The following is a 127,278-nucleotide window of genomic DNA, read 5'->3' as shown; positions in this document are numbered from 1 at the left end:
CATTTCTCATGAAGTAATGCCATTGACTTTGTTACTTTGCTCCACCACATGGCGTCCTACACATAAACTTGTGACTTATTGATAAGCCAAAAATAGGGGTAAATTTTATGCAATTTTTAACCCTTGTTGTTGTCAATTTTAGCTTATACAATGTGTAGTGATAAGTACGAGTGTCGTCAGAGGGAAGCTAGTAAGGAATTCGATTTTATGGTTTTCTTGGTAATTCAACCCTAATTAGAGTTAATTTGATATTCAATGAAGATCAAATCACCCTAATTAGATGAGAAATTTAGAAAGGGGGTAGAAGAGATGGGATGAATAGAAGAAATTAGGAGCTCTAAATTGGCTTCTTTGATCCAAAGAAAAGGGTCCAAGGGGTCAATTAGAGAGGTTGAGAGGGAAATTTTGATTTGAGTTGGTTGGTTTTGTAGGTCTTATAATTCAGAAATAACTACACGATTAGATAATACAAAGGGAAATTTACTCTCCTAGAAATTGAAGTTTTTAGTTTTTAATGAGCACTTGGAATAGCTAGGTAAATCTCTCATTCTCTCCTCTCAATCTTAGTAAGGGCTTGTACCTTCCGCTCAAGCCTAGCGATTTAGAAGTTCAGACCTGGATCAAGAAGAATGAAGAAGAAATTTCACTAAAATATCATCCAAAATACACTAAAAGTTCAAATACAAACAAGAAAAAGGTACCAGGTAGGCTGATCCAAGCTAGAGCTCCTCTCTGTCTTGCAGTTGTGATAGAGCACCATCAAGAATAACCCCCTCCTCTCGAAATTTGGCTTTTATACCTAGGTAAAATGGTAAAAATTACCATTTTACCCCTAGTTAGTAATTAATTTTATCTATGAATGTAGGCTTGATGTCAATAATCCAACCATACAGATAGAAAGAGGGGATTAAGACGAGAAAATCCATAAAAAAATCATCTCAATCAGACTTCTGGATCAAAAGTTATGAATAAATGAATTTAAACCAATATTAGCCATTGGATTTAAATCATTTATTCATAATATTTTTCTTTTAACCGCTCTCTGAGGTGTCGTCCTCCCATTGGCAGCGACCTTTCAACTTCTTCAGGTGGGTGGATTCTTGTTGCGCCACGTACCCCCTGGCAAAAATAAAAAAAGAAAGAAAAAAAGTGAGAGAAATCCGCCCCGTAAATATTGCCAAGCACCTAAGGTGCCTTTGCTCAATGCGCTATTGATAACACACAAATTCAGTTGTAAAATGATATAAATGTGTGTTATCTGGGGGTATTAAAGTGATTTAAATGCATATTCTCATATGAAATTATCATTTATCTGCATTAGAACCACTTATTGAGCACTAAATCAAAATGAAGTTAATTTGGTGAGTATATGATTTTTCTGATTTTCTTTGGGTATTCTTCCAGGACATTTTGATATCAGAATATATTTATACATTTGACAAAAGGCTTATTTGAGTCAAAATATTTTAGATGACAGATTTCAGCAGGAGATTGGAGGAATTTGGAGGGAAAAATTCGGAGAAAGAAGAGCCAAAACGAGCACAGAACACAAGGAGGCGGAGGAGAGAGAAAATAGTAAAGTGGGGAGACAGCCCACTTTGAACCCTCATATCTCGCAACTCCACCGTTGGATCATGCTCAAATTTTGATCGTGGGTTGTTCACTTCATATACTTTCAATTCAACGGTGGAAATTGCCAGAAAATTGCTAGAACTCTTGTAATGAAGGGACGACTAAGGGCAAACGGGAAAGGACTTTACCCTTTCACCCAAGGCACTTAAACCTTTTTTTTTCTTTTCTCTCCCCATTCTGGAGTCTTCCATCCACAGCTGAGCAGACAGAGGAGGAATTTCTTGGATCAAACAAGGTTCTGAGTTTATTTCATTGCGTTTTCTGGTCTTGATTTCTAGATTGTATTCTTCTAAATCGCCTTGCTTGGGCGAAATGTTCTGGCCCTTTCTAGGAATCAAATCTGATTTTGATTGAGATGAATATTGAGCCCTGAAAACAAAAATGAAATAAAAATTAGATAGATTTCATTTCCTTCTAGTTTAAAAATTAGACACCTCCTAAAAACTCTTGAGAAAGTTGAATCAGCTCCTATATAGATTATCCTTCCCACTTACATTATCTTAGTCCCTACTCTATTTCTGACTTCTTGATCTTGATTTCAAGATCAAGAAGCCTAAATAGATTTCTCATAAATACAATCCTAATTTATTTTTACCCATCCTGAGGTTCTTGATCTTCTTGACAAGATCAATAAATCGTATTATCTCCTATTATCTCCTATATATTCATCTCCCAACTTCAGCTCAAAATCCACTAATCAGATTGAACATCTCATTACCTACTAAGCCTCTCTTGGACGATCCCTGATATTCACACTATACGTATAAGTATTGGGTTAAATTTATAAACTGAATTGCATAATCTGAATTTCACAATGACAGTAATTAAGGCATCTTAATCACTCAAAATTCAGTTTATCAGCTATCCACTCCCGCCGCGCCACATCACCGCTCGTGTGTGCGCTTTGCATGCGCCGCACAGGCAGTAAACTTACCGCCTAGTGGCCGCTATCACTATCCGCCATCGGATTCTCATCTGACGGCTGTGATGAGGCCACGTCGTCGCGACGAGGGTCGCCTATCATTTTACACATCAATCCACTTTAAAACGAACAATTGCCGCCCGACGCCGCCCAAAAATAATTGCGTGTATACCCCTTGAGCATTCTCTCTCCTCTGGTTTTTTTCCTGAAAACATTAAAAAAATAGTATATAATTGCAATAAAACCCTAGAATATTTTAAATAATATCTTTACGCCTGCAACCACGACCGAGAGCTGTTTTGAGGGTATCATTGCAACAAAATTTTACAAAAAGGCCCTTTAAACTTTGAAAATAATCTTAATACTCATTCTTTTCTTATAAATATATCTTTTTTCTTAGAAAAAATGCATTTCTTCTTCAAATAAATCTCAGAAAAATCCTAGAAATCCTAAAAAATCCTAGAAAATTCTAGAAAATTCACTAATTCATCCCAGAACTGATAAATCTTGAAATTAAGTATTAAATTTGCCATTTTCATTCAAAAATAATTATCTCAAGCTCAAATAAATCCCTTAAAACTCATAGAATTAACAGAAAATTAGGGAAAAATCAGAAATCACTTGAAAACAGTATTTTCATGTAAATAGATGATAACAACCCCATTTTAAGCTCTTTAAATGCATAAAATTGTGCTAATAGCATGAAATAAAGACCGAATTTAGGGTGTTATCACTTATGCTCCTCAAGTAGCTTCTTCTCTGCTCCTAAATTCATGCTTTCTAAAATAAGATTTTATGTTATGTTTAATCCTTAATGGCATCATTTATTACTGAATGTTTCTAACAATTTTGATTCCATGAACTTACGTAAGTTATTTGTATTCATCTAAAAATTAAGGAGCAACTTGAGAGGAGATCATGAGCACAGGCAATGAAGAAAGATATGAGTTCAGGTTTGATGGTTCTTAGTGCAATTCTGAAATAAATGATTTAATAGTGAAAACTATATGAGGTTATCAAACATTCATGAATAAAGGTTATATGCTAAGATTACAAAATTAAGTGGACATCCTACATTTCATAAACGTTCAGTCTGAATGTTCGGCATTAAGAATTTATATGACTTCAAGTTTGATGGTTCTTAGTGAACTTATCAAATAAATGATGTAATAGTAAAAGCTATACGAGGTTATCCAACATTCCTCAAGAACGGTTATATGTCAAGATGGCAAAATGAAGTGGACATCCTACATTTATAGATGTTCAGTCTGAAATTTCGGCATTAAAAATTATTATGTTAAAACATAACCAAATGATTCTAAACATACGCAAACATTATAAAACATAATTATTAAAAAATATTATATTAAAACATAACCAAAGGATTCTTAAAAATGAGCAAGAGAAGGAAATTGATGCTAATCACTGACTATGTAAAAAAAGGAACCTCTTTCATGGAGTTCTCATTTATTAATAAATAAATAATATATGCTTAAAAGGTAATGAAGTTATCCAACATTCTTCACAAAAGCTCATTGATAACATAATAATTATGTTTTATTATTTTATTTTCATTAAAATGTTTGTATATGTCTGTTATCAAGCTTAAAATGCTTAAATCCATATAATGAATTTAAATTTTCATTTTTATGGATTTTGGATATTTTCTGGATTTTCCTAACATCATGTTTATGAAGAAAATAACTTCCTATATTGAAATTTATACTTTTATACTTTTCTGAAACAACTTCAAAGATATATGTTTTAAGTCAAAAAATGTAATACTTGAATGAATTAAAAAATTGATTTATTTGATGCATCATATGGATTTTTTTCTGGATTTCAAAAAAAATTGTGCTTCCTTGGCAATCCGGAGAGAGACAATTTGGGGAGAGAGAATCAGAGGATTCAGAATGATTCAATTTCAAATAGAAATATGATGATTCAGAAATATTATTGGCCTGAAATTGAGCATAGCTTTGTCTTTCCATCTATAACCGTGATTTAAAAATATACTTCTTGATTCATGTAAAATAAGTCTTGGAATTACTTCAACTTTAGTATACCGAGTGAAATAAAGAGGTTTCAAGGTCCATCAGGTTTTTTTGGATTTTATTGTTGATCGAAGTTAGAAAGTGAAAGAGAAGTAAATGGGCTCTCCCTCTATCACAATTTGTGTGTATCATTTATTCCTCTTTTGCTTACTTTGGTATCTTCTTCTCGACATCTTCAACACCCATACTCATGTATCCACATCTATGCATCCACATCCATTTACATCGATCTACATCCATTTCTACCCATCCACATCTATCCTATCCATAACATTTATCAATAATATCCATTAACATCATCCATCCATATCTAATTTATCTTCCATTGTCCTTCGCCGCACCCACTTTTTTCATATATCTTTTTTTGACCATCATCCCTCTAATGTCACTGTACTATTAACTAAAAATATATTTATTCTCATCCTCTAATCACCATGTAACATATATTAACCTCTTTGTATACATATATGATGTGGAGACGAACCTTGCTCATTACTAACTAGTCAAATTATTTTATGAGTCACCATTTATGATATCTTATTATTTATTAACACAAATAATTAGATTATTTAATATACTACATTAACTCAAATATAATATATTACTTATTAACACAAATAATTTCCCCAAATTTGAGTTCATCAGTTATCCGTTAATATTACAAAGGAAGTGGTTCAATCCGAATGTTCAGCATTAAAAATATTTGTGTTAAAACAGAACCAAATCTTCTTCAAGAATAAAAATGAAGGGAATTTGATTCTAATTAGTGACTTTGTAATCAAAGGAACCTCTTTGATGGGGATCTCAGATTTTCTAAAAGAAAAACTTTTGATGGGTCTCTGAAACAAGATATAATTCCAACTCAAATACTATCTATATAGTATGCTTACCTAGGGTAGGGAGTTTCTTTTTTCAAGAGAGACGGGATTGGATCAGCCCTCATTCTTTTTTCAAGATATAATTAACTACTTCAGTCAGGTTGTGTAACAAAAACGATTGATTAACATGTTAAAAAGGAAATCTTCAGAATGAAAAGCCAAGAGGCCAACAAGATATCATCAAATGGTTTGTTTAATTTGACTTGTAACCTTTGACTTTGTAATTTTACTCATCTCAATTTATGGTTACATAACTTACTCACTGAGATGAACTAATATCTCAAGCATACACTCTGGAATATTATTTTATTTACTCAAAAGATATAGCTCAAATACAAAACGGTGATGTTAATCAATGGTGGGAGGGTATCCAGTAAGAGTTCGGCAACTTGCCTCTTAGACACAACTTTTATTTTTATTTTTTATTATTATTTGTTTCATAATCCTAAAAGAACCAAAAATTCTGGTGCCATTATTCTCACATTCTGAAAGAAATAAACAAGCTACCAGCTATGGGCTCACGGAGGCATGACTTAAGAGTGCATAAACAGATTCTGAAAGAACGTACAAGGAATGCATGCCTAGATGAATAAGGCAAAACAAAACATTAATGACCAGAAGTGGTTGGGAAAGAAATAAAGATGAAGATTCTGATGAAAGCACCTTTACGTGCAATCCCACAACTTTAGCAGTGGGAGCATCATTGGGTAAAATAATTTCATATGATAAAAATGAAATGAGTTTGACTCTGTTCATACGTTATATTTTTCTTAGCTGGCCTTCTCCAACAGAACTATAAAAAATCAAGGTTCTCAGGTTTTTCAAAATTCTTCAAAGACTACATCAAAGGTTTTTTTTCTGATTTAAAAAAATAAATAAATAAACCAAAATATAATAGGAAGCATTAGAATAATTTCAACCAAGTTGATTTCACATTGAATCAATAGCAAGGTCAAATATCAGTCTAAATGGGTAGTGACGTCTTGGTTAAATTCTGATTAATATGTGGGGATCATCATGGAAGAAATGAATTCAACTCCCCTAGCCTTGACGAGGCAAAAAAGACAAATCTAATGAGATATGTCTTGCATGCATTAAGATATGAAACTTATTGTCTATTTCAAGGAAATACTTGCAACATAGAACTCACAAACATACGCCACATTATTTGGAGATTGAGGAATAATGAGAGATCCATTAACAAAAATCTTTTGGAGATGGAAAATCTAAACAGTAACATCAAAACTTAAACGCTGCTTGAAAATATGTTGGATAACAACATATTTTCATAGAATTATCACGTAGATGTGCAGAGCTTCTGAAAGAACTTCATAAATACCTTACAACTCAATCCAAAAAAAGGTAGGACATTATTCGGGTTTATCTCCATTTTTTGAAGCTATTTGTCAAGCAAGGAAGATGATAAGTCATCCGCCGATTGAGAACACCTCGTTTACTCGTGGTTAAGCAAAACCCTTATTTTTACAAGGGCAAGTTTCGGACTTAATATATGTTGTATTATATTGTTATACAACATATATTTGAAATTCCATATACATATGTCATTTGACAAACTCACAACTTTTTACCTAGGTTTCCTGAGAAGGATGTGCAGAAGAACCAAAAATGAATGGTTCCTGCTCAAACTTTTAAGGGAGTACCGCCTACCACTAAAATCTCAATTTTTCCAAGAATTGTGTTCTTTCAATGCAAGAAGAAGATTTAGAAATAAAAAATTAATTTGCATCTGGAAAATAATGCTTCGACAGTTCATTTTCTGAGCATAACACACAGAAGAGGAATTTCAAATATTTATTTTATATTTGAATGAAAGAGAAGAACCTAAATGTTCTTATGCGTACTCCTAAAGTCCCCCTTTTTCTTTACAAGTCTGATTTATGTAGTAACTCAACCCTACTTCACTACCTAATTATTTGGAAGTGAATCAGACCTAATTATGGACCTAGAACAGGTCAAATTCCTCATGACATCAGATTAAAAGAGCCCCAAGGGGTGTGGGCAAAACATATACGAAATGATTAACCATAGTCATTCATAGCAACATATCTATCTGGATAGAGTATAGTCTAGATCAATTTATTTAGAGAGAAGTTTTGCATAGAGATTAAGATAGGATTCATTGGCACAGACTGAGACAAAACTATGGCTATTTTACGAGTGAAATATGCATGTTGTTTATTATCTGAAGTATGATGACTCAGCCTATCTTTTTGTGGAACTACATTACTAATAACTAACCAGCTTATTTTTGTGGGTAAGATTTTATGGGCATGGATAAGCCGGATTTATGTGTAGTCCTGCATGAATTTATGAACATTACTCCCAAAGTTGTTTAAACATAAAATGAAACAGCCTCTAAGGGTTTTTTGTAGAAAAAAAACCATTCATTAATACTCGTTTAAGAAAGATGCTACAAGAAGACCCATAACAAAATACGATTTGATATACTGAGATTTGGGCATTCCTTACTGTTTTTAAGTTTATATTTGGTGTTCTTGATAGAATCTTAAAGATCAAAGCTGAATGTAACTGAGGTTTGCATCCATATAAATTTCAGACCTCTGAAGCACTGAAAAGCATCTGATACAAGCTGAAAGCAACACCAAGTGAAGGGGAATCTGGACAAGCCAGTATGTACTCTCCAAAATTAATCAAGCCACTCTGACTTATATCAGGACATTAGTCTTCCAGTTATTTTCATGACATCTCTCTGCAATTTATTCCAGAAAATAGATCAACAAAATATGGTTGCAGTGATTAGCTAATATCAGAGAAGGTATAACATTCATAAGTTCTCTTTCAACATTTTTAACGATAAGAAAGGTAGAATTTAATCTTGTTTGAGCTCAGTTACCCTTGTTAATCACATCATTAGAGAGTTGAATTGAAGATTTTTTGGAGAAGTCGTTGTTCAATACCTAGAGATATTCTATCACTTTTGAATGTTAATTTGGTTTCACATGGTATAACTATTAACACACGTCTACCCTTGAGTGAATATCACACACTAATTACCTTGACGCATCATATAAAACTCACTTCATATATTACTCAACTTCTACACTCACAAATTAAATGTCAACAGTGAATCATATTAACCATTGGAAAAAACATTTTTCATCAAAAACATGTTTGACTGAGATAATACCCAGTTATGATTTAATAATCTAGTTTGCCATAGTGAGACAACATGTATGTGCTCTCAATTGAACAGCCTCAGTTCTTAAAGTTTATGTATGCAGCATTGCGCTGATAGAATAGATGAAATGTAACCTACTCATCCTTAAATTTGCAACAATTGATTTTTCTCATTTATAATGCTGCACAATCTTGAAATGAATAGTAACAAGTTAGAGCATTACAATGAGCCAAGATGACTCCGAAAATTAACTCAGAATTAATGCTGTATGATTTCACATAATTACTACCAATTCGACCTGGAATATTTTAACCTAGATGAAGCTAGCAATCGTTAGTGAAGTCATTGGAATTTGTTAATTTTAATTCGAAAATAAAGGTATTCTAAATTTTTTCTACTAATCTTGCAAACCAATTTCATTAAGGGGTCAATTGTAGCCATACATAATCAACAAACAGGGAAAATTCCAGAATTCTTTCCCAAAGCTTCATATGTGGAAATTTATAACCGCCAAGTGAGAAGGGAGGCTCCGTTTTATTAGAAAAATCTAAATAAAGATACAAATCAAACTGAAGGATATCAAAGATATGATAAAAATTATCTCGAAAGGGTTCAATCAAGCAAACGAATTTAAAAGTTATGCAATAGAATAAAACACCAAAGATTCAGTGCGATCAAATGTTTGTGATTTATACGGGCGGCGTGCAAAAGGCCAGAACATTGTGTACAAAGCACATGCACGCATCCAATAGATCAATCCGGAATCATCATTATAATCAAAAATGTTTTCTAAGACAAAAATGGTAAGCAAGAAATAATAAAAAGGCATACCCATTTCTTCAGATCTAAACTCACCAAATCTTAGCAAACGTATCTAATGCAAAATCGAAGATCAGAGAATCACCTGGTTTTGCACAAGCTCTTATTCAGCCATGTAATCCTGCTTTCATATTATCAAGGGAGTGCAGCTGTAAGGGACTTGGTGAACTCTTCCAACTTCTTCAGTCCTTCTTCGGGGGACTGAGCATCACCTAAAATCCTTACCATCGCACTGCCTACGATCACACCATCCGCTCCCCATCCAGCTACCTAGATTTTTAAATGCATAAACGTTATCATTATTAGATAATTCGACCAACATAGCTATCCGATTAAGTGTCTTCTGTATTTGGTCCTATCTGCTTCCTTCACTGTGAGAAACGAGTGAAATAGAACATTCAACTTAAGGTTCTGAGGTTATGCGAATCTCTCACGAAATCAATTAAGAATAATTCTCAGATTACTGAGTCAATGAAGGTAAATCTTCATGTAAGACTTATCTTAATGTTATAGATGTTAGACAGTCCTTCTATTTCATTTACTCAATGTTTTCAGTTTTATTTTCCTTTCTGCCCTTTCTATTTGTTTGTGGGCCACGTGCTATGAGTGGACTCACGTGAAGGACAAAAAGGGGCAAGTTACTTACTCTCTCATGTGAGAGAATAAGTTACTTAAGGTTGATGGGCTCAGCTCACTTAACTGTAACAGCTGGTAATTAAACCACCCACTATGAGAAATTCAGTAAGTCTTTTTTCCCATTCGTCAACCCTAGCTTCACGAGAAGGAGACACGGGAGATGTTGGAGGAAGAGCTGCTTAACAAGGGTGAATTTCAACAATAGTCAATGAAGACAAATCTTCAAGCTAACGAGTAAACTCATGTTCAAATTAAGATGAAGGTTATCCACTACATGCTGATAAAGATGAATCCAAAGTGAGAGAAAGTGTTACTTGTTTCACATGCTCAGGGTTTGAGATGCCAAAACCAACAGCAACCGGCTTGTCCGTTGCCTGCAAGTAAAAAAAATCTGAATATTCTAGCAAAAGAACTTAAGTGTAGATTTCATCAAAAGGGTGATAAATATTCCCTCATTAAAACTTGATCTAGAATTTACCGCTTTGATTTCTTCAAGGAGCGATTGGACGCGCAAGCTTACAGATGTCCGAGCGCCAGTAACACCGATTGTACTGACCTGTTCTAAGAAGATGAGAGCTTCCGGAAACGGAGATTTTCCAAATTATATTTTCGGAATAAACTTTCTCAACTTGATTAGAGGAGGAAATATCTTAAGTATAAGAAGGATTTTGAGCTGCGGCTTTTTTTTTGGAATGAAAAAACCCTTCTGAAGCCTTTCTATTTGAGTTTCAGCTTTCTACTTGGAAGATGATGATACTTACAAGGTAGACGAAACCTTCTGAAGCAGCCACAATGTCTTTCATTCGTAGCGTTGGAGTCGTGGGCGTTGTGAGGAGTACCTGAGCATACAAACGAGAGATTATAGAAAAATAAAGTTAAAAAAAATTAAAAAGGAGAACTTATTGACTGCAAGCATTACAATTTTCATATAATCATGAGTTTTTGACGTTTTACATATAAATTTGTAAAACATACAAAAAGGCAGAAGAACTGACGAAAACTTAAGTTTGAAAAATAAACTTCAAAAGAAGAGGAATTGATCGATTGAAGGATTAGATATTTTTCATATTAATGAGTTTTTGAACATGATTAACGTGACAGATGCAGGATTCAGTAACAATATAAATCCTATAGGTTAAAAGTAATCGATGAGCAATCATTGAAAGGATAAGCTTCTTGTCCCTTCATAGACATTGCACCGATCAAGAAAACAGGACAAGAGGAGATTTTTTCTAAACAGGACAATGGGCACATTTAATAGATTGGCATTGTCTAGTGCAACTTAAAGTTCCCAGTTTTGTGGACTTGGTTTTAGATTATCCGTAAAGATAGAAGGACAGCAGATTGAAAGAGGACGTACCAATTCAATACCGTTTTTTGAGGCTTCTACTCTCAAACCTGAAGTCTCTTCCAATGGGACATCAGGCACTACAAGACCTGTACATATTGATGTTAGATGGCAGCTCCTCATAAGACCGCCCAAAGTATATCCAGCCAGAGTATATCGGACCAACACTTGAGATTATGTAAACCACAGGACTCTTGCTAACTTCAGAATGCCCACTCTATTTAACTTACTACAGAATGCAGTAAATCTACGACATCATGGGAGAAACTATTTCAGACCCAGAAACTGCTCCGTGAGACTTATACCCTCTATTTTCACCGCAGTGAGGCAAAAGAGATAAATTATGAATCATCTCACAGAATGTCATTCTAAATGAAAAGGTGTAATAACTAGAAGTTGCCAGACCTTCTTCTGGGAAGGAAGTTCAATCTTGGAAATTACCGAACATTTTCCAGGGTAATTTATATGACAGAGATATCTCCATACACAGATGCCAAAGATAGTCTTCTAACCTATATAAAATTCTGAAAAAACCATCTATCTTTGATTCACTGTCTAAAAGAAAATAAAGGTTGGGAGAATTTGATGTACAAGGTGAGGGGGGAGTCGGCCTTTTGGAGAGGGTTGAGGAAGGTGTTTCCCTTGGTCAGGGAATTCTTCCGGGCTCAATTGGGGAATGGCGCCAGCTTTAGGTTTTGGATGGATAATTGGATGCCACATGGACGATTTCAAGACCTTTTCCCTCGCCTGTATGCCCTAGCCCGTCATCGGCAAGCTTTGGTGGAAGAGTGTTGGGATGGTGTGTGGTGTCCAACTTTTGCGGCCATTTTATCTAATCAACGGGTGGAGGAATTTTTAAGCCTTCAGCAAACACTAGCAACTGGAGGCCAATGGAGGGGATGACAGATGGGTGGGTATGGGCATTGGGCCCGTTCTCCAGTCGAGGAGTATACCAGAGGTTGAGAACACACCACATTGAGGACCAGATCATCTTAGGGGCATGTCGCTCAATTTGGAGGCAAAAGATACCTCTAAAGGTTATGGTGTTTGCCTGGATGCTTGCCAGGAAGCGGACAATGACCCGCGTGAGATGTCAAAGGTTTTTCCCGACTGAATCTTCATTATGCCTTCTGTGTACGGAGGAGGAAGAGGAGTGCGAGCATCTTTTTTTCCAATGTCGGGTCGCTCGTGCACTATGGGCTAGCCAGGGGCTAGCAGAGATTATGTCGAGCTCGGTCTTATGGGCCACACTTCCGCGGCGTCAACGTGGGTTTGACAAGGAGCGGGGGCTGAGATTCGCGGTGCTTTGGGCTATATGGTCCCACCGCAACGAGGTCCTATTCAAGGGGACGGCAATGTTGGTGGACAGGGCTATAAATAAGGTGGAGAGACTTGTGTATTGTTGGTTTGGCCCTGGATGAGGTGGGGGGCATGGGGCATGATGGGCCATGTGTTTTTGGCCTAGATCCCTCCTGTTCACTTGTACCGAGGATCACCAAGCTGGGTGATCTTCTTTATTGTTTCAAAAAAAAAAGTAAAAAATGTAAAAATAAAAATAAAAAAATTGCTCACCACGCACACCAACATTCCTTATAGTGGACATAAATTGGTTGGTCCCACGCTTCAAGATTGGGTTGTAATATGAGAATAACGCAATTGGACATGAGATTTGAGGAATTACCTGCACAGGGAAAAGTTAATATGATCTCAAAAATCAGAAACAGAAATTTGCACCACTATTAAAGAAAACATACGACCAAAACAAGGTATTAACTCAATAAATCATAAGGTTACAATGGTCTGAAATAGAGATGGAAATAATTCAATATAGTTTAGCCGTAAACTTCTTCAGCAAGAACTATTTGGACATCAAAAATTATTCGGACTTCAAACATGATAATTGTAAGCACAGATGTAGAACAGATCTACGATCCTGAGGCTTTGAGACTCTGATGATGATACTTTTTGAGTAATTTTTGTTGATCAGAATCCATGGAAGACAGTACACCAAGAGAACTGCCGGCAAGAGGAGAGGAGAAGGGGAGAGAGAGAGGGGGGAAGAGAGGAAGAAGAAGAAGAAGAGACTAACCTCTAACTAGAATGACCATGATAAGAAACAGCGACTTCTTATTCGAGAAGTTAGAGATAGACCATGAGAGAAGGCCGTCAGAGAGAGAGGGAGAGGGAATCATAGGGAGAGATGGAGTGAAAATCATCAATGGAGGGAGGTAGGAGGTGGCAAGAGCATCACCGGAGTAAGAGATATGACAACCCACCAGAACAATTTGCAACTATAATCCACAAAGTAGTGAGATACATCACGCAAGATTTGCAGCTTCTTAGGCTGCGAAGAGTAAGCGGAACCCAAACAGGTTCTTAACTAAATAAATGGTAAGCTTATGATGGCTGAAATAGTGTTGGAAATAATCCAATAAAAAGAAGCACGTGAGTACAATAATTTTAAACCAAAAGGTACAAAAGATCTACAACACAGGAGGCTTTGAGACACTGATGATGACAGCTTTAGAGTATTTTTGTGGATCAGAGGCCGCAGAAAATAGAACATCAAGAGAACTGCCAGCCAGAAGATAGAGGAAGGAGAGAGAGAAGAAGAAGGAACTGAACCCCTTACTTGAATGACTAGCGGAACTCAACCCCTTGCTATTTGTAAAAATGGAAAGGAAGAGAGAAATAAGGAGAGAAAATGTACGAGTTCAATAACAATTTGCGACTATAATGCAGAGTAGCGTGAGACATCACACAAGAAGAAATCAGAGAGGTTGATCCTGCTAAACGAGCACTGAAAAAGTACCTCACTTAACATCGAAATAATCCCATCAAAATTGGTGCCTCTTGAAAGCGCACGGGTAGCAGCTGCCTGGAAATATCAAAGTAAGAGTAGATTATGACAACTATCCAAAAAAGATATAATGTGAAGAGCCCTATGAAAAATTTTCAGGAAAAAATCATCTAAAAGATAAGAGATTCAATGGCCAACCTGGATAACAGGACCATCAGCCAGCGGATCTGAGTAGGGCAGACCTAACTCTATTATATGCGAGCCACAAGCATCTAAAATTTTCAATGCTTTTGAGGTTGTTGCTAAGTCAGGATCGCCAGCAGTAATGTAGGGAATAAACGCAACCTAGTGTTTAAGAAAATTTGCAGAAAAAAACGCATTATGATAGATGATAAGATTCCACCTCCGCAAGAAATATGTCAAATGATAAGCAGCAAAAAATTCTCAAAGTTCGTGGCCAGCGATATAGAAAGAAGAAATTTCATCAAGCTCCGGCAATGCATGTTAGTTGAGTAAATTCGGGCGCATTGTACACGTTTAATCAGTATCATTATTTCCATTTATTCACGGTCAAATAGTTCAAAAAAACGGAAATGAATGATCCTCCTCAATTTTTAAATAAAGTGCGACGACAGTCGTGAATAATTTACGCACATGTAAGATGTTTTACTCTTGTTCTAGCTTTGAAGTCAGATATAATACGCGGATTTAAGAGGATTTCAATTAACTCCACTTGAAAAAAAACAGAAAACCTCCAGTAATTCCGGAGCTGAATCAAACTAATGAAGTTGCCATTTGCAGAAGATTCATTTCTAATGTTCTCCGATTCCAACTCACTTCCAAATAAACGATGAGAGAACATCATCCAAGGCCTTGGCCAAAAACCGAACACCACATATCACTGCCCGCCCAATGTAAAAGAAAAAAAAACATCTAATGCACCCGACAAGAGAAACAATTCGATGAAATACTCCTGAATCAATAACATGAACCAAAAACAAATGAAAAAAAAAACACTGCCCAATACAGAAACGCCCTGATAATCTCAATAAAACAAAAGGGTGGGCAGTGAAAGCAACCTTTCCCTGCTTCCGAAGCCTGGAGAAAGTCTCGGACAGCCCGACAGCAGGCGCGACGCTGAGCGAAGCCATGGCGGACTGATTCCTGACGGAGACAGCGAATTTCTTCGGACTTGTGCGAGAGATTTGGAAGAAGTTGGACTGGCAGGGATGAGCTCGCAGCTGGAAGCAAGGATGCTTGAAAGCCACCACCATCGCTGAGTGAAGACGGAGAAGAGTGAAGAACTGGATAGGCGAAAAATGCCATCATATCATATATTATCTTATTTTGGGGCTGGTTTGGGCCTGCCTTAATCGCAAATATATTCTATGAGCCCAGAAACTAAAATTATATTAGCTTGTTTGAAATTATATTGCAAATATATAATGATAGATAGATACATTAATTAGATAGATAAGATTAGGGAATGGCCGCCCGATATCCGATATCCGGAAAAAATCAGGACGGTGTCTGATACCGGATATCGAACGGATATCAACAATCATGTGTAAAATGGATATCGAGACAGATATTGAATAGGTAAGGACGAGGCAGATATCGGATACCGGATATTTATTTCTCGTTGAAATGTGATGAACCCACTGCAAACTAAGATTACGTAGCCCTCTTACCTCCCCCCCCCCCAACCAAATTTATATACTTTGGGAGATTGATTTCATTTTCTGGTTTAAATTTGATGAGCCCACCACAAATTAAAATTACAGAGCCCTCTCGCCTCCCACCCATTACCAAATGTATATAATTTGGGAAAATGTTTTTTTCTGTTTGAAATTTGATGAGGCCCCCTGACTATAATTACAGCGCCCTATTCCATGCCCCCCCCCCACACCAAATTTAAATAATTGAGGAATTTATGGTTCAAATTTGATGATCCCACCAAAGTTAACATCACATAAATTTGTAGTGTAGTTCTCTTCTGTTATTTTATTCTTGTTGATGTATCGTCTAAATTCATAATGTTAAGTTCGTAAAAAATATCAAGAATAACAATAACTACAATAACTTTATTCTAATACAACAGGATGTTATTGTTTTTATGGTTTGTTGTTTTTTATAGTAATGTCCACCAAACCAGCAAGATTTACAATAAAGACCCTGATTGTGTGAATTTATGGTTTAGCTATCTATATTTGTTTTATTCTTATTGTAATCTCATTTCAGATAACCCACACGGATTAGTCAAGTGAAACCTCATGGGTTAGGTTTAGTGTCAACCCAACTAATTTACGGGTTAAGAAACCAAACCTAATCAGGAGGGCAGGGTCAGGGGACGGGTCAAGTTTTGATCAGGTTTATCGCCTATTTAGGCCAGACCACCCAATTATATCAAGGTCTCCTAAAGCAAAAACCCATGGGTCTACTTATACATCCCCCTTTGAGGCTTGTTGGGAATTAATACATCATGGATTCAGGTCGTGATAACCTGCATCCATATAATTTATTGAGATGGCATTTCCCATCATTTACTTTAACCACATTCAGATTCTATGCATAGAAACATATTACTATTTATTTTCATGACATTTTAACACGATGAACAAGTTTTTATTGATGATATTAAGTCCAAAATTCTTTTAGAATACTTTCATAATCATTATAGAATTTTAGATTTTTAGGATTTTTCATAATTCTGAAATTTTTCTTAAAGATGGAATATACATATTAAATTATCATGTTTGTTTACAAGGCTTACCTTATTGACAAGACATGCCAGAAGGATATCTTAATATGTCGTAGATCATGGGAGCACATGAAGAGGTTTCAAAAGTAGATCTACAAGTTGCAGGTCAGGTTATTGAATCAGTGAGCAGGCTTACCAGAATGAGATACTAGGTGCAAAATTGGGGGATTACTCAATTGTGTGTGTTTCAGCCAAAAATTAAATAATATCATGGGTATGTGACAACACACAACTTATTATATTATTATCATGAAATTTGTGTGTTTATTTACATTAAATTAATATATGCATGTGTTATCAAACATAAAATGATTTAGTCCATTTTTAGAATGATATTTGATTTTTTGGTAAATTTATAGATATTTTAAACGTCATATTATAAAATATTACTTCTCATTCAGAGTATAGTTTCATAAATTTCTGATTTTATATTCATAGAGATGTTTTAAGTAGAAATAGAAACATATATTCTGGTCTTTTATGAGAATTATATAAGGGTTTTAGACTTTATTTATACCCTGCCATGTGTCACCATTCCACTCCTCAAGGTTTTATTACAAGGATTAACACCACTAATCATTTTAAAAAGTTGTCATTATAGCATCACAAATCATAATGCCATAATGGCCAATCATCAGCTGACATTTTGTTATTTTCTGAATGAGCAGGAAGATATGGACCAATGAAAAGAAATATTTAAGTTGAAATGGTTGTGTTTTCAAAGTCTGAGATGGATGAACACGTGTTATCATGATAAAAATCAACAAAGTGTCTTCATGTCATTGGCTGAACTGAGAAATGTGTCACCACGTACTCATTAAATGTTTATTAAGATTTACAACCCAGCTACACGGGCAACCGGTTGGCCCAAAGGAATCTTGCGCAACCGGTTGCCTCATTTTTTTTTGCGCTCTTCTTCTTTCACGCTCTCTCTTGCCCCTTTCATTTTCCTATATTCTCTCTCTCTTCCCGGCAATCCTCCGGCGATCCAACGGTATACTCCGGCGATTCTCAAGATTCTGGAAAGCCCCGTTAGCGCATACAATCACCGCCCCGACCATCAACGCCAAGACACGACTTCTAGGCTACGCGATGACGGTCCGGGAAAGACAAGTCCAGGTAGGACCCTGCCTCCTCCGCATTTTCCGCAATCTCTCCATCTATCTATCTTTTTTTTTAGAAAAAAAATGCATTGATATGAACGTGATAGTACATTGCTGGAACATGCCTTCTGGGCAGTATCTGCTCGTATTAATGGTTACAGATCTGCCATACCCGAAGAACAGAATCTGGAAATACACCCTAGTGAGGGCAATGATGATGTCCTGTCTTCGTGGGAGGAGTCACAACTAGTGACAAAGTTGGCTGAAACTTTAACTCGTCTCACCGAGAGGGTCTCAGGCTATATCAGTGAAAGTCAACTGAGGGAGATATCAGACAAATTCTTTGACCAAATGTCAAAATTATTCGAAGACGCCCAACTGTCTCAACGCTTTGAGGATGTCCATGTTAAGATTTCTAGACTGTTGGAAGCTGTTCAGAATTCTGCCCTTTCGAGTCAGATTGGAGAGCTTAGCCGGGGGTTAGTGAGCATCCTTGAAGAGAGTCATAGGTCCGTTTCTCCGCCGCTATTCGACCTGCACGAGCGACTTTCAACTAATATAGAGGACTTCTAGAAGCAACTTGATCTTGTCTAGATGTACAACTGGGATTTTGACAACTATCTTCAGGAGGATATCCCTGCTGCTGTAAGATTTAGAATCCACTTAAAATGCATTAATAACACTTTTTGGTTTCTGTATGCTTAGAATCTAGTCAGGACCAAGTGGTTTGCTTAGAATCAGAGAGAGAGAGAGAGTAAAGTTAGAGAGAGAGAGGGGATTACGGGTTGCCCGGGAAAAGGAGAGATAGCAGAGAAAAACAGAGCGCGAGGGATAGCGAAAAAAAAAAGAGCGTGAAAGGGGCGAGAGAGAGCGCGAAAGAAGAAGAGTGCCAAAAAAAATGAGGTAACCGGTTGCCCAAGATTCCTTTGGGGCAACTGGTTGCCCGTGTAGCAGTGTCCTAAGATTTATTGGTATTATGTTACTTCACATGAGACATGTATTGGATCATGAGAAACAGATCGAGGATGGCCTAGAAAATGTGGCCAATCACTGGTGATGAGCCATTGGAAATATTTGTGATGCAATCTTAATAGAGAGAGATAAACTAAACAAAATCAACTTCACAAATTGCACAAAATTCAAACCCAGACATTTGACATCGGCATGGTTGATGGAGGTGAAACTTTGAAGGTCACTTCATATGTATCCTCTCTATCCCTCCATGCCCTCTACTTTATAAGAGGAGGCTCCAAACATGGTAAATATCCTATTTTAACTTGCTCCGTGCATTTTTAGGCTAAGTGACAGAGTGAGTTGGGAGATCCGTCTAGGTGTCTTGATGTTCTTGGCTGATTAAAGATAATAAATAGAGAAGAGGATGAGCTCACCTACATCTACAAAGTTCCATGGTTCTGATGGAACATAAGGACTTTAGTTTGATCCTTCAGTACATTATTTCCCTCTTTATCACCACTTTCTAGGTTAGATCCATTTATTCCTTCAATCGAATCATATGCACACATATGTTCCCCTTCATTAAACCTTTATCATCCCACCATCCAACATTCACACACATATATTTTACATCCATTAATGTATATATATCTAGCCATATCTTGCTATCCCCCTTTTCATCCCATCATCATTCCTTCATTACATTCTTCATATATTTCTTTATCATTTATCTCTACATCTCAACATCTATCTTCCATATTTCATGCGCATATTCATGGTTTATATACAAATTAATTATCAACATCTTGTTGGGAACTTTGGAACGTTGATTGGCATTATCCGAACTATATTACGCAATGGAATACTGCATTAGATACAAATCTGAAAAACAAAACCATCATCTTTACACGGATCGAATATGTGAAATATTGATTCCTCGAGTGAGCATCTTCAAGCTTTACAGATGTCTGGCCTCTAGATGTATCCATGCAATCTTTAGAGAACTGGATCTCCTCTTCTAAGCACGAGCTCTTTCACTGGAAATCTAATTTCCTCTCTATCTAGCCTTCACTTGAAGTAGCACTCAAGGAAGAGGAATGAAAAATGAAGGGGGGATACTTTAACTGACTTGAAAGGGTATCAAATGACGGTGTCCCTCCCCTCTACTTATACTATATGTGGAAATCTTCATAAACATCACTGCGAAATTTTCGCAAAAGCCAGTCACTGAAAACAATTAATAGAATTCCATTAACTATATCAAATATAGTTTAACAAATCAAGGATTGATTTATCCTTATGAATTGGTTACATGATGAGCATGTGGGGTTCCAAGCTGCACCTTGTGCCTTAGAAGATACAATGGGGTATGTCAGCTCTGTCATGGAACCTTTACCGTCATCTATTATATTGTATGGATAGCCCCTCATTTGTGTAAGACTCTATAATGAATTAGGTAATCGTTAATCGTCAAATTCTAATCATTCATTATAATTAGTATGGATCTGTGTGAAATCATTAGAGAAGAACTTATTTAATGTTTCCTTTGCAATATCAAGGATTTTACTACATCTTCCTTTAGCCAGTCTTGGTTAATACTCGGCAGGTCTTATGTGGTCGTCAAGCCAATTATTTCAAGATGGTTCTTTAAATTTATTGAAATAAATATTTATTCCTTATTTTTCCTTGTGATGTTTGAAATGAAGTCCAGGAATGGGTGCAATGGCCAAGTTAAATAAGGGAAAAGACTCCCATTTTAAACACATGTGCTAGAAAGAGCTGGCCCCCCTTTTCTTCCGTCTCATTTTTTCCTTCAACAAAAAAGAAGGTATTAAAGGTGAGAAAATCAACAAGGCTTTTACGAAGAGTTGGAGAAGAAGTAGAGATCTGAGAGCCCCTTGGCTGCATGAATACTTATAGAGGCTGGACACATAAATGACTTCAGAACACTCTCCCATGAAGCAAGTCAAGGGTAGAACAATCTCTCCACAAGTTATCAAAAGTTTGATATTTTTTAGTGGTCAATTGAGATTGGTTTCACCTTCCCCATATACTGGAAAATTACTTTTCATGTTTCAAACCATAGCCATATTGATGGAGCGCAACAACCAGAGTCCCCAGAGACGTCTTCGGAGATGCCGTCATTGTCATCAACGCCTCCGCCGGTTCGCATTCAGCCCAACCAGCACGCCAAGGCGACCGTGAAGACGCTCGGGTTCAAATACCCCATGTGAAAGCATGTTCGTGATCGTTCAGTTATCGGTTTTATCCTGTTTTTATGTTCATTCCATCGTGTTTGTATTGTTGCTTGTCGTGTCGTCGTGTCGTCTTCGTGTCCAGAGTTGCCATTTTGTCCATCACGTCATTGTCAATCTTGTGTCTTTTTCTGCCCCTTTGGATTTTCATATTAGGACTTTTGACTTTATAAGGGGTTCCTATGTACATGGACCCCCTTAATGGACCCCCCTAGGGCCCATCTTGACCTTCCTTTATAAGGGAAGAAGATGTGCCCTGGGAAGGCAGACCAGGAAATATTCTTGTTGAAGTGTTCTTCAATCTGGTCTCATCGTGAGAGAAAGAAAGAGGAAAGAAGAGGGAAGAGAGAGAGAGAAGAGGAAGGAAGAGAAGACCAGAAAAGAGGGAGCTAGGAAGGGATCTGCTTTCGACTAGGCATCCTACTTCCCCCCTTCCCAGAAATTGGCGAGCTGTCGCTGCCTCCGGAAGAGTCGCCTCCACCTAGTTCACTGAGCGATGCTGCACCGACGGGTGCAGATGCAGTTCGCACACGTTCACATGGACCGGTCGTCGACCAGCTAATCCACACGGTAACGGGAGCCGTCTGGTCTTCCGACGACCTGCGTGTGTGGGACCCTCAAGGTCCTCTGCGTAATGGGTTCGTGACTCTTTGTCAACGTGGGTCGCTGAACCACGCCAGCGACAGTTGACCCGCGCCAACGAACAGGTGCAATCCAGTCGTGGGTCCCCCACACCTCTGTTGACGACCGTAAATCTACCCCGGTCGGGGTACATTGCTGCCATCATTAGCCACGGACCAGCCCTGCCCTACAGGTGGCACCCCGGCTTGTGTCCAGGCTCGACTTCCAACCTCTCTGCCCGTGGCCGTCGGTGAATTCTCTACAGAAAGTGACCACGTTGCCTGGCAAGCCTGCTAACCACGACTGAAGTTGGTTGTCCCGAGGTCCGAGTCAGGCCCTCGATCGGGGGACAACCGCCCTGGTCCCGCTGCTGTGCTGATCTCTGCCGGCGAGTCCTCCACCAACACGGGCCTCTATTGAGGCAGCTCAGACCCTCTCTTGAACTGGCGTTGCCCACTCTTGTGCGGCCGCCAATTGAGTTGTTGTTGGCCGTTGGTCACCTCACCACCAAACGACTTCACTGCAACCATCTCTCTTGCCTTCATCCTTTGCCTCCACGCTCCACCAACTGCTCCTACGCCTACCGTCAGTAGAGCCATGCCGATACCTCTCCAGCTCCTTTCTGCCCGCAACCCGCATCGGATGTTGCATCGACGAAGAACTTGACAACGAGCAGCTCATCGACGAGGTATGTCATCCTCTACTCGCTTGTTATATTATTTCTTGCAGTATACTTTCGATTGTACTCCTCCACGCTCGGGCTAGAGATAGGTGAGAGAATATTGATAAACTACAAAATTGAGCATTTTTACCGATACGGGTCGAGCCCGTCCATTACGTGCGAGCCTCTATGGATTAATTCCGTTCGGCCCCGTAGTTGTTGTTATCCCTCTAAAGAGGGTCAGGAGGCCACCATCACTATCACCCGACATCCCCTTTGGACCTCGTAGTCCGGCGAAGCTCCACAAGTCGGGGCCTGCACATACCATCTCGTAGGACATATCACTTTGTATTTACATCCCCTAGGGAAATTTATCCGTCGGACGACGTCATTGACGATGTCTGACTACACTACTTAGGTATCTGAGTACTATCTCAGTACCGTCCGGATGACGTCCTAGACGACGTTCGACATCACATATAACCCAACAATAGTACATGCATGTAATCCCATTTTGATCACACAATTTCCATCGTGTACTGTTTCCTATGTCCAAGCTAGGATGATTTGGAATAGCGTGATTAGTGCACTATAGGTCATGGTCAACATAATCATCTATCCACAATTCATCTTTGGTGCCTCGCGTCTAAGAACCACTTACACAACCATGACACGAATCAACATCAATGACAATATGATGGGGGACCATCTCACCAGCCGGGCCATGGGTCGCCAACAACCTCGTGGGGAAGTTCAAGCCGATGCCCACGACCCTGACTTCAAGTACACGGCTTAACAACAAACGTGAGAATTGATTTATTTTACTTTGTTATATTTTGATTTTCTGAACATTAGGATGGGCCAACTTGTTTGGGCCTCGTCCACTATTTTATGTTTATGCTTCTTGTACGTTCTAGGGGAATCTCTCTTCACGAGACGATATCCCCTATTTCAGCCCGCTTGCGCATCCTCCATATTCTATATAATGGGATGTCATGCCCAAGGGAGCCTTGGAGTTCATTTGAAATTTGAAAGAGAAGTTTGTTCATCTGGGCTCCCGCCTTCCTTCCCCTCGGGAGTTATCTTTACAATTTTCTAGGTCAGATTTGCGAAGGAAGCTGCATGTCACCGCCACCATCAGATTCACCTGCGTCAAGCCTTGTCTCCACTGGAAGAATGACTGTCGCCGCCCATCGCGCCGCTTCTTGAACGCCCATTAGCAGATTCTTGGGATTCTTGGGATCTCTTCCAAGATTTCCCTTCTTGGAGTCATCCTCCAAGAACATTCTCGTTCTTGATCGCCAAGGTCCGCTTTGTCGCCCTACCCCGGCAACCTGCTCATTGCAGTTTGAGCCATCACACTGATCGGAGCCGTGCCTTGCCAAGAAATCACTTCTTGGGCACCATGCTAGTCCTATCGGCCTACACAGGGCAATCACCGTTCCATCATTGGCTCTCTTTGCCATTGCCCACGTTGCTCTGCACCCATGCTAAGCCCTATGGATGCGTTGGCCCCAACATCGCGGTGCCCGCCCTTGCTCTATGTGCACAGAGCTGTTCGCCAGATCCTTGAACGCGGCACCGGCATCGCTCCATGCACGCATGTGCCGCCACACACATGAGTCACGCCACACGCTGCTCCACGTAAATGCTGCGCCACACGCTCGATTCTGAACTCGCAGCACCACACACCCAATCCACGCGCACAATGCCACACGTCCAGCACCTGGTCTATTGGTTCATCTGCCATGCTTGTGTGCACCCTACTTCGTGTGTGTAGTACAGTGCACCTTGCTTGTGCGCACGACACCACACACAGTCTCGCCAGACGCAACGATTCACTAAGCCGTTACCTGGCGATCTCCTACGCGCGACACGCTGTGTGTTCAATGCTTGTGTCCGTGCCCCATGCCATCAACTTTCACTGAGCTTTCCATTCCTCGCCTCACCCGCCTTTGCATTCGTTCCTATGCATAGTGCGCCTGACATACACCACCGGTCAAATCAATCTGTTGTGTCAATCTGCGCCATCGTCTCATCGCCACGGACTTCTGGGTTTTGAACCACCAAGTTCACTCGCCCCCCCTCCCTCAGCTTTGTTGTATCATTACTTCTTTCAGTGTAGTTTTCCAATTGCTCCTCTTCCTAGAACTCAATCTCATTATTAGGACCAGCCCCTTTGTTGAGAGGTAGGGATTTCATTGTGATAACAACTAGGGTCACTAGCAGTGGAGGGCATGGACTTCTTTGGACAACTCGTTGTCTACTCACCTCGTCGGTTGTCTAGTTGGTCCGAGTGTATCATTGGGAGTTTGAGCTTGGTTAATCGTCTCTGATTCTTAATTGATCGTCACCATAAGTCAGCAGTCAACACATATTTCTTTTTTATTTTCATCGCTTCCGCATCCATTGTAATTTCTGCAATCATATTTGGCATTCAACCCTGTGTTGTAACAAGAGCCGACCAATCCCCGCAGTCATGTTACATCACAATAAGTATAATACAGATCGATTATGGGATTCAAACATATCAATTTTACTCTTTCCCAAATTTGAACCCACCATGTGTCATTAATGTCTACACAAATTGTTATGGGATCAATCATACTCATCATACGAGTGGGACAAGCCAATGTTGTTCCGTCCAGATATTTTGATGTCCTTCTCGAGCATTCTTCACTCTTATCATACGAGAAAAACCAATAAGTCAATCCGGTAACATGATCAGTGCATACTTAATTAATGAATATATTTGTCAATTTTAGTTGGACGAAATCTATGTATGAAAATTTCAAATTAGTATTATATATCATCGCAATGTTATATGATGCTGAATTATTTCCAATTGTTTTGAAAACAATATGAAATTTAGCATCTACATGTGTTATAAGTATAGGGCATCTCCATCAAGATTTCCCCCATAGTCAACCTTATGCCCCTTAAATACATGGATATGCAATTGAGGTTGAAACATGTAATCTTGCAAATTCAGCTATTGATTTCTTATTGGTAGGTTAACTAATAATATTCAACAAGTTCTATGCACTTAACATATAATATTATTAATTTATTCATTAATGCGTACGATAAGACCAGGGTTTTTATCTTATTACTTACAAAACTTTGTTTTTATACTTGTATCAAAACGAGTGCTTTGCTGCATCTTTCATAAATAATTTATTATATAATCATTTCAATAAATGTGACCACACATTTATTAATTATTTATAAATTCAAGTGCATGTACACAAAGGACGAGGATATCAACTACCTTGGGAGCAGGAGTAAGTAGATCTCTACACATACACTTAAGAAATATATCTACCTCCTTGGGGAGAAGGTATATATATGATGTGAATGTGTACATGAAGGAAGAATCACAATAGCTCGACGAGTTAGAGTATTTCTGTCTGCATAAGACGATCCATACCTCTAGGCCTCCTAGATGGGTATGGAAAACTCACAATTGGGTTCACAAATCGAAACCGAGAGAACAAATTCAGAAATTACAAAATCAACATTGAGCCAACCATATTTCCTGCTTGGGGTCAGTCAGCCAGTCAAGTCAGTCACCCACACAAGAACTACTGGACGTTTTGAAATACAAAAAACTAAAATAGAATTTCAAATAAATGCCGAACTTTGCGTACTCAGGCGAAGCAGCAACTCGTAGCCAATTGACTGCCGAGGGCACCTCATTTTATTTCAAAATACTCTACTTGAGGCTGCGCCGCCGGCCGAGGACACCAAGTACTTCGGAGTTTTAAAACTAACTCGAGGCGGTGCCACTGGCCAGGGGCATCTGGTATTTGAAAAATAAAACACACTCGATGCCTACAAGCTGAGGTGTCAGAGTCACAAACACAACTTTCTCGAGGCCACGCCGAAGGCCAAGGAAAGCCATAGTTCCAAATTCATTTATCTACATATTGGTCCTAGGGATCGGCACGCGTCATCCGTCACGTCACGCATCATCGTGACGAAAACGTGACGGATGACGTGACGATGACGGTTTTAGGGGTCCGCGATGGTGATGGTGATGGATGGCAAAGTGGTCGTGACGGGGATGTGACGGTGATGGGTGCCCAGGACGCGTGACGTGACGGAACGGCCGTCACGGATGACGGCCGTGACGGAATTTTTGAAAAGTTAAAACAGACAGAAAATACTTATAATAATAATTATTTTTAATCTTTCCAACGGCAGAGATTTCACCACGTGACACGGCCATTTCAATTTCCTGGCATTTTGCACAGAAGTCCCTGTTTTTTTTTTGTGACGCCGTCACGGTGACAGGGACGTGATGGGACGCCCTATGGAGGAACAGTGACGGGAAGGTGACGGTTTTTTTTACTTATTTCATCACGTCACCGTCCGTCACGTCCGGGGCGTCATGTCCCGGACGTGGGGTTCCCGAATTGGTCCCATGATAAACTTTATTAACATTTAATATAAAGAATGAACAAAAAAAACAACACCATCCTCTATATTTCAAAAATTCAATTAACGGTATTATAGAGTTTCTGGATAAAAGAGGGAGAACGCTCAACACACACCTCTGGATTACGATCGGACGGTTGAAACACGATCTCAACGGAAGAAGATCGACGATCGGACGGTTCAGAGACGATCGGAGAGGAAGAAGAGCCCACCGCTGTGCGACGGAGGGGAAGACGCTATGGCGATCGCGGCAGCCGCCTCTTCGATCTCTCCGGCGGCGATTTCTCCACGCCGGCAATCGTTGCCGAAGCCTAGAGATGGAATCAAGATGCGGAAGATCGGGCAGAGGTTACCCACGAGAAGATTTGCTGGATTAACGGAGATCGAACCCGATTTGGAGGAAGAAAAACGCGACCAATGGCGCAACAATGGTGTCGCCGAGGTGAAATTTTGATTTCTTTCTGATTTACGACGATCTTTTCTGCGAATCGTGACTTGGGTTGCTTGAATTTTCGGTCCAGGACGAGTTCGTTTACGGGGAGTACGACGGGCATCACACTTACTTTGAGGGCGGGGAGAAAGGTTCTGTAGCATTTTTTCTTTTAAAGATTACTTGAATTTTCTTCCATTTTGATCACAATCTGTCTGTCTTTGCTAGGGAAATTTTCTCTGGGTTTTTTCTCTTGATTGATTCTGGCGTTTTCTCGATTTTCTCGTTCTGGGTGACGTCTGGCTTTCTGAGGTTGATTCAGTGTTAAAGATTATGAAATGCAGGTACATTTTGGGGATCAATTGCTGAGGAGTACAAAGGTGTTGAACCTCCTTCTGGCTTCCAAGGTAATAATCTCTGTTCAGATCTTCCTGTTCACGATTTTATGTTCTCAAGAATCTTCAATGTCGCTCATTCTTAGGGCTGATCTCGTGGTTGTTCCTCCCTGCCGTGGCCGCCGGATTCGCCTACAACATTCCGGTATGAGAACATACAATTCATATTGATCTCTGTGATTTTTTAAAAGAATTCTAATCACTGGTTGTGTTATCTTCTAGTTTTTGACCGAAAATTAATGCTCTGGATCATGTTGGAAATCTAAATCCCTTTCTCTCAAGAACGCTTTTACGAACCTAGTATTGGACGATGATGAATTTCATCAAATCAATAACTTGCTTAATAGGTTTATGAAGTGGTGAAAATCTTATTATGCTGGTAAGCTAGTGGTAGAGGTTATGCTTCAAATCTCTTCAAATAGGTACAGAAATCCAAATTCCATTTCTTTCATGAGACACTTCATCCAAATTAGGAGAAAATCTTAAATGACTTAAACATTTGCTTAGGCGAATTCGTTTTCCCATCCATAAAGACGATGGTTTATCATCATCACTGTCTTCCCTGGAAGACAGATGGACAAAGACGATGACAAAGTCATTGTATAGGGTTGGATAATGATGATGAGATTATGATTTCAACATCGTCTTTATCAATGAACAAACTCTACTCTGAAAAGTTCTGCTGATGGATGGCGAATACCCCATCGACAACCATGTTTTGCTGGAACGAATAATGCGACAATGATGATTCATCATCGTCATCATCATCATCTTTGCCTTCAGTAATCCATCGTGTCATCAGATTGCATCATCTGACCTCAGATTCTGTCAACCGTTCTGACCTTTTTCATCAATTGGGCATCTGATCTCACTTATCTGGGTTCCGAGTGATGGAAAACTATTTCATGCTATTTAGAATCATCTGGGCTCTGACTTGTTCAATGTTCTTTCGATTGAAAGCCATCCTCTAAAAAAAGAACATTCTTCCAAAAGAAACTTCTTATTAGAACTCGATCACAAACCCTCCCCAGTAGGACCGTCGGTCCATTTTCCTTTTTATTCTTCCTTAGAAATAGGAGACGTTTAAATCTTGAATAACTTTTTTCAAAAAGAAAACAAATTCTTGAATAAAAGTGGGATAATCTCAGAAGTCGATGATCAACTCTCCTCATTTGGAAAAATTAAGACCTTTCCTCTTTATTCTTCGGAAGAACTTAGCGGGTTCACGTTCATTATGTTAAGAGAGTTAGTTTTCAAATCAGTACTGTTTTCAAGAATTGGATCTTTCCTTGTTGGGGACTTTGCCAAGCTTTTCAGTGTGATTGTTCACTCAAAAATAAGATCCTTTCCCCCGATGAGAATTTAGGGAGTCACATCTATCTATCTTCTCTTTCCTTTCTGTTTTATAGAATTTTACATCTTTCGGCTGACATTTACTGAATGGCTGCAAAGCTTCCCTCAAAACTGGAGTTTTTTTGGCATAAATGATAGATCCTAAGTTAAAGTTTCTTTCACAACTTTTCCTTCAATAAAACCCGTCGTTTTGTTCATTTACCTAAAGTAAATACCTCCTTTTTTTATCCGAAGGATTAATTAGAGGAATTTACGGAGTTGCTATGCTCTTTAAGACTTCAGAGAAAAAAATTTGTTTTAAAAAAAAATCTGCTGTGCAGGGTGAGTATGTGTTCATCGGTGCCGGGGTTTTTGTGGTGATTTTCTGCGCCATAGAGATGGGCAAACCGGACAAGGCCCACAATTTCGAGCCCCAGATCTACAACATGGATAGATCAAGCCGCGACAAGCTCATCTCCGAGTATAACACCATGGACATTTGGGACTTCAACGAGAAGTATGGAGACCTCTGGGACTTCACACTGAAGAAGGACCGCTTGTGAGATGAAGTGATCATCTTGTACTTGTTATTTCCAGTAATTCTTTACCCACTCAAACCTATGTATGATTCTATTCTCAGATTAACAGGGTTTTTCCCCCCCAAAAAACATCTGAAATTGTTGATTTTCGGTAAAATCGCTACAGACTTGGCAAAAAGCAAAGGGATAGAGCAGATGGTCCAACTACAGAACTTCTTTTTCGAGGCACAGAACCCTACCTAGTTGCAATTCTATAGATTGGATGGGATTTGATGCGTTCAGATGATCCAAACATGGATTTTAGGTTATGGTTTATTGTTTACCACGAAAAGCCTTCTTGGATTGGGATGGGACTTGTTATTTCCGGTAATTCTTTACCCACTCAAACACATGTATGATTCTATTCTCAGATTAACAGGGCTTTTCCCCCCGAAAAACATCTGAAATTGTCTAACATCGCTACAGACTTGGCAAAAAGTAAAGGGATAGAGCAGATGGTCCAACTATAGTACTTCTTTTTCGAGGCACAGAACCCTATCTGGTTGCAATTCTATAGATTGGATGGGATTTGATGCGTTCAGATGATTCAAACATGGATTTTAGGTTATGGGTTATGGTTTTCCTCGAAAAGCCTTCTCGGATTGTTATTTCCGGTTAATCTATACCGATTCAAACCCATGTATGATTAAATTATCAAATTAACAAGATTTCCTTCCCCTAAAAGATCTGAAATTGTAAATTAACGGTAAATTTCTACCAACTCTAACCCTATATAGGGTTAAACCCTCTCAATTTTTTATTGATTTCCACCTAGAAACCCTCTCAAATTGTTATGGTAAAACGTCTATGTATGACTAAATTCTCAAAGTAACAGGGTTTTCTTCCCTTGAAAACATCTGAAATTGTTATTTTCGGTAAATCTCTACCGACTCAAACCTTATCTAGGATTCCATTTTATAGGTTGGGATGTGATTTAACGCATTCCGATGATCCAAATATAGATTAAGGTAGTGGATTTACACCTAAAAACCCTCTCAAATTGTTAGTTATGGTAAATCTTAACCTACTCAAAACAAGTGGGTTTTTCCCCCCGGAAAACATCTAAAATTGTTATTTTCGGTCAAATTCTACCGACTCATCGCCATTGCGGGTTTCCATGATCAGAACAAGGTATTAATCCACAAATTGTCATTTCCGGTTAATCAATACCAACTCAAACCTCTGTAAGATTCAATCCTCAAATTAATGGGTTTTCTTCCACCTAAAAAATCTGAAATTGTTGATTTTCGACTCGAATTAATAGCCTGCGTAGGATTCTGTAATCCGATTGCAGAACCCCACGTCACGTCAGAAAAGCCTGGTCTTTTCGTCACTCGAGCACGCCTTCCAGATTCCTTTCTCACTCCACGCGCTTTCCACTTTCTCTCTCTAGCCTGCGGCAGCCGAAAGAAGCCCACCACCAAAAAAACAAGGAACCACTCTGCTCACCTTCCCCAGACAGACGATATATTCTAAATTTCTACAAGTAGAGGCAGAGACAAGAGGGAGGGAGAGACTAAACCTCTCACTTTCTCTCTCTAAGTTTTGGCTGGCCCCCGTCTGCTCTTCCCTATACAAAAACTGAAATTTCCGTCAAACCCATCACTCATCTCTCTAGTTGTCTGTTTCTCTCGCTAACTTTGGGCTGCCTCCCGCTGCTCTTCCTTATACAAACACTGAAATTTCCATCAAACCCATCTCAGTAGTTGTGCGTTGCTCTCTAAGCTTGGGCTGCCCGCTTCTGTTCTTCCCAGTACAAACACTGAAATTTCCTTCAAACCCATCTCCATAGTTGTCTGTTTCTCTCTCTAAGGTTGGGCTGGCCCCTTCGGTTCTTCCCTGTACAAACACTCTGAAATTTCCATCAAACCCATCTCAGTAATTGTGTGTTTCTCTCTCTAAGTTTGGGCTGCCCCCTTCGGTTCTTCCCTATACAAACACTCTGAAATTTTCATCAAACCCATCTCTGTAGTTATGTGTTTCTCTCTCTAAGTTTGGGCTGCCCCTGTACAAACACTGAAATTTCCTTCAAACCCATCTCCGTAGTTGTGTGTTTCTCTCTCTATGCTTGGGCTGCCCCTGTACAAACTCTGAAATTTCCTTCAAACCCATCTCCGTAGTTGTGTGTTTCTCTCTCTATGCTTGGGCTGCCCCTGTACAAACTCTGAAATTTCCTTCAAACCCATCTCTGTAGTTGTGTGTTTCTCTCTCTAAGCTTGGGGGGGGATGGCGGGGGAGGGAATAGGGGATGATTTCTTTGAGCAGATATTCTCCATGTCTGGTGGGTACGGCGGGGCGGCAGCGCCACCGGTGGGTTCTTCTTATTCCGCTGCGGTTGGCTTGTTTCCTCTCGGACTTAGCCTCGATCAGGCCCAAGATGGCCCCGTCTATGGTGATTCCGACGATCTTCGTGATGATCAAGCCCCCTCTTCGAAATCTGTCGGTGACCCTCTTCCTTTATCTTCTTCCTCTTCTTTCTGTTCTTCTTAATCTTCGTCTTTCATCGTTGTGATCGTCATCGTTATCGTCATTGTCATCTGTTTCTGCTCTTAACCCTCTTTATTCTTCATCGTTATCATCGTTATCTTCGTCTTCTTCATTGTTTTCTTAATCGTCATCTGGGTCATCATCAGCTTTCTTCTTCTTCTTCATCGTTTTCTTAATCGTCATCAGGGTCATCATCAACTTCTTCTTCTCGATAGTGTTCTTAATCTTCATTATCATCTCCTTCTTCTCGATAGTGTTTTTAATATTCATCATCGCCTCCTTTATCAAGCTCTTAATCTTCATCATTATCTCCTTCTCGATAGTGTTCTTAATCTTCATTATCATCTCCTTCTTTTCGATAGTGTTCTTAATCTTCATTATCATCAAGCCACCTCTTCGACATCTGTCAGTGTCCCTCTTTCTTTATCTTCTTCTTCTTCCTGTTCTTCTTAATCTTCGTCTTTCATCGTCTTGATTGTCATCATTATCGTCATTGTCATCTGCGTCTGCTCTTAATCCTCTTTATTCTTTATCGTTATCTTCGTCTTCTTCTTCTTCATCATCTTTTTCTTAATCGTCATTAGGGTCATCATCAGCTTCTTCTTATTTGGTCTTCGTCGTCATCATCATTATCGTCATATTCATCATCTTATACTTCTTCTTCATCATCATTGTTTTCTTAATCGTCATCTGGGTCATCATCAGCTTCTTTTTCTTCTTCTTCTTCATCATCATCATCGTTTTCTTAATCGCCATCAGGGTCATCATCAGCTTCTTTTTTTTCTTCTTCTTCATCATCATCATCATTTTCTTAATCGTCATCAGGGTCATCATCAGCTTCTTTTTCTTCTTCTTCATCATCAGCTTTTTTTTCTTCATCTTCATCATCATCATTTTCTTAATCGTCATCAGGATCATCATCAGCTTTTTTTTCTTCATCTTCATCATCATCATTTTCTTAATCGTCATCAGGATTATCATCAGCTTCTTCTTCTTCTTCTTCTCGATAGTGTTCTTTAGTAATCTTCATCATCATCTCCTCCTTCTCGATCGTGCTCTTAATCTTCACCATCGTCTCCTTCTTCTTCTCGATCAAGCTCTTAATCTTCACCATCGTCTCCTTCTTCTTCTCGATCAAGCTCTTAATCTTCACCATCGTCTCCTTCTTCTTCTCGATCAAGCTCTTAATCTTCACCATCGTCTCCTTCTTCTTCTCGATCAAGCTCTTAATCTTCACCATCGTCTCCTTCTTCTTCTCGATCAAGCTCTTAATCTTCACCATCGTCTCCTTCTTCTTCTCGATCAAGCTCTTAATCTTCACCATCGTCTCCTTCTTCTTCTCGATCAAGCTCTTAATCTTTATCATCATCTCCTTCTCGATCATGCTCTTAAACTTCATCTTCTTCTTTTACTCGTTTTCTTCAAAAAAAAAAATCTTCTTTTACTCGTAGACTTCTTTATTCTTCATCGTCATCATCATCATCATTATCTTCATCTTCATCATCATCGTCATCATCATCTTCTTCATCATCATTTTCTTAATTGTCATCAGGGTCAGCATCATGTTCTTCTTCTTCTTCTCGGTCGTGCTCTTAATCGTCGTCATCTTCTTCACCTCCTAGACCTTTTTATTCTTCATCATCATTATCTTCATTATTTTCCTTTTTCATCAAAAATATTCATCTTTTTCTTCGTATCGCTCCTCCACCATCTTCTTAATCGTCAAAAGGGCCATCATCATCGTCTTCTTCTTCTCGATTGTCTTCTTTATCTTCATCTTCTTCTCATCCTAGACCTCTTTATTCATCATCATCTTCTTCTTCTTCTTTATCTTCTTCTTCTTGTGCTCTAAAAATCTTTATCCATCATCATCATCATCATCATCTTCTTCTTCTTTATCTTCTTCTTCTTGTGTTCTAGAGATCTTTATCCATCATCATCATTATCTTCATATTCATCATCTTTTTAATAATTATCAGGTTCATCATCATCGTCTTCATCTTGATTATCTTCTTAATTTCCATCATCTTCTTTTGTGCATGGCGGAAACAGGAACTGGGGAGTCCGTTTGTGGGTTACGGTCAAGTAGCAGCGGCGGCGGCGGAGCAGCCGCCTTTTCTTATTGGAAACCCTCCGCCACCAGCACCTCAGCAGGTAGATTGACTTCATGGCGCAGCCTAGGGAACGGCACGCCCGGGACGTGACGAAAGTTTCGTCACGTCACCGTTCCATCACACGTCGGAGGATTTCAGAAAAATCCGTCACGTTTGCGTCACCGTCATGGTTTGTGGCGTCCCTTACACTTCCCAGTCACCGAACGGCGTCACCATCACGTGTGACGAGAAAAACAACCATGCGGAGGAGAGAGAATTGGAGGCCATATCTCCAATTATATTTGGAGGGCATACTTTTGTGCACACGAATTAATGCTGGGACTTTTCTGTAAAATGGCAAGAAATCGAGTTACCCACATCACGCGGTGAAGATTAAATCTAACGATTTTTAAGCATTTTTGGTCATTTTTAAATATCCGTGACGGCCGTCATCCGTGACGGCCGTCTCGTCATGTCACTCGCCCGAGGCCCTCCGTCACCGTCGCGTCACCATCACGCCCAGTTCGTCATCCGTCATCCACACTGTCACAGGCCCCTAATTTGTCACCATCACCGTCACGTCATCCATCACGTTGCCGCCACCGTGATGTGTGACGTGACCAATGACAGCTGTCGTTCCCTAGCGCAGCCCTCCTGAAAAAAAGAAAGAAAAATTCTGACAATTTTACTTCTTTGCAGGTTTTCCATGGCCAGTCAGCTGGTGGAGCCGCGGCGGCCGGACCGCACCCGCCGGCGCCCCGGCCCAGAGTACGGGCTCGGCGCGGCCAGGCCACCGACCCCCACAGCATTGCTGAGCGGGTCAGTGGCCACCCTCTTCTTCATTTCTTTTCTCCTCTCGTCTGGTCATTGACATCTAAGGTTTCGTGGACATATGACTAAACTTCATCTGTCTCGTCTCTTACCATCATCAGTCATCCGTTCCTGAGTTAGGGACAGAACCCAAAACCAAAGCTTTCATCCCTTGCGTCCCATCCTGCTCTGTCAACAGGTTCACGATTGTTCGAGACGGGACAGTTTTGGTCTTGTCCTGCTTCCCATTTTTTTTGGGTCGTCTGAAACTGCCCTGTCTGATAACCAACCTGTTGGACATCCGGCACGCTCCAGGAACGGAAAAAAATAGATGTTCTGAATCATAGAAGTTCTAATATTCTAGAAAATTTTGCAGAATGGAATTTTAGTACATCGGTCTCGTCTGCCTTCCAGTGCCTGCGGTCGGGACAATTTTTTGTCCTTGGACGAAAATACTGTCTTGCCCGACATCCAAGGCCCTGGGCATGATGACTTTTTCGTCCCGGGACAAAAAACCGTCCCGTTTGCTTCATTCACCTTTTATGCCGGTGTTGTACTCCATATTTATAAGCATTCTCTCTTTCCCGTCATCCTCCCCATCCAGTATCGAACAAAAACAGGGCAGAACTGCAGACTCTGTGACAGAGGACTGACTGAATTGGCATTCCATTCCGTCCCGAGACTGGTGCTGGTGATTTACTCCACAGTTTACAACCTTCTTTTGTCCATTCCATCCCGAGCCTTTGGTTCTGGTGATTTACTCCACAGTTTACAACCTTCCTCCGTCCATTCCGTCATCCGTTTTGTCCTGCCTTGGACGGAAACCAAATGAAACTGCATACTCTTTTAGGGGATAAATGACTGAATTGCCATTCTGCCCCATCCTGTCTGTCCTATTCTGTCATCTGTCTGCTCACGTCTGTCTTCCGCTTCACAGCTGCGCAGAGAAAGAATTGCGGAGAGGATCAGAGCTCTGCAGGAACTGGTCCCAAACACCAACAAGGTCACTAAACCCTTCTTCTTTCTTTAAACATTTATGATATTAGATTAATTTTCAAATGTGTTTCTCTAAATGAAATATTTCTCTTTAATTTTTAGACGGATAGAGCAGCCATGCTTGATGAAATTATGGACTACGTGAAATTCCTTAGGCTTCAAGTGAAGGTATGAGTGATAATTCGAAGTCTCATCAGAAAATCACCGTAATTTTATCTAATCGGCCTTTTTACTTCTTCAGGTTCTCAGCATGAGCAGGCTTGGCGGAGCAGGTGCGGTTGCTCAGCTGGTAGCAGACACTCCTCTATCCATGGTCGAGGTAATGAAAAAATGAAAAAGATAAAAAGAAAAGAAAAAGATAACTCGAGTTAAAGTCTCATGGACGGACAACGATTCGTCACCCCCTCCATCCTTTACTATCATCAGTCATCTGTCCTGGCCTTTGAAACAGAACGGAACGAAAGCCTTCTTGACTTCTGTTCGACTATGTCTTGTGTTCCGTCATCGGGTGCTGGTGATTTACTATAGATTTACAACTGTCCTCTGTTCTTTCAGTCATCCATTCTGCCCAGGCTGCGGACCAAAACAAAGAGAAACTGCAGACCCTGTGATGGATGACTGACCGAAGTCCCATTCATAGAAGGGTTTCAATTTATTCAAATGAACAATATGAATACCTATGGATTCTAAGAACTTATTGTAGAGTTGATCGTTTGTACCTTTCAATTCATAGATGTGGATCTCGGACCTATGAATGGGGATATTTCCAATACTTACAAAGAAAAAATAAGTGTCTTGGACAAAAAGAAACGAAGTGACTTAGACAAAAAGAGAAGTGCCTTGGACAAAAAGAAACGAAGTGATTTAGACAAATATTGTTTGTCGATAGCCTTGGACCAATCAGTCGAATATTGGTTAATAAGTAATCGATCGAACACTACTTGAAAATGGTTTCCGTGTTCCGAAATGAAATGTTCCTAATGTTCCTAGAAATTATTGTTCCCATTGGACCATTTGTATCTAAAGGCATCAGGATCCAGATCGATGGATTTCCATTCTGCCCCGGCTGTTTGATTCCATTGCTCGTCCTCGAGCCTTACTTGAGTTTAATCTGGCAGGGCGAGGGAGGGGAAGGGGGAAGCGTGCAGCAGGTGTGGGAGAAGTGGTCGCTTGATGGAACGGAGCAGCACGTGGCGAAGCTCATGGAAGAGGATGTTGGTGCGGCCATGCAGTTTCTACAGTCAAAGGCCCTGTGCATCATGCCCATATCATTGGCGGCCACCATCTACCAGAGCCATCATCATCATCATCATCATCAACTGGAGAGCCCATCTCCGGCCATTAAGCCCGAGCCCGGCGCTCCGTCTTAGCTCAGTGCCTGTCCCATTGCACGTGCCCATCAACAACTCCTTTAATCCTAATGTACAGGTCCCTGCCACCTGAGCTTTCTATTTTGCCCGGCTGAACAGATGACAAAATTGGCCCATTGAGCAGACCTCTTTATTCCAGCTATGATATGCTTTCACTCTTTCAAATAATTAACTGCTGGCTGAACCATAATAGAAAGCTCAGACAAATGACAAAGACAATGATTCATTCTCCGAAAGATTAAGAATAGAGGATGTGATGAGAGAATGATGATGGTTGTCATCTGTCCAACTACGAAGATAAACGGACGATGATGGTAAAACAATGACGAGTCATCATCGTCCTTTAGTCCTCATCTGCGGTGAAGCTGAACACTAGTCCATAGGGATGGTTCAAACCGGACTTTGCACAGCCTGCTGAACAATTGTGCCGGTCACCTGATAGAAAACCTGGGGTGAGTGAATGGGCAGCTTTAGTTGGTCAGGTTTAGGTCCAACAGTCTTTGAAAATGTCAAATCCCCCATCTCTAAGTTTCAGGATTTTGGGGGTTGACTTTGTACATCCTAGAAAGTAGGATGACATAGCACATCCTTGAAAAATAGTATCGTGCCTAGTTTTTAGGGGGCATTTAAAACATGGGTTGTGCCTATAAAAGGCCCCCCATTTCTCTTGTTTACACGCCTTGATGTATTCTCTTTTCTCCCTTTGAGTTAAGTTGAGTTTCTTGAAAGTTCATTTGAACTATAAGTCTCCCTTTCCCTCTTTCTCTGTCCTGGAGTTGGTGCTCTCTTGACGGTGACGATGCGAGTATAGTTCCAGATTGTCTTGGACGTGGACGATGGACGGGACGGGACAAATTTCGTCCTGTCCGACCTCCGGATTCAGTGCAGGGACGAAGGACGGGACGAATTTTCTTCCGACGGTACGAAGACCGTCGTGTCCAGTTCTCCCGGGACGAACTTTCGTCCCGTCCGGGGGAAAAACCATCCCGTCCCTCGTCCCGGATGAGAAAAACCATTTGATATTTTTTATTATATTAATATAGATTTTTCTAAGTTTTTTAGGGAAATATGGAGGAGAGTGAATCCAAATGGACATATGTACAATTATTTCTGAGCGGCATTAGTTTGCATGCTCGAAAAAATATAAGGACTTTAATGCAAATTGTCATAGCGATGCCACGTAACTACATCTCAACCGTCGGATGTGAATCGGACGGTTTTTCGTCCACCTACGTTCGTCCGTCGTCCGAGACGAATTTTGTATTGATTTTCGTCCAAACCTTTGGACGGGACGATATTGTCGTCCCGAGACGAAAAAATCGTCCCGTCCGCATCCCTGAACAGTAGGCCTTTTTCTACGCAGATTCCACTTGCTGCCTGTTTGATCGTGGAAATTCCACTGTTTTTACTAGTTTTTCATACTTCCTTTTGTCTAGATCACAGTCTTGTTCTTTGCGAAAATTGGCTAATCGAGATCAGGAAGGTTTGGGTTCCTAAATTTGTTCTAGTGGACGGAGAGATCAGTCGGATTACCTCATCTTTCGATTCTTCATTCTTGCTTCTGCAACAATTAAGTATCAGTGTCGGAAATCCGCCGCCGCCTGCGGATGATGACGGTACTGCGCACTGCGACGCGGATTCCACTTGTTGCATGCTTGATCGTGGAAAAACCACTGTTTCGCTTGTTTTTCGAACTTTTGTTTTATCTCGATCACAGTCTTGTTCTTGGCGAAGTCGGAATTACCGAGATCGGGCGGGATAGGGTTCCTGCATTTGAATTCGTTGCCAGAGCGATTAATCGGATGCAGAATTTGAAATCGTGGACAGATCGATTAATTGGATTATTCAATTGGAATTTCTGGACAGAGTGATTTATCGGATTTCAGAATTTGAATTCGCGGACAGATTGATTCATCGGATTACTTAATTTGAAATCGTGGACAGATTGATTAATCGTATTACTGAATTTGAACTCGCGGACAGAATTGATGACTCGGATTACTGAATTTCAATTTGCGGACAGATTGATTAATAGGATTACTGAATTTGAAATCGGGGACATATCAATTATCCGGATTACTGAATTTGAATTCGTGGACAGATTGATTAATTGGATTAGTGAATTTGGAATCGTTGACAGTTCAATCGGATTACTGAATTTGAAATCGTGGACAGATCGATTATACTGAATTTTAATTCGTCGACTGATTGATTAATTGGATTACTGAATTTGAAATCGTGGTCAGAGTGATTAATCGGACTACTGAACTTCAATTCGTCAACAGAGTGATTAATCTAATTATTGAATTTGAATTCGTGGACAGAGTCATTAATCGGATTACCTCATCTTCCCCGCAAGGTGAAGAATATCATGCCGTAATTCGAGCGGACAGTGTCCCAAAATCCGCCGTCGCTTTCGAATTTCGCCGCCTGCGATCGAATTATTTATTGCTGAAGTCAAATTGTGAAAATTATATCGTTTTCTCCCGTTCTCTGATGCTTGTTAAACTTGGAAACCATACAAATTAAAACTTCAAAAATGGAGCGCAGATTTTTTGATCTTGGAAAGTTAGGACTTTGGATTGCAGTTTATTTCGAAATTACCTTCTCATTTTATACACTCGGTCAAGCCGAAGAAATATCTCTGCACGTAAAGCGACAGTTCTGATCTCATGCAACGATAGAGAGCGTGCGGTCCCGGCCTCTCTACAGGAATTTGCGCAAGATCTTGAATCTGCTTGGCCTAAAGCGTAGAAAAGCGAGATCAATTCTTAGAATTCTCCTCAGATTGGGACTTGTCGAGCTGAATTGTCAGCCGAGCGTCGAGAATTGCAGAATTGCTTTGAATTTTCTTCCACGAAGATGAACAACATGTCCAGCGTTTGATCGGTAATTTCGATGGAGGAAAACTAGACATCACCGAAGTCGAAAAGAATTCTCCGGGCGAAAATGGCGGCTTCGAACTCGCATTGTCGGCCTCTGATTGGAGCGCAGGCGTTTCCGATGTCTCCGTTACGCAGGTTAATCCGCTGTTTGATATCATTCTACTATTTATTTTTCATTTTCTTCCGCAAATCTCTGTTCGATTTCAGTTTGAACGTAGTGTTTGTGGATTTCAGGACGCGAATGTACTGTTCTATTGCTAAACATGTTGAGTTCTTAAAAAAAAACTATATTTCTACCTATGACATGAGAATTCTTTCGTTTTTTTGTGGGAAAGTTGGTGCATCTTCTGTCCCACTAATATTATCATCCAATTTGTATTTTGTTTCCCTTGAAAGGTTTCTTTATGGTTAGACATTTGATAGTGGTTTTACTAGTTGTTCGTGTGAATTTGCTTCTGGAAACCAAATCCTTTGGAGGTCGGATTTTTACTTGGAAATTACAATTCGTTGCATCGGTTGGTTTTTAATTAAATTCAGGACAATAAAAAGAAATGCAGAATAAAAACTTTGATCTTGGTCTTGAAATTAATGAATGTGCTATATCTTCGAAGGATAGCTACGGCTCTTAAATGTGGAAATGGGTACCTCTCTTCTATCTTTTTAAGGACAAATAATGAAATTTCTGTTACCGGGAATATCAAGACAAACAGGCGAATATTTTGTGCTTTTTCCAGTCCACAATGAATCAGGGCGGCGGTAAAAATGAAGTTTATCCCGGTCAACGATAGGAAATACATTTCTGGTGCATTTTTAAACCGTGAAAATTTTGCTATTTTCTTCTCACTAGTTTTTTGAGTGAATGTGCCTTAAGTCGCATACGGCCCTTGAAGGCTTTCTGAGTTCTCAGGAGGTGGAAGTAACTGGATGATGTGTGGAAAATATTCCACTAAAACTTGAACTGCAGACTACATTTAATGTTCTTACTATTGATTTAATGTTTCGGGAAAGCTTACAGAGAACCTGTCATGGGTTGGTGATACACTAGCCGGTGATACTGCTCATATAAAATATGTTATTGACGGGATCCGTAATCCCTTTTGTCCAGAGAACACTTATATTGCTGTTTGAGTGGTGAACTGATCAACACTCATTAGGAACAGCGAAATGCGCAGAGATTCTACAATCATTATGAAATGTACAGCGAAATGTGGAGAGATTCTTCTCATTTGTAGATCTGATGTGATTCCGAGCAGAGATTCTTCTCATTTCTCAAACTTGTATAATGTGGTTGAGAATCTAATAGGTTCCAAAATTTATGTTATTTCTTTATTTAATTTAAATATATTGAACCACAGTGAGAAATTCATTTCAATGAATCAATTAAAATCTCTTTCAGGAATGGTTCTACGTTCCCCATCAAGTGGGTTCATTGTCCAAGTCCTCGTGATCGCAGGTTAATTACAGGTACCCATAAACTATTGTTTCATCAGCTTATTTTGAATAAAACTTTGTAAAAACTCTACAAAATAGGACCACAGAGAATTTAAAGGGATTCAAAATTCTGTTGGAATCTAATGGAAAAGAAAACTATCGTTGAAAGTCATAGGACTCTATACAAGGTGGTGCACTCAGGGGTTGAAAGAGTCATGGTTGACCCTTCACAGTGCTTTGGGCCACATGGCTGCATAGGATGGAGGTCGTCTTCAACAGATGGGAGGCATCAGTAGATGCTGTTGTACAAGCAGTGGCACGTCTCTCCTTGGCCAGAACGAGGGGCTGCCCTTTAGGCCTTATGTGTAGTTAACGATCATATCTATTTTTAATTTTGGGAGGGGCACCGATTTTGTGTGATCTCCCCAATTTTTTTTAAAAATCATGGTATGTTATTTTTATACCCAGTCTACTTGTGCCCTTTTTCTGATGTATAAGTTGTTTTGAAAAATTTATGGGATGATATATATGAGCTGGGGATCCTTGGGACAATGTTTATTTAAACTTAATTTATATTTCTGTCAGAACACCACTTCTCTCTGATCAAGGAGAAAACACACTAACTATAAAGAAGGGCTATTCCCTTGATGTAATAGATGAGTTTTTCCTATGCAGATATTCCCCTCGGGTCGTGAGACCGTAACTCTATAGGTGGCCATTGATCGACTGAATTCCCTGTTTGCTTGCTGTCTGGGATGTTGATCCTCCGCACAACAATTTCCAACACTGCTCAATGCTGCAGATGAGTAGCTAGGGAACATATAAATCCATCAAATATGGAATATTTTGCGGGCACCAAGTAATTAGAATTACAGTTCTGAGTGTGGGTCTTCATCAATTGAAGGGTTGAAGAAAATAGATTGAATAAAGAATGAGGATCTATGAAATACAGAGATGTATCTAATGGTAAGAATCAAGATAAAAAAAGGTACTTACATTTTGGAGTCCTCGCCCTGCTCAATTGTTCTGACAATATCCTCCTTGATCTCGTCTTCAAGCTCCCTGGTAACCAAGAACTCTGGCAGTCTCTGCGTCCAAAAGCATCCTGCTTTCCCAATGATTGCACTCCAAGAAAGCCCAATTCAAAAGTCCCCTCTCCCCCGGGTCTCCTCCTTTATTCAAAGTATTTCTTTATTTATAGTATTTACTGTACAAGTCAAGAACTGGTAGTTACTTTGCCAGGTCAGTGCCACCTGGACCTGTGTCCTCCTCGTGCATATTGAACTGTCATTTTTGTCCTTGATGCTTCTTTCTTTCTTTCATAGATTCTTTTAGGGATCATATCATTATGTTCTTTGCTCTATTCAGAGTACTGAGTGGCTTGAGAAGGTGGCCTATTAACTGGTGCATCAAGTCTATTTTTCTTTTCAATATTTTGTCAGTCATTGAAGCAAAGAATTTGATATATTGTATGGATGTGATCATTTCACCCTCTTGTGGGCCATTGTAGATTGTTGATTCAGAGGCTACTCATCAAGTGTCATGTAGTTCTGACTAATTATTTTTCATTCATGTCATTCTAACCTCCCTTCTATTAGCCCAGCCAACCATTCCAAGATAAAGACGGTTAGCCTTTTCTTTCATCTATTCATCTTGTTCTAACACAAAATTGTTCTGATATTCATCTAGATCTAACCTCCCTTCTGTTCACCTAGACAAAAATTCCAAGACAAATGCAGTTAGATGTATATTTAATTTATTCATCTTGTTTTTAAATTTTTTGTCTGGAAACAGATTCAAGATTTTCCCAAGTGCCAATTTCAGCAATCTGCTCAAGATCATATAGCAGAAATAGATTTTAGTTTCACGAAAGGTGATCTGCCTACTTAGGGTAGCATTTTACTGGAAGATGGATTAGAAAATGAAGAGATTAGCATGCTCCACACTATATCTGATAAAGCTAAGTTATGCCTGGTCATATTAAAAATAAATATTTGGCCTTGGAATGATCTATCTACACTTAGAGACATTTCAGAATTAAAAATTGGGGACTTCAAGGAACAGTCAAAAGTCGTTATGATTTCTCTACAAGTATGATATGTCAAGTACTATTTAATCTGCACGAATATGGTTTGGTCCAAGAATTCAGAATGGAGTTGGCCTATTTTTTCCCTTTTTATGATCTATGAACTCTATATTTGATTTTACCCTGTTTTTTGTGGAATAGATTAAACTATTCGTCCAGAAAAATATTCATATATATTTTTAATTTTTATTTTAAACGACAACAATTTCATCAGAATTTTTAACATACATACAACCATTTATTATCTTCAGGAAACAACAGGATTATTACTCTTTGGATGCCAACTATTTTCAGGGGGAGAAAAATAGGTTTCAAGTTCCAAAAATCATTCGGCCATGTAAACAAAGATGGAGATCCTTGTGAAGTTAAATATGCAGTGAAATGCTATGTTGGCTCAACTTCTACTCATGTAATGTTTCTGAGATTTTGTTATTTACAGCCTCAAATTTATTTAGTTATACTCAAAGGTTCATGAAATGATTCCTTCTCATATTTTGATAATTAGAAAGCCTTGGAGTTTTGATTTGATTGATGAAATTCAGCCTAATGGCATTTAAGTCTTTTTCAACCCACAGAGAATGAACCTAAACGTACATCAGCCATTTAGCAACTTAAAATTTTGTCCCAAATCCAATGCACAGAGGGAGCATCTCAAGATGCGTGAAGGGACTAGACTGAATGATAAGTAATCTCTAGGGGCTCCCCCCTCCAATGGCGTCGTATCTGGCCTCTAACCTTCTTTGGCTCTTTTATTAGTGCCACCAATTTGTGCCCTAAACTTGATCAAATAAGGACGTCACATGTTTCAAAAGTTGGCACACGCCCCTTGACCTTCGTACTCTCCCTCATCTGGGGTAGTAACATTACTCTCCCTCGTCTGGCATCTTGTCTCCAGGACTGGCAATTGACTTAAACATTCAGAATTCATCTCCATGTACTGTCCTCGACAGTGAGTTTCTTACATTTTATCAGGAGCCTCCAGTCCTTGTGATGTAGTCCTGGTGTTCTAGAACAAGAGCTTATCGTCACAAGTGGAAAAATGTTTTGGTCTCTCATCAGGCTCCTGATACGGTCCCTATAAGAACATATTAAAGGAGAAAGAGGAATGGGCAGAAAGTTAGTGGGCCAGCTGGCACTGAGCTGGCCAACTAACTGATACGAACCTACTCGGAAGGTATCGTATGACTCAATGTAAGTCAACAATTCCAATTGAGATAGTTCAAACTGATCCGATCGATAGCAAGTAGGAGAGGGAGGGGGAAGAGAGGAAGAAGAGAGTTCCCGGGGTAGAGGAGAGGAGAATCGGGAATGGTTGAGCAGGGCTGTCGGCTCTGCGTCGAAGAGGGCGTGTCGACCTAGGCACCACAAGAGGAGAGGTGAGGAAAACCCGGAGAGGGAGATGGGAGAGGGAAGTGAGACCTTACTTCTGATTGCCTCCTCTTGTCGTGCCGGTGCCCCTCCTTAAGTAGGGGAGATGGCATCACGGGCTGGTGCTAGCTTGCCAGGCCCGTGACTGGCCCGCTTTCGGACGTAAACCTTCCGATGGATCATATCACTAACTAACCATTTCTTGAAAGTTAGCTTAGAAAGGAATAAAGGAAAGGGGGTTATAAATAAAGATGAAGAGGATGGGGAAAGACAGAGGTTTTTGAGCTTGTCTGGAGCGGGTATTCTGGGGGAAGCCGGTAGCTGCATTCGGCTAGGGTTTCTTCCCAGGTTCGTGGCTGGAGGGATGCTTGGAGACGACATCGGTTGTTCTTGCAAGGCAAGGAGCATAAGCAAGGACCGTGGTAAGTCAATTTACCAATTTCTTGTACCAATTCCATATAGAACGTATCAGCTCCATGAGAGACCGTATACTTTATCCCATCTTCTAGGATTATTTATAATCAAGCTGAACTTGTGTGAAATCTGTGGAGAAAGAAACTGACAGCTCAAAAATTGAAGGATGGGAAGATAGGGTTTTAGAAGCCTGGTTATTTTTAACTTCTTTTCTACAAATATTGGTTTGGTAGCCTATCATCTTTAGAGGCCATTTGTAGAGTGGTACTGGACTTCCCTCTGGTCCAGTCGAAATTTTAGGTTCCTCTGGTTGATTGGCAGGATAAACTTTATAAACATCATGTACTTGAATCACTTCTGCACTGTTGAGACAATGGTCGCTTGCTCTCCTTAGTTTGCAGGCCTAGTCTTGGCTTATTGTGGCAAAGACTATTAGAAATAAGCTATGTTGCACCTACTTTACTTTAGAGCTTCTCAAATACCTTCTTTGAGGCATCCCTTTTCGCTACATTAGGAAGAGAAAAATCAAGTTTGCTAGACGAGGAGCAGAAAATATCACCAACTTGAGATTCTCAAATGCCTCTTGGGTTACTTCAAACCAACCTAACACTTTTGCAGTTGGATTATAAGGGGAAATGATACCCAGTGCAAACAAGGATACAAACCACCTGTAACTGACCTTAGTAAAAATTAGGTTCCTTATTTCCCAGTTAAAATTTCAAACCCATGAGCTAGTTAGGACTCAATAGAAGTACTCCTATGATGATAATATCATTTAAATAGACTAATAAAATGGTAACTCCTAAATAATTTGAGCAATTGAACATAGAATTATCACGTTTTCTATTTAAATACACAAAACACATATTTGCTAAAGCCTCCAACCATGCTCAAGGTGACTGTATAAGGCTAGAAACACATTTGTTGAGGCCAGTGACTGGTTTCTGCTGGTAAGAGCATATAATTTTATTTCAGAAAGATCACCATGGAAAATGTATTTTGGTGTCATACTGGAGAAATGCCAAACTAAAATGAAAACTTAATTCAGTAAAGAGTTTCTAAGTATTCAGTTTTTCAACTGGCTTAAATGCCTCTAAACAATTTAGTCCATGATATTAATTGGATTCCTTGGCCACCTATCACACATTGTAGAGATTAATATTTTCTCATCAAGGCAGTTAACTGAGTATACTGGAGAAGGAGGCTCCACCAACTGTCAAGACAACATTTGAGAAATTAGGCAAGAAACCTTTTCCAAGTTCCTCCCCCAAGAAATTAGTACGAATGTAAAGTCAAGAATGGTAGGAGAATTATTCAATTATCGAGATTTAGAAAGCTTTGATGAATTGTCATTGTACTGGAGAGCTTCCTTGTATTTCAATTTCTGGTGGATTAAGCTACACTTTGCTAACCCCGTTATTCATTTTGAGTTTCTTATATCCAAGATCATCGAATTGAACGCTGACTACCATTCTTGAAAGGCTCTGTACCAGGCAGTATCATTTGGTATTAAATCATAAATATCCAAAGGGATGGTACCTGAGAATTATCATCAAGAATGGCATTGACTGAGGCACATTTTAAATTGCTAAAATAAAAGCAAGCGGGAGGAAGAAAAATTAGATTGCATTATTTTTTTACTTTTGTAAAAAATTAGGAGATTTGAGGAAGCCCTCAATTCACTGCAATTTTCCAAGGGTATACATGATGCGGCACTATTCTTGGAGATAATTTTGTTTCCAAGGCACATTCCTCACAATGAGATTGACAATAATAATTGATGGCGACTGCTGTTTCTCCATTCCTTACCACGACCTCAACTGGAGCACCATCCTCAAGCTGCTTCAACATTCCATTTGTGAACGACCTCCTCGAGAAATTGCATGGTATGTTGGTTTGATCTAAGCTGGATTTGAAATCAGGATATCACCAGATTTGGATGTGTGCTGCGGAAATCCAAAAGATGTCATTCTACATGCATCTCCTATTCCAGCCCCATCTGTGGCAGTTATATTGGTTTTCTTTGATGACATCTGTAGCCAGTCATGTGCTGTCAACTGCCTATAGTAGCCGGCCAGCCCAAGGAAACCGCGAAGGTCCCATAAGGTAAGTGGCATCGGCCACTCTTTGACGGCCCAGACCTTGTCCCCATCCATGGCAACACCCGCAGCGCAAGCCCAATGGCCCAAGTACTCGAGTTGTGGTTGGAGGAAGAAACATTACTTAGCATTGACGTAGAGGGCACGAGGGTCAAAAAAATGCGGGACTTGTGAAGGGAGGTCCACGAGCTCATCACGCCTACGTCTATATAGATCAAAATATTATCAAAGAAAACCAGGATGAACTTCCGGAGCAACGGCTGGAAGATGAGGTTTATCAGTTCTTGGAAAGTGACCTGCCTCGAGCTGCTCCTGAACCAGCCTCTCCAGCTCGTTTTTATGACAGTGAGAATAGCGAGAAGGGTGAGAATTGACTGGCCCTGTACCTGGCAGGAGGGTGATTTAGTGATTCAGAGTGCGCCGTGGATGAACCCCCCCAGGATGGTGGAAAACCCAAGGGAAGCGTTGCTCCATGAGCGCATGCACGTCGGTCAATGCGGGAGAGGACAGCGCAGAGCTTGAGGGCAAGATGTACATGACGTTCAATGTGCCTGGAGCTTGATCAGTCCGGTGGCATGCCCTGTGGTAGCGGCTCTTGTTGGGGTCGCCGGCCAAGGTATGCCATACCCCGTTGACCTGAAATTTCAGGAGATAGAGGTCCCAATGCTCTTGGGTCCAACCCAGGGTGCGCAACCAGGGATACCCGAGCATGACATTGGTGCTGAGGTCGGCCACTGGCAGGAGGGTGACGACTGCCGTGTACCCTTGGAGATCCACCGGGATGTTAGCAACCTGGGCATCCCCGTGCGTGACCGTGCTGTTGTTATACCGGATCTGATAGGGCGGCGCACTGCTAAAGGTGAGCCCTAGCTGGTGTGTGAGTGATACAATCCACATTAGGAAATATACATGGAAACGGCAGACGGGAAGGCTCGTTTAGCAATACTACTATATTTAGATATGGTGCATGAAGTTAAATAAGGGGGAGCGGCCTCAAGCTGGAAGAAGAGTTGGAGTTTTGTGACAGTCAAGGAGATCCTCCAAGATTGAGGAGAAAGACCGATCCGGTTGATATCCATGAGGGCGGCCAGTAGATCCAGCCACGTCCAGAGTTTACCATCGTTTTCTCTGTTATCTTCTTCTATTGTTCTGTTCATGACGTTCCCCCTATAGGGTTTAATGAACTGGTGTTTGTTTTGAGAAAGCGGTTATCTATTGCTTGAGTCACTATTCTGTTCATCTCTACGTCAATTTCTACCCGTTTCATTTGGACACGAGAAAGGGTAATGTAACAGTGAGATGCTGGCAAATAAAATTGGTTATTGAGCCCGTGTCGATGAGGACCTGCACTTTTTGTCCTCGGATGGCCCCCTGGATATGAAGGGCATGGGCGAGGAGAGCCCTAAGGCGGCCAATGACTCCTCTTGCACTGTATTGAGCTGGGCGTCCTCGGCCGGTTCGATGTCCTTGGGGTCCGACCCATCGAGCTTGGCGAGAGGAACCTCAGGGTCCTGTGGGTGATATGTGACAGTCTGGATGTGGAGGTCCTTGTGGCAGCGGTGGCCTAGGGTGAACAGCTCGTTGCACTGGAAACAGAGGCCCTGTGCTTGACGGCCAAGGAATTCCTCCTCCGGGAGGTTCAAGGTGACGTGCCAGAGGTGGGCGGTCTCGTCCGTAGTTGGGACCCCCAGTGCGGCACCGGGCGGTTGAGGAGGCGCTCCCTCCGGGGCCTGTAAGGGCCTCGCCCCTCGGCAGTCCCCTTGATCTTGCAACTCCGTGAGGGTCGACTCTGCTTCGAACGCACAATCAATCAGCTCGTAAGTAGTGCGGGGTTTGAGACGATTCACCTCGGCTCGGAGAGCATGGCGAAGGGCGGCATGGAGAGCGTGCATTGCTGTGTCGTCGGCGAGGGTCGGCAAGTATCCTACCAACTTCACGAAGGAGGCCACCAACTTGTCCACCGTTCTGGTCTGTTGCAGGCGGATGAGGCGACAATACGCAACGTGAGGGTTGATGCCGAAACAACGGTTGAGCTGCCGTTTGAAACCAAGCCAGTCTTGGAATCCCGTGTGATCATCGATGTAGCAGAACCACGTCGATGCCTTCCCGTCTAAGTACGACGATGCTATTTATAGGTGTTCCACGTCGTCCGCTGGTACTGAGCGGAAGTATTGCTCAAGATGCGGCAGCCAGCGGTCTGGGTCCCCTTATAAGAAGATGGGAGGTTCCGCTGTGCGGAGTCAAGGGTGAACCCTGTTGGGATGACCATCAAGGACGCCAGGATGAAAGTGCAGGGGAGGTCGCAGTGGAGGCCACCAGGAAATGTCAGACGGCACATTGAGCTCGCCCCCATCGTCGCCCCACCCAAGCTTGGCCCCTCAATTGTGCCGTGTGCGTAAGCACAGGTGGCAGTCGGCGAGGCGCATCATCCAAGGGGCGACCCTCTCCATGGGCGCAAGGAATCCAGTGGGCATGGTCATGGTGCCTTGGGTGTTGGGGATACTGCGGGTTGCCCCAAGGATCAAACCTGGCGGGAGCATTTCCCTGATCTTCCTCGTTCCAGGGAAGAGGCCCCCATTTGGGTCTAGGCTGGGGCAGACCTGGTTGACCCAGCCCGTCCGGATAAGGTTTGGACCCGCCCCAGCTCGTGTTGGGCCCGCCTGGAAATGGACCAGCCTCGCCCAAGTAAGGGAAGGGGCCCAACTCTCTGGCCCATGATGGCTGCCTGGGGTCGCAAGGCCCCTTTCCCTGCATCGGTGGCCTGCTAGGGTTTGCCAGCGCAGGGAGGGCGACCTGCCTGTGTGAGCCAAGGTGGGTGGCGGCGTAGGGTGGGAGCGGAGCCTGCGGGGCACCATACGCTGGCGCAGCTCCACTTATCCTCTCTCCTTAAAAATTCCTTAATTCATTGTAATCTAGTATCTTTTAATGTTATCTTAAAACTATAATGTTGTACTCCAAACTCAATGTTTAGAAACCTAAACATATTGTGAGAGAAGAGAGGGAGTCCTGCTGTAGGAACATTTCAGGGAATGACTGGTAGTCCCATCATCAATGGTGGAGAAATAAGATACTCTCCAGGATGCTGGAGAGAGGAGGTTCAGGGAGAGTGAATGAGGTAAAACTGAATTAAATAATTATGGTTGAATGCCTACCGAACAGGGTGCTACTTGTGTTTAAATGAAAATTAAGGAAATTGAGAATACCCTTGTATATGATTTGGGTTGTATCATATTTTTTTTAAATTTATTGAGTTATTATTTGCAATTACCTATTTTAAATTTATTGCTCTCTTCTCTCTCCCCTCGTTTTTGTTTCTTGAAATTATATATCTTATGAGAAAAACATTCTTCTCACACTAACTTTTTCTGATTCAGGAAAATAATGGCAAAGGTCCCCTGGGTTTATTACCCTTTTTAATCATTAAAATGGTGTCCCTAGTGATGTCTTTTAGGAGATTGACTCTACGTACTTTGCATATTTTTAGTCCGGGAACTATTCCTTTTGCTTGTCTCTCCGAATCAGCGGGAAAGCCATCACCTCTCAACCTGAATGTATCGCTCCCATCATTTGAGGAAATCAGATGGATGCTTTCTAGGTTTTACTACCTTTTCAACATACAGCTTGAAAGGAATATTGGTTTGTAAGTGGAATTTTCTCTCAGTTACAGTTGTTTTCTTTCTTTATTTTCTTAAATTTCATTTATACATTTTTTAGAACATTATCTATACACTTGTGAGCTTGTCCTGTTCAAAATATTGGGCATATGTGGAGTTCTCCATGTGTCTCAACTCTCAGGTCATTGTATCGCACAGATTAAGGCCAGTTCCTTTTACCGGAAATTACCTTTGGTGGCTTGTCAATGTGCAGTTAGACTAGAATATCAACTTCAGAGGACATTCTTGTGGAATACCAGGATCCAGACTGGTATGTTTCTAACACAAATGTGCCTTATAATATGGTGAATGAGGGTGGTGTATTAAGCGGTGTGTTTCTATCATTGTGGGCGATGGTGGCATTACAGACTGGGGGGTTTCGGCCCAACCAGACCTGCGAAGGATGCATTGTCAAGAAGGGGATCATCCATGGATCACTGAGCGAGGAGGGGACCAGTTAATCCAATGTCAGGATTCTGTAAGTCCAATCCAAGGAGGTAGCAAGAGGTCAACCCTTAGTTTCCCGTGCCAGCACTCATCACTCCATTTCGCTTCTCTTTCCTTAACAGACTCTCTCTCACCCTTGATCTCCACACACAAGTTACTGTTTCTCAGGATTCTGTCAGGTCCGTGACTTGTGTTTTGGGATTCTAATGCATGATTTACTTCAAAGATTGATATTGTGACTATCGGTTGGTATTAGAGCCACAATCCTCTCGAGATGATGACACAATCCAGGCGGGAAAATTATGAGCTCATCGAGCATGATGAGAGTATTTTTATTGTCTGATCTCGTAGAAGTGATGCTTCACATGGGGCAAATAGTGCCACAAATGCTTGGGGGACATGGTTATCTTTGTCTAGTGCGAAACTCTCCAGATGTTTTCGCTGCCATAGCAAGAGGCAAAGCTATTGCGGTACTTGCACCATGCGTGCTGGAGCCTGTTCAGGGCTATGGACCTGTGATTGAATAACCACGGAAACATGGCACCCGTTGAAATGCTCAAGTTCTACAAAGACAATCTGTAGAGATGGCTTTCCCAAGCAGAGCTCTTGATTTGAAAATAAGCGATTCCCAACTGCCACAGCCCATGCATCGGAAGTATTCTCATGGACAGAGAAGTACTGGTCTTGTGTTTCTAGGTAAGCAAGCAATTTTCATTCTGGGACTGGAAGGAACCTAAGTCTCATCTGACGGGATGCTCCCTGCTGATTCGAACAGTTCTTTGAGATGTGGCAAACCATTATTGTTGCAGCCTTTTTATGGGAGTTTGTAGTGCTGTCTTCCTCAATGGAAGGGCTACTTGGTAGTGGTTTCATAAGGGACTTAGACAGCACATCAACCTGAACAGAAACTCTACAAACCTTCCAGAGTCCATAACCTTATGGACATTGCCTAGGCCATTGTAACAGAGAACCAGGAGCTGACCTCTTACTGGCGGCTGAAAGTTCATGCATGGCGGCATCTAAATGGGCTTCAATTCTTTCCAAAAACAGGTTCACACATTGCGAAGATGGGGCCCTGCCACGATAGTCAAAGCCAAACTTGCCATCATAGGTGTCCACCGCTGCCTGACTTTAAGCAAGCTGAAGTCCAGGGACAAAGAGTGAAGAAGCTTATGTTTCACCTGTGCTAGGAATATTCACATCTCATCAATTTTGAGGAGGAGAAGGATGCCGTACACTCTAGGCTTTCACCAGAAAAACCCAATGATTAGGATTAGGAGCTGAACAAACTCTCTAAGAACTCCGTCATTGGCCACACCAAGCTCAGTACAATGAATCTACGTGGGCAGATCAACTCAAGGACAATGACATTTCTCATCAATAGTGGGACTACCCACAACCTCATTTACGAGGTCTTTGTGGATGAACATCACCTCCCCCTTTGTGACTGCCTCCAATTAGGGTGGGTTTATAGGGAATGAGTCTCAATACACGGTCGGGGAATCTCTTGTGACGTCGCCATGGATCTTATGGGGTTATTAGTTGTGACAGATTATCTACCTATAGAGCTCACAAGAACGAACCTTAACGTGGGTAGGAAAATATTTGCAGTGGCCAAGTTCATGGAGGTCAACTGGAAGTACCTCCTGTTAGGTCATGGAGGATACTTAGTAGGGTTTAAGCTAACTAATGGGCCCGAGGCCTTGTACTCTGTAATAGCCTAACCCTAGGAGATATTAATAAAAATAACTACTTCAGGCCCAACATGGGCCGCCTAACTTCCCACTAAGGGCCCATTAAGGGCCCATTAGTGTAGGCCCAGTAGGGCCCATATATTAGGCCCAGTAGGGCCTAATATATGTTGGGCCTGACCACAGTCAGGCCCAACTCTCCAACGGCTGAAACCCAGCCGTTGGAGAGTCCAGCTGCTTTAAAAGTAGCTGGACCTCTCTGTTTCAAACAGTCATATATTCAAAATATATGACCGTTGGAAACAGGGAATATTCCTTAGGAATATTCCCTTTCTAACAAGTGAAGTTTTTCTTCTATAAAAGGGGGCCCAGTTCAGCAATAAAAATTATTCCTTCTTGCCCCAAATTCTTCTCTCTTCTTTTTTCTCTTTCCATTAATCACACCTCCCCATGACCTTCAACTGATGCACTCTCGGGTTGTCTAGTCTGAGCAACCATGGGATTTCCTTGCACGTTCCAGCGACAGAGCTATGGTAAGCTATTTCTTTGGACTGAAGAGCTCAGACTGGCCAACCAAAAGTACTTTGTACACCTGCTGGGTTTTCCCATGCTCTGGACATTGATACGCTTTCTCCTTCCAACTTGTCAATGTGCTGCAATATTGTTACCCTTACTTCCAGAAGTCCCGAGTTAGTGGAGGGCATGATGGAGGTAGTCACTGTCTTGGGATTCCATGAGCCCATCCTCTAGCTCAATCCTACTGGTGAAGAAGAAATGTGGCGCGTTCTACGCCGATAATTTTTGTCTTCAACAATATCGCCATTTCGGACCACTTCCCTATTCTCTGGTGGGCAACCTGCTTAATAATCTATATGGCGCAACCATCTTTTATCAACTGGATCTCAAATCAGGCTATCATTAAATCCACATGAAGGCAAATGATGTCGAGAAGAGGGTCTTCTGAAATCATCAAGGGCACTATACATCCCAGGTGACGCCCTTTGTCTTCAAAATTGCACACATTACCTTCCGGTTCATAATGTACTGCATTCTCCAGTACCGCCATATTCGTTGATGATATCCTGTCTAAAGCGTGTCAGTTGAGGCTCATTCGGAGCACCTGCAAGTGGTCCTCTTAGTATTAGCTGACAACAGACTCTCTCCCAACTATGATAAGTGAATTTTTGGCTAATGGCAGATTGCCATTGAAAGCCACAGGAGTGTGGGTGGCTGGAATGGAAGTTAGTTAATGGCGACAAGGTGCAGAGTATGACATGTGAAGGAACTATGGGGCTTCTAGGGCCCAACAGTCTATTACAGATGGGTCGTTGAGAGTTAAAATGTCCTGTCTAGCCTCTTTTCCTGCAACTCAAGGATTATGTCTAATAGCCCTCACTTTGTCTCTATGCGTATGCTTCACTTAGCCCAAGATTTCTTTAGGAGATGAATAATATGGCAAGTATAATCTCATGTGCAGCTGTGTGATTTTTTTTTGGGTCAAGTACTCTACGCTCGCCGCCCTCTGGCTTGCTGCAGCCTGGTTCCCTGCCTGATAAGATCTAAGATGAGATTATGTTCAACATTGGGGAAGGTATGCATAATTGGAGGTGTTCGACACCATCTTGGTGGTGGTTGGCCAGGAGAGTGAGTATGCCCACTTTGCTCCTTTGTAGCACCCTTCACAACTTGGATGTGATGTACTCCTCCATAGCCGAAATTGCTCGCCTTCTCAGCTTCCCATGGTCCATGATCAATGGCCATGGCAAGCTCGTCACCAACACCTTCCCAGAGAAACTTTTCTTCTCACAAGGCACTTAATTGAAATAGAGCACTGCTTATACCCCCCAGACTAGTAGACTGACAAATGTTGTCAATCTCTGCCTTGAGGCGTACCTCTGTTGCTTCACTACCACTCAACAACGCAGGTGCTTCCAGAATCTATCATGGTCTATTAGCTGGCACGTACGGACTATATTACTGTTCACCTGGTCTTCCAAGTTTCGTCATTGAAGAAATGCATGGTCGAATTGATCCCATCCACAATGAGCGGACAGCTCAATATCTCCACCTAACCCAGAGATGTCCGGAATGTGGGCAAGACTAGAGGTTTTGAGGTTCTTATCCCGTGACATTTGCTGCCTCCATCAGAGCCACTGGGAGACAGCAGACGAATTGGATTTCAATCCCTCTCTTTCCATCTCAAGGACAAGGTGTATCTCAGAGAGGCCAGCAATGATGCCCCACTGTGTCTACTATCATTCGGAGTCATGGGGCTCATTGCACACTTGTGGGTTCCTATTCATGCAGATGTGAGAAGGGCACACCTAACCTAACTGTCCCAGTTCAATCTGGCTCAGTTCAGTTTGACCCAGAAGTTTAGCTGGCCTAGTGGACATACCTAGACAATACCGTAGATGCTTAAAAAGGGACTTGTTGAGAAAGAGAGCATCCATAGATCACATATAGAGGAGGGCTCTCGTCAACCCTACACGACAGTCTCCGAGGAGGTTTCCTGATGTCAAACCTCAACTTTCCATAGCTTGCAGTTTCTACTCCTATTCCCCTCTCTTCCCTTGAAGACCTCTAGGTCTCTCCTTTCATCTCCAAACATAAGTTACTGTTTTCCATGATCCTGTCAGGTCACAAGAGTTGTGTTTTAGGGTTCTAGTGCTTGATTTACTTTGGAGAAAGATTTGTTTCCAATCAGAAGTAGTGTTTGTCATCCCAAACCCCTATAGGATGACGATATCAGGACAGCAGTTGAACAGGATATTGGAAATGGGAAATACAATCTGTATTTACTGATTTCTGGATCTCAGATGGCGATTTTGGGTATTGGTTGCTAAAATACTACTATTGGATACCGTTATCCACTCGGAAATGAGCACTCTTAGCTTTGCAGGAAATTGAAGCCCGATTGGGTTATGATAAGACCCCGCTTCGTGCTCAGCAGGGGAAACATTGAAAGTTTCTCCGATTGCAAAATAAACTCGTTCACAACGTAATAGCAACAGAAGATGAGGTTCAATAGATAAGAAGAGAGGATAGGAAGTGGAGGTAGGGAAGGGATGCCGGAAGGAAGGAGATGGCAGTACGATCCTGACGCGGTGATGCCGATGATCCCACCGCCAGTACTCCTGGAAATGGCAGTAGAAAGGAGAGGAAGGAGGATAGGGCAGAATGAAAGTTGAGAGATAGTTAAGGAAGGGAGTTAGGGCTTACAAGAGTTGTCTTCCCTGCCGTTGCCTTCGCCTCCCCCTTCTCTTATCACTCACGGTACTCCGTGAGTCATAACCCTTAACGGGTTGGGCTAGTTCTGGCTCCCTTCGTTGGCCCGAAAATTCAGGGGTTCATTTGCCCCCCTGCTGCCGTTGATATCTCTTGATCGGAGTCTTAACTGATTACAACCTAAAATATAGGTTTTCTTGGATAGCAGCATGTTCATTGACATAATTTAGAACCATAAATATATCAGATCTATGGTATGATACAACACCCATAGAACTTTGTGATGAATAAAATAAAAAATGTTAAAAATTTTAAAATACAATTATTTATGACCTGATTTTTAAAGTAATTTTGCCTCTTTCTTTCTTGTATTATGCATACTTTTCTCTGATATTTGTTGATAGAAGGGGCTGCTGAATACAATGTAAATTATTCATTATTTTATAAATATGATTCAAGATAAACCCCAAAATTAACTTTTTGAAATATTCTATACAATACAGGTTTCTTATTGTACTTCTTGCCGCCTGTTTCTCATTTGTCATCGTGGGAGGCTTACTTTTCTACAGATATCGGTATGCCATTGAAAGACATTTTAATGTGAAATGAAGTCTAGAAAGGGGACAAGTTTTTATTCTAGTCTCATTCATTTTGGGGTACTCTTTTCAGTAACAGTTATGTCTGAAAATGAACGTAATAATACCTCTAGAGTCAGAATCTTGTGTTTCAAGGATCATCCAAAATTTCAGGAAATAAATCTAAAGAAAAAGTATTGAATGGAAACCTTACCACCATTTTGTTACTTAGGGGTTAAAACTCACGAATGAAAGGATAATCACTAAAATTGTCTCTCTAGAGGCATTTTTTTTTGGTTTATGCAGACTAAAATGAAAGCATTTTTCACTTTTGAAATATTTTACATTTCCTTTTTAAATGTTCTAGAAAAAAATCATCTCCTTTTGAATGATGTTGGCAAGAAATATGTTTTAGTGTCACCCTGAAATCATGATTTCTTTTAAAAGAAATTGAGTACCTGTTCTTATCATTAGGAAAAAACAGAAACCCTTGGAAGATTGTTTATGGGATGCATGGGCTTGTCTTTGTTCATCTTCAACTCATTTAAGAGTAAGAACTCTATGTGCACTTGGTTCTATTCGTGATTACTGTTTTGATGCCATGGAAATGGTGACATTCATTTTCCCGTTTCAGGAAAGAACACGTGTTGAACGTGTTATTGGCCTTACCCTTGCTCTATGGGGAATTCTATTTTATTCACGCTTATTGAGCACAATGACTGAACAATTTAGGGTTAGCATCAATAACGGAAACTGATGTTTTATTTTGTAATTAAAAAAAACTGATTTGGAACAATTATTTTCGTCCAGCACAACATGCAAAAGATTAGGGAAGGAGCCCAAATGCAAGTCATGGAAAGTGATCATATTGTAATTTGTGGGATAAACAGTCATCTTCCTTATATACTGAAGCAACTGAATAAACATCATGAATCTGCTATTAGAGTGGGCAAGGCTACATCAAGGTGTGTATTTCTTTTCTATAAGTCGCTAGCTTTTGAAAATTAAAGTTATTTTTAGTGGCTCCGATTTCTTAGATGTATTTAATCACTCTGTTTTCTGCCAAAAAATTGATTGTAGGAAGCAAAGAATCATCATATTGTCTGATCTCACTCGGAAGCAGATGGAGAAGTTTCGAGACAATGTTGCAAAAGATCTGGACCATATTGATATTGTCAACAAAAGGTAACCAAATTCAGAGACAGTTGGTTGAATAAAACTTAAAAAATATATTTATCTTTGAAGAAACCCAGAGGAGAGGGATGGGTTGAGAAAGAAACTGAAAAATGTTCTCATTAGGTTTCAAGGTTCCATAACAGGAGTACATATATAGAGAGTCGGAGAGAGAGATTGGGCAAAGCAGGGGTACATAAGGAAAATAAGGAGAAACAACATATTCAACAGTACCCCTCAAACTGGCGAGTGGATATCATCCATTCCCAGTTTGGCGCACAATTCTTGGAAACGCGGAGTCAGCTCTCTGCTGGGCGGAGGGAACATATGATATGTAAAATTGGGCAGACTCAAGCTTCTCTTTGATGAAGTGACGATCCACTTCGACATGGTGTATTGGATCATGGGCGATGCTGATAGCCGACTTGTTATCATAAAACAGTTGAGTAGATTGATCACACAACAGCTTCAACTCTGCGAGGAGACTGGTGATCCATAATGCCTCGCAGATGCCTTGGGAAAATCCCAGTCGAAGAGTAGGCAACCTCAATGCCAAGAAAGTACCGGAGTACACCAATATGTTTAATGTCAAACTCACCAGCAGGATAAGTCGCCAATTGAGTCGCGGCTTGCGAATCATTCCCCGTAATGATAATGCCATCCACGTACACAAGAAGGATGGTGACTCCCCCGGACGTGGAATGACGGTAGAAAAGTGTATGATCACCATTGCACTGAGAGTAGCCAAATAAGGTCATAGAATGTGTAAAACTACCGAACCAAGCCCGAGGAGATTGTTTCAAGCCATAGAGAGCCTTCTTGAGACGACACACCAAGGGAAGTGCCGAAGGGGGGTCGCATAGCCAGGAGGCAAGGCCATATAAACTTCCTCATAGAGATCACCATGAAGAAAGGCGTTCTTGACGTCGAACTGCTGAAGAGGCCAATCATGATGAGCCGCAAGGACGAGAAGAAGACGAACCATGTTCATCTTAGCCACGAGAGCAAATGTCTCCAGATAATCAACACCAAATTGTTGAGTATAGCCTTAGCCACAAGGCGCGCCTTGTACCTTTCGAGAGTGCCATCGGACTGATATTTGACGGTGTAGACCCATCGACATCCAACAAGGTGCTTGCCAGAAGGTAAAGACACTAGATCCCACGTCCGATTCTTGTCCAAGGCATCCAATTCCTCGTCCATAGCGCGTCGCCAGTCAGAAGAGGCCAACGCTTCAGCCACATTCTTCGGAATGACGACGGAATCCAGACGGATAAGAAGAGCACGGTAGGACGGGGAGAGGCGATGAGAAGAAAGATAATTGGCCAAAGGATATAAAGGGGTGGAGGTGCATTGGCGAGAGGCTTTGCGGAGGGCAATAGGAAGGTTGTCACCCGCGGGAGGAGGGGTCAGTTCAGGAGGGGACGTTGGCGGAGGTATCGGGTCAGGGACAGGTAAGAGGGGACGCGGACGGCGATGGTTCGTGGTTCCAACAAATTTTGAGGTAGCAACCAAAGGAGAAGAAGAAGATGGAGATGGCGTAGGGAGTGGAGACAAGGAGAGAGATGGAAGGGATACAAGGAAATCCAGGGATTCAGCACAGGAAGGAGAAGAAGGAGAGGAAGACGAAGCAGAGACATAAAATGGAGTGGATTCGTCAAAGTTGACATCTTTGCTGACAATGAAGTGATGAGTAGAAGGATGATAGCACTTATACCCCTTTTGATGAGAGGAGTAACCCACAAAGACACATTTGATCGCCTTGGCATCAAGCTTGTCCCGAGTAGGACGACGGTTACGGACGTAGCAGGTGCACCCAAAAATGCGGGGAATGAGGTTAGTTTTCAAGGAAACCGTGAGGTAGGCGTGATGGAGGGCATCAATAGGAGAAACATGGGAAAGGACATTAGAGGGGAGGCAGTTGATGAGATGGACGGCAGTGAGTGAAGCCTCGCCCTAGAAAAATTTAGGCATGTCCATGTGAAGAAGAAAGGAACGAGTGGTGTCAAAGATGTGTCGAAACTTTCGTTCCGCAAGACCATTTTGTTGAGGAGTGTATGGACAGGAGGTTTCATGGACGATGCCATTAGAGGCGAAGAAGTTGGAGAGGGTGGAATTAACATAATCACACGCATTATCGGAGCGGAAGCGTTTGGAGGAAGTAGCAAATTGAGTTTGGATTAAAGCGTGGAAAGAGATGATAGTTTGGGAAAGGTCGGATTTATGTTTGATAAGATATGCCCATGTAACGCGAGTAAAATCATTGACAAAAATCACCAAATATCGGGCGCCCGAAACACTCGGAACGGGAGCAGGCCCCAAGAGGTCACTGTGAATGAGAGAGGAAGGGGACGACGAACGTGAAGATGGATCAGAGAAATGATATGTTGTGTGAGTATGTTTAGCTAACCGACATGGTTCACAAACAAACCAGTCCACAGGACGTCCATGAAATAAACGAGGAAACATAAGCTTCAAGATAGAAAAAGAAGAATGGCCCAAGCGACGGTGAAGAAGCCAAAGGGGATCCGGCGTCGCAGTGGAGAGAGCTACGCCGAGGGTAGGGACCGAAGGAGAGGCGGGTGGAGGATGATGGAGAACGTAGAGGCCCCCGTGCCCCTCAGCAAGTGTAGTCGTCTGCCCTGACACCTTGATGAACGAGGGAAGTAGAGTCCATTAACTTGGATTGAAGAAGCTGCCGGAGTTGGTCAATTTCATCATGTCGAAGCTGGGTTCCCGTTGAAGATGTGGCGTCAGCAGTTGGTGGAGGAAGTGACGTAGGAGGCGGGAACTGCCCGAAGGGGAGAGGAAGATGAGTCATCAAGTGGTTTTGATGAGCATTCTTCCGTTGGAGCTTGTAACATGTCTCCTTGGTATGACCTTGTTTCTTGCAATAGTTGCAGAAGATAGGTGAATTACCAGGAGCACCATGGCCTGTAGACGCCAAGTACTAGACCGGGGAGTTTAGGGCCGGTGACGTCGCCTTAGGAGAAGACATATATGACGATACCGCCTGAACAGATGTAGGCTGTGAGTTCCTGAGCCGCTGAGCTGCCATCGCCGAGACGGGTTCGGAATGGAAGAAATCGAGGCGGGTTTCCTCCCATCTAAACGGCCACCAAGGCTTCCTCGAGGTAGGAACCTTTTCCCGATGAAGTAGTTGGCCGCGAAGAGACTTGTATTCAGAATTCAGTCCCATAAGGAATTTGAACACCCGGAGCTGAAGAACATATCCACGGTCAACCGAATAAGGGTCAGGGGGCATGTTGTGGTCCAACTCAGCCCAAAGAGACGACAACTCCAGATGATAGGCCCGAACAGAGCGTGGACCCTGGATCAAGTTAGTGGAGCGAGTGACGATGTCATAGATAGTGGCCAGATTGTTCCGCTTCGAGTGGGATTCTTGAGGGGCGTCCCAAATATCCTTGGCGGAGTTTAAGGAAAAGAATTCAGCAGCATAGGATGGGCTGATACTGTCGAGCAGCCACCTGTGAACTACACCCTCAACATCAAGCCAGTGCTCATAGTGAGAGGCAGTGGGAGAGGGCGGGTCATCCACAAGTTGCTTCATGAGCTTCCCTTTCAAGGTAATTTGAACATACTAGCGCCATTGAAGAAGATTCAATCCAGTAAATCGGAATTCAGACGGCATACGTGGCAGGGAATAGTGCCAAGAATTCAATTCAGATGAGTGTTGAGGCAGTCTTGGGAGCAAAGTGGCAGCAGAAGTGGTGGAGTCGTTGGAGGCCATTCGGTAACTTGAATTGGCGCGCGCACGGCCGTAGAAAGACCATGTATCGAGTGTGAAGAGGACCTGACCTAACTCAAAGTCAGACTGAAGTCAAGCCAACAGGAGGAGCTTGCGAAGCTGCAATAGAGCTCTGGCCGCGGCTTACAGGGACGATGGATAGCAGCTGCGGCTACGGCTGGTAGAACTTCGCCCCGCAGCTGCGGCTTGCAGCTTGCAGGGGCCGCTTGCGGCTGCGGCTGCGGCTTGCGTCTGCGGATTTCAAGCTGCGCGCTGTGGCTGCAGCTTGTGGCTGCGGCTTGCAGGGGGCGGCCTGCGGCTGTAAGTCGCCAGCGGCTGCGACTTGCGTTTCGACCTAACGGGTGAGCAAATAAGCTTTGACTTGTGAGAAACCCAACAAGGAAGCGGATCCTGGTGGATGAGCTAGAAGAGCAATGGCTCTGATACCATGAAGAAACCCAGAGGAGAGGGATGGTTTGAGAGAGAAACTGAAAAATGTTCTCATTAGATTTCAAGGTTCCATAACAGGAGTACATATATAGAGAGTTGGAGAGAGAGATAGGGCAAAGCAGGGGTACATAAGGAAAATAAGGAGAAACAACATATTCAACAATCTTAATTTTGAATCATCCGATATTTTCTCCACCCCTAGCACAATTAAAAATCAAAGAACTCTCACGTTGGAGCTTCATGCAGTGGAATTATAATTTACTCAGTTGTTTTTTTTAGAGTGAAGCTATAGATCAATCACGTTTTCTTATACTTTGATATTTTCTCATAAAAAAATATGTTTTCTCTTCAATTCCTAAGTTACTTTACTCTCCAAATTTACTCTCATCAATTCCTTATACGCCATATTTTTACTCACCTAATATAGGCATACATTTGTTTGAAGTTCCTATCTCAGGAATTATTTTCAAATATCTATATGAAGTTTATCATGAAAATAAAAAAAAATTATGTTGTGTGCTTAGCTAAAGATTTTGATGATAACTTCTGAAATAATGGTTGCAAAAGTTCCAGTTTTTCAGATTTAGGGACAGATTTTTGAAATTTCTAATAATTTCTCTTTTGATTGACGAAGCATTCATGCACTGGTGTCATAACTCATGCCTCCATTTAATAATTCTTTGAACTTAATTTTTTTTTTCTGAACCATGAAAAGGGACAATCACCAGACGAGTCGATGACCGTCCTAGTAGAGCCTTATACGCCAATCTCAGTCTATCCTCACATGTTTAAACCCCTCCTCTCTCCATCCATGACCCGAGGAAACCAGGCTGCCTAAAGTCCCTCCAACTCATGGATAGCCCCATCGGTAAAAGCCATCCTTTACCGAACTGCACCATATGCAACCATATGGCCCAAGGTGCCACCAGTACCGGCCCACCTTCTTCCTTTCTTCTCCACCTGCATTTCTGGATTGAGCCACAAAAAGCCTCTTCTGAATTCACTTTCATGATTGATATTTCTTGGCTGGCCCAAACGGTGCCACAAAAAAGGCACTTGAAAAATAGGTGCAGACATTCTTCTCCCCGTCCTGAGCATAACACATATGCCGACGATGTATCTGGATATAGCGTTATGTGAAAGATCTGGGTCATTAGTCTTCTCCGAACAGAAGCCATACAAAATACGTACCTTCATTGGTACTTTCTGCCGCCATATAAACCTACACGCTGGGATAATTGTTGGGTCCTCCTCTTCCCCCTCTTGGATTCTCGTGTATGCCTTTCAGACTGAAAAGGACGTTTGACCCATGTCCAACTATCTTGTTCGCTTCATCGTGGGCTTAACTGTTTAGGAACTGCTGCATGTCCAAGAATTCAGCAGCCCTCTGGTCTGGCAGGACAACAACTAACATTGGGTTCCACACTCTATCCCAACAGTCCCAAACCTTGGTGTTAGGGTTCTGTGTGAGTACATAATGGAATTTTGAACTTAATGAGTTGTTAAGAATTGGTCTTTTGAACCAGTACTAAACAATAGAATTGTATAGAAATCTTTTTCGAAGAAGGAATTTTATAATCATAATAGATATATTCTCGATAAGGTTTACATTGACAGATGTTGACTTATCTTTTTCTGGAGAGAAACTGCTGATCTTTATTTCATATAATATACAGCTTTCCGATTCACCAATTGAATTAATTCACGGGCTTATCATCTATCTGCAGCTGTAGTCTTAGTCTGACCAAATCTTTTGAACGAGCTGCGGCCAATAAAGCGCGTTCAATCATCATATTGCCTTCTAAGGGTGACAGGTGATGTTTGTTTTTATTGATTCAGGGATTTAAATTATATTTTGAGAGTTATACAATTAGGGAACATAACTAGTTTATTTTCTATTTGTGAATAAACTTTCAAAATCTTGATTCTAAGAATTCTATTTACTGAATTGTCCTCTTGACTCAGATCTGAAGTTGACACAGACGCTGTTCTCTCTTTATTAGCGCTGCAGTCCCTCCCTACGATGACATCCATACCAGCTGTCGTTGAGGTGTGGGGCTTGCACTTGATTGGAGAATCTAAAATGTGTCTATTGAATCTATTACCACAAGATTTCGTAGCTTCTTTTGGTTTGATGTAAGGTGATAGAGTAGCATGATTATTCAGGTCACGTAATAGAACAGCAAGGTTATGTTTACGATGAGAAATTATTCAGGTTCTTCTGTCGATAATTAGTGTTTAGAAATCTACCCGTCCTGTGACAGTAATTTGTTTTAGTAAAGATCAGAGTCTTTTTGGTTGTATTCTCTGTCAATTAATGCGTACAATCTTTTCTCTCTCTCTCTGAGATAACTTCATGTCACTTTCACTTTCAACTCATCCTTAAATCTCCTGTGTTCTCTTCATGATAAGGAACATTTATTATGTTGACTAATTTATTACCGACCTCAAATGAAGGTATCAAACCCAAAGTCAAGCGAGCTTTTGAAATCAATCTCTGGCCTGAGAGTTGAACCAGTCGAAATGGTCGCGTCAAAGCTATTTGTTCAGTGTTCTCGACAAAAAGGGCTTATCAAGATTTACAGACACCTTCTTAATTATCGAAGTACATTTCCTTCCTCAAGATTTTGTTTAGAATTTCATTATGAGATCTCTCATGAATCTTTGACATCAATTCCTCAGAACTTTACTTATTTTCTGCTCTGTATTTATGATTAAATGATACTTTTTATAAGTTTCCATCATGATATTCTATTTTTATTTCTAAAACAGAAAATGTGTTCAATCTAACTAGCCTTCCAGAACTTGTGGGTTTGAAGTATGAGCAAGTGAGACGTGGACTTCAAGATGTAAGCAATACCTTTTCACCATAAATATTTTAATAATTTGATTTAAATATCGAGAAATAATGTTTTTCAGGTAGTAGTTTGCGGCCTTTACAGAAATAACAGCATATGCTTCCATCCCAGTGATGATGAAGAGATTCTTCCCTCTGATAAGGTATATATAAACACTGGGTTGATGTCTAAGGATGATTTTTCTTCAATTTCAGTATTCAATTGTAAATATACCATCTCGTATATTTCAGTTTTATTTTATCTGTATTTTTTATAGTCTCTTATCTTACTCATCTGTATTTCAGAAGGATTTGTTATTTCTAGTGGTAATGCATTATCATCTGGGTGCTTCTCCAAGACGTTTCTTCTCTTTTTTTGAAAATAATGAAGATCAACTGAGATTTTTGATCAACCTGATGCTATTAAAACTTTTCTTCACTTTAAAACACAAATGATGCATCCTCTCTGGACTTGAGAGGATTAAGGACAAGAGATAGAATAGTTGTGGGATTTCTCAAAGAAGGAATGTTTGAATCAATGCAGGTTGTTTGAATCGACTAAGATGTTTTATGAGAGTGTCTTATGACTTCAAATGGTTTCTAGTATTAAATAGTTTCTCATGATTTCTTGTTATTTATTTGATAGGTTAGATCTTCTTGGTTTATCCTTATGACTTTGGTTTATAATACATTCTCTGAAGGATTAAACAAATAGGGAATGCCATGAACTAGAACCATGTTACTCATATCTCTTTAAAATATGAGATCATTTGTGTTTTATGAGAGTGTCTTATGACTTCAAATCGACTAAGATTAGTTCGGGTAACTGCCTCATGAATTTTCAAAAAAAATCTCTTTAAAATGTGATTTAGATATCCTTTGTCATCCGTTGTAGTTCTTGTTCACCAGTTGATATCGTTGTCATCCATCCTAGGTATTGTTCATTGCACCAGTCCAAGGAAGCAAGCGGCCCGAAATTTTATCGTCAAACAATCTGAAAGAAGTTCAGCCTCCACAAATCATGGTGTCCCAACAAAAGAAGTCGAAGTCAAAAGAAAGGTATCTTGAAGTACAAAGACAAAGGCTTGCTAACATAGTGAAGCGGCCCTTGAAGCCAAGTTCAAAGGTAATTATTGTACTAGAGATTTTGGTCTGCATTCCACATCAGGGACCTGATATAAAATATATCGCAGACATCAGATGATCATCCTGGCCCCAGAGAATGTGTGCTTATCCTAGGTTGGCGGCCAAATGTTCATGAAATGATTCGCGAGTACGACAATTACCTTGGCCCTGGAAGTATCGTGGTATGCCTCATTTATGCCCATTATTTTCATCCACTAATTGATTTTTTCCCATTAAGTTAAATTATTTTTGCTCTTAAGAATTTTGTTGTTTGACTAACTATTTACTATTGAATATATCCTGTTTATCAGTAAATAGAAGCAGATGATCTAAGATATCACAAAGGGACCTTATTTTGATCTAATGGCTTAAGAGGAGATTTTGGGGACAGTGACCTCTGACCAGGAGTTTGAAAGAATCTCCTTGGAAGACAAGTGGTATTCACATCTTTGGCAGATTGCTCTCTGGAATTTTTTGTGAGTAACATTTTTTTTTCCCAATGGGACTGGTGAAAGTGACACTTCAGTCCGGGGGACAATGGTGTAACTGATGTTCATCCTACAAGAAGAAGCAATAGATATCCCAAAAGGATACAGGGGGAAGAAATACTGTATACAACAAGTACTCTGAACAATGAAACGGACACCGAATCTCATGTCATATTTCATGAACTGTTCTATATTTTTACTCCAAGAATATGGATAACCTTGAAGTACTTATCCAGTGGGTGGAAGAAATTTGAACATTATCGCGCATCTGCTCTTTTCCTCGTTATAAATAGCATGTATTGAACCCTAAAAATATTAATGAAGGTTGAACTTCTTTTTGACTCTTGATTTCTTCGGGGAGCCTACTACATGGCTGAACCCTCATGTCCGTCGTACTAATACACGTTTCAGGACATACTTTGATGATTAGGTAACCCTGAGAGTAATTGTTAACATATATACCTGTATATAAAACACAGCAATACTAATATAAAGTAGCCCATCTCCTGAAATTTCAATCATCTGTATCTTTGTTTCTTCTACTTGACTCCTGTGCTCTTTGGTACCACTGTTCAAATTCTGCAGAAGCTATGGGCGTGATTGCAAAAAAGTGCTAGAACCTCAACTTGATACGTGCCTCATATATGGGAATGATTGATATACATTCCTCAGGTTGTGGACATGATTTCGGAGGAGTTACACAGACATTAACTTTTCCTCTTCATTTGTATCACCATTGTAGGGGTTGATTACCCTAACAGGCTCATTACTATGAGCTGTATATGAGGGAAAGTTATAGATCAAAATGTGTTGTTTATTTATCATTTTATTTTTCATGTTCTCTCTTTAATTATCTAGCTTTCTCCAGAAGCCCCTTATCTATCAGCCTCATTCTTGCCAAATGGGGCCTGATACTATTTACTTCAATCATGTATCTGAAATCATTTTAAACTAAAATTATAATGCAACAAAATTGAATCTATCTGTTTTTGGGACAAGAACAATTAAAAATTGTCACTATTTTAGACAATGTCCCCCCAATGTATTTCTCTTTTATAGGATACTTGAATAAATGAAGCTTTTGATTCCTTTATTTACATTTATTCAAAAAATAAATTCGTTTACAAACAACCATAGAACATATTTTGATGGAAGCTTCTAATTTTACTGCCTCTTTCGCAGAATGTACATTTTTTCATTTTTTATTCATTGAATTTATCATGACGTTCTTTTACAGGAAGTATTGTCTGAAGTTCCTGTAGATGAAAGAAGAAGCTCAGGACGTTTTTCCATCCAGAGTCATCTGAAAAACGTTAAGGTTTTTCATAAGGTCATCATCTGTGCTTACAACTGCCATATCTTCTTCAACTGTGTAATTATTATTTTTATAATCCAAGTTATTTAAATTTATGCTTTTTTCACTTTAGTATTTTGAGTAATCCAGGTCGGAAATCCAATGAATCATGATGATCTAAAAGATGCAATACTGGACACTAGATTATCGGGGAAAGGCAACCAAGACATTCCTTTGACAATTTCAATAATATCTGATCGAGAATGGCTCATTGGAGGTAATGGAAAAAAAAATATTCAATTTTTCTCACATTAATTTTTACTAGTTATAATCTACAGACCCATCAAGAGCAGACAAGCATTCAGCTTACACTCTTCTGCTTGCTGAAAATATTTGTACTAGTCATGGCATCAAGGTTAGTGTCATATGACTTTGGGTATTATTTTTTTTTGAAGTACACATACTAATAGATAATGTCCCTAAATTGATACAGTGTGTTAAATTCTTGAGTGTGTGTATCAAAGAGAGAATAAACAGGAGAGAGAGTAGACCAGGGAGGTGCGAGGAACGCGCTGGCCTGGGATTCACATTATTTTTAACAGTCTTCGCTCCTTACCCTTGTACAGAGATAGGAACCATAAAGCTGAAAATTATATAAATACCCTGATCACCAGAAATTATTGAAGGATAGAACATACGAGCAGTCAACGGAATAAGTATAAGTAATAATGTAGTTGAATAGATTTCCTTTTGGGCTCTCTGTTTAACTCTCAACTAAACAGTTAACATATATCTTGATCCCTCTTTACTGGCAGGTGGCAAATCTCGTTGCTGAACTAGTAGATACTAAATTAGGAAAGCAGGTAAACAGTCTATCTTCTGTTGGTGTTACCCTATTTTCTCATTTATATTTTTCTTGAAAGTGGTCTCCAAATTATGCAGATTACCAGGATAAAACCATCCCTTGCATTCATTGAGTCCGAAGAAGTGATGAGCCTGGTGACTGCCCAAGGTTTGAATAAGACCTTTATTTTTGGTTCATTTTTTCTTCCTTCCCTATTCAAAATGGTCAACCTCATTACTTTAAAAAATTCCATGAATGGCAGTTGCTCAAAGTACAGATCTGAATGTTGTGTGGAAGGACATTCTCAGTGCACAGGGAGATGAAATATATGTTAAGGTGTTTTTTTATTTTCACAACTACACAATTTTTTTGTCTATTTTTTGTTTTTCCTGTACTCAATGAAATTTTTTTGTTTTTCCTGTACTCAATGAAATTTTAATGGCGTTTTTGTCATGACTTGAGGTATCTTGATTATCGCGTTCACAGGAGATTGGGCTCTACATGACTGAGGGAGAGAGGCCTTCCTTCTCTGAGCTCACAGAGAGGGCAGTACTCCGGAAAGAAGTTGCAATTGGCTATGTCAAAAAGAACAAAAAGGTGAATAAAAAATAAATATTGCATTATGGTATTGCATTAATCAATTTCCTCTTAAAATATTTTTCATGGGATTTTCAGGTTATAAATCCTCAAAATAAATTGGAGCCTCTTGATCTTGGAATGGGTGATTACCTTATTGTAATAGCTGAATTTGAGGGAAACTCGAAGGTGAACACGTAATCATTTTTTCTTGAAGAAAGGAAGTAAGATGTGTATTTTTTGAACACCTAATCATGTATTTTTAGCTGCTCGGTTTACAGTGAAAACTGGTCCACTAAATTCTCATTAGTGATGTTGATTATTTCTGTGGTGACAAACGTTGCATTGTTTGTTCATTAGCTCTATTTACACAAAAAATTAATTATAACTATTTTAATACTTTGATATTGAAGTGTGGATCTGGTATGAACCTTGATCTAGGCTCGTATCGAAGGAGAGTAGAGGGCGAGGCAAGGTAGAAGTTCCCGTTGTCGAGAGGTGAAACATTAAGGCTCCGAGAGGAGGCCGAGCAGAGGGGTAGGGATCGGCTGAGGACGAGCTGCCTGAAGACGCGATCACGAGGGACGGGGATCGTCGAGTGGGGGAGAGAGGATCTAGACGTGGAGAGGGGAGACAAGAGACCTTACTTCATCATTCTTGGCTGCCCTCCTAAAGAGAGGGCATCCCTATTTAAAGGAAATACACAATAGCCAAATGACTGAAATGCCCCTCTGGGCTAACATGATGATCCTATCAGGATCCTGAATAATTCAAGTCAAGATCTGAATATGCGCATTCGTCAACAATCAGCCAAACATCTTTTCATGATCACTAAAGGCATACTTAGTGACTCTTATAGGAAATCCGACACAGTATATAGTGATAAGGACCCAAACTTCTGTCCCTATCGGAGCAAAAGCATGAGAGACTAGGAAGAAAAGAGAGTAAGATGCCAATGACAACAGGTCCAAGCTGGACCTCGCTCCCTCTGCGAGGATCTTCCCTCCAAATGAGGACTGCCCTCCTTAGAGGATATCCACGAGTATTTAAACAGAAGTACAAAAGCATAAATGACTAAAATACCTCTGACTGGGTCTGGGGGACATAAGAGATAACCAAACCTTGTCAGAGGTATTTTGGTCATTTATGCTTTTCATTGGAACTCATTCAATCGCAGTTCCAATGGTTTTTATTTGAGAAGCCGGTGAGTGAGTTCAATCACAGTTTCAATGATCTTAGGGAGATTCAGCAAGTGATCTGTCAAAGATTGTCCAGAGTCACAGAAGAGTAGAATTCAGAAAATAAAGGGAGAAAACCATTTGATTAATGTCGGCGAATCATCCCCACGTTTACAAGCCTGCCGTTCATATGGTAAGATCCGTGCCTGCTTTTTGGAAAAATTTTAAGATGTTTTGTCAAACATAGGTTCTCAACATTTCCCCGCAAGCTGAAATTTTGTATTTCTTACCAATGAGCCTTTTCAGTGATGGCGAATGGAATTCTTTTGTGAAAAAATATGTACACTCTTACTATCGTCTGACATAAGAGGTGTCAAACCCAGTTTCCAACTTCTTCATGAAGTATACGTCCAATCCCAAATGCTTTGTTCTGTTTTGATGAAATGGATTATGAATGCTCTCATTTTCCAACTTTTGTTTCACATAAAATAATTTGGCTCTAAGAGTTTCTCTCCTCCAGATGGAACTTCATCAAAGTGGTTTAAAGTTTCATGGGAGACAACCCTAAATTATGCTTGATTGATGTTGGTAGAGTGAATGATCACAAACAAAATATCCTTACATGATGTTTAGATTTTATAATTTCTTTGTGATCATCCCCTTTGAGAGTCATATCGTCTAATGGATGATAAGTAAATATACACTTTTCTATAAAATCTATGAAAGAATGTGATCAATTTTAGTGTGTTTTATCCCATTAGCTTCATACCTTTGATATGCTCACCAAACCCGCATCTCATTAACCCTCTTCAGAATGTAAGGATAGATAATTTATGACTTGGGTGCACTATTGAAGCAAAAGTGATATATTTATATGTGGACATTTGTCATATCACATCAAATCACTTTATATACATTTTATTTAGGAATATAGAAGTTTAGCCTGAGTGCATGAAAATAGCTTCATTCTACCTCATGGGTATTTAGTGATGACCTGATTGATGATTAACTTAAGTTTAGGTACACATGATAAATTAACTTGAAAAAGTTCAACTGAATTTCCTGAACTTGAGGTTTATATTCTTTCAGCATTTAAAATCTTAAAAATAAAACTAAATAAAATGGGAAGCCCTTAGAGCCATCCTATTTAGGGTCCAAAGGCCAGCGGATAGAGGTTTAATCTGGAATAAGACACAAAAGCACGGGGGAGGACCATGTTGTTAAAACACAGACTTCTGTGTACCCAAGGGGAATTTCGGGCAGTAAGGGGCACAAAAAATTCTGAGCCAACAATCCCTTAGATATACATATTTTAACCCTAGTTCTTCTATTTCATTAAAATAGTTTCGAACTACGAATATTATTGAAAGTAAGAAATAATATTTTACTCTCAAGCACTAAAATGTTACCACCCATAATTTAAAGTGCATTAAGTTTTAAAAAATATATTTTTATTTTTTTTAATAAAAAAGGTGAAGGAAGAGATAAATATCTTAATTCCTCTTCTAATTTATGTGACAAACAATTGGCGTTAGTCAGGGAATTTAAACGTGTAGAGAACAAAAAATAAAATCAAATATGTACGAGTAAAAGATGAAAAAATTAAAATTAAAAATAACATTCGAGTGAGTAAAAAATCCCCGACTGCCCAAATAAAAAGGTAAAGGGAAATTTTAAACAAGTAAAAAATTCAAACCAAATATAAAGAAAAAAATAAAAATAGTAGACATAAAAAATTAAATTTAGAAATATTGGTAAAAATAAAATTTAAAACATAATAAATAACTATGGAAACTTAAAAACGAAAGAATATAAGTGAAAATAGAAACAAATGTAGAATTCGAACGAAAAAATCAAACAGAAAAATGAAAAAAATTACAAAGAGAACGAAAAATCTGAAAAAGAAAACGAATAACAAGGGAAACATACTGAAAGTAAAGTTGAAATAAATTTAAAAACCTAAAAAATTAAATGAAATGTGAAACATAATAAATGTCAAAATTCAATTAATTTTATAAAAAAACATTAATTCTGGTTGAGTTCATAAAAAAGATCTGTTCTAGGTTAGGATTGGCGGGTAAGTACATTCCCTTACACTAGCGTATTGTTGACACCACATGGAATTCCATGATCAATATTTATTATCTAACCCTTTCTAAATGGATTGAGTTTTGCACATGAAAGTAGTTTACACATAAAGTATAGGAAAACCCCTTAAAAATTTAGTTTTCTAGGTTTTAAGAATAGATTATGAAATCAGAAGCAAAAGGTAAAAAGGCTAATTTTGTGAAAGCCCTATTTTAAGAACTTCAGATCCAAAATGCCATATGCATCATCTGATAGGCAGTAGAGAAATTAAAATTTTCTATTTCCTTTCATGATAAGTAAAGGGTTTTATTAAGTAAGGTTTATATTGTCATATTCAACTCAAAAAATGAATAAACCAAAACATTTAAACTCCAATGAGCTACAATTTTGACCCAGAGAACAGCTAATCAAACTCAATCCATTTGTAGCTTAGGAGCTAAAGATGACGATTAGGGAGAAGCTTGATGATGCCATGCAACGAAATGAGATTTACTATCTCCAAAAATCAGGTATCTAGTAGTTTAAAGAGGGTGATAAAAATACATGCTCCTTTCATGCCTTGATCCGACATAGATCTCAACCTAACTATATGATCCTACCAGGGACGTAGAATTAGTATCCAAAACAGTTGGTGACAGCTGGCGTTATCTACTTTCGTTCCCTTCTTACCTCCCAACCAATAGAGATGACTGAGGATATACTCTCCTCCATCCCAATTCTGGTGACTGACCAGGAAAACAACACTCACAACCCTTCCTACGTGCACATAGATCAAGGAGGTGGTCTTCTCACTTAATGGGAACAAAGCCCTAGAGCCTGATGACTTTTCAATGAGTTATACATAGTTTCTTGGGATATGGTAGGCACAGACTTAGTGCAGTCTATCAAGAATATCTTGATACACAAAATATGTCTTAGAAGCTGGAAATCCACTTCCTTGATGTAATCCCAAAAGTAGATAATCCTATTTCTTTTAGGGACTTTTAACTCATTAGCCTTTGTAATGTATGCTACAAGGTTACATCTAAAATCATTACAAATCGACTTGGGAGCTACCTTGATAGACTCATCTCTCCTGAGCAGTGTAGTTTTGTCAAAGGCCAACAATTCCATGACAATATAATACTATGTCACAAGTTAGCACAGTCTTTAGACTCTCATATTCTGCATTCAAACATCATCATCAAACTCGATATGGAGAAGACTTTTGATAGAGTCTAGTGGACTTTCCTTACTAGAGTGTCGCTTTGGTTTTGCTATTGGATTCATTGATCTTGTTGATGCTTGTATTAGATAGAATCATTTCTCTATGTTGATGGATGGAAACTCTGCTCGCTTCTTCACTACCATGCGCGGTCTACAACAAGGTGACCCTATCTCACTCACCCTGTTCATATTGATGGAAGATGTCTTCAGTTGATCACTTAAACAAGCATATTTTTTGAAAGAGGGTTGCCCCATGATCTAACATTCTCTATTCACAGATGATGTGATCCTTTCCCTTAATGGATCAAAAAATCTAGTGAGGGGCTGATGAAATGCACTTACTAAGTACGAGGGGGCCTCTGGCAAGCTCGTCAATATCTCAAAGAGCAGATATATGGTAGGACCATCTACAACCATAAAATGCTCACATATCATCCACCATTATACTCGATACTCACAAGGATGCCAACTTTTTGACTATTTTGTATGTCCCAACTTTCATGGTCACACACGATATGGTTATTTTGATGCGTTGTTGGCCAAGCTGAGAAAGAAACTCGAAAGGTGAAAACTTCATTTTCTATCCCCCGGAATGCGCATTCAACTCATACGGCACTTCCTCATTAACATCTCGCTGCATACCCTAGTGATACACTATGTATCTCTAACTGTTGGGAAATAGGTGGTGTGGCCTATTAGGCCCACTAGACCTTAGCCCACTAAGGGTTCCATCTCTTAATCCCACATAGATAAATCTGTAATACTCTCTCTCTCTCTCAGCCCTATATAAGGGCATGTATCCCTTCCTTTCTAAGTAACCAAGTTCTATCCATTTTATCTTCTTCAACATGGTATTAGAGCCTAGGTCGATGACCTAGAGCAATTTCCGCATCGGCGTCTAGGGCGGCGGAGGATTTTTCCCTCTGTCGCCCTGCATCTTCCGTCTGCGAATCATCTCCGGCGATCTCCTGCGTGCGCTCTGCATCCCTCGGGCAATCTCTGTCCCACGGCGCTCCCAGGTTAGGACTCCTCCCCATCGTCGCCTCACCTCCTCTCAACCCTAGTCTCGATGCCGGCTTCCTTGTCGAGGTTCGCCTTCACGCCCTCATCCGTCCTTTCTCCCTTCTCTTCGTCCTCGTTCTCAGCGTCCTCCTTCTCCTTGCCATCCTTGTCCCTCTTCTTGGCGTCATGTGGCCAGCCTTCCTCACCATCTACGTTCGCTTTCAGCTCTTCTATCCTCTCTGGTTGTCTCCGGCAGTCTCCGGCCGTCTCCGGTCGTCATCGGCCACCTCCGGCCATCCACGGTCATCCCCAGCCACCTCCGGCAGTCTCCAACCGCCTTGGCTGCCTTCAGCCCCTTGTCGGCCGCCTCCGGCTGCCCTCGCTTTCTCACAACCCTAGCACATCACCAGCCGTCTCCGGCCTTCTCCGACCGTCACCTGCCATCTCCGGCCTTCTCCGATAGTCTCCGGCCTTCTCCGGCCGTCACCGGCCGTCTCCGGCCGTCAGCGGCCGTCACCGGCCGTCTCCGGCCGTCACCGGCCGTCAAGCCATCTCCGGCCATCTTCAGCCACCCTAGTGACGGCCGTCACCAGCCGTCGGGCCATCTTCGGCCATCTTCAGCCGCCCTCGCTTGGGCGGCCCTCGTCGGCCATCTCCGGCCACCACCGACTGCCTCGGCAGCCTTTGGCGGCCTTAGTCACCTCCAGCCACCACCGACTGCCTCGGTTGCCTTGGCAGCCTCCAGCAGCCTCAGTCGCCTCAGCTTCCACCGGATGCCCTCGGTTGCCTTGGTTGCCTCGGTATCCCTCGGGCTCCATCCATCGCCTTCCGTCGCCTCCGGCCGGCTCCAACGCCTACGGCTGCCTCCATCGCCTCTGGTTGCCTCGGCTGCCTCAGTCGCCCTCGGGCTCCCTCCACCGCCCTCCGCTGCCTTCGGCCGGCTGCGGCGCCTACGGTCGCCTCAGCTGCCTTGGTTTCCCTTGGGCTTTCCTCCTCTGCCCTCCGCCGTCTCCGGCGCCTACGGCTGCCTCCGTCGCCTCCTGCTGCCTCGGCGCCTCTGGCTGCCTCAGCCGCCCTCGGGCTTCCTCCGCTGCCTTCGGCCGCCTCCAAAGCCTACAGCTGCCTCGGTCGCCTCTGGCCTCGGCTGCGTCGGCCATCTTCTCTTTTTCAACCGTCTTCAGCCTCCAGCCGTCCTCCGCCATCTTTCCGGCCATCCTGCTCCACGCTCTACACCGCCTACTACTACATCACAATCTGGGCGTGGATGATGAGCATCCACGCTCCAGCTTGCGGGGGAGTGTTGGGAAATAGGTGGTGTGGCCTATTAGGCCCACTAGACCTTAGCCCACTAAGGGTTCCCTCTCTTAATCCCACATAGATAAATCTCTTATACTCTCTCTCTCAGCACTATATAAGGGCATGTATCCCTTTCTTTCTAAGTAACCAAGTTCTATCCATTTTATCTTCTTCAATACTAACCATTATTTGATCCGTGGAATGACTATGTGCACGGTTCCTATAGTTGGGTCACCTAAAGGGAGGCCACCAACATCAATGAGTCTCTTGACACAAAGCATGTTGACCAACGGGCAAGGAGGTTCTGGATCAAGTGCCCTTGAAACATGTTTTAGAAGAAGCTAATGGGGTGTATGTATACCACAAGCTTTTTGTTGGGGTGCTTTATATCTGCCAAGTACGAGGAGCGGGCTAGCCCTAAGTCTGATATCAAAGGTCCCAAACAGTGGCGTACTTGGCCACACCACTAGCTAGAGATATCCATAGGGATCTGGTGGCTCATCGATCATGACACGATTAATGCGTATTATGATACTTGGCTTAGGGATACTCCCTTAGCTCACCACCCTACTTTTCTACACAACTAAATCTAATTGATTGTGGCCCAATTGCTAACGGGGAACACGAGACTCCAATGGGAGCAACATGTACTTTTGTTAGACTTCTTATGGACGGCTATGGCCACTAAGATAGGGACCTCCCTTGACCATCCTATCTAGACACCCATGCCTGATGGGAGTTTCTCCGACTAATCCTCCTGGAATAACTTCCGAGAGAGATTCCCCATGCAAGCTTGGGGTCTACACATTTGGCACCTAGCGATTAGCACCTGCGTCTTATTCTTCCTTCGGAGATTCATGCACCGTGACCTACCTACTAATGATCGGGTGACACGTATTAGTCACTCCACTAGTTCAGGCTGCCATTGTTGCCCCGACTCTCCTCAAGTTGAGACTCTTCTTCCATCATGAGATCACTACAGAATGTTAGTGCCAATTTACTCACCATTATCATTTGATTTTTCATTCCCATACTACACTAACACCGCTAGAGTGTTTTGACAATATCTTTATCTTGTCAAAAACTCTAACCTTAGTCCTTATCTACACATTATCATAGCATACTTACTATAGGAGCTTTACAAAGGGCAAAACTCTTCTCTTTTTGTAGAATCCACCATGAGCGCATAGGATGCCATAAGCCATATCAAACACTGTGTATGGCAAACCCATCGCCTCCTACCACCTATCATCAGACGCTTGCTACCTACATGTGACACATTGCACACCTGGGGCATCCCGATCACTTTGACTCACATCACCACACAATTACAGATTATCCATTGGCACACATCGCTAATGGGTTCTCTAAAGCTCAACATGGATGGTGCAGCCAAAGAGAACAGTGGCCAAACTGGTGGAGGTGGTCTGCTTCGAGACCATACACAAAGTATTGTTTTTGGTTTCTCACATTTCTATGGAGTTCAGACTAACACACCAATTGAGGATGTGGCGATACGTGATGGCTTGCTTCTCAATGAGAAGCAAAACCCTCACGGTATCATCATATAATCAGACTCATACTTCATAGTCTATATGCCTTGTGCAGGCTCAAGCACCTCGTGGCATCTCAAGAGTTTATGGCGAGACATCACGTGATGTTGCACATGCCTCACGAGCATTCACTACTAGCTACGAGAAGGGAACCATATGGCGGAGACCCTCACCAACTATGTAGTACACTCTTGCACCCATTCCCTCTATAATACTTTGAAGGATCTTCCCTAGGAGGCTAGGGGCAGAAATTCCGATGACAAACTCACTCTGCCAGCACTCTGCATACACAAGACTCTTGCACCCGACGACCCCACGAGTGGTGTGTTGCATGGAACGCTAGAGGCGGGAGTGCACATCGTCCCACCTAGACGTTGTGCCCTTTGCGGAGCTCCAAGATGATACCTGATAAATGTGAATATAACACATGCTCCACACATCACCAACTTTGCGGGACGAGCGAGCTGCTGGCACTTGAGGTCTGCACTACGACACAAAATATTCTCACCACCGTATCTTTTTTTTTTTAGTCAAGGGCATGGGTGAGTGGGGTCTATGTGTTATGGAGATATTTATGCTCTCTCCATGCCTATAAACTCTTTAAGAACTCAACCTTAAATTTATAAAACCCCCCTAGGTCACGTCCTAGGCACATCTGGGTCTATCTAAGAGCAGAACCCTTGGGTAGGTCATAACCTACACCATATTTTTTCCAATTAAATAAGCCTCAATCCATTTTCTCTTATGGCGCTCCTATAACTGATGTTAGCCTGATTTTATAATTTTCAGTTCTACAATAAAAATTCTCATCGTTTTTAGAAAAAAATTTTCAGAAATCTTGGATTATCAGTGTGCTCAACCTGAATAATGTGTTAAATTGTGATCTAAATTAGAAATATTTGATATTTTATTTTATTTGATAGGTTTAAAACTTTATTTTCTATTTAGCAACATCTTAGGAATATGTATTTATGAGGTTTCAAACATCAAGGGCTTAATGTAATATTTTTTAAAAAATTATTCTTCCTCAAGAATTCAATGCATGAATGTAGTTTATATGGTGGTTGGTGAATGAGGCACTTTTAACCTTGCTATGCGACAATAGCAATATGAAGTTAAAACTTTGTGCCCTGAGTAAATTTTATTAGTGTAAAATATAAAATACATTTGTACATAGCTAATAGCTAAAAATATATCATTTCATATCTTCACTGGGTTATACCTACATTTTATAATCCATTTATAAGTTAAAATTTAGAGGTTTCATGCCTTTGTTTTAATTTAGACTTGAGAAATAATAATATAGGGTCATTAAGGGTCCATTATCAAGGAGGATTGGTTAAATTTAATAAATTTATAAGTTTAAAAATGAAGAAAACAAGCTCACAAGTCAATATATATAATTTAAAGGGATTTTTAGAATTCGTTTTAAGCATAAAGGTAATAAAATGATTAATGTATTTTATATACTCCATCCCAAATTTTAAAAAGGATATAAAATTTATTTTGCATTTATAATTTTTTTCTATAATTAAATTGAAATTAAGAATGACTAGAAATGAAATATACTCATTTGAAGGCTAAAAAAACTATAAATAATATAAATGATATGTATATCTTTATTCAATTTAATTTTTAGATTTTAACAGTTAACTCACAATAATTCAGGTTATGATTGGTCCACAGATATAACGGATCCCACAGAGATTTGACTCTAAATGAAGCTGAGTTGGAACACAGACAAAATGGCATGAAAATTTTGGAAGGGTAAATGGATGGTTTTAATAAGGTGTTAGGTGAAGAAACTAAAGATATTATGTAAGGTTAGAAGTAAGAAAAGACATATTGTGGAGAAAGAATGATGCAAAATAAAGGAAAAGGGATGATGATGAAAGTTTAGATATGAGTTTACAAATTTGTTGATGCACATTTATTGAGCATCAAATGCCTATCCCTAAAATTGACAGGATCATGTATTTGAAAAAGCAATACAATAATGAGCAAATGAATAACACTTCAAAATACTTGCTTCAAATGGGTTAAAAAATCAGGATCTTGGAGAGCCTTGTGCTACTGATTATCCACTATTAGGGAATTCCTAGAGTGAGAGAGACAAAAATATAATATTTATACATAGGTCACTACCTAAAATGCCATTCTATTTTTCTCTATTCTCCCTCCTTAACATTTTTTCCTCTTTTACTATTGGTTTAATTTGAATTTCATGAATTCCTCCATTAGAAATTCATGCTAATTAAAAAGGAAATTAGGGGAAACTATGGAAGCAACTGTGAAGTCCATAAAAATTTCCTCCAATTTGACCCAATAAGTCAAATAAGTACTTCTAAAAGGTACATGGGATGCTGCTACCCGCTGATCCTTATCGAATTTAATTTGTATAAATTTTTGATACACAGTGATTGAAAATATTCATTATTATTAAAACCTTCTGTACATGAAAGTCAATAAAGGTTACTGAAAAATTCCCAAAATGTGCATAAAGTGATGTTTATGATGAATTTAATAAGTATTAGGATAATCTTTTTAATAACATGACAATTCATATAAAACACATGGAATTATACACATATTCATCGTGTTATTGGCCATATTATGCCTACTCTCTTACACTAGTTATAACATATTTTACAAAACGGTCTGAGTCCAAGTGGTCATCTTAAACTCGATAAGCACCACCATAGTTCTGGGATATTCTCACCATTATAGTTGTACCGAGAGGGGAGGCGCCCAAGGAGAGAGAGATACAGAGGATGTGCACCCAATGAAACTTGGTCGTGTGTTTCTCTAATTGGTCTTCATGTTCTTTTATACGTAATGAGATTTTTAACATAACCCCAATACTTTTAAGTGAAACCATCAAATTAAAAATATGCACATTATAGATTAATTAAGTACAGATTTATTCAACCCAATTAATAGTTGATGAGCATGCAGTGTAAGGTTGGAGCTACACCACATGCTCTAGAAGGTATTAATGAGTTTATGAAATATTTTATGTTTTGTGTTATTGTGTATGTATAACTTGTTGGGTTATTTTGCTACGATTTAGTGCTTAAAAAATATTTTTCAATGCAGCAGAAGATGGATGGCCAATTCACAAATTATCTATGAAGCAAGAATTAATCATATTACCTATGGGTAACTTTTTCCACCCTTGAGTTACTTCTTTCTAGATTGCCTTCAGATCATTCACATGCCCATCCTTTAGACGTCTCCACACGATGAAGGGAATGTTGGATCTCCTTTTCCCGTTCTCAAACTCTTCTTGATGATCTATTTGATCTTATCACCACCAAAGCCTTCTAGTGGAGTGGAGTGTAAGGGAAAGAATAAAGGGGGGGGGGGGATGTTGCCCAGGTCTGGCCAGCATGGGCACCTAAAATGGGCACCCCCTAATTATACTTATTTAAGGATTTTCCATAAAGACCTAATCTACTCCTTTATCTAGGATGAATGATCTTGTCTTAACCACTAAATCACCTTTGTATATTTCATTATATATCCAATCCAATACATGTTCAAAATCTGATGATTAGAGGATTCATACATCATAGTCATAATATAACTGTGCCAAATATGTCTTTGGTGTCTCACATTTATAAGACTGTGACATGAATCACCATGATTTATGTTTAGGTATAATACAATGTAGGGATTGATGGTGCACGCCATCGACGTCACCCGCGCCGCGCGCCCTCGACGTTGAAGACCGGGTGAAGCCACTCCAGTTATCCTTTCCATTTTCTCATCTCTCTCTCTCTCTCTCGCATTTTTGTCTCTCTTCCGTTCTTGTCTGTCTTGTTTTCATCGTGTTTTGTCGCGTTCGCGACGTTCGTCCGTCCTTCGTTTTGCCGTCGAGGGGGATGGCCCTTTCTCTAACCCATTCCCCCTTGTCTCTTCCCTTTTCTCTCCTATTTCCCCTCAATTTCCTTTTATAGTTCCTTTGTTTTCTTTGTTGTAAGGGGGAGCCCATTTATAAGGGCTCCCCAAATAGACCCCTTCAAGGCCCATTTTCCCACCCCTACATAAGGGAGGAGATGGGTGCCCTAAGAAGACAGACCAGTAATTTTTGTTGAGGCATTTTATCGAACATCTCGCTGGTCTCCCTTCCTCGTCAAGAGAAGAGCACAAGGGAAGGTTGAAGAAGAAGAAGAAGGGAGAAGAAGAAACAAGGAGAAGAAAGAGACGGAAGAAGAACGAGAGGGGAAGGGGTGAGAAGTCCACCATCCCAGTCGAGCAAGACCGGTGCCCGCCACCCCTCGCTCCCGCCCTTCCCCATTGTCGGAGCCACTCCTCCACTGATGACCCGCCCCGCCGGACCACGACCGGCATCCGCGATCGTAGGGTTTGCCTTGGGCAGAACTGACGGGGAGGGGGCCTTCGCCTACCCTCATTCACGCCGGATCACCGGCGACCCGATGGACCACCGGCGCGCCGACACAGACCGCCACGAATCGGTTCGACTCCACGGCCGACGCCGTCAACCGGCTGGACTGGACACGCTCTTCGACTGGTCAACCGACCGGTCCGATCCGATCGACCGTCCGACCGATCGGTCGGTCTGACCCGATCAGCCGGCCTGATCCAACGACCAACCGACCCGATCGACCGGGCTGGTCAAGCTCGGAGGGTTGGACTCGTTGTACGAACCGACCGGCCAGGTCGACCTGGTCAACCAAACCGGACGACCTGATCAATCCATTCTATCAAGCCAGATGAGGCGACCGACTGCCATGCCCGATCCGGCCAACTAGAACGACCAAGCCGCATTCCGGCTCCCCGCCTTTGGCCACTGTTGGAACAGCCCGCAAGCATCCTTGACTCTGCCTCCCCTCTGCCGCCCCTTTAGCATCGCTCTGGCATCAGCTGCTACACGTCGAGCCGCCGTGTATACCCTGGCGTCTCTTCGTTCCACCCGCTCCGACACACCAGCAACGAAGACGAGGTCCTGTACTACGAGCCATTGTCGATGAGGTACGCCGTCCTCTCCCGTTACTCGTTTAATTATTCTCTTGCAGTATTCTTTCGTCCCGTCTCCACCGCGCTCGGGCTACGTAGGTCAAAGAGGCTAAACGAATGATAACTACGAATCTGAGTGTCTTATTGGTACAGACGAGTACATCCATTACATGCGAGCCCAACGGATTGAGTCCGTTCGGCCGTAGACATCCCCGTTGCTCCGACGAGGTTTGAGAGGCCCCTGTCGCCATTACCCGGTGACTTCCTTCCAAGCTTGGAGCTCGGCGCCTCCCTCGAGTTGGAGCCTGCACATACGATACGTAGGGCATTCATCATCTCATAGTTACATAACCTGTTAGGGTTATCCGTCAGACGACTACACCGCCGTTTTCCAATACATATCCCTTATCGGCACGGAACAATCATATTCGGTGTCGACCGGACGACGTCCTTGATGACATCCGACATCAGGGATTCATACTGATCAATTCAGTGAATTCTTTATCTGAAGAATGTACACTTTCTATCCTTGGTGTCTCCACATAATGGCCTTAAGATCAGACATATGTATGATACAAGTAGGGATTGGATATTCATGTTCTATCGGGATAGCTCAAAGTCCATTGTGAGTATCCATTGAATATGAATATTTTGAATACAAACATTAAGACATGATCACAGTATTATGATCTCACAATTATTCACTAAGTTTCCGAGCACATTTAGTGTCCTCATTATAGAAATCACATGAAAATTATAATGAATAGTTTTTATTTGAATGAATATTTTTTATTTAAATAAAACTTGGAGGAGTGATTGGCTTGACAGCCACATAGTCTCCATCATTAGGCATTAGCTGTGTGACACTCGTAAATAGACTGGTTATGGTCAACAATCAAATTCTTTCTTGGATATTTTCAATACCCTAGAAATGGACTACATTACATCATGTTCCTTGGGTCAGTCTCATCTTTTTCCTATTCTGGACAATCCTATACTGATCACAGAATCATCTCATGGTGCTGCATCTGGGCTAAGACTGTTAGGAATGTCTTAATCAATAATCAAAGGTTATTGGACCAACCATCCTCATCATAGGAGCAGAAGTATACTTTTCTACTTGGATATTTTGATTTCCTTCTTGAGTATCCTATGGGTATGATCACGTAGAATGTATGATTAACAATAATTGATCATTACATTATGATCTCATCATAATTCACTAATTGTTTCCCATGTTTCTAGGTATTCATTATAAGATTTCACATGAATAATGAACATAATTTATTCCAATGAACATGATTTATTCCAATGAACTTAAACAAGTTATAAAAGTGACATTGACTTGTAGGCCATCATTACATCATTAATGTTATTAAGAATGAAGACAAGCTACAGATAGGAGTTTGTCTCAGGTCATCATACATGGCATTCCTTTGACTTAGACATTCACCTAAACCAACTTTGGGATGACCTTCTCCTCTTGTCCGGGAAAAATTCTCAACTCATCTTTGTCTTTACTTTGAATATATGTTGTTCATTTACACCACCTAAGACCTTGCACTCAAATAAACGGCAAGAAAAAAACCAGCTGTCAAACACCTGAGATAACAGAAATAAAGAAGGGTATTTATCTTAATAAAAAATTAAAACAATGAACATGATAAATTATGTGGTGAAATAATATTAATCAAATTTGAATAAAAAACAGATAAATGTATGTTGATTCAAATAAATATGTATTATGTATTAAAAATAGCCAATAAGTTCCTCAATAAAACACTCTAAATATAACAGATATCTGAAAATACTATTTTTCAAGGCAATAGCTATTTCTGGGAGAAAAAATCAAACAAAGTTATTACACAGAGTAAAGGGTAATATCAGAATCCCTTGAATTATTCTAGATCTTTTCACCTTGGGTGGGTCCTAGATTATATTTTATTTTTTAAAATATCTGGGACATTGATATACATTGGACCTCCTCTGTGATAGGTGTTGACAAAACCATTGTACATTTTTATCATACTTGGGATCATTTTAGGCTTGCTCTGAACTCTTTATTTTGAGATTCTCCTGGTGTTTCATAACTTGATATAATGCAAGGAGCTTACCATGAAACTTCATAGAAGTTGAGTGGGGTTAGTCAATTACTGTCAGTAATTAATATGGACGCTGAAAATACTGTATAAATGATAATTTCACATAATTCATACTTTAATGTTACTATGTAACGATTAAACACCTATTTTTCATAACTTTATTTCATTCTAAAATATTGATATGTTTGTTCACATAAATGATATTTGTAAATCTAGTATCCACGGCATAAGGAAATATAGAGATAACGGATAATTTTATAATAATAAAAATAAATAAATAAATCCAAAAAATTACATATGACTCTTTCAAACTTTCCTTATTTTTTCTTCAATACCCTTTTTCAAAGTTTCCTTTTATTTTGATCTTGCTTCCTCGATAACCTTTCTCAATCTCCCTTATTTTTACTTTTAAACGATTTACTTTCTTCTCTATCATTGTCTCCATCTTGATCTCCTTCTCTTTACCATATTTTATCTCCTTATTCTCCTTATTATGTATCTTTCTTGTTATCTTTATCCTTATCTTTATTTGTATATCTATTTTTAGCCTTCTATCAATTTTCAAATGGTATTATACCTCAAGATTATTTTTCACTTAATTTAGTAAAACCTTTTTCATCTTAAATCAAAAAATTAAAAACAAAAATTTAGGTAAATTAATCACTCATCCCTTGTAAGAGCACCAAAATTTGGTAGCAAAAATGTGTCACTGAAAATGGGATAGCCCTGATTATCCTGTTTTCATTGGGTTGACCTGCTCAAATGGGCTATACATTTTAGTAATATCAGTGTAAAACCCATTATTATTGACCCTTGTGACTCAAGAAAGTCATATTGGGTTCTAGAGGCCTAGATCTAGATGAAGAAAAAGATTCCAAGCAATGGAAGAATCATAACCGTATCCTAACGATATAGACAAAATCATTTTATGAAGAATCTGGGCACGGATCCCATCTGTGATTTCGTTGATCCTAGAACGAGTTGCGTGGAGATCCCCATGTGTGCAGTCTCCTGAGGTATCCACATGGTCCTCAGCACGTCAGATATCCTCCTCATTGATGAGCCCCGTTTACGCTCCGTCGCTGACGCTATGCCATCCAGATCACATCGGGAGTGGAGAGGAGGTGTGGGCGGAAGGGAGAAGAAGGGGAAGCCCCCTGAAAAATTTTGGCCTTGGTGAATTTCGTTCATGCCTTCCCCTATTTATACTAAATGAATATTTTTTATAAAACCATCAAAACTTAAGTATATCTTCCGACGTCCAAAAGACCACTTGTGTGCGACCCTCTAGGCCCATGTATCATTCTAGTTAACAACTCGAACGACCCAATAAAATTTAATGGCCTTCCAAATTAATTAACTTTATCATCATATATAGTAATTAACATCGTATCAATTTAACACAATCGATAGGTTGAGTCTCCAACACGTGAGGTGCCATGCTACACCTCATACTCTAGAAGATATAATGGAATGTGTATCGACTCACTCATGGAACCCGTTCATCATCGGTTATCGAGTATGTGTAGTGCCTCATTCACTTCGCGCTCCTAGGATGACTTAGGTTTTGGTCAACCGTCAAACCCTAATTGGTCATTCGAGTTAGTACTAATGCACTCGGAAATCATCGGAGAACTCTTCTCTGATATTTCACGGCCTTGGTCAAGGACTTCATCGCATCGTTTTCACGTGAGCTGTCACCTCTTATACTGCTGGTGAACGATCCCATCTTGACCACTCAATCATCTTCGTGAACTTCTTGATACTCCAGAACTAAGACTATTTAGAATCTCATGATTAGAGACACGTAGGTCATTGTCAAAGCACAATTGTTTGTCCTCCACAAGATGTCCTTGGTGTCTCAGGTCTAAGGACCACCTACATAATCATGACGTGAATCAACCTGATTGACAGTCTGGTATAATACAGTTCAGAAATTCCTATAGATCAATTCGGTGAACTCTTTCCACTAAGCACCCACTATCTATCATTAGTGTCTCCATAGTAATGGCTACGGGATCGACCATAGTCATCGTATGAGTGATGCTAGATAGTGCTATTCTACTAGATACTTCGATGTCCTTCTCAAGTATCCTTTGAATAAGAATATTTAGAACACATGCTTAAAGACTAGTGATCTCCATATTACGATCGTATCATAATTGACTAAGTCTGATCATGTATTCATGGACTTCATTGTAAGCGTCACACGTGCACTATAATGAATATATTCAATCAATGAACATGGAACTAGATACATAATGTGTGATTGGCTTGCCGGCCACATATATTTGTATCAAGTCAAACTTAGTGGGAGCCATATATTTGTACCACCAGACGGAGAGCAACGTGCCATTCATTAAATGGGGCCATAATACGTGGCATGCCACGAGGCCAGGAAATCTACTAAACTAGTCATGCCACATGCTTTTCCATGGTGGTTTTGGTGTCAATTGGACTACCTGGGTGAAACAGACAGCACAAAATTTATTATAAAATTATAAATATTAATCATTAATTTATGTATAAGAAATTTTTAAATAATGCATGTTAAAATATATTTCATACATCTTTATAATTTTTTTGCATAATATATAGTTTAACGATAAATATGAACGTCTACACAAAATGCAATCGAATAATGTTATTGATTTTCCTCTAATCCATAAATTTTCTCAATTTTTAGGATTATGTTCAGAGTTTATAAAATTTATTTCACGAATAAGTACATTATGGCATAAAGAAGAATAAAATTTAAATGAATTTTGTTGCAAATTTCAGGAATAATAAAATTTGAGGATCTCTAGATTAGGTTGTAGCAAATTGAAAGGTTACAAAGGAGGTGGACATACATTGCTGCCAAACCATGGATGCAAAGGAGGTTGGGAACTTGAAATCTAGTTCTAAAAGTGGGGAATGATTGACACATGTAGAGATGACAACAAAATGAAGCCTGTCCTCAACAACATATGGAATCATGGCCATCCAATTCTAATTGTATGGTAAGCTTATTTAATGTTATTTTTATTATTACTTTCTTGGTCATACACTTGATTTGTTTTTTTTTAAAACACCCAGAGCAGATCATTCACCATAATGTTTCTACATTTCTACGGTTTCATGTTTTTTACTTACCGGGATTTTATAGACTTCGCCAATGCATTTGATTTGTAATTGTTATTTTATTCCCTCTATAATGCATCTAAAAAAATCCCATCTAAAAATTATAGTAAAATTGGAATTGGCAAAGGCCCTAGTGTATTGACCGCAACTCCATGCTTTGAAAATCCTATATTTTTAAAACTAATCTCAAGTTTATAAATCTACTCATTAATTCCAGCCAACTACCAAAAAGTCACCTATGAATTAATCTATCAGGTGCCTGATAGTCCGCTGAGGACAATCGTTTCTATAATGCATTTATATATAATTATTATCATTTTATGCATTCCATAGTTGGAATTACATATAATCTCATTATTCATGTGTAACCATAGTGATTCTTAGTTAATTCCATTTTAAAAATAAATATTGTACTTTCAGATGAAGCCCAAAGTTATTATTGAATTTCCCGATTAAATTTTAATAACATTTAAGAATTTGGTGTAGTTTTATACTACTCATTTTGTAAATTAATGATTTAGTGTATTTCAAGGATTTCTTTTCATTTATTTCAGGATTCATGGGTTCATTGAATCTACGTATACACAAAGCAGGCTTAGAGGACCAGCAGGAGCAGGTCAACTGGCTGCTGCAAGGTGTCTAAATTGAATAGTGGAGTAGGCTTGGTGGGGGCAGGCATATTGAATGGCAAATGAGCTTGGGCAAAGACAACCTCTCTTTAAGTCATAATGGCTAAGTTGCCCACTGAAGTTCTACAACCGAAAATTAAAATCTATTATATTTTCATAATATTTTGAAAACTCTTTAGAAAAAGAATCATATAAGTAATTCATTATTTCTATATTTTATTCAATAATTTTAATCAAGATATAAATTCAGATTTTTATAAGTAGTTGCCTCCCTATCTAAAAAATGTTTCTCATCCTACACTTCCTATTCCTTTAAAAAGGGAAACCTATAAATAAAAATATACAACTCTTAACTCTAACAACGGTGTTTTACTGATTCCTTCCACAATGGTCCACATAATAATGATCTTATACTTGATTTGCAGTGGTGATATTGTGCTTCAGTGACCATTTGTGATGTTTTGATGTGGGGACAACATTCACATAAATCATTATTTTAAAACACCAACATAGGCATGATGTTGAATGGATACCATTTGATAACATATCATATCGGGGAAAACATGATATCCTTCATTTCTGGCGAAATAGCTGGCTACTCAACATGTATCAACCTTAATATGGATTCAACTAGGCACCTTGAATACTCCATGGAAGCTTCTGCATGCCAAGGGAATTCTTTGTTGGGCCTAGGCTGGGCTCAAAGCAAAATTCACAAATGTTGACTTTGATTTTAAAATCATATTTCTCCCTCATGAAAACTATGCTATTGGGCCAGTCCCCAGGTCCATTTTTTAGAAACGATTCTGTTATACATCCCAAGGATATGAACTGAATCAAGTCATTCAAAGGTTTTGTTAAAGCTTGCACAAGAACATTGTTCCCTTTTACAAAGCATCTCTTGCAGCAATGCGGCAAAGAATAGCATCTGAAAGAGAGGATATAGCCAATTCTGGGGCTGAAATTTTGTAATGCTGAAAAAAGAAACAACATAGTGAATACACAATACTTAACTAATTTCAGACGAAATACAGTAATTTAAGAAGCCAATATATGATTCATGACCTTCTGAATCTGTCCAAGGTCAGCTCGCCTTCCCAACTTTTCCAGATCAACTTCAGTGCCATGCATGAGCTTCTCCAGAGATTTCATCTATTTCAAACATCAAATATTATCATAATTGCTCTTCCGAAATGTATGTTAATACATTATCTTTTTCCAGAGAAAGAGGACACCCTAAGAAAAAGTATATGATCCATCCCATATTACCTCAGACAGCCACTTTCTATTCATTATTCAATTTACGAAAAAAATTGAGAAATAATCCTTTTGATAATTATTTCTCACAGAAAACCGCCAAGAAATTCGCACATTGTGATGGTGCATTTTAGAAAGATGCAGGAAATTCCTGAGATTATTATTGTTTGGGGTAGAATAAGGCAAAATATTAGATTCTCAGTCCTCAAATCTGTAGCACAACCTCGATGATTAATCAGGCTGATTATAGTTAAACTTAATTCAATATAACTCAAAACCAATCAAAATACCTAATATGTCCTACGTGATGATAAACCCAGAAAATATCAAGTTAGCTAATCCGTCTTTCATTTTTCTCGTAGATATCCACTGTCGTTCAACACAACTTGAGGATAGAAGAAGTTAACAGAAAACAGACGCTAAAAAAAAATGAAATGAAGATCATTATTTACTTGTCCAGTGCCTTACTTCATCAACCGAGGCATTAAATCGAGCTACGAGGATGTAGGTGCTGCTATCTGAAATTCCACACCTCTTCAAAGACTCGGAAATCTGAGAAAAAAAGGAAATTCAAGAAGCAAATTATGAAAAACATAATACCAAGTTTGAAAGAATAAGAGGATGGCTACCCACATGTTTTGACCCAGAATAATTGTACACTAGTTCTGAGTGAAGGGTGCGAGTAGTTAATTGGCCATTGGAATTGGCCAATAATGCTTTCTGCGCTGCGGCGAGTACGGGAAAGACATCTGGCACCTGTTTTGGTCCATAATAAAGAGGAGCCCATCTAGTCAGTGGGGAGAGAGAGAGAGAAATAACCACTAAGAGAACCAGAGAGAAAGAGAGTAGAAGTAGAGAGAGAGACAGCTGGAAACAGGGAGTGAGAGAAATAGAGCAAGAGAGGGGGGAGGAGAGAACCTCAAAGAGAGAGAGAGAGAGAGAGAGAGAGAGAGAGAGAGAGAGAAGCAGAGGAAAAGAGAGAGAGAGAGAAACAAAGAGAGGATTGAGAGATATAAAGAACCAAATAAAGTGAAAGAGGGATAGAGAGAACCACAAAGAGAGAGTGAGGACCATCGAGTGCGAGACAGAGAGAGAACGACAGCCAGAAAGAGCTATAGAGAAAGAGAGAACCGCTGAAAGAAAAAGAACGTTAAAGAGAGAGATAACCAAAGATAGGAAGATATATAGAAAGAGGGAACCGCAGAGAGAAAGAGAACCACAGAGAGAGAACCATATATATAGAGAGAAAACTATACAGAAACATAAAAAAGAGAGAGGGAACCACACAGAGAAAAGAGAAACATATGTAGATAGAGAGAACCATACAGAGATACATATATAAGAGAGAGAGAACCGCACAGAGAAAGAGAACCATATGTAGATAGAGAGAACCATACAGAGATACAAATATAAGAGAGAGAGAGAACCGCACGGAGAAAGAGAACAATATGTAGATGGAGAGAACCATACAGAGATACATATATAAGAGAGAGAGGGAACCGTAGAGAGAAAGAGAACCATTTAGAGAGAAACATATGTAGATAGAGAGAACCATACACATATATATAAGAGAGAGGGAAGCGTAGAGAGAAAGAGAACCATATAGAGAGAACGATATCTAGATAGAGAGAACCATACAGAGATGTATATAAGAGAGAGGGAACTGCAGAGAGAAAGAGAACCATGTATAGATAGAGAGAACCAAACAGACATATACATATAAAAGAGGAAACAGCAGAGAGAAAGAGAACCATGTATAGATAGAGAGAACCAAACAGAGATATATATATATAAAAGAGGAAACCACAGAGAGAAAGAGAACCATAGATAGAGAACCATATATTGATTAAGAGAACGATACAGAGATACACAAAAGAGAGGGAACCACAGAGAGAGGAACCATATGTGGATAGAGAGAACCATACATAGATATATAAGAGAGAGGGAACCGCAGAGAGAAGCATTGAGAGACATATAGCGAATTAAGAACCATATAAAGAGAGAATCACAGGTGGAGAGAATCCGAGTGAGAGAGAGAGAGAAATTCATTGATAGGAGAGAAATGCAGAGAGAGAACCAGAGAGAGAGAGATAACTAGAGAGTGAACCCACAAGTGAGGCATTAATCAAAGCAGCCTCCGGTTCCAACACCCCCTCTTGCATTGCCTTCAGCAGATCCCTGAAGCCAAAACGAGAAATTTCATCGAAAAGGATCATTAGCCAAACGATTATGAAAGATAATAAGGCAGCAGTCTCCGGAGCCCGCATTCATCAAAGCCATAGAGCAGGTCTTCAACTCACGCGTGAAATTTCAATGGAGATCACTCACTTTTTTCCTTGAATTTTTTACAAATAACGAAGTAGATTGCTCACTTTTTTCCTTGAATTTTTGACAAATAACGAAGTAGATTGCTCACTTTTTTCCTTGAATTTTTGACAAATAACGAAGTAGATCACTCACTTTTTTCCTTGAATTTCTGACAAATAACGAAGAAGATCACTCGCTTTTATCCTTGAATTTCTGACAAATAACGAAGTAGATCACTCGCTTTTTTCCGTGAATTTTTTACAAATAACGAAGTAGATTGCTCACTTTTTTCCTTGAATTTTTGACAAATAACGAAGTAGATCACTCACTTGCTATTGGTGACGTTCACGAAAAGGGCAAGAGAGAGGCGCCCGCCGGGACAACCGCAGCCGCCCAAGTTGAATTCTTTCATCTACATACAGTAATCGACATATGAGCAAAGCAGCGATCCCATGATGAACTATCGGCTAAAGAAACAAGTTCTGATCGAATGAAGATTAACAATTAGCAACCAATACCTTCGTTTTCTTAGTGTCAACAAACCGGATTCCTATCAGGCGAGCCAAATCCTAGTCGTAGTAACAGATGATAGAAAAGTGAGAATTACACCTCTTCCGCGGAAATCTGGAACCGGACTAAAAAAAGTTAAAAGAACAAAGAAATCAACGGAAGAGACAAGCAGAGAAAGATATTCTTGGCCTTCTCTGTAAACCCCAGATTATCGTTTCTAACATCGACCGAGTTTCTCAATCCTATACCGGTCAGATTGAGATCAGAGAAGGAGATTGAACGAAGTAAGCTATTTGCATGGATTATGCAGACGGGTAGTATGCGATACTGCCAGGAGAAAATCTTAGAGAAGCTTAGAAAATTTTACAGAAAATCTTAGAAAATCTTAAAGAAACTAAGCGGTGAGATCAGAAAAAGGGATGAGAGGATTCTTGTGTTTGAACAAGTAGAGGCCAAAGAGAGAAATCTGCGCGCAAGGAGAATACCGCCTTCTCCTTTCAATGGGTTTTCCGAGAGCTGAGGTAGAGCTGGTCTGAGTGACGAACAGAGGGAGAAAGAGGATTTGGAGGGTTTTTAAATGGGCTGACCCATCTGGGTATTTCTATAACGTTCATAAAATTAATTCCCAAAGATTCAATTTTTCACGAAATTAGCATCCGGGCTGGTTTTAATTTCGATCTTAAGCCTCGTAATCGAAGATTAACTGATGCTTTTACGTCCAGAAAATCGATCACCCAAAGATTCATTTTTTTCACGAAATTAGCTTCTGGGCTGGTTTTAATTTCGATCTTTAGCCTCGAACTCGACGGTTAGAATCGTCGCCCAAATTGATTTTTTTCACAAAATGGTCATCTGGGCTGGTTATAATTTCGATCTTCAGCCTGGAATTCAACGATTAACAGATGAGTCTGCGTCCAGAAAATTGATCACCCAAAAACTGAATTTTTCACAAACTAATCTCCTGGGAACGTTTGAAGTTCGACCTTTATCAGCGAATTCGGCGATTAAGTGATGGGTTTACGTCGAAATTTGACACCCAAAATTGATATTTTCACAGAATTATCATCTGGGCTGGTTATAATTTCGATCTTCATCCTCGAATTCGGCGATTAACTGATGGGTCCCCAAATTTGTGTCCTTTCTCCACGTCGGCTTCTTTCTCAGCTTCACTCTACCATCTACTCTCCTCGTCTTCTCTTCCCCCATTCGAGTACGAGATGAAGCAATCCATGGCGATGTCGTTTGCTTTCTGGGTTCTTCCTCTCCTCTTCTCGTTCTCCGCCAGCGGCCATGAAGAACATACGAAGAAGACGATGGAGGATTTCTCTGGGTACCCTCGAGAATTCATGGGCGATTCCTTCGTTTCTGAGTCCGGGGATGATTTCTTCGTCGATGTTGAGAGCTTACAGCGACAGGCGCGGATTTTAATGTTCATCTGGCGGATTGATTTGCTCTGTTAATCTCTGAATTTGGGTTGAACTTGCAGATCGATGAATTGTCGACGTTCTCCGACACGCCCCCGCCGACGGTGACGCGTGTTTTGTTCAGCAAGAACGACGTGCTGGCTAGAAAGTGAGTAATCCGCTCTTTGTTCTTGTTTGTTTGTGTGGATTGTTCGATGTTTGGATGCTCCGATTGTTTGTGTTTCGGTGTTTGGTTTCAAGTTTTGTGGTGGTGTAAGAAATTTTTGAGATGAACGCCTCAAACATGGTTCATACAGGAATTCATGTGGACTTGTTGCTCTGCTAAGCATCAATGTTGTCTCTGATGATTGTCGAACTATTTATCTTGGCAATTACTTTGGATGTAGAGATTGATTATTTTCTCATTGATAATCGTCCAATTCAATATTTTTTAGCCTTTCTAGGAAAGGGATGAAAGTTCTCCTGGATGGAGACGCCATCCAGGAGAACTTGTTTCTTGCCAATAATAATAAACAAATGATAGTTCTTCCACTTAGTTGTTTCCATCTCGCACTTTTTCTTGTACATTGACTTCTATTTAGCTAAAATTTCTATTTTTCCTAAGAGCATTTCTTCTGCATTTTATTTATTTTGAGTTTTTCTCCGATTAATCACTTAAATTGTGTTCCATTAGCTAACTACGTAAAACGTTCATGCAACTGCAGGTACATAAAAAACATCATGGGTCAGTTGGGTCTGTCCATACGAGAGGATGCCGTAGGCAACATTTTTGCCAAGTGGTAACTTGTGATCTTTCTTCTGCAATAATACTACATCACTATGTGAATTGATTGGCCGATCTTCTTTCAGATACATTCTTCATCTTTTTATTTTCGTTAATGAAATGTTGGGATTAAGGCATGATTAATTACCATTTTCTTCTATGTAGCAATTCATAATCATATTTCTGCAATAATAATATATAACCATGTAAATTTATGGGACGAACTTTTTTATATTCTCGTTGAAATATTGTTATCGGAGTATCTCTAATTACCATTTTTTCAAGTGTTAAGTCGTCATCGTATTTCTGCTATGACAATAAATGAACATGAAACCTAATGTGACCATCTTCTTTCAGTAAGTCTTTTTTTAATTTTTTGACTTAAATAAAGGCATCCGAGTATGACTAACTACTATTTTTGTCAAATGGTAACTCATAATAATGTTCTGGTTGTAATAAGAAATCCCTATATCAATTGATGAGATGATTCTTTTCTAGGCTACTGTCTTCATTTTTTTTTCTCATTTAAATTCGGAGATCAGGGTGCCTTTTTGTCGGTGACTTTTTCAGGGAAGGATCCGAAGCAGACCTCCCATCTGTGGCAACAGGCTCACACATTGATGCAATTCCCTATTCAGGAAAATATGATGGAGTCGTTGGCGTTTTGGGAGCGCTTAGAGCAATCAGTGTCCTCAAGAGGTCCACCAGTACCATTTTATTCGATACGAAATAAAAAAATGAAGATTAATTTTTGCTATAGCGTTGACACTTTTCCATGCCGACATCATCATCAATGACATTTACCCTTATTGATCTTGATAATCATGCTGATGTTGACGTATTTTAGGGTGGTTGACAATGACAATGACAATCAATATCAGCGATCAACTTAGTGAAGTTCTTAGTTAAAAGCATCCTTCCTGTCAAAGTCAACCTGCCTAGTTGATGATGGATGATGATGTTGATGGAAATAGGGACCGTAGGCGATGATGACAATGTTGATGACTGTTGACGTTGCCATTGGCAAAGCGTCAACCAACATAAATGTGACATCTAAGTCTTTGCTCAACCTTAGTTTTTAATCAAGGTCTGTTTCAATCCAATCGAATCTGTCCCAGACATTTCTCTCGTGGGGCTTGGAATAATCACGTGGATAGTTTTCATCATGTTTGATTTCTGTTAGATTTATGGTTATTTTGTCATTTCCGTTTATTAGTTTGATTGAGTTTTATTTTGTTTTGGCGCTGCAGTATCCAAAATAAATAAATTGATATAATCCACTGTTCATCTACTCTTTTCTCTCTTCCTCTAATTCAAATTTCTCTGAAGTTTTTTTTATATTACAGGTCTGGCTTTCATCCCCGGAGATCACTGGAAGTGATAATGTTCACATCTGAGGAGCCCACTCGCTTCGGAATCAGCTGCTTGGGAAGGTCAAATCCCTCAAAAATTGCATCAGTCCTCACAAAATCATAAAATTGATGGGCCACCTGGGAATAATTTTTTTTGTGCGTTTTAATTCCGTATTTTATTTTGACAGCCGTCTCCTTGCGGGGAGTGAACTGCTCGCCGAGGCTCTAAAACAGACTGTGGACAGTCAAAACGTTTCCTTCTTTGATGCAGCAAAGTCTGCAGGGTATGGAAATGAGCAAGAAGGCCTTAAAACTGTATTTCTCAAGAAGGGCCACTACTTTGCCTTCTTGGAGCTGCACATAGAGCAAGGGCCCATTCTGGAGGAGGAAGGTTGAATTTGACTGCTGCTCATTTTATAAAAAAAATGAGCATAATTTGAGTTAATTAATAAAATTATTGCAATTCAACCTGTCTGAATTTTTTTCCACTGCAAGGCTCGAAATAAACCCATCAAGTTATGGGTACTTTTTCTTAATTTCTTAAAGTTATTTCTTTATGGAAAATACGCGGATTTTCTTCATTTTTTGTTTAGCTGGCTTTAATATATTTTTTAAAAATGTTAGGTATACCAATCGGTATTGTCACTGCCATTGCTGCTCCAGCAAGCATCAAAGTTGATTTTGAAGGAGGGGGAGGCCATGCTGGTGCTGTTCTCATGCCTGCAAGGTGAATGCTTAATCCAATGTTATACTAATTAAGGCTTAAATCAAATGATATATTAAGACATAAATGTGCTATACTAATTTTTTGGGCAGAAATGATGCTGGGCTGGCTGCTGCCGAGTTAGCTCTGGCTGTTGAAAGACATGTCCTGGATTCGGGTTCGGTTGATACTGTTGGTACAGTAGGTACTTAGGTTTCTCTCTCTATGTCTCTCCCATCTCTCATTCTTATCTTCATTTCCCTTTTTCATGACTCCACTTGACCAAATCTGTAGGCATCTTGGAGCTGCATCCAGGGGCAATAAATAGCATACCTAGTAGATCTCATGTGGAGATTGGTAAGATTAATTTTTAATGTGATTTTATCCGTACAACCTTATGGGGTCTGAAAAAAACTCCACAAGGATATCGCTTAGATTATTAACATTTTTATGCCCCGGAAAAAATCCGATTCTGGCATATCTGTCGATGGGTAAGATTTTTTGCTCATTTAGATTCTAAACTTCAAAAAAAGATATGCTCCAAAAATAATCTACCCAGTAAATCGCTCTGAAGATTGGTAAGTTTTGTTACTAATTTAAAATTTCATGCTCTGAACAAAGTTCTACTTTGCAAGTCACAAACGGAAATGAGTAAGTTTTATTTTCTAATTTGGTTTTGGTCTCAAAAAAATATTTTCTCTGAAGAGAACCTCAGGAAACTTATTTTTTTGTGATCAGATACGCGAGACATTGATGAAAAGAGGAGGAACTGTATAGTTTCTGCAATTCACCAGTCAGCGGTTGAGATTGCTGAGAGACGAAAAGTCAAACTCTCTTCGTTTAAAATAGTCAACCAGGACCCACCAGCCAGCGCTGATGAATTGGTTGTCAATGCGATGGAAAAGGTCTCCCAGACGCTTAATCTCACCCATAAGTTCATGATCAGCCGAGCTTATCATGATTCCTTGTTCATGGCCAGGTAAGGATATAAAGCAAATAAGAAGCATCTTATAAATACATTACCTTGTAATTGTTTTCTAAATATTGCCATCTACAGGATCTCTCGAATGGGAATGATCTTTATCCCCTGCTTCAAAGGTGAATGCTAATATCTTATTTGCAGTAAATAAGTTTCCCTTCCTCAAAATAAAAACTTCCCTTCGGTAAATCTCAACCCTTGATCTTTTTGCTTTCAACGGCTATTGATGAAGGTTACAGCCACAAGCCCGAGGAGTACGCCTCCCCTGTTGATATTACCAATGGGGTCAAGGTGCTGGCGTTGACCATGGCCAAGCTATCGATGGAATAGCCTAAGCGGAAAATATACTGCTTCATGAGAAAAAATAAACAGATAATCAGGAATCAATCGGATTCAAGAAATTGACTTTTATTATATATAGTCGCTTCAGAGCAAATGGAGTTGACTTTTATTCTATAAAGTCAGCGCAGCTCATCTGCCTTACTTGGTCTAGATTTTAGGGTTAAGAAAAGGCCCAGAGCCCGAAACCCTGTATGATCATCTTGATAATACTGTCACTGTTATCAATGCATGAATTCAATGTAACGTGATTTGACTTCTGAATCAACAGAATTAAAGACCGGATCCAAAAAAGCAAAGCTTTTGAAACTTGAATCTGAAGTGATTAACTGGACATTGAGAACAGCGAACTAGAAAAATCTCTTATGTTTCAAGATAGGAGAACAATATAGCACGAAAATTTACATGCTCTGCCCTAATTTTTGATACAACGCCACATCATGATTACATTTGCTTGCCATCAACAGGAAAAAAATCCAGTAGACAAACTCCAAGGGAAAATCAATAAAGAATCAGGATGGTTCAGATTTTCTCCGAGAACTGACCAGTAGGAATCGGTGGAAAGAAACAAGATTTCATCATCATCTTCTTCTTCTACTTCAGTTCTATCTGCACAACTGCACTGGCCACTGACACTCTTGATTTAAATGTCTCAATTCAAATAGAATACCTGGTTTTTCAATCAAAAACAGCACCTGTTCATCTAGCCATGAGTAAGCTTCCAGCACCTGAATCAGCTTTATGAAAGTCTCCAACTCGACTGCCGATATCAGCAGAATCACCATTCAACCCAATGACAGAACCAATCGTCTCTTTCCATGCCCGCAAACCGGCCTCAAAATCCCTTTTCCTGGCAAGCTCTAGGTCTTTAATGGCGCTCTTCGACACTCCCCTTTTGATGAGGCCAACCCCGAGAAACCCAAAAGTGGAATCATTGGGAAGAACACCAAGTTGCAGCATTTCCATGAACAACTGAGCCGCTTCCTTCATCCTTCCATCCGAAGCGTAAAGCCCAATCAGTGTATTGTAGCTCAGCGCATCAGAGAGAAGCCCCTTGTCACGCATCTCCTGCGCAGTCGCCAAGGCCTTGGCAAACTCCCCAGCCTTCTTATACATGTTGACCATCATCGAGAACGAGAACTCGTTCGCTTCCCCAGTTCTTCTCAGCGTGTCGAAGATGAGTTCGGCCTCTCGACCCATAGAATTGTCACAATAGAGATTGATCATGCAATTGGAGGCAAAAAGATCTGGGCCATCTGCAAAAGACTGGAGCATCAAATATGTCTCTTGGGCCTGCTGCAAGTACCCAATGCTAGTATAAAGCTTGATCAAGGAATTGCATATGATGGAGTTGGAGGTGAAACCCATGTCCTTCATCAAGTCAAGATACTCGTTGACCTTTTGCACGTTTCCGATCTCCGCAAACGCGTTTACGAGGGCACCAAAGACTACGATATCCGGTTGGACCTGGGCCTTGATCATCTCTCTGAATAGATCCTCTGCTCGGCCCAACTCCCCAACCCGAGCAAAGCTGGAAATCACAGAGCAGTATGGAACACAGTCTCTCATGAAACCAGCTTGGTTCATCCCACGAACGTAGATCTTTGCTCTGTGGGGCAGATCGGCAGCGCAAAGAATTTGTACCACCGAGTTATACGCACATTTATCGGGAGAAAACCCGTGTTTTTCGATTCCTTCAAAGGTCTCGCACGCCTTGGATGTATTCTTAGCAATGCCATAAGCCTTGATCATCACATTGAATGCTAACACACTGAGCTTTTTCCTTCGGACACAACATTCAAATGCTTTCTCAGCTAGAGAGAGGTGACCATGCACGCCAAAGGCATCGATCGTGGCGGCATAGCACTCCGAAGTCATCTCATCTTGAAACCGGTGGAACCATCGCCATGCCTTCTCAAGCATCCCAATATCCACATACATCCTCGTCAACGCCGTCTGCGTGTACTCGTCCATCTCCACGCCTTGCTGCTCCATCTCTACCACCAAGTCCTCGGCTTCTCGCACCATGTGCCTTATGGAAAACGCGTAAAGAAGCGTTCTATAGCTGACAGCATCCGGCGTCAGCCCATTTTCCTTCATCTTAGAGAAGCACGACGCGGCCGCCTCGATATCATCAGCTTTCACGTAAATTGATATCAGAATGTTGAAAGTTCTAGAGTCAGGAAGACAGTTTATATCTTCCATCTTGCTCATCAGCCTAGAAACATCCTCCAATTTCCCATGATTTCCACAGATGTGAATCATGGTGTTGAAAGTCACGGTATTCGGAGCAATACCTTGTTCCAGCATCTCCTTAAACTGATCCAGCGCCTCTTTAACCTGCCCGGCCTTCCCATGAATATCAATTAAAGCGTTATAAGTGTGGGCACAGAGATTTGATTGAGTTGAAGAAGACCAGATTTTGAAGAACTGCTGGGCCTCTCTAAACTGCCCGGTCTTTTTATAACTCTGCATGACTATTCCCATTGTGACTTCATCAGGCTCAAGGCCTCTCTTCTGCATGTCAGCCAGCCACAGAAGAGCTCCTCTCTCCACCCCTCCCTTGCTGAATACGTCTATCAAAGTACCTGTGGGAAACATACATGTTAAAACAAGGACAGAGAAAGAGATGGGAGATTGAGCTAGAGATGTATGGACAGAGATAGGTAGAAAGGTAGATAGATAAATAGATAGAGAGATAAAAGTAGAGATAGAGATAGATAGAGAGATAATAATAGAGATAGAGATAGATAGAGAGATAAAAATAGAGATAGATAGAGAGATAGAGAGATAGAGAGATAAAAATAGAGATAGATAGAGAGATAGAGAGATAAAAATAGAGATAGATAGAGAGATAAAGATAGAGATAGATAGAGAGATAGAGAGATAAAGATATATCAGAGATACAGATGGAGAGATAGAGAGAGAGAGATAGAGAGAGATAGATTGAGAGATAAAGATAGAGATATAGAGATAGATTGATAGATACAGATAGAGAGAGATATAGATTGGGAGATAGAGATAGAGAGGTAGAGATAGATTGAGGGATAAAGATAGAGAAATAGAGATCGATTGAGGGATAAAGATAGAGAGGTAAGATAGATAGTCAGAGAAATAAATATAGAGAGATAGAGATAGAGATAGAGAGATACAGGTAGAGATAGAGAGATACAGGTAGAGATAGAGAGACACAGGTAGAGATAGAGAGATTCTGGGGGTGATAGAGATAGAGAGATATTGATACTGGTGGAGATAGAGAGATACTGGTAGAGATAGAGAGATAGAGTTAGAGATAGATATACAGATACATAGGGAGATAGAGATAAAGATAGAGAGATAAAGATACATAGATACAGATAGTGAGATAAAGATACAAAGATACAGATAGAGACAGAGATGGAGAGATACTGGTAGAGATAGAGAGATACAATTAGAGATAGATATACAGATACATAGGGAGATAGAGATAGAGATAGAGAGATAAAGATACATAGATACAGATAGAGATAGAGATAGAGATTGAGAGATACTGGTAGAGATAGAGAGATACAGTTAGAGATAGATATACAGATACATAGGGAGATGGAGATAGAGATAGAGAGATAAAGATACATAGATACAGATAGAGCTAGAGATGGAAATAGAGAGAGAGATAGAGGTAGAGAGATAAAGAGAGAGAGATGGGTAAATAGATAGAGATAGAGAGATACCGGCAGAGATAGAGAAATACAGGTGGAGATAGAGATAGATAGAGAGAGAGAGAGAGATAATTACCATAGGTGGGATTTGAAGGAGGTACTCCATCGGCTTGCATCTCGCACCAGAGCGAAGTCAGCAGCTCCCACTTCCTCTCCTTGCCCAGAATTCTCAGCATGATGTTGTAGTGAATGACGTTGAGTTTGTAGCGTTTCTTGTTCTTGAACCATCGGAATATCTCCAGCGCTCTCTGCCAATCGCACTGCTCGTGGAGGATGATGCTTCTCTCCTTGTCGCTCAGGCTCTCCGCCCATGGCTTCAGAGCTTCGTCCAGATCTATCTCGCTCTCCACAGCTCGCAGAATCGAAGGAATCGATCCCCCGTAAGAAATCCATTTCGAACGGGAGCTGATTTTGCTGCAGTTTCTCACGATCATCGCATTGACTCTTGATGGAGAATTCCACTTCTTCTGCCATGTTCTTGCACAAACAGGGCCGCCGAATTGGCCACAGGTGGTCATCTTGAATAATCTTTGCCGAGAACTCCTCCAATTCTTGAAATCTAAGAAGAAATCGGTAGGAATTTGATGAAACAATCGGGAAAATTAGAGAAAAAAGACGAAAGAACTCGACTTTCTCCGATTCTAAGATTCTGGGTATTAGACGAGATGACAAAAAGAAAAACCCTATCGCAAAACCTCAGCGCTCGAGCTGCTATCTTATTTTTTCTTTTGCTCGCGAGGAGATAATATGACGTCATTATACTGCATTTTAACTTTCATTTGGGCGAAACTTTAAAAAATATCAAGTCATAATTCTGTTTTCCGAAACGGGTTAATATCACGGTACAGCCCAAACCAGGTCGAAAGTTTGCAAGCTAACATTAGCTTTTTTTTCGGTACGGTATATCCCAAACTCACTAAGGTCTGCTATATATCCTGGTGATGACGTGGAGTCCATCATGGCTGCCAGGTGGATCTCCCGGCCAGATTTTGACCTGGCGGAACCCACCTAGCAGCCACGCTGGATTCCACATCATCACCGGGATATGTCGACCTGCCAAGGGTTTTTCGGTAAGAGAGAGAGGGGCATTCTTGAGAGAGAGAAAGGCGGCCTAGAGAGAGAGAGAGGTTCTAGAGAGAGAAAGAGAGGTGTTCTTGAGAGAGAGGCATTTTGTAGAGAGAGAAAGGGAGAGAGACCTGACTGAAGTCTGGCAGAACGCCTCTCTCTCTAGAACACCTCTCTTTCTAGAGAGAGAGAGAGGTCGGGTCTCTCTAGAGCGCCTCTCTAGAGAGACCTGACCGAAGTCCGGCAGAACGCCTCTCTCTCTAGAACACCTCTCTTCCTAGAGAGAGAGGGAGGTCGGGTCTCTCTAGAGCGCCTCTCTCTCCCTTTCTCTCTCTACAAAATGCCTCTCTCTCGAGAACACCTCTCTTTCTAGAGAGAGAGATATCGGGTCTCTCTAGAGCCCTCTCTCTCCCTTTCTCTCTCTACAAAATGTCTCTCTCTCTAGAACACCTCTCTTTCTCTATCTAGAGAGAGAGGTCGGGTCTCTCTAGAGCGCCTCTCTCTCCCTTTCTCTCTCTAAAAAATGCCTCTCTCTCTAGAACACCTCTCTTTCTCTCTCTAGAATCTCTCTCCTTCTCTCTCTCTCTATAATGCCCCTCTCTCTCTCTTATTGGAAAACCCTTGGCAGGTCGACATATCCCGGTAATGACGTGGAATCCAGCGTGGCTGCCAGGTGGGTTCCGCCAGGTCAAAATCTGGCCCAGAGATCCACCTGCAGCCACGATGGACTCCACGTCATCACCAAGATATATCGCAGACGACTTAGTGAGTTTGGGATATACCGTACCGAAAAAAAAGATAAGGTTAGCTCAAAGACTTTCGAATTGGTTTGGGCTGTACCGTGATATTAACCCTTCTGGAAACTGAGATTTTCACAGTTTGGGGACGAGATTGGGATATATGACGTCATAACACTATTTTCCAAACAGATACATGGCGCAGGATTTTTGTTTATTTGCTCGTATATTTCCCAGGATTATGACTTCATAATCGGAAAATTTACCCGGGCCTAAAAATTTTGGCTTTGTGCATCCGGGCAAGAGTTCTTGGAATATATGAAGTCACAATCCAACAATGCAAACCCACAAGATTCATCAGAAGGCAGGACGTCATAATCCTCCAATTAATCCAATGGAAAAAGAAAAAAATTAAAAAAAATACAAAAGTTAGTTGGAGTGGTTAGTTCCCCCCTCGGAGTCGGTGGATTGAACCGCTGGGCCGTGGATCATCATCTGAAGATTCTCCAGACTGGGAACTCGTCTGAGTGAAAGCGCCGGCGCCGCCACGCTGCTGCCGCACTGGGCCAAGAAATGGGCTTTCGGGCCGTCCGATAACGGGCCCGGTCTGGCCACTTTGGCCGCCATGTCGACGGCCACGTCGACTGCCACATCAGCCTTCCAGCTCCTCACTCTCTTGACCGCCTCCTCCGCCATCTTCACCTGGGTCAAAGGAGACGGGAGGACAGATGACGGTGATGGATGACGAGTGAGGAATGACAAATGACGAATGCTGAATGACGAATGGCCGTTACGGACAAACTGGACTGGACTGAACGAGCGTCTGTTCAGTCATCTGTCTACATTTCGTCTCGAATGCCAGCTGTCTTTATTTTTTCATCGTCGGCATTTTGTCATCAGTACTGTTCAATCATGCCTTCGAGACGAGGAGTGGACGGCGGAAATGACAGAAATGGCTCCCTCTGTCAAGCTCTCAAGAATGGATGACTAGTGATTGGAATGACTCCCTCCCTATCTCAAGGTCTCTTTCTCCATCACATCTATAGTTCCGGATCGTCCGGGACGTGGACGATGCACGGGACGGGACGGGACGAAGATCGTCCTGTCTGACGTCCGGAAAATATGCAGGGATGCAGACGGGACGGTTTTTTTGTCTGAGACCTCCAGGCAGGATGATTTTTTCGTCCCGTCCAGACGAAAACCATCCCGTCCGGAGGTCTCGGGATGAATTTACGTCCCGGTTTTCTTCCCTGCACACATAGTTCAAGATTGTCCAGGATGTGGACGATGGACAGTACAGGGACGCCGTTCGGAATCAGTGCAGGGACGCGGACGGGACGGTTTTTTTGTCCAAGTGGACGAAAGCTGTCCCGTCCGGAAGTCTCGGAACGAATTTCTGTCCCGATTATCGTCCGGAAGTCTCGGGACTTTTTTCGTCCCGGGACGAAAAAGTCGTCCCGTCCGTGTCCCTGCACTGTACTCACGTCATCTTGGTCGGATGACTGATGACTAATGACGGAAATGACTTTATCCAGTCATCTCTGGTTTTGACGGATGACAGACTGGGACAAACAGATGATGATTCGTCATCCGTCATCCGTCCTCCAATTCTAGCAAGGATGACATCACACTCAGCTGACCTTGGCTCTCATGGTTTCCACATCAGCTTTGAGGATCCTGTTGTTGACGGCAGCTTCGTTGAACTTCTGGTTCATCTCGGCGAAGCGTCTCAGCAAAGACGCGTTATCCGCCCTCAGCTGAGCCACCTGTTCATCGCCAACTATTAGAATATTTTATTTATGTGATATGGTATTAAATTGGATGTGAGGAGACAAGCCAAACCTGCCCTTCGAGCTCACTGAGCTGGGCTTGCTTTCTCTTCCTAGATCGTCTGGCCGATTCTCGATTGGACAGCATCCTGAACATAACCATGTCTCAATTTCAAACGTTGTTCCATGTTAGATGGGATAAAGATGGAAAGCCATGTGATGTTTGATCGTCCTCATAAATATTCATAAATATGATAGGTGAGATAGATTTAGTGAGAGTTAAGATATGACATAGGTATTCATATGGATAGCCATAGAGATTGCGATAAATAAGGGGATGGAGATAATAAGGAGATAAAGATAGAGATGGAGATATGACATAAGGATTTAGATAGAAATAGAGATAGAGGTAAAGGCAGGGATAGCGGTAGAGGTAGAAATGTAGCAGAAGCAGGATACAGAGATAAAGAAATAGAAGTAACACATGGGTCGCCATAGATAGAGGTAGAGTCGGAGATAAAAAATTGAGATGGAGAGAGAGATAGAGATATGGGACATGGATTGAGATAGAACTAGAGATAGAGGTAAAGCCAGACGTTGATGTAGAGGGGGTGATACAGATAGATATGGAGATAACAATGGCAGCAGAGGTAGAGATAGAGAGAGACATAAAGACAGTCACAGATAGAGATGGAAACATAGAGAGATTCAGACCATCAGTGATATAATTGCAACTTATAAGTAAAAGATGACGATAAAAATAAATTGAGAAAGAAAAATTAGGCTGTTGCAGAGGCAAATTGAGTTACCTTCTGACTCTTTTGGCGTCAGCAGGTTCCATGTTTTCAATCGCCGCCGTTTCTTTGTCGATCTCATCATCGTCTGATAAGTCTCGAGACGAACAACTCGTCGACGTTCTTGGCTGACTGACCGTGCACTGCAAAGAGCTCTGACCCTCGCCCTTGCTCTCAATTGGCCGAAGACAATTTCCTGGAGAAATCAGAGGAATAATCTACCTGGTAGATTAAAATCTCCGGTATGATAATGCGCAATCATCATGATTTAGGGACTTTATCTGAAATATTCTTCATATTACCAAATAGCTAATGTTTTCATCGATTTATGGGACTAACTGCGCGAAATAGATCTGATACCTTTGGGCACAGGTTGAGCTTCATCTGATGTGCTTGAGCTGGGTCTATTCAAAGAAACCGCATCCTGAGATTTTGTCCCAGATGCCTACAATATTCAAGATATAGAAAAATCAAAGATCAGAAATTATGTTCAAATCTTATTCTCCAAAAGATAGAACAAAGAAGGTTCCTCACTTAATGCAAGAACCTGGACGAACAACCCGAGATCCTTCAAAACATCTTTTCCCAAAGACAGAAACAACGAAAAATCTCAAAACTTTGCAAGATCACAAACGAAAAAAGCGATATCATTTAAGATAGAACAAATGAAGTTTCTCAAAACTTGGCAAGAACTTGAACGAACATGGCTGCACCCTTCCGATCATTCTCTTTAAAAGATCTTAAACGAATAAAACGACATCCTTCAAACTAAGCGCATAAAAACAGTGCAAGAATAAAACGAGATCAATGACGCAATCGTTAAAGAATATTTCCGCAAAAGACGGAAGACCCACGGTGTAAGAGATCAATCTACACCGTACCCTTGATAGAACAACAGCAGCAGCAGCGCAGGCCAGATCGAGCTGCTGTTTGAGATACTCGTGGTACTTATCAGCGTCTTCAGGGATGCAAGACAGCCGATTGGCAGAGATCTTCGAAGACGCAGCCATCTTGATCTCCGCAACATCATCTTCCTCGGCAGAGATCTTAGAACCTTGACAAGGCGTCGGCTTTTCGTCGGCATTATCAACAGCCGGCTCTGAAGCTCGATCTTGAGCTTCGCCATTGGAGTTTGCTTCTTGGAGAAATCTCTGGAAAGCCCACTCCGACGAGCTCCGATTCATCAGCTTCTGCTCTTCGCCGTCCGCCGCTGCGTGCGATGATGATGCCGATGATGATGGCCAGATGTGATTGGAGATCTCCTCCATGGAGAACGCTCTCTCCATCTCTCTCTCTCTCTCTCTCTCTCTCTCTCTCTCTCTCTCTCTCTCTCTCTCTCTCTCTCTCTCTCTCTCTCTCTCTCTTCTCCTCTCTCTATCTCTCTCTAGACCGAAGATGTCGACGAGAAAGACGAGGGTAAAATAGGGTTTATAATATAAGGCCAGCTTGGAGAAACTTGGCGGTTGAATAACACGCTTTCCGGAAATGCCCCTTGTGATCGGACGGATGACGATTAACGGTTTCTCTCGTCTGTCTTCGTCGTCACTACTCCATCGTCCCGTTCCGTCGTTCGTCTGCAATTAAAACTTCGTTGCCACTACTCTATCTTCTGCCGGGCCTGATCAGCTTACCGAATTCTCTTTCGCTTTCCGTCATCCGTCCCGTTCCGTCATTCGTCCGCGGCGAAAACTTCGTCGTCACTACTCTATCTTCTGCCGGGCTTGATCACGTCGCCCAATTCTCATTCGCTTTCCGTCATCTGTTCCGTTCCGTCATTCGTCTGTGATGAAGACTTTGTCGTCACTACTCTAACTTCTGCTGGGCTTGATCACGTCGCCCAATTCTCATATGCTTTTTGACATCCGGCCTGTTCCATCATCCGTCTGTGATGAAGCTTTCGTCCCTCGAGATCTTTTGTTCTCATTCCTATCGTCTGCCGCGCCTGATCAGCTCGCCCAATTCTCTTTCGCTTTCCGTAATCCGTCCTGTTCTGTCATTGGTCTGTGATGAAGACTTCGTCCCCCGAGATCTTTTGCTCTCGTCCATATCTTCTGCCGGGCCTGATCAGCTCGCCCAATTCTCTTTTGCTTTCCGTCATCCGTCTCGTTCCGTCACTCGTTCGTGATGAAGAATGGAGTTGATGACGTCTCGCTCTCATTCATATCTACCAAGGTGCCTTCGCCGCCTCCGGTGTCGACCGCCTCTCCTCCTTGCAGTTCTCCCGGTTTTCTTCTCTGTCATCCGTCTTGTTCCGTCATTCATCACATGCTGTCATCAGTCTCTTTCAATCATTCGTCGTGACAGAGGACGGAAGGGGACTGACGATGGAGTAGTGACGATTCTCTCTCTTTCACTCTTCGTCATCCATCCTGTTCAGTCATTCGTCCAGTGCTGCTGTCGCCGCCGTCGTCGTGCCTTCACTGACACGGGTCTCCGCGAAATTGCCCGACCATGCCACCCTCTTTGAATTCTCTCATCCGTCCGTCATTTTCCGTCATCCGTCCTCCAAACCTAGCTAAGGCCAGCCTTTTGGGATAAGATAAGGGTATACTGGGAATAATGAAAGAGAGGGGTATTTTGGTAAATGTGCAGGGCGGTAGATTTGGATAAGAGGAGAAGATGTGAGGGATATTTTGGGAAACCGTTGACGGTGTATCGGATAAGAGTGTGGGGCCCACAGAAAAACGTTACTTTCCGCTTTTAGAAGGGGGAGCGCCAAACAAGGGGCAAATCCGTCATTGATATTTTCTTTTTTTTATTATTTTTACCGTACGAGGGGAGCCACTTTTAGAGGATAAGAATGGAATTGTTTTTTAAAATGACGTAAAATGGATTTTTGGAATAATATTAAAAAATCAAGGGAAAACTTGTTGGAGCAGACCAAATTTTCTTTGAGAAGGGTAGTATGGTAATTGCAAGGAAATCTGGGGGTTGACTTGGTCAACCTTGAATGAGGGTTTGTGAGTGGATAAGGGCGGGGAAGTGGGGCCCACAGGTTTTAGGGTTTTGTGGCAGACGGGAAAAGTTAGTGCGGTGGTGGGGACAAGAAAATTAGGGTTAAAATAAGGGAGGACCCTTCAATATTAACATGGACTGACTATTTTGCCCCCTGGATTCCTTCTATCTCGGAGCTGGCCTTTCTCTCTCTGTCTTTATCCCTGTTTCTCTCTCTATCTCTGGTGCAGTGGTGCTCTCTCTCGAGCTGTCTCTGTCTCTGTGTTTCTCTCTCTATTGCTGTTTCTCTCTCCATCTCTAGCTCTTTCACTATCTCTGGCTCTCTCTCGAGCTTTCTCTGCTTCTGTATTTCTCTCTCTATTACTGTTTCTCTCTCCATCTCTAGCTCTCTCTCAAGCTGTCTCTGCCTCTGTATTTCTCTCTAAATCTCTGTTTCTCTCTCTATCTCTGCCTCTCTCAAGGTGTCTCTGCCTCTCTATTTCTCTCTATGTCTGTTTCTCTCTCTATCCCTGCCTCTCTCTCAAGGTGTCTCTGCCTCTGCATTTCTCTCTATGTATGTTTCTCTCTCTATCTCTGCCTCTCTCTCAAGGTGTCTCTGCCTCTGCATTTCTCTCTATGTATGTTTCTCTCTCTATCTCTGCTTCTGTATTTCTCTCTATGTCTGTTTCTCTCTCTATTTCTGCCTCTATCTCTGCTTCTGTATTTCTCTCTCTCTTACTGTTTCTCTCTCTATCACTAGGTCTCTCTCAATCTGTCTCTGCTTCTATATTTCTCTTTATATCTCTGTTTCTTTCTCTATCTCTGCCTCTCTCAAGCTGTCTCTGCCTCTGTATTTCTCTCTAGCTCTCTGGCTCTCTCTCAAGTTGTCTCTGCCTCTGTATTTCTCTCTAGCTCTCTGGCTCTCTCTCAAGCTGTCTCTCCCTCTGTATTTCTCTCTCTATTTGTTCTCTCTCTATCTCTGGCTCTCTCTCAAGCTGTCTCTCCCGCTGTATTTCTCTCTCTATTTGATCTCTCTCTATCTCTGCCTCTCTCTCAAGCTGTCTCTGCCTCTGTATTTATCTCTATATCTGTTTCTCTCTTTCTCTGGCTCTCTCTCTAGCTGTCTTTGCCTCTGTGTCACTCTCTCTATCTTTGGCTCTCTCTCTAGCTGTATTTGCCTCTGTATTACTCTCAATATGTCTCTCTCTCTCTCTATCTCTGGCTCTCCTCTCAAGCTGTCTCTACCTCTGTATTTCTCTCCCCATCTGTTTTTCTCTCTATCTCTGAATCTCAAGCTGTTTCTGTCTATGTATCTCTCTTACTTTCTCTTTCTCTTTGTCTCTGTCTCAATGTCTCTTCATCTCTATCTCTCTTAATATCTCTCCTCTCTGTCTTGGTATCTTTCTCTCTCTACATATCTTGATCTGTATCCCTCTCTCTCTCCCTCTCCCACTGTCTCTGGCTCGGTACACCTCTCATTCTCTGTTTCTGTCTCTCTCTCTCTCGTGCTATCTCCATGATATCTCTCTCTCGTGCTCCCGATCTATCTCTCTATTACACCTTACCTCTCTTTCTCTCTCTACATATCTCTATCTCTGGTGTTCTCTCTCTATATCGCTGTGTCTTTTTCTTCGTCCGTCTCTCTCTGTCTCTCTTTCTCTATCTCATGCACAAACATTTTGGATGTCTCTCCCTTCCTCTCTATTTCATCTCGTCTCTCGTTCTTGTTCTTTTTCCCTCTCTCTCTCTCTCTCTCTCTCTCTCTCTCTCTCTCTCTCTCTGTCTCTCTCTCTGTCTCTCTCTCTCTCTCTCTTCCTTATCCGTCTGCAGTCCGGTGGATTAATAAGTGTGGCTTCCCCCGCTCCTTTCTTTTCAGTTCTCTCTCTCTCTCTCTCTCTCTCTCTCTCTCTCTCTCTCGTGGCTTCCGCGGTACCTCTTCTATAATATAATCATTACAAGGAAGAAGGATAATAGAGAGTTGGACGAACATAAAGAGAGTATTGAGAGAGGCATCGCAAGGACCACTCAACGACTTATAACGTCCTTCGACGTATTTGATGAACGCTGGCAGTGATAGAGAAAGAAAACTCCGTTTATATATAGCTTGTAACTTGATTTCAAGCAGAGATAAGGAGGATGTTTGGTTCATTCCTTGTTAAGCAAGTAAGCATATATATTTAGAGAGAGAGAGAATTTAAATGGGAAGATAGAGAAATAAATACATATAGATATATGAGGAGAGGGAGAATGAGAGAGGAAGGGAAAGAAAGAGAGAGAGGGATAATGAGAGAGGAATGGAGAGAGAGAGAGAGAATTTAGAATGGGAAGAGAGAGAAATAAATACATATAGATACATGTGGAGAGGGAGAATGAGAGAGGAATGGAAAGAAAGAGAGAGGGATAATGAGAGAGGAATGGAGAGAGTGAGAATGGGAGAAGAATGGAAGGATTGAGAGAGAGGGAGAATGAGAGAGGAATGGAGACGATGAGAGAACAATGGAGGGAATAAGAAAGGAATGGAGAGGATGAGAGAGGAATGGACAAAATGAGAGAAGAATGAAGAGAATGACAAAGAGAGAGAGGAGTGCAGAGAATGCGATAACATTGGAGAGAATGACAGAGAGAGGAATGTAAAGAATGACAAAGGAATGGAGAAAATGAGAGAGAGGAATAGAAAATGGAGAGAGATAGGAAGTATAGGAAGAGAGGGAGATGTAAGAGAAAGAAAAGAGTATCTAGGATGAGAGGGGGATAGGGAAAGAATAAAGAAGTTTGGATGGATGTAGGTCAGATGGAAGACATGTTTGAAGAAAACTTGTGGCCATGAATCTCTTCAACGGGGGAGCATATTAAAACAACAACCCAAGTGGGGTTGTGGTTTCTCTATCAGACAACTTCTGGGACAAGCTCTTCCTTTGGATAAGGATCATGTTGGGAGTCGGTCCCTCTGCATAAGTGCAACGCAATTATAATGCTTTAACAGTCCTTCACGCAACTTTACAGACAATGGGGAGCCTTGAAGCCATGAATTCTGGTGGGCCGAGCTCACAGAAAGAGAAAGAGAGAGAGATAGATAGAGAGAGAGAGAGAGAGAGAGAGAGAGAGAGAGAGATAAGTATGATCAGAGTCTGAAGAATCATTTGAGAGATTATTTCATGGGTAAACACAAATAGTGTATTTTTTAGATTTCCATATAATTTTGAAATGTTGAAAGAACTTGTCGATGAATAAAAAAACTAAAACTTCTCTGGCTTAGGTCGGTTTCTGAGAGAGAGAGAGAGAAGTATAATCAGAGACTGAAGAATCGGGCCCGTATTTGAGATAATCCTTCATGGGTAGACACAAATAGTGTATTTTTTAAGATTTCCATATAACTTTAGAGTGAATGTTGAAAGGACTTGCCGATGAAACAAAAAAACTAAAACTTCTTTGGCTTAGGTCGGTTTCTGAGTGAGATATACATCTAAGTATGATCAGAGATTGAAGAATCAGCCACATATTTGAAATATGATTTCCTGGGTAAACACAAATAGTGGTTTTTTCTTATATATTTCCATGTAATCTTACAATACAATGTTCAAAGGACTTGCCGATGAAATAAAAAAAGTAAAACTTCTTTGGCTTAGGTCGGTTTCTGGGAGAGAGATATACATAAATATGTACAGAGATTGAAGAATCAGCCACATATTTGAGATATTATTTCCCGGGTAAACACAAATAGTGTTTTTTTCTTTTATACTTCCATTAATGCTACAAATATAATGTTGAAAGAACTTGCCGATGAGATAAAAAACTAAAACTTATTCGGCTTAGGTCGGTTTCTGAGAGAGAGATACATATAAGTATGATCAGAAATTGAAGAATCAGCCACATATTTTAGATATTATTTCCTGGGTAAACACAAATAGTGTTTTTTTCTTATATACTTCCATATAATGTTACACTAAAATGTTGAAAGAACTTGCCGATGAAATAAAAAAGCTAAAACTTATTCGGCTTAGGTCGGTTTTTGTAGCTCCACCAGCTATGTGAAAGGTGCCCTGTGGCGAACCCTCAACAGGATACCCTTTGTTTTTAACTACAATTGGAAGTCTGTTCACCGTCAGGCGATTACAAGCTCATGAGAAAATTGAGGCGATTTATTTGAAACGAGGCCGTCGGTTGCATGCCATAAAACCCATTTATTTTAGAGAAATGTTATAGCAAAAGAATCTAAGGATGAACCAAAGCATAAAAAAGCACAGAAAACCATATACCTTGATGGTTAGACCGTGATTTCCCTTGAAGCATGTATGTTATGGAAAAAATATAACCATGGTACATTTTCTTACTTAAACATGAACTGTAATTTTGTTGGGTATCTAGGTAGAACTTGCAATTCCTATTTATGTATGAAAGAATGGAACGGATGGAATGTATTTGGAAAATTATTTTTTCTTATTTATTCTGTTCCCTGCAATTTTCCTCTCTCCGCTCTTCTCCCTTATCCATTCTCTTTTGTCATGAGTATTCCGCCGGTTTCAACATGACACCATGCATATAAAATAATATGTCAATATCACTTACCATTGTGGATGATCCAACTTGAAGTCGATTCTAGAGAAATTCTATTTTATTATTTTCTTATCCTAATGAGGTAGTTTCACTTGGTTTTTGGATTGGCATGCGAGTTATCTCATTTACACCAATATTGTGTCTTAATGTTTTTTCTTCTTATCAAATATGGATAAAAACTGGGATGATGATGGAAAGCTTGGAACCGGTGATAAAACAGTCTCTAAATGAATTTGGAAAATTAGACGCGTAATGATACTCTAGTTTGACTCAATCACCAAATAGAGATGTGGATAAGCACATAAAGTGGACAAAACCTAATTTTAAAATTGATTTTAAATTAAAGTGTATTCAAAGTGAATTGGTTGAGGAATATCAGTTATTCTAATGGGGGTGCGATGACATTTGATTTGTATACTAATATCATGAAATTGTCATTCTAATTAAAAATATTATCCTCATTGCTTCAGGAAATAAGGAATTCAACCAAAATTTATAGATAGCTCATAATATAAAACATTATGGTGCATTTATCTCCATCCATTCAATTTACTTTTATTTTTTATTTATATGAAATTCAGATATATTGGTCAGATGACTTTTCTCAAAGTTTGTTAACTTTTAAAGATTGTGAGTTCATTTATATCAATTTTCATACGCTCTTAAATGCATTTACTATTGGAATTTTATATAAAAACTACACAAAGATAAAAGTATTGTGCATTTGACCAGGTCGAGCTGGAAAACAGTTATCCTTACGTCAATTGGGCTTGCGAGGTTAATCATGAACATACCCTGCCAGCTGGGATGATCAGGAGGCCCTACCAAGCCAAATAATAGACTATAGAAGCAGACCCTGTATATGGCGTGTTAACTTAAAATTGTCGTCCATGAAAACACATATTTGGGTTAATAAAAATAAGTCATAATCATACTCCTAGATGAATTCATAGCTTTATTATTGCGGTTGGTGAAAGCCAAACCACAGAGATTCTGCGATTGACTGTAGAAGTTCAAGTCAATTGAATGAGTTTAGGATCGAGATATTTAGGAGATAAAAAATGTGCGGTGTATTTAGAGAATATTCCTATAATTTGTTTACCAGATGAATTTAATAAGATAGCGATGAGGTGATAGTGAGGTTGTATTACAAGGATAGATCTTAGAAAAGATATAGTTAAACAAGGAGGCTAGTGAAAATGAATACATGTAAACAATACACCCCAAGGATAGGTCCATAACGCTGGCCCAAGTTATCTCTTACTCCTCCGATAAAGCTCCCTTCTTTAAGTAGCCTCCTTTCTAATTAATATGTTGATTGTAAGATCCAGTCCCTGAAGATCCTCCATAGGCATTCACCGTGTTCTTAAATCAGCTGGGTTTTTTTACTTTCTCCTTTGGTCACTTTGTCTAGGGGTATTTTTCTCAAGACAAAGTGACCAAAGGAGTTATTTATTCAGTTTTTTCATTCAAAAAATTTAATCCTCAGAAGAAAATATGTAATTAGTTGATCACCAAAAATTTAGCCTCAATACTGCGGTCAAATGTCAACTCTTATCATATAACTGAAGATTTTGACTTTCATGTTGCGAAAGTAAATCAGATGTAATTACAAATTCAATATTTGAACATCCTTGCGTTAGTAGGAAATGTTATCAAGTTTGATCAATATACTACTGAAATCAAACAAGGCTTGAGTTAAGGTTGACAAAACATTTAACGCCTTATCCATTTTGAAAATTCATCAAAACTACGTGCTCACCAGTCAAATACAATTTCCACCTGATCAGCATGAGAACTCCATTAGATAGTTGAGGCTAAAATTTTGAGTCAATGTACATTCATATATTTTGGTAAATAGTTATTTAAATAGCTTTTAAAGAAGGATATCTCGGATGATAATATTTTTTACTCATCCGGAAAATGAAGAGCATTAAGTATAGGCCATCCCCGAATTGTTGGGAACAAATTAGCAAAGAAAGAAAAGCTATTTTCCTAATTTATTAAGTTATGAAAGAGAAATTATGTATGTTTACAACAAAACATATATCATTTATTTATTTTTTAAAGTAAGATGGAATATCAGTCTTCACTTTTTAGACTCTAAGGTCCTAAACGACAAAAAGAAAATGGGGGTAACGACTTAATTCTATCCGTCCAAAATCAGCATGTAACTCATCAGTTGGTGGAGTTGCAATAAACCTAACGACTTTCTCTCTGGCATACATTGTTTCAAAAAATATTTATTTATAGATATATAAGCAAATATCTTAAATGCACAAAAGTATGATGTTAGGATGTTCAATGTTGATGTCTCGCATATGTTGGGTTCATTCCTCTTCTTCAAGGCTGAACCAGCTTCCTTGGAAAAAACTCAATAAAATTCATGAGGCATCTTGGCCGGATAGTGCTTCAGTCTAAAAAGAAAAACAGGATAATAATTTTATTAAAACTACCCAGAAAGAAGGTAAGAAACGAATGAGTAAAAATAATAGATTGGATGACCAATCTGGGAGTTCTCGGTCATAGATGGGTAAAATAGAGGACATTCAATCTCAAAATATACACGTGATGTTGATGGATCCATTTCTATAAATGGCTTCAAGTTTAGCTCATTGACCTTCAAGGCATCATGTTCTTAAAGAGTGTTAATGAGATGCCATGAGAATTGAATTCTGCGTGACAATTTGAGGGTCATACAGTTTTGATATCAATTTTCTGCGGAAAAAATTCCGTGGAAATTTTTTTGAGCCAAAATATTTGCTATAGTCAATAGTAAGAAACACAAATAGTTGTAAATTTAATTCAGTTTTCAGTCAGGAGTCGTAAACCTATATTCTCCCCCTTCCATCCCTTATTCACCCTCTTAAACCCCATCAAAACTTTCGTCTTCCATCACATGAACAAATCATGTTGTCGTATGTCCTGCTGCCAACAGGTTGTGCACCCACCATGCACATGTACACCAGCTTCACACTTGTATGCTAATCTATTTTCTATGGACTATTGAAATAAGAATAGTTGTTATATTTTATTATAAATAGAACATGTAATTGATCCATGACATCATCTAAACATCCAATTATTCTCTCAAATCTATTATCAATGTTAAAAATAAAATAAAATATCTTTTTTAAATTTGATAGTAATAAAAAATAATTCTTATTTCTATATCTCTCTCTAAAAAATCATAATTTTCAATAGTTTAGCTCCATGAAGAGTGAACTTTCACCATATAAGATCTAAGTAATGAAAATACAAAATTATTGAATGAACTAAATAACTATCAACGACTCAAACAAACTGCTAAATTGAGTTCAATCCTTATCTCACAATTCATCCTCGATGTTTTTGCAACTTGAAAAGAAAATGATTTTTTTTATTTGTGACATCAGCTATGAAGATTTTAAATCACATTGGGAATAACATAGGATAACTCAACTCAGAAGTAGGAACTTATGGGAGGATCCTTTGCTCTTCTTTTTTTGGAATGAAGTTATGCTATGTTATATTATCAAACTGAGCATTAAGGAGATAGAAATATCACAAGGTCTTGTATGATGTCGGAGTTTTCAATTATGTGGATGCTGAGTTATGTAAACGCAAGCCTTGGAAGCTAGAAAATTTTCAGATTCCGCATTTGATTCCCAAAAGAGCTCTCTTAAATTAGAAAAATATCCAGATTCAGCTAAACATTTATGACTTTTATTCAAAACATTATTTTTAGTACATGAATACTAAACGTTGAATGTTAAAACTCGAGTATATATATAACCGTGAGGGGTGTATGTATTTCCAAATGTGGATCCTCTGAAGTGCTGAGGTCTCGTTATCAAACAAGGTAGCAATAACTCAAACGAACATCCAAGATTTTTAGATAGCCTGGTTTACGTGTTAGGTTTCACCATGTTTTGGAGCCATATTTGCAAATCTTCAAAGATAGCTCATGAAAATGACTATAATTGTCCTCTTGCATACGAATACTTGTGTAGCTGATAGATATAGTCATAACCCTCGTCTAACCTGAAGGATTAATTATGGGTCGATATTTTAGATTAAGAAGAACCTGCCAAAGGCCAGGAAATCTTAACCCTAATCTTCTGTTGTTGAACTCAGTAGGCCAAGCAGGGTAAGCAAGCAACGTCGACTACCGGAGCTGGGCTACGTTTGAACGTAGACTTGGGATTTTCCTCACACGTTTGTAGACCTCCTGCAATAAAAATAATTTCTTTCACAGACTTATATGAACAGGTTGACTTTCTGTCCCCAATTTTCCCGTTTTCTACGCGGATTTTCAATATATAAGGTAGACACAGACCCCTTTCCTTCATATCCCATTACAACGCTTTGATAATACAATGGTTCACGGAGATTCTGGCTGCAAAGGTAGAGAGCAACTTATGTTCTTCACGTCCATCTGTTTCTGATTCGTCTATTTTTATATTGACCTAACTTTACTTTTTCACGGTGTTCTTTGTTGTTTCTTCAAGGGAAAGATTCATGGCCGGAGCTTGTGGGAATACCAGGGACTTTGGCGGTTAAGATAATCTCAAGGCAAAATTACAGGGTGAGGGCTGGAACTGTAAAGGAGGGGACTTTCGTAACGGCTGATTTCCGCTGTGACAGAGTCCGTGTCTGGGTTAACAAGTATGGCATCGTCGTCAGAACTCCAAGGATTGGATAGATGATTAAGCGTGGGAATCGACCGCATGGTGGGGATTTACGATAATCTCCTACTAATACTAAATAAACGGGTTGTTTTGGCGTTTCTTTGTGTTCCTGGTATACCCTGCGATAACCACATCTAAACGATCAATTAATAAAAATTGAAAACATATTTCTAGTTAAAGACAACTCTAGCTGTTTGATTAAAGCTAGAGTAAGATTTTATTTATCGCAGTTGATTTTACCCGGAAGAAGATTAAATTTATCAGTCAGGGTTCACATCAAAAGTAAATATACCTGTGACTTCAATATTGCTCGATTAAGATTACCAACAACCTCTTATAATGGTGTCTTCTCTCTCTATCTATCTCTCTCTTCCTCTCTTTCTCTTTCTCTTTCTCTTGTTTAATCGTAAGCTTAAGGTTAATTTAAGGATCATCCCAAAACGCAGACCATACAGCCAAAAAATGGAATATATGTCCCATTTACGGATGGTTTCAAAGATCGATGAATGTAAATTGGTCCGTTTTAAAATTTGCTGAATTCAATTGAGAGATGACTCTTATCTGGTTTTTGTGGTCACTTAAAGATGCACAGCCATGAGGCCACCGTTGGAAGTCATGATCAGTAACTAGTTGACTATTGATGATTAAACAGTCGACATATGCCGCGATTCTGACAGGCGCATAATAATGGATGTCTTTGTGGTTCTGTTAAAACATACTATATTTTCAAAAGAGGAAGTATGAGTATCAATTAACCTTCCATAGCATTTTCAGAAGTAATATCTTTCGCCCAAAACTGTTTCGTATTTTCAGTTTAAAAATTATAAGCAATAATGTAATTGCAGCGAGCGCGAGGGGTTTGATCATTTTGTTGTACGTAAATAAATGACACATTCTAAAGCCAAATCTCAGATGGTTTGACCATTTCAGTGTAGGGCGTGCTCTTAAAATATAAATATATGAATTATCTATGTTACTGACTCTGGAAATAACAGCGTTCCCGTTTGACGGTGGATTGTCTAAAGTCATGAAATTCGGCGTAAGTGAGAACAAAAAGATATTCTTGATGACCAGAAGCTGAAAGTAGTTCTTAATGACCAGGATCACTGTTCTGCACTGTTTTCAGATGATGAAAGCAAGTGTTGACTTTAGACAATCCACCTTGCTAAAAATATGCGACGGCCATTATTTTCATACGTGAAATAAAACCATGGACAGACATTGAATGGCTATTCAACAATCCAAAGGGTAGTAAAGTCAAGAGGATATCCCAATAGAAGCCTGTTTACACCTTGGATAGCCACTGGTCCTGAAGTGCGATGCCTCTTCCATAATGTTCATAACTTATTGGAATAATTAAATGATGCTTTGCGTTGTCAGGAAAACAAATTTACCAGTAGCTCGTTTTTTTATATATATATATATATATTCTCCCACGTTATCTTATTCATGCTGCGTTTCGAATAGTAATGTCGGTCCCTTCGCCTTTAAAAGCATATTAATCCTATAGCAACTCCTCATTTTGTACTGGGAGATTTTTAAAAGCATGGATAAGAGGTTATGGAGATCTCTTCTGGTTTCCCACTTTCGTTTTTCTTGTTGTGGGAGAATCCTAGTTTGTTCGGAGATTTCTGTGTTAGATTAATTTCGTAATATGTGGCCACTAATGTTTATGAATATAATTGCAGGCTATTAAGCTGTCATTTCAGGATCCCAGTTAATGCTAATGATAGGATTAAGCTATTTTGAAGTATGGTAATGCAAATTAAATCTGAAGAGACTAAGTTTTACTTAATTATAATGATGACATTAATTAACATAGACAAAAGAGGATTAATGTCTCATCATGCTATAAATAGGGGACGGCACCTTGTGTAATTAGCTAGTTGACTTTTCTCTTTTGAATCCCATTATCCAGATAAATTCTAGAGAGTCATCCTGAGCTCATCCAAAAGATCTCCCCTGAGATTAGCTTCATTATGTCATTTGAAGACTCGACCCATTGAGGTACATTTTTATGCACATACCAAATTTGGCCATCGCGAGCCATGCCAAAATGTACATTTTTTCCATATTTGAGGGTGACGGAAAAATGTACAATTTTTAATCTTTGAGGCTGATGACATCTTCAGCTGCAGTGGCAGCGCAGTGGTGGTGAGAAAAGATCCAGGGACGACAATATGCATTACCACCATGTGGTCACAGCCACGCCATGAGGTGTTGACCATGCATGGCAGTTAATTCCCTCTAGTGGTTACCATTGGAAGTTAGAGAAAACCTGAAATGACTACGGCGTAATTGGGCCCATATTGCATGCGCATTGACTGCTTTGGAGGACCCATTGAGGGCTATTGATAAGTCCAAATTTTGGGGTTTATGTCGTTGTTTTGATTCAGACTTAACCAACAATATTTATGAAACTTTTCCACTTAAATACTATATAATTAATCTAGGGAAAGTAAGGGGTCGACTCATAGAGAGGCAGAAACTTAGTTTTAGAATTTTTTTCTCAAGCTTGGGAAGAAGAAAATAATTTTTGAAGTGAAAAATACAATTTATGGTAGTTTATATAATTTCCTATGATTTAAATTGAATCAGAAATATAAAGAAAACACTGAAAATATTTTTACACTAATTTTCCTAATTTTTCTTAACAAACCAAATCAAAATTGAATATTTTTAGAAATTTCAGGAATTTAATTTCCGCCAAAAACCACTATAAATATTAAAAATGGGCGTTAGAGTTTTTTAGAATTTTTTTATGTTAAAATGATTTTAAATTAATTATATGAATTATATGTATTTTTCCTATTTTCTGAATTTTTAAATGCAGAAAATATTTTTTCCTATTTTCTTATTTTTACTATTTTTAATAATTTTTAAATACTTAAAATATAAATTTTACCTGCTCCAGCGATTGCTGGTGGCCGCAGCAATGGCAGAGCGACGGCGGCGGCGGTGGCGACAAAGAGGCAACAACAGCGGCAGCGGCAGACCAGATGGGCCGGCGGGCCCTGTGTGGCCCGTATAGGGCTGGCCTTAGTTGGTCAACCCACTAAGGTTCAACCCAATTTGGCTAAGTCAAGACTTAGCCAAATGGGCTAAACCCTATTAGGCTTGACCCAATATGGTCAGGACTTAGCCGATTTGGCTGTCTTGCATAGGGCTACCATGTACCCTGCGGTTAGGGTTTGACATTTTGGACCGAGGATCGGTCGGACCGGACCAAACTGTGACTGAAAAAAGACCGGACCGAAAGTGGACCGAACTTTAGGTAAGGTTTAGGTCCATGCCAAAAAACTGAACCGGACCGGACCCTATCTCACATACTACCGATTCCCCTCCCCATCTCCCTTTCAATAACCCGCCCCAAAGCTCATTGACGTTGCTTCTCATGCACAACGCCTCTGTCTCCCCTCCCCCCCCCCCTCGCTCCTCCAGGGTACCAAACCGGACCGGGACCGAGCAAGACCAGACCGGAACCGGACCAAACTTCAGGTACGGTTTAGGTCCATGCCATAAAGCCGGACCGGACTGGACCGGGACCGTCAAACCCTACCTCCGGTCATGTGCGCTGCCCGGCAGCACACGGTGGCAGCTAGGAGAGGGAAAATTTGAGTTTTGAAAGAATAAAAAGTGATATTCAAATATGATTTTTTTGGGATTCGAAGTGGGGAATGCTTGAGGATCTAGATAGATATAGGGAGATATTTTAGAGAGAGAAATAAACGTGTTTAGAGAGATAAAGGTCAAAATGAGAAGATAGAGAGAGAGAAAATGAAGAAATGGTGTAGAGAGAGTTTGAGAGGAAATTTGAAGGCGTAAATAAAGGAGATTTTTTATGAAATTTTGAGAGGATGAACTAGGGATATGGATGAATTTATAGAGAGATAAATAACCAATTTTAGAGAGAGAAAAGGCTGAACTGAGGAGATAAAGAGAAAATGAAGAGAGAGTGTAGGAGTTTGAGATAGAATTTGAAGGTGTAAATAAAGAAGATTTTTTATGAAATTTTTAGGGGAGCAACTAGGGATATGGATGAAGGTCTAGAGAGAGAAATATATATTCTAGAGAGATAATTTAGAGAAAATGAGTTTTTAGAGTAAGAAAATAATGGATTTTAAGGGTAAATGGATGGATAATGATGGAGAAAATAGAAATCTAATAAGCTAAAACTTCAATGGAAGTTCACTGAGCCCTCAATGCTTCCTCCCAAGTATGGATCCTTATATTTTCCAGGATCAGGCATTTTTCAATGCAAACAAGAGAAGGGATTGAGAGAAAACTTCAATAAACTTTGATGGAGCAAGCAGTCCCACTCCATCAAAGATATCGTCGAAGCCCACATTGTCGTCATCGACTGCTGCAGGTTCGAGCCCATCCTGACCGACACGCCAAGGTGAAGGCAAAAACACACCTATGCTCGTAGGTTTCGGGCCATATCCACTTGCATGTCCTATTTTTTTTTCTTTTTGAACCTCTGTTTTCATTTCGTATTTTGGTTTATTTTGGTTTTAAGGGGGCCCCTATGTCTAATGGGCCCCCTCTTGTGGACCTCTCTTCAAGGGCCCATCACCATCCCTATATAACGGACGGAGTGGGTTCCCTAAAGACTTAGTCAAAGTTGAATTTTTGGAATGGGATCGTTCATGATCATGTGAGAGAAATAATACGAAGAAGAAGAAGGAGGAGAAGGAAAAAAAAGGAGAAGAGAGAGAGAGCGCTGCCACCGCAGCAAGATCTAAGCCACCCGCCGCCTGCCACCAGCCGTCAGTTTATTGCTGCCCGCCGCCGGTTTGCCGCCGCTTGGCGCTGGAAAGCCGCCACTAACGTCGGTTTGCCGCCCCCCGCCGTCGGTTTGCCATCGCGTAGCGCCTCCCACGATGGCCACATCGGCACGTAGTGCCACCACGCTGCCTGCACCATCACATAGCACCGCCGCGTCATCGTCGCCACCGCCGCGGCCACCCATGCCACTGCCCGCGCCACCGCCTCGCCACCTTACCGCCGTCGACGCCGTCGTCGCTACCACATCGCCGTAGTTGCTGCCGTTGCCACATCGCCGCCACCGCTGCCACATCGATGCCGCCACTACAGGTTTGCCGTCGCCCACTGCCAGTTTGCCACCGGTCACCAGAACACCATTGCTGCTACTAGTTTGCTGCCGTTCTGCCGCTGGTTTGTCGTTGTTTGCCGCCAGAATGCCGATGCTGCCACCGGTTTGCTGTCGCCGGCACCGTCTGTGCCGCTGAGTAGCGACGTGCCGCCGCTTGACCATCGCCCTCCATGTTGAGCTGCCCACACCGCCTACACTGCCGCCGAGTGCCGACTGCACTACCACTGAGCGCCGCCTGCCTCACCAGCGCCGTCGAGCCAGGCCATGCCTCCCATGCTGCCCATGCCGCCCACGCCATTGTCGAGCACCGCCTGCGCCGCCTGTGCCGCCTCCGACAGTCACCTGCACCGCCGATGACCGTCGCATGTGCCGACCAGCTGCGCTGCATTACAGCTTGACCACTGCCTGACATGTCGAACCACCTGCGCCACTACCGACCGCCACCTGCATCGCTGCCAAGTGTCAGCCTCATAGTCCGTGTTGTCGAGCTGCGTCATGACTGCTGCAACTAAGCATCGACCTGCGCCGCCACCCGCGCCGCCAGCCTGTGACGTGAAGCCTGCGATCCTTCGTCCCCCCCCTCCTCCCCGTCTCCTCTCCGTAACATCACATCTCCTGAGCCGTGACTCCGCCGCCAGTCGAGAGACGTAGAGCCCGTCTCCAGCACACCTCCACACAGTTTGCCCGCACCAGCCACTACACCGACGAACCCGACGACTTCAGACGATTCTTCCACAAGCTACTTCGTATCCCCTAGCTTGTCAGTTAATCTATCACTTTCAGTATCTCTCGTCTGCACTCCACCGCACTCGTGTTAGATTAGGTCAGAAGAAATTCACTATGAGGGAAGCTATTTGAGTGATTTCTTAGGTAAGGGCCCAGCTCGTCGGTTACGGGTGAGCACCAACGGATTTAGTCTGCTCGGTGACATAGTCGCTATCGTCACTCAGACGAGGGTCAGGAGGTCATCGGCACTGCCACCAGTCTCTCTCTTGGAGTTTCGAGCTCGGCGAACCCCACGAGTTGGGGCTTGCACGTACTGTCACGTAGGACATCGCATTCACGTACTTACATCTTTGTAGGTTATTACCCATCGGACGGCGTCACCGATGATGTCCAACATCAAATTGGTATAAAAGCATCATCTCGATATCTAACCGGATAACGTCCCCGACGACGTTCGCCATCAAATTGGTATCACAGCATCGTCTCGGTACCCGTCGGACGACGTCACCGACAACCTCCAACATCAAACTTACATTAAGCAGGTTGAATAGCCTGGATTCTAAAAAATACCTAGTCCTGCTGGCTATCCACTTGTTAGAGCACGTCCAGAATGAGGGGAAATGAGGGAGAAAAAGATTATTTACACATTGGTAGAATTACTAAAATACCCTTTTGGCATTTTCTATTCTCTTTTCTTGCCATTTTGCCTCTTTTTCTCCATTGGTTGAGAGCTTCCCCGTGTAATCTTTAGCTTCTTTCTTTATAAGGCTTTTGAGAGCCCAATGGGCAGGTCATGTAGTAGCCCATCTTCCTCAAATTTGTCTTTTGAAGGTCCACAACTCCACTTGATCCTTTCAAGCCCCTTTGTAGATTTCTTCACATTTGAAAATTCTACAACTCTTTAAGAGTTACCATCTTCTCATTCCTGTAAATTTCTTCACATGTGAAACTATAGAATACTCATCAGTACTACAATTGCTTCCCTTCAAAGAACTCAAGGAGTTTAGTAAAAATAACCATAATGTGCAAAAATTAGAATTTATAACGATTGCATAAATATTTAGTTAATTTGAGTGATAAAATGATAAATTCCAAATTAATAATACGAAAAACATCTAAAATGTATAAAAATATACATGCATTTATCATGTTATCTTGAGGAATTTTTTATTTTTTACAAAACTCTCTCTCCTCATTCTATCTCCCTCTCTCTCCCTCTTTTGATCTCCCTCTCTCTCTCCCGGTCAATCTCTCGCTCTCTCCCTCCTTCAATCTCCCTCTCACTCTTTCCCTCTTTCAATCTCTCTCTGTCTCTCTCTCCTTCAATGTCTCTCTCTCTCCTTCTTTTAATCTCCCTCTCTCTCTCTCAATCAATCTCTCTTTATCTCCCTCTTTTAATCTCCCTCTCTCTCTCTCAATCAATCTCTCTTTATCTCCCTCTTTCAATCTCCCTCCCTCTTTCAATCTCCCTCTCTCTCTCCCTCCTTCGATCTCCCTCTCTCTCTTTCTTTTGAACTCCCTCTCTCTCTCTCTTGGTGAATCTCTCGCATTCTCCTTTTTTTTATCTCCCTCTCTCTCTTTCTTTTGGACTCCCTCTCTCTCTCTTGGTGAATCTCTCGCATTCTCCCTTTTTCGATCTCTCTCTCTCTTTCTTTTGCACTCCCTCTCTCTCTCTCTCTTAGTGAATCTCTCGCATTCCCCCTTTTTCAATCTCCCTCTCTCTCTTTGCCAATCTCTCTCTCAATAATAATACAAGTCTTTCAAAAATGTAGCCCCTTTGAGAACGAACATGAATGAACCAAACATAAAAGTGAACATAAATCTTCACATGTTTGTTCGGTGATGAACAATGAATTTTCCATCCCTATCTATCATTTATTCTTACTATCTCCACACTAATGTGGGTACTCATTAGAGAAATAATTCACTCAAGTGATCCGTAGGTATACCTTAATGGTATTATACCTAAGTGTCAATGAGTTTAATTCATGTCACGATTGTATAAGTTATCCGTTGACCCTAGACACCAAGGACATCTTTTGTATGGACAGCCATGTTTTAACTAACACATTGAGTCCCTAACCATAGGATTCAATCAAGTCTTAGCTTGGCGATATCAAGAAATACATGAAAGGAAGTGAGTGGTCAAGACTACATTGTACACTTGTGGTATAAGTTGAGATTGACTCGAGGGAGACGATGTATCAAGTCCCTGCCCAGCTTAGAAGGAATATTGGAGAAGGTATTCTCAAATGATCCTCATTACACATCAGTACTATTTGAATGATGGATTAGGGTTTAGTGGTTAACCATACCCTAAGCCGTTCAAGAGTATCACGTGAATGAGTGATTATAAATATATGGTAACCAATGACATTAAAGGTTTGATAAAGGGAGTTCAAATACTACTCAGTATCTTCTAGAGCACGATGTGTAGCTTGGCACCAACAAGCTACATATTTAACATATCCATTGAGC

General features: G+C 40.6%; 8 protein-coding genes across 23 annotated transcripts; 4 read left to right on the top strand and 4 right to left on the bottom strand.

Moving 5' to 3' along the window:
* Positions 1-9,395: 9,395 nt before the first annotated feature.
* Positions 9,396-15,565, bottom strand: LOC144701901 (tryptophan synthase alpha chain-like). Its single transcript, XM_078573713.1, has 9 exons — positions 15,329-15,565; positions 14,448-14,594; positions 14,262-14,327; positions 13,022-13,130; positions 11,462-11,538; positions 10,863-10,940; positions 10,580-10,657; positions 10,416-10,475; positions 9,396-9,735 (listed from the first exon to the last, which is right to left on the bottom strand). Exons 1-9 carry the CDS (start codon positions 15,521-15,523, stop codon positions 9,601-9,603), a joined length of 945 nt encoding a protein of 314 aa, XP_078429839.1. The 5' UTR covers positions 15,524-15,565; the 3' UTR covers positions 9,396-9,600.
* Positions 15,566-27,166: 11,601 nt separating this feature from the next.
* On the top strand, positions 27,167-29,871 carry PNSB5 (NAD(P)H dehydrogenase 18). The gene is made up of 5 exons (XM_078573712.1): positions 27,167-27,486; positions 27,566-27,626; positions 27,819-27,881; positions 27,956-28,014; positions 29,543-29,871. Exons 1-5 carry the CDS (start codon positions 27,283-27,285, stop codon positions 29,762-29,764), a joined length of 609 nt encoding a protein of 202 aa, XP_078429838.1. The 5' UTR covers positions 27,167-27,282; the 3' UTR covers positions 29,765-29,871.
* A 1,398-nt stretch (positions 29,872-31,269) lies between these two features.
* On the top strand, positions 31,270-37,703 carry LOC144701899 (transcription factor UNE12-like). 2 transcript variants are annotated; one of them, XM_078573710.1, is made up of 7 exons: positions 31,270-32,218; positions 34,319-34,420; positions 35,059-35,178; positions 36,107-36,172; positions 36,268-36,333; positions 36,407-36,484; positions 37,284-37,703. In XM_078573710.1, the coding sequence occupies exons 1-7, from the start codon at positions 32,006-32,008 to the stop codon at positions 37,533-37,535; spliced, it is 897 nt and encodes a 298-aa protein (XP_078429836.1). In that variant the 5' UTR covers positions 31,270-32,005; the 3' UTR covers positions 37,536-37,703. The 2 variants fall into 2 exon arrangements, with proteins under 2 accessions (XP_078429836.1, XP_078429837.1); XM_078573711.1 differs by having other exon boundaries at positions 32,087-32,222.
* A 2,279-nt stretch (positions 37,704-39,982) lies between these two features.
* LOC144701898 (ion channel POLLUX-like protein, putative (DUF1012)) lies at positions 39,983-70,284 on the top strand. 5 transcript variants are annotated; one of them, XM_078573706.1, is made up of 25 exons: positions 40,519-40,555; positions 41,817-41,884; positions 44,232-44,346; positions 51,193-51,208; positions 51,303-51,458; positions 57,341-57,412; positions 57,887-57,962; positions 58,047-58,145; positions 58,223-58,377; positions 58,493-58,597; positions 64,511-64,597; positions 64,749-64,833; positions 65,241-65,388; positions 65,556-65,632; positions 65,703-65,783; positions 66,554-66,745; positions 66,813-66,926; positions 68,470-68,562; positions 68,677-68,803; positions 68,865-68,941; positions 69,342-69,389; positions 69,469-69,538; positions 69,633-69,706; positions 69,857-69,967; positions 70,046-70,284. In XM_078573706.1, exons 5-25 carry the CDS (start codon positions 51,403-51,405, stop codon positions 70,145-70,147), a joined length of 2,049 nt encoding a protein of 682 aa, XP_078429832.1. In that variant the 5' UTR covers positions 40,519-40,555; positions 41,817-41,884; positions 44,232-44,346; positions 51,193-51,208; positions 51,303-51,402; the 3' UTR covers positions 70,148-70,284. The 5 variants fall into 5 exon arrangements, with proteins under 5 accessions (XP_078429829.1, XP_078429830.1, XP_078429831.1 ...); XM_078573703.1 differs by having other exon boundaries at positions 39,983-40,555; positions 44,189-44,346; positions 51,193-51,458; XM_078573705.1 differs by having other exon boundaries at positions 40,518-40,555; positions 51,193-51,458.
* A 19,530-nt stretch (positions 70,285-89,814) lies between these two features.
* Positions 89,815-93,760, bottom strand: LOC144701897 (EKC/KEOPS complex subunit tprkb-like protein). 3 transcript variants are annotated; one of them, XM_078573700.1, is made up of 9 exons: positions 93,663-93,760; positions 93,186-93,236; positions 92,997-93,079; positions 92,821-92,880; positions 92,472-92,538; positions 90,994-91,116; positions 90,829-90,912; positions 90,169-90,255; positions 89,815-90,077 (listed from the first exon to the last, which is right to left on the bottom strand). In XM_078573700.1, exons 3-9 carry the CDS (start codon positions 93,077-93,079, stop codon positions 89,991-89,993), a joined length of 591 nt encoding a protein of 196 aa, XP_078429826.1. In that variant the 5' UTR covers positions 93,186-93,236; positions 93,663-93,760; the 3' UTR covers positions 89,815-89,990. The 3 variants fall into 3 exon arrangements, with proteins under 3 accessions (XP_078429826.1, XP_078429827.1, XP_078429828.1); XM_078573701.1 differs by having other exon boundaries at positions 93,186-93,291; positions 93,663-93,733; XM_078573702.1 differs by lacking the exon at positions 92,821-92,880 and having other exon boundaries at positions 93,663-93,759.
* Positions 93,761-94,219: 459 nt separating this feature from the next.
* On the top strand, positions 94,220-98,849 carry UAH (ureidoglycolate amidohydrolase). Of its 2 annotated transcripts, none has more exons than XM_078573699.1 (12): positions 94,220-94,592; positions 94,664-94,749; positions 95,306-95,380; positions 95,935-96,063; positions 96,711-96,797; positions 96,905-97,107; positions 97,341-97,443; positions 97,533-97,624; positions 97,714-97,776; positions 98,158-98,398; positions 98,477-98,517; positions 98,638-98,849. In XM_078573699.1, exons 1-12 carry the CDS (start codon positions 94,395-94,397, stop codon positions 98,700-98,702), a joined length of 1,383 nt encoding a protein of 460 aa, XP_078429825.1. In that variant the 5' UTR covers positions 94,220-94,394; the 3' UTR covers positions 98,703-98,849. The 2 variants fall into 2 exon arrangements, with proteins under 2 accessions (XP_078429825.1, XP_078429824.1); XM_078573698.1 differs by having other exon boundaries at positions 94,226-94,592; positions 98,631-98,849.
* Positions 98,402-103,185, bottom strand: LOC144701895 (Tetratricopeptide repeat (TPR)-like superfamily protein). Of its 8 annotated transcripts, none has more exons than XR_013581142.1 (4): positions 102,512-103,185; positions 99,433-101,325; positions 99,283-99,359; positions 98,402-98,745 (listed from the first exon to the last, which is right to left on the bottom strand). XR_013581142.1 is itself a non-coding variant. In XM_078573696.1 (3 exons), the coding sequence occupies exons 1-2, from the start codon at positions 102,951-102,953 to the stop codon at positions 99,437-99,439; spliced, it is 2,331 nt and encodes a 776-aa protein (XP_078429822.1). In that variant the 5' UTR covers positions 102,954-103,185; the 3' UTR covers positions 99,082-99,359; positions 99,433-99,436. The 8 variants fall into 8 exon arrangements, 2 of the variants coding, with proteins under 2 accessions (XP_078429822.1, XP_078429821.1); XR_013581144.1 differs by having other exon boundaries at positions 98,402-98,663; XR_013581141.1 differs by having other exon boundaries at positions 99,283-99,354; positions 102,512-103,184.
* Positions 103,186-104,531: 1,346 nt separating this feature from the next.
* Positions 104,532-108,210, bottom strand: LOC144701894 (light-inducible protein CPRF2-like). The gene is made up of 6 exons (XM_078573694.1): positions 107,682-108,210; positions 107,161-107,245; positions 106,816-106,996; positions 106,080-106,155; positions 105,878-106,003; positions 104,532-104,939 (listed from the first exon to the last, which is right to left on the bottom strand). Exons 1-6 carry the CDS (start codon positions 108,084-108,086, stop codon positions 104,667-104,669), a joined length of 1,146 nt encoding a protein of 381 aa, XP_078429820.1. The 5' UTR covers positions 108,087-108,210; the 3' UTR covers positions 104,532-104,666.
* Positions 108,211-127,278: the final 19,068 nt, after the last annotated feature.

This window comes from Wolffia australiana, chromosome 4 (genome assembly GCF_029677425.1).
Source record: "Wolffia australiana isolate 7733 chromosome 4, ASM2967742v1".
Taxonomy (NCBI): Eukaryota; Viridiplantae; Streptophyta; class Magnoliopsida; order Alismatales; family Araceae; genus Wolffia; species Wolffia australiana.
The sequence above is the reverse complement of the archived record's forward strand: the minus strand, read 5'-3'. Positions and strand labels throughout refer to the sequence as shown.

Bases quoted from the DNA above. Each gene is read 5' to 3' on its own strand.
- LOC144701901 (XM_078573713.1), bottom strand. From the start codon at position 15,523: ATGGTGGTGGCTTTCAAGCATCCTTGCTTCCAGCTGCGAGCTCATCCC. The intron at 14,595-15,328 runs GTTGCTTTCACT...CTTAAACACTAG, and splicing joins GGCTTCGGAAGCAGGGAAAG to GTTGCGTTTATTCCCTACAT. The intron at 14,328-14,447 runs GTTGGCCATTGA...TGATATTTCCAG, and splicing joins CTGATGGTCCTGTTATCCAG to GCAGCTGCTACCCGTGCGCT.
- PNSB5 (XM_078573712.1), top strand. From the start codon at position 27,283: ATGGCGATCGCGGCAGCCGCCTCTTCGATCTCTCCGGCGGCGATTTCT. The intron at 27,627-27,818 runs GTTCTGTAGCAT...TATGAAATGCAG, and splicing joins CTTTGAGGGCGGGGAGAAAG to GTACATTTTGGGGATCAATT. The intron at 27,882-27,955 runs GTAATAATCTCT...GCTCATTCTTAG, and splicing joins ACCTCCTTCTGGCTTCCAAG to GGCTGATCTCGTGGTTGTTC.
- LOC144701899 (XM_078573710.1), top strand. From the start codon at position 32,006: ATGGCGGGGGAGGGAATAGGGGATGATTTCTTTGAGCAGATATTCTCC. The intron at 34,421-35,058 runs GTAGATTGACTT...ACTTCTTTGCAG, and splicing joins CGCCACCAGCACCTCAGCAG to GTTTTCCATGGCCAGTCAGC. The intron at 36,485-37,283 runs GTAATGAAAAAA...TTAATCTGGCAG, and splicing joins CTCCTCTATCCATGGTCGAG to GGCGAGGGAGGGGAAGGGGG.
- LOC144701898 (XM_078573703.1), top strand. From the start codon at position 40,485: ATGGCGGCTTCGAACTCGCATTGTCGGCCTCTGATTGGAGCGCAGGCG. The intron at 40,556-41,816 runs GTTAATCCGCTG...AATCTCTTTCAG, and splicing joins CCGATGTCTCCGTTACGCAG to GAATGGTTCTACGTTCCCCA. The intron at 65,389-65,555 runs GTACATTTCCTT...TTTCTAAAACAG, and splicing joins ACACCTTCTTAATTATCGAA to AAAATGTGTTCAATCTAACT.
- LOC144701897 (XM_078573700.1), bottom strand. From the start codon at position 93,079: ATGAAAGAATTCAACTTGGGCGGCTGCGGTTGTCCCGGCGGGCGCCTC. The intron at 92,881-92,996 runs GTGAGTGATCTA...GTTATTTGTCAG, and splicing joins GTGAACGTCACCAATAGCAA to AAATTCAAGGATAAAAGCGA. The intron at 91,117-92,471 runs GTGGGTTCACTC...GGACCAAAACAG, and splicing joins CTTTGATTAATGCCTCACTT to GTGCCAGATGTCTTTCCCGT.
- UAH (XM_078573698.1), top strand. From the start codon at position 94,395: ATGAAGCAATCCATGGCGATGTCGTTTGCTTTCTGGGTTCTTCCTCTC. The intron at 97,444-97,532 runs GTGAATGCTTAA...TTTTTTGGGCAG, and splicing joins GCTGTTCTCATGCCTGCAAG to AAATGATGCTGGGCTGGCTG. The intron at 97,625-97,713 runs GTACTTAGGTTT...CCAAATCTGTAG, and splicing joins TGATACTGTTGGTACAGTAG to GCATCTTGGAGCTGCATCCA.
- LOC144701895 (XM_078573696.1), bottom strand. From the start codon at position 102,953: ATGACCACCTGTGGCCAATTCGGCGGCCCTGTTTGTGCAAGAACATGG. The intron at 101,326-102,511 runs GTAATTATCTCT...TGTTTCCCACAG, and splicing joins TCCTTCAAATCCCACCTATG to GTACTTTGATAGACGTATTC.
- LOC144701894 (XM_078573694.1), bottom strand. From the start codon at position 108,086: ATGGAGAGAGCGTTCTCCATGGAGGAGATCTCCAATCACATCTGGCCA. The intron at 106,156-106,815 runs GTAACTCAATTT...GGTTATGTTCAG, and splicing joins GACGCCAAAAGAGTCAGAAG to GATGCTGTCCAATCGAGAAT. The intron at 104,940-105,877 runs GTCAGCTGAGTG...CCTTTGACCCAG, and splicing joins TGGAAACCATGAGAGCCAAG to GTGAAGATGGCGGAGGAGGC.